Here is a 144179-nt window from a genome sequence, read left to right as displayed (position 1 = left end):
TTATTATTATTATTATTATTATTATTATTATTATTATTATTATTTATGTGTTTTATAGTACCACCATTTTTTGCTTGCAGGCAAATTGCATTACATACAAATATTCCAGTGTACCATTGTTTCTACTTTGTTATATGTTGTTTTTAATCAGCTTATGTGATGTTCATTATTATGGCTATTTACAAAGTCAGTCAGGTGTTTAGAGAGAGTTTGGCTTTTTATCCAGCTACTGTATTGTGTTTTTCCCAAGGACTAGATATAGGCAGATAGTATTAAATATCTTGCCACAGCATATAGGTTGTTCCAAGTAAAGCTGCCTTCTTCATTGACTTATGGTTATTATTATTAATATCATTATTATTGTTGTTATTGTTGTTGCTGTTGCTATTATTATTTAATTATTATTAAAAATTGCACATATGCTGTATACTAAGTTCTATGAGGGACAGACAGGCAGGCAGACAAACAGACAGACGGACAGACGGACAGACGGACAGATAGATAGATTACAAGAAGAGAAAAAGAAATATTGGATTAGTCCAATAAACTAGAATATAGTTTCATTGCTTCTATGTGACCTGTGATGCCTGGGAAAGAAAGCTATTTCATCACAGACAAGATATAAAGTTTTAAAACAGCATCTTGAAAAGAAATATAGACTTTTTGATAAACAATACCTATTGTTTTCAGAAGCAATAGATATTAGATAAACAATTACATTTTGAAAAAAAATTACCTGCCAATGTAACAGATCTGTGGGATCTAACCTATGAGTGGAAGATAAGAACATCTTATGCAAAGCATGTGCTATGGCATGGACTGCATTGTAGATGCTGTAGCTTTGACTGGTCATAGTTATTTCAAAGAGAGTTCCAGGAAGATTTTCCAAGTTCTCCTTTCCAGTGCAAGAATTATTGTTCTCTTTGCCTTCATTAGAATTAGGAAATAGGCAGTTGAATGCTTGTTCCCAGAAGATCCTGATAAACCCATCTCCTTTTGACCAAGTAGGTTGTAGAGAACGCAAAAATTCTGTAAATCCCAGCACTTCTTTTGAGTGACTTGCTAAAGATAAGGCACCATGAAAAAAATGTATATTAAAATCTCGGTGAAGTGTCTCTGATGAGAAATCCCACTGGGCTGTCATAAGCCACACCTTGCCTATGGTTACTTGTATTGACCTTTGTGTGCTCTCATAAATATATACTAGCCATTTCAAGCATGAGATAGCTTGGGGATCTGCATTTACAATATAGACCTTAACATTAGGTTTGGATAATGATGCAGCCATTTTAAAAACAGGTTCAAATGACTCAAAATTCTCTAAAACACCAGAAAGGGTTAGTGTTCTTTCAATGATTGCCGCACAGATTGCATTCTGGGAAAGCATGGGTAACATTGTCTGCACAAATTTTTCTCCTTTATCATCATCTGGTGAAACAATTCCAATCCATTTCCATTGGAAAAAAAGGAGCAGCTGAATAAGTCCCACATATTGATTTGTTTCACTAGGGATCATCCGGTAGAAAAAAGGGAGCTGTATTTTAACGTTCATCACTGGAGCAAACACACAGCAAGCAATCTAAGCAAAAGCCAAAGAAACAAAAAGATATTAAAAGAAAGAAAGATAGGTAGAATTATAATAAATGGCCATAAATTATCACAATTATTTCCTGTTGGGTAAACATATATCTGAAGAAAATTGTCCTTTTTTAAACTAAAGGATTGATTTTAACATTCTGAAACATAATTTTTCCCTATAAAGGGCATAAGTTTAGTTCTCAATAACTGTCCTGATAAAAGATTTTGAGGCAAGAACTAATACTTTTTGGGAAACCACCAACCCCTCCTTTTTCCAGAAAAGAGTACAAAAGAAAAGAATGGGAATCTTTTCCAAAATCCATATGAGGATGCAATTTTATTAAACAGCTCGAGATTACATAATGTAAGCATTTCAAGGTTTAAGAATTCTTCAAAGCTAAATTGTTGTTAAAAACTTTAGAACTTAAATGGGTGAGATATAAATTTGGCTGATCATATCCGCATCTAATACTTTTTGGTGAAATGTGAAGCTAGAGAGGAGATCTGAAAATGGTTTCCATAACTCTCCTTAAATTACATTATTTAAACTCTCAATGTGATTATTCCTTAAAGATTTACCAAAAAAGACTGGTAGTCCCCCTCTCCCTTTTTCCCAAAGGGATGGCTAGTTCCAAACATTATTTTTACCTCATATATTTATTGACCATAACCACCATTATTCAGTTCACACAGAAATTTTCAGTTTATATTAGCTGAACAAGCAGCATTGCACTGTAAACTTCATGGCTGACCTGCATATACCTGTGGGAACTTATAGATGCTTAAAACAGTAGCCATATGAAGAGAGACTTTTGCATCAAGTCCTCCAATGACAGCTATCAAATTAGTTTGCTTCTTGCAGTTGTAATTTGGAATAGTCTTCCTCTGGGCAGACAGAAGTTTCAGGGTGTTCTGATAAGACATCTTTGCATTATGGTAGCTATCATATATGTGGAACCCTATGCTGATATTTGGTAATATTTTGGGATTCTCATTGATCTGCTTCACAGCAAACATTAACGAAAGTACATGCTGGTAATTCTTTAATATTGCCCTAAGAGAAAAATTATACAACATATGAAATAACTACCACATTATGTTGAATGCATATTACTGCATCTAAAAACAAAGTTAAACATTTGAAAAGTCACAAATAAATAGGCTTATATAGATATGAATTTTCATAGACATACTTTAAGTACTGTTTGACAAATAACATAACTTTTATGTTTTTGTGACTCAGTTTTAAGTTATATATACTTCTCTCCTCTCTTCTCCTCTCCTCTCCTCTCCTCTCCTCTCCTCTCCTCTCCTCTCCTCTCCTTTCCTCTCCTCTCCTCTCTTCTCTTCTCTTCTCTTCTCTTTTTTTTATCCCTCATCGCTCTCTCCTCTCTTTTTCACTGTCTGCTCCCAGCTATGGCACACTGGAAACTAATTCAAAAGTAGGATGTATCCAATGTTCACTTTTTTTCTGAGATTGTAGGTTGGTCTCCAACCCAAAGGGAAAAGAAGATGTACCTTATGAATTTTGTTCCCCCCTTCCCAAAACAAGAAGGTGAAATAATTAATTGATTCATCCTTATTAAAATGAATGTTTAAAATGAATTAGTGAGGTGTATTGTATTATTGTGCACTGTAACTCATATCTGTAGAAAGCATGTAATCTATGTAATGCCAATAGAACATGTAAAAACGTAGATATTTATACAGATATTTATACAGTCACAGGTACCTTTAAACAGATCAACATATTTGCTTGACCCTAATAAATTATAAAAAATCAATATAAATTGAAATATGTATAAATTTGAACAATAATATATAACATTATGATCCTTTTTAAAAAGGAAAATGATTTAAAAGTGCTCAAAAATGAACATAGAAATGTTATTTTTCTTTGGGAGGAAGAAGATGAAATCTGAAAGAAATAGTAATAAACATAAATACTACATTGGAGGAAATGGTAGGATAAGAATTATCAAGGGATAGAAAAAGCAAAACTTTGACACGATATAGAAATAGAATGTAGAAACAATGAATTAAAATTTATTTCTCTAAGTCTAATAATAACAAGCATTTCAAAAACACTTTTTTCTAGCTTTTTTTTTTAACTAGATCACATTCAGAATACTTCCTATTTCCAATCACTGCTACCTCCAGATGAAATTTCCTTACATGAGTTCTTCTACCACCTTTGTTTTGGGATTTTCCTCAAAGTTGCTTATTTCCAACAGGCAATCAAATTGTGCAGCAATCCCTCCGATTATTATATCCCCTGGTTTGGAATACTCATATGGGAACTGGAAGGGATCACTCATAGAGCAGATGTTATCCTGTGCCTTGAAATTAGCTAGAACCAGATGGAGCAGTTGCCAAAGGAAAAGCTGCAGCAAAAATACTCTTTCCATGGCATGCATTGCTTTGAGACACTGTCCAGTGCAGAATATTCTTCAACTCTACATATTTTGCCAGTGTTCACTCTATATTATACTGTAAATTTTAAAAAGATAATAAAATCATATTTCAATCAGCCCACAATTTTAATAAAATTGGATTTTTCTTTGAATATATGCAATTACCCTAAAATACATGTTAGATACATTCCACCAAAATGCATATTTTCTCTTGGTTCTTTTAAAATTTGCAATACATTTTGAGTGCAGAACTTCAGCATATAAATCAGAATGTATGATAGAAATAAGCAGCTTATTCTCAATATATTAGTCTGAGAAAAACAATGTAATAATAGTAATGGTAATGGTAATAGTAATAATAGTAGTAGTAATAATAATGATAATAATAATAGTAATAACAATAATAATAAAGTTGGAAGGGACCTTGGAAGTCATCTAATCCAACCCCCTGCTCATGCAGGAAACCCTATACCATTTTGGACAAATGGCTGTCCAGTCTCTTCTTAAAGACTTCCAGTGTTGGAGCATTCACCACTTCTGGAGGCAGGCTTCTGGAGGCAGGTTGTTCCACTATTTAATTGTTCTAACTGTCAGGAAGTTTCTCCTTAGTTCTAGGTTGCTTCTCTCCTTGATTAGTTTCCATCATTGCTTCTTGTCCTGCCTTCAGGTGCTTTGGAAAATAGCTTGACTCCCTCTTCTTTGTGGCAGCCCCTGAGATATTGGAACACTGCTATCATATCCCCCTTCGTCCTTCTCTTCATTAAACTAGACATACCCAGTTCCAGCAGCTGTTCCTTATATGCTTTAGCCTCCAGTCCCCTAATTAGGTTAGTTCATTACAAAATTTTTGATCCAAACAAATTCTGAAGATCCTTATCATCAGATGTAACAGTCCTGGATTCTTCTGATAAAATGAAGCATCAGACTGATTGGACCCTGCTTATCTTTTGGAGCTTATTTTTTACTTTCAAATGCATCTCAATATTTTATAAAAACTTTCATATGAAGGAGCTCACTGGCTGGAGAAAATGCATCTAGGTTTGGTAGAGGAAGGATAAACTGTAATAATCTAACATAATTACAATGTTCAAAGACTTGTCCATAGGGAATGGTATAATGTTTACATTTTACTATGGGCACCATAGTAGGGAAACAAAACAAAACAAAACTATATACATTTTACTATGGGCACCATAGTTGGGAAACAAAACAAAACTATATATATATATATATATATATATATATATATATATATATATATATATATATATATATATATATATAGTCTCTAATTATGCTAAAAATACGAATCCTGGGTAAATCCATGCTATAAAATAATCCGAACACCAGGATAATACTAAAAACAAAACTTGTTTAATTAAAAGCTAAATCTTTCATCAGTCAACACTACCGACATCATCAGAGCATGATGCAAGATTGCTGGGAGTCCTTCTTATGCTGCCGGGTGGCTTTGCGCTCGGCTCCTTGACCTAGTTACCAGTCCATCCGTTCTCTCAATCTGGTTTCTTAAAGGGCCCACGTCCTTTATTGTGTTGATGCCCTCCGAAGTTGTTGTTTCCTTCCTCCTGGATCCAACCACTCTCCATTTCTGTTTGCCCACTCTCACATCTGTCATCCTCTCTAGCCCCATTCCGTGGTCTGTTAGATCCTCCCTGGACTGGCTATGTTTGCATGCGTTTGAGGGAGGGTGTGTGTCAAGCGGGTCTGAACATCTATCAGCGTAATCCCTGGTGGCTGCATTCCTGCACACATTCCTCCACCCAGGGATGCTGTTTTCCTCCTCAGGTGTCCGTGAGTATGCTGTACTGCTTCTAGTTGTCACCCTCCTCTTGAGGCTCCTCATTACTTGCTTGCACATTGGGTTCATCAGTTCTTTTGCTTTTTTGCACACGTGCAGGGCCTCACCACATCACTTTCCATCATAGGTCTCTGTTTTCCTTTCCTATTCACATCAGTAGGATAACCCATCTCTCCCCTCATGTTGGCGGGCATCGTGAAGCAGGTGTCCCATGGGCTATCATCCAACCCCCTTTGTTGTTCACCCCTATTGTTGTTTCCCCTTTTTATGGGGTGAGTTGAAATATGCTTATCTGTGATAGCTGGGGGGGAGATATTTCTTGTTCTTTCTCTGTTCTTATAGATTGTTTATCCTGTGGATGGGTTATCTCCTCTATTCTTTCTTCCCTCTGATTTTGTGAGGGATGTGCCAATTGTCTTTGTTGTGGATTCAGGTGTTGTTGTTCCCATATCTTAAATGTTTGGTATGCCAGGCAAAGCTTTATATGGCGATTGATGGAGTCGCCATCAGAAAACCAGGCTTCTTTAAGTAGACAGCCCCCCTTAGTAGTGTCCCTAGATATGGGCTGTGCACCATTAAGGTCAAATTCATGCCCATGATCGTTCATGTGGGCCCAAATCTGTGAATGCTGTTCCTTTCTTCTGACCGCTAGTGCATGCTCATGCACCCTAGTTTTTAATCTTTTTGTGGTCTCCCCAACAAAGTTACAGGAACAGTCCTTACACTCGATCTTATAAATTATTGCAGATTTTTCTTCATTGGGGAATGGATCTTTTGGGTGCATGATCTTAGATCGTAGAGTTTGATCTGGTCTATGGGCCACTTTTACATTAAAGAGGGCCAATATTCTAGCTGTTGCCTCTGATACACCATTAATGTATGGGAGGGAGATACACACACTTTGTGTTGTCCTGTCAGTTTCTTGCATGTTTTTGCGGGATCTGTATGGTTTACTGTACTTCCTGATGAATCCAGTGGAGTAACCATTATACTTGCAGATCTGAAACAGATTATTCCTTTCCTCAATTTAGGTCCTGGTTGTACTGCAGTGGGAATCGACACGTTTGAACAATGAACACCACAACAAGAGAATAATTATGGAAGCCATCAAAAACACCCCCACAACATGAATAAACATGATGATACCTCCCACCTACCAGACATCTGGAAACTAGCCCTAATCAACAAACGAGTCCTAGCCACGAAAACTGACACTGGACCCAGAACAACACAGTACGCCACCACCATTCACCCTCACCAGACTCAAACCCAAGCCCAAACCCATCCCTCAGATGAAATGCAACCACCATCCAGAAGCCAAACCATGATGACATCACCAGCTGCTACACCTCCCTCTGACCCCCACACAAAGCAAATGGACATATGCCATGAACACAGAGCTAGACCGCAAACTTGAAGCCAAGCCAAAGCTCAGTATGTTATTTCACAGCCTTCAGCCCTGGACATCACATCACAGAACTCAGGAGGCTACAACGCCAAAGCTCACGATGCTACAACACAGCCAACCACCCAGGATGGTGCAACACAGAACTTAGGATATCACTACACTAGATCTCAGGATGTCATCACACAACCCATTACCCGGGTCGTTACAACACAAAAGACTAATGGGCACACAGCCAGCATGTCAACTACTCAGGATGTTATGAAACAGCCAAACAATCCACAAACAATAGCTGCTACACAGCCAACCAATCCACCTACAGCAACTAAGCCAGCACTCCACACACACGCACCAATATATATAGAAAGACGGCAGCTCCGATCACACTTTGCTCACACAAGCATGAAGCCGAAGACCCCAGCCTGAAGATGATGGTAGGACCTTGTCAAAACGTCGCCAAGATACTCTCAATCTTAGGAGAGTACTTCCAGCGAGGGAATGAGACGGTCATAGGAGGCTGGGTCTCCAGCCTCTCAGTCCGGTTTCACTTCACCTAGCATCTCTTAAAGGGATGGAAAGTTGCCATGGAGGGGCAACGAAGAAAGAGGGATGTTTCAGGAGCTTGGATTTGGTGGCAATCAATCTAAGCGTACTGAATGCCCCCTCTAAAGGGGTGGAAGAAAGGTTGCCAGGAAGCCGAGGCAGCCCAAGTTGTCTGCAGCTGGAAGGGAAGCTATGAAAAACAGCTGATCTCCAACAAAAAGTTATGTCTGGGTGAGCTGAAATCTTTTCCTTCTCCTTGTGTTTGAAAATATTGAGACCCTGAAAGGGAGAACTTGAAACAGTAAAGACCCCCAAAGAGACTTTTGGAACGGCAATCTAACATTAAGGAGAAATGTTAAATGAATACCAAATTACCGGACTACCAGAGTGTGGAGAGTTGATAAATAAGCCAACAAGGACACCTACTGGTGAAAAATAAGAATTAAAGAATTAAAAACACAGTGACCTTGGAAAGTTTGAACAAAACAAAGTCTTGGTTTGAGTTAATAAATGAAAGACTGTTTATAGCTATACTTGATGACATTGGCTAAAGACTAAATAGACACTATCTGGGGAAAAGAAAAGAAAAAGAGAACATTTTAAATCCAAGAAGAGACTGGAGGAGGTAGGTTTGCCTCACAACAGCTGATTCCTGATTACTCTTTGGATATAAGTTTAAGACTGTGAGCAATAAAATGAGTGCATCTAATATTTCCAGACTTGCAAAGAAAACCTCTTCTGCACCCTCTGTCGGTCAAGCCAGCCCAACAACTCAGAGTTCTGTCAGCACATTGCTACAGCGTGAAAAAGCAAGCATGGCTCAAGATGAAATACAGACCTCTTTAAAATTAATTCAACAAATTTTGAGAGAAACCATGAGGAAATACAAAGTAAACTGGAAAAAGTAAGCAAAGAAATTACAGATATAAAGGCATAATTTGAAGCTCAAAATCAAAAGATTATAAAAAATGAACAGAAAATCCAGGAAGTGGAAAATAAGACTGAAGACATTGATAAAAAGGTGGAAATGTTATTGCAAAAGAATGAAAGACTGGAACAAACAAATCAAGAGCTAGAACGGGCTATGGCAATGGTAGAAATGAGAGAAGCGGAACATTATTTGAGGTTTCAAAATATTCCTGAAGACAATGAGGAAAATATAGAAATGGTGATTATTGAGCTGTTGGCAGAACTCTTAAATACAGACCGTGTAAACATTCAGAATGAGATGGATCAAATTTTCCGTATGAATTCAAACTATGCAAGAAAAAGTGCATGTGAGGTTCATGAAGAAATCAACAAGAGATGAAGTACTGAGAAAAGTGAGAGAGGAACCCTTATAATATAAAAACAAAGAAATTGTGGTCCTAAAACAGATACCCAGGAGAGTAAGGGATACCCGGAGACACTACCATTTTCTAACTACAAAATTGATTGCCAAAGGCATAAATTTCAGATGGCTAATGCCAGAAGGCATTTTAATAAACTGGAACAATACAAGATATCGACTGGACTCAATTTGGAAAGCAGAGGACTTTGAAGTAAGAAATAGAGTAATTTTGGATGAAGGATTGCAGCAACAACAAGAGGATAAGCAGATGGGAGAGATGGCCCAAGGAGCAACAGCACAAGCAGAACAACAGCAGCAGAAAAGTGAACAAACAGGTGAAGGAGAAGGAACTGCCAGAGAACAAAGGACTATAAAATTGACTAGACCAAAATACAAGTAATGAAAGAGGAAATGGAGAAAAAAAATGAAATTTTTTCAGTAAATGTAAATGGACTAAATTCCCCAATAAAAAGAAATAAAATTTTTAGGAAACTTCAGAAATTAAATATAGATATAATCTGTTTACAAGAGACACACATAAAAAAACAACATTACAAATTCTTGGAATACCTGAAAATGGGGAAGCTTTATTATACATTAGCACAACAAAAGAAACGAGGGGTGTGCAATATATGTTAAAGAGACAATAGATTCTAAATTAATATATTCAGATGAAGAAGGAAGAATTGTAATGGTTGAAATATATTTACATCAAAAACAAATATTGTCAGTGGCAATTTATGCCCCAAATGATAGTCAAAAACAATTTTATCAAAGATTACGCAGGAAATTAATAGAAATGGAATACCAAAATATTTGTTTAATAGGAGACTTTAATGCCATAGTAGATGCAACAATGGATTACAAAAGTAGCAAAACAAAAACCCGTAAGAAGAAGATTACCCAAGACATTCTTTGATATGGCAGAAGAAATTGGAATTCAAGATGTCTGGAGAGAAATCAATCCTCAAAATCGATAATATACCTTTTACTCAAATAGCCATAAATCTTGGTCAAGAATTGATATGATTTGGATGACTCCTGAATTAAAGATGGATATACAGGAAATTGAGATAGAAATAGGCACATGGGCAGATCATAACCCTTTAAAAGCAACATGGAAAGGAATACAAAAAAAAACCAAGATGGATTTTAAATCAATCTATACTAAAAGATAAAGAATTCATAGACTTGGCCAAAAGAGAAATGGAATTCTTCTTTAAAAGAAATAAAGAAGACACATCATTACAAAATGGATGGGATACAGCTAAAGCATATTTCAGAGGTATAGCTATAACGTATATGGCAAAGAAAAATAAACAGAGAGGATAGCAATATTTATTATTAAAAGAAAAATTTAGAAAGTTAGAGACAGAATTACAACAAAATCCACAGGAAAAAAAACTTTGAAAAGAGAAATGGAAATAATAAAACATAAGCTGAATTTGTTGGACTCAGAAAAATTGGCAGAACAAATAAAGAGAGCAAAACAAAATTTCTTTGAAAATGCCAACAAGCCAGAAAGATGGTTAGCTTATAAGCTCAAAAAACAGAAAGAGAAGAAAATAATACACAACTTAGTAGATGGGAAAGGTTGTTTACAATTTAAAAAGGAAGAAATAAAAAAGATTATATTATAAGGATTTGTATGGAAAAGAGGAAGCTGCAAAAGAGAATTGCTCAATATTTAGAAGAAAGTAAATTGCCAAAGATTCCAGAGACATTCAAAACTATGTTAGAAGAAAAGAATAACAATGATGGAGATATTAGAGGCTATAAAACAACAAAAGAATGGGAAAACACGACTTCCGGTGGCGACTGCCGCACCGATGGTGGCTGTTCTTTAGCCGCCAGCCCTGGGATTGCGTGTAAGCACGCGGAGACGGTGAATATCAGCTGTTCCACGGCTTGAAACCTCTTTCCTCGCGAGAAGAGGAGGAGGAGAGCTTTCCATGAGTAGAGGTCGAGCTCCTCAGGACCTCCTTAATTATTTGGAGGTCTTAGGGTGAGAGCTCCCTCGGAGCCTGTGTTTTTTTTTTCTCCGCATTCCAGGACGCCTTTGTCCTGATTTTCAGGAACAAAGCAAGACGCTGCTTCCACATCTGCATCTTAAAGAGTCTTGTGAGTTAATTAAAAGCAGACGGAGCTGACCAGGAGAGATTAGAATTGTTGATGCTTGGGACTTTTACTCAGGAAAAGATTTAAAAGATTCTTCTCCACCTTTCGATTTCACTAAAAGTAAGAGTGAAAAAATGGTTCTGGAATATTGTTTCTTTGATTGAAAAGACAGAGTTAATAAATACTTATATTTGGCAACAAAATTTAAATATGTAACAGATTTTGGCTATCTATTTAAAAAGCAAGAATCCTTTTTCTTTTTTTCTTTTTTCTTTTTTGGAATTGTTGATTTTATAAGAAGTAGTTTTAAATAGACAGAAAATGGATTCAAAGCGTCTCAGAATGCCTGTGGTTCCTAAAGGTTCAATCTCCTTCCCAATAATTCAGACAACTAAACCAACTCACCCCCACCCTCTCCTCCACCACCGGCATTTACACTTAAAGATATACAAGATGCTTTGAAAAAAACAGTGCAAGAGATTAAAACTGAGGTGGCAGAGCTTTTTGAGAATAAGAATAGGGAGATGAGGGAAGATATTGTGCTTGCACTCCAAGGGCTAGCCACCCATATTGAACGTATAGATGACAGGATGGATGAAGTTGTGGAAAATACTGCGAAATTAGAAAACAGACTTGGTAAAGTTGAAGATAAGATTGATACAACACAGGATGAAGTTATCATGTCACAATATAGAGACATGGAATTTGTTTTATGAATAAGAGGATTGAAGGAGAATTCACGAGAGGATCTGAGAGAGGAGGTGGCAAGAGATATTGCTCCTATCTTGGGATGTGAACCTGAGGAAATATTGAGAGAGATTGATAGAATATTTAGAGTCAATTCATGGATTGCGAGGCAGAGAAATTTACCTAGAGATGTGGTTATTTATTTCTCTAGGACAGGGGTAGGCAACCCAAAACACTCAAAGAGCCACTTGAACCCGTTTCCCACCAAAAACAAAACACTGGGAGCCGCAAAACCCTTTTGATATCTAAAATGAAGATAACACTGCATATATCCTTTTTTATCTTTATTATAGGGGTGTGTGTGTGTGTGTGTGTGTGAGAGAGAGAGAGAGAGAGAGAGAGTGTTTGTGTGTGTGTGTGTGTGTGTGTGTGTACACACACACAAACACACATACACACATTAAAAATAAAAGTGAAAATATGACTCTTGGGAATATCCATACTATTAAAACAATGATCACGAAGAGAATGCTTTAAGAGAATAAAATTACATACACACAAAGGTAAAAAAAGGATATATGCAGTTTATCTTCATTTTAGATGTCAAAAGGGTCTTTCTCTCTCTGTCTCTCTCCTTCCCCCCCTCCCTCTCTGCCCTTGGTCTGCCACTCCTCTTCTCCCACTCTCTTTCTTTCTCTCTCTTTCCTCCCTCTCTCCCCTCCCTCTCTCTCTCTCTTTCTCTCTCTCTCTTTCTCCCCCCCTCCTATCTGCTGCTCACCTGGCAAGCTTCAAGTTGTTCTCCAACAATCTCAGGGGTAGGCAACCTCGTCTCTTTTATGACTCATGGACTTCAACTCCCAGAATTCCTGAGTCAGCCTAGCTGGGATAGCTAACTCTCTCCTGCCCTTCCTGCTTCCTGCTTCCTGCAGAGACGCAGCAAAGGGAGGAGCTCCGCCCAGTAAGCTTTTCAGCTCCTCGGAGAACACTGTGAGTGCACTCTCTTTTACACACACACACACAAAACACACACACACACAAAACACACAGACACAAGAGACCCAGAGAGAGAGAGAGAGAGAAGCAGGGAAGCGCAATTGCCTCTCTCTGTCTCTGTCTCTCTCTGCAACGGCAGAGGAGGCTGGGAGCCACAGGGGAAGGCTCAAAGAGCTGCATGCGGCTCCGGAGCCGCAGGTTGCTGACCTGTGCTCTAGGAGATCACTTTGTAATGAAATTATACAGGCTTTTTATAAGCAGAGATTTCAAATTGCAGCCCAAGATGTTATAATTTTAAAAGAAATACCTCCAAAAATCCTTAGAAAAGGAAAGGATTTTGCTTTTCTGGCTGAGGAGCTTAAAAATCAACAGGTTCAGTTCAGATGGGAGATACCTGTTTGAATAGTGGTGAACTATGCTGGGACATGTTATAGACTTAATACAATTTTAAAAGCAAAAGATTTTTATATTTCTGTCCTGAAAGCAGGTTTGCCACCATCTCCATGATCTAAGAGAACAGAAGAAAGGCTGGAAGAACAAGTGAAGGTGTAATGTTATTGGCTGCAGCTGATTTACAGGTTGGACCCATGGAACAGCGTTTGGAGGTAAAAGGTGATTCAAAGGAACAGAGGATGACTCGTGCTGCACATAGACATAAAGAAAAGGAACAGCAGAAGGCTCATGTTGGATCTACAATACAAGGCTCGATTACTACAGAGCCCGTGGGAGGGACGAGACCAAAGAGATCATTTACATGTGATCTTCAAGCAGTGTTCCAGAGGCTTCAAGCCATTAAGAATGGCAAAGTTTCTGACATGGAATGTTAACGGCTTGAATTCACCACAGAAAAGAAAGAAAGTATTTTATTATTTGAACAACATAAGAATGATATTGTTTACTTGCAGGAGACTCATATTGCTTTAAAGGATCAAAAGTATTTGATTAATTCCCAGTTGGGATCACATTTTATAGCTTCTGCTCTGGAAAAAAAGGGGGTGTAGTTATTTATGTAAGAAAAGACTTATAGGACTAAATTAATTGATTCTGATACACAAGGAAGATATGTAATTATTGAACTAATATTACAAGGCAAGAAATTTATTATTATTGGATTATATGCCCCCAATCAACAACAAAAACAGTTTTATAAGTTGTTACATCAGAAGCTAACTCAATTGGATTATAAATCTGTTATTATGATGGGTGATTGGAATGGTGTTTTAGATTCAAGTAAGGATAAGAAGGGTTTTTTAAAATCTTCTAATCACGCTAAATTACCTAAAGCTTTCTTTGATTTGAAGGATGATTTGGAACTTAAAGATATTTGGCGAGAATGGAACATCGAAGACAGAGACTTTACTTTTTTTTCAGATAGGCATCAATCGTATTCCAGAATTGACTTTTTTAAATTACTACTGATCTTTTTTCTAGGGTCAAGAATGCCAAGATTTTCCCTAGAATATTGTCAGACCATAGTCCTGTATGGTAGGAGTTATTTGTTGAAGATAGGAACAGAAAGACTTGGAGATTGAATGAAAACTTATTTAGATATGGGGGGATTTCACAGAAATGCAGAAAATATTTGAAGGAATTTTTTCTTTGAATATGTATAAGGGTACCTCGATGGCAATGGTTTGGGATGCTAGCAAAGCTTACATGAGAGGGGTTTTGATTCATATGAATAATGCGCATAGGCGTAAACAGATGCAAAACATAAAGAGTTGGAAGAAGAGATTAAACTGAAAGAGATAGCTTTTATTTTAAATCCATTGGACAACAGTTTTTTTATTGAAAATTTTTAAAAGTTTTTACAAATAAGGAGAAAAAAAAATAAAAAACAAAAAACAATCCTACCCAACCACCCCAACCCTCCCAGTCCATCCCCCCCACCTTCCCAGAGCTGAATATAGGCTTGATTAAAATTTCTAAAAATCTTTAAAAAATTTTAAAAAATATAAACCATTAATATATCTAAATACATTACCTAAGCTTATAAGATAATTAACAATAATATATATGTGAAAAAAACATAGCATTGGACAACAGTTTAAAGGCTTCTATAACTATGCTTAGGGAGCAATTTAATATCTTAATGGCTGATCAGATTGCAATTAACTTGCGTTATATGAAACATAACACATTTTGTAATGCAAATAAGCCTGGTAGGTGGTTGGCTTATCAATTACGGAAGAAACAGAAGTCAAGGATTATAGAGAAAATAGATTATAAAGGTAAAGAGGTATATTAACAAAATTTGATTAAAAGGAGTTTTTAGATTTTTATTCAAAGTTATATGCTAGTGAAAGCATACAAGTTTCAGATATAGAAAAGTATCTACAGACAGCACATTTTCCTAGACTTTCAAATGATCAACGAGATGAGATGAATTGTTTAATTACTTCTGAGGAAATTATTTGAGCAATTAAACAGTTAAAGGTTGGTAAGGCTCCTGGTACAGATGGATTAACAGCGATCTATTATAAAATGTTATCTGAAGAAATAATAGAACCATTAAATGGTATCAATAGTATTTTGTTGGGAGCAGAGGTACCTCTGTCTTGGAGAAGGGCTTTTATATCGTTGATCCCAAAGGAGGATCAAGATCTTACCCAGCCTAAGAATTATAGACCTATATATCTTTTGAATACAGATTATAAGATTTTTTCAAAAATATTGGCAAATAGATTAATGCATGTTTTGAAGAAATTGATCCATAGTGATCAATCTGGATTTATAATTGGGAGATATATGAAATATAATGTAAGACAAATTGTTAATCTAATTGAGTATTTGGATAAGAACAATCAAATCCCTGCGGCTTTGATATTTTTGGATGCTGAAAAAGCTTTTGATCAGTTAAATTGGCAATTTTTATTGAGAGTTGTAGGAAAAATGAATTTTGAGGATAATTTTTTATATGCTCTTAAGGCTATATATCAACAACAATCGGCACAAATTATAGTTAATGGGGGATTAACAGAAGCATTTAAAATTGAAAAGGGTACAAGACAGGGATGTCCATTATCCCCATTGTTATTTGTTTTAACAATGGAGATTTTATTAATTAAAATTCATGAATCAACTACAATAAAGGGAATAAAAATAAATAAGAATGATTATAGGGTGAGAGCTTTTGCTGATGATCTGGTTGTGACATTATCTCAACCGACAGATTCGGTAAGGGATTTAGTGGAAATCATAACCCAGTATCAGAAAGTCTCTGGTTTTAAGGTAAATAACAATGAGACTAAAATATTACCGAAAAATATATCTATGAAGGAAAAGGATATGTTAGTTAAATTAACAGGTTTTGAAATAGTGAAAAAGGTTAAATATTTGGGAGTATATATTACAGCTTCTAATGTTAAATTGTACAAAAATAATTATGAGACATTATGGGTAAAAGTGCAAAAGGATTTAAATGATTGGAAAAAATTACAGTTATCTTTGTTGGGGAGAATTTCAGCAGTTAAAATGAATGTTCTTCCAAAGTTTCTTTTTTTGAAAAAAGATGCTAATTTGGATGAATGGCAGAAGGGTATTAATAAATTTATTTGGGCGGGCAAAAAAACCAAGCGTTAAGTTGAAGATTATACAAGATGTACAGGAAAGAGGTGGACTTAAGGTGCCCAATCTGAAATTATATTATGATGCGGTGGCTTTAACATTGATTAGTGACTGGCTTAATTTAACAAATAAAAATATACTTGTTCTTGAGGGGTGGGATTTATTATATAGATGGCATGCATATTTAATTTATGACAAAAAAGTGGGTCAGGTTTTTAAATCCCATATTTTAAGAGTGCTTTATTGCATGTCTGGAAGAAGTATTATTATAGGTTAAATTATAAAATACCAGTTTGGGGGATTCCTGGACACGCAATAAAGGGGGTATCTAGGGGTGTGAATTTGGATAGGATTTCTTATAAGGAATTACTTAGATTGGTAGGGAATGATTGGCATTTAAAATCATTAGTTGAGTTAAAGCAAGAAAATATTGTACAGTCTTGGTTTCAGTATAATCAGTTATTGCTTAGGTGGAAGTTAGATCAAAAGGTTGGTATTACTTTAATGGACGAGAATTTGGTAAAACAGATTAAAGATCAAAACCGAGTGCATATAAAGAGAATTCATAATGTTTTAATAGAAATGGATTCGGAAATGGAATTAGTTAAGGATTGTATGGTAAAGTGGGCTCAAAATATTCAAGAACCGATTCCATTGGATACATGGGAGGTAATTTGGGTCAGAAATATAAAATTTAACCAGGCACAAAATTTAAGAGAAAATTTTTATAAAATGTTTTATAGATGGCATCTGGATCCTAAAAAGTTGTCTTGTATGTATCCTAATTTACAGCCCAAATGTTGGAGATGTGGTAGTTTGGATGCCACTTATTTTCATATATAGTGGGGGGGTTATATTGTAATTTTTATAAAACTTTTTAATTAAAAAAAGAATGGGAAAACAACAGGCCCAGATGGGCTACCGGCGGAACTTTATAAAAATCTACAAGATATATTAAGTGAACCACTGAAAGATGTTTGTAATGGATTATTGTTAGAGGCCAAGCTTCCAAATACATGGATAGAAGCAAATATTACTTTGATACCAAAAGAAGATTCAGACTTGACATATATTAAGAACTATAGACCGATTTCATTACTCAATGTGGATTACAAAATTTTTACTTCAATAATGGCAGAGAGACTGGAAAAATATTTAGTTGAGTTTATACATCCAGATCAAAATGGCTTTTTACCAAAGAGATAAATTAAAAACAATTTAAGGGTGATAATGGACGTATTAGAATATTATGAATTACATCCAGGGAAACAATTAGCATTAGTGTTTTTAGATGCCCCAAAAGCGTTTGATAATGTTTTTTGGCAATTTATGGTTCAACAATTACAAATAATGGATTTTGGAAAGAATTTTATAAATATGATAAAAACAATATATAGCAACCAGACAGCAAAAGTGATAGTGAATGGAGATTATACTGAGAGCTTTGAGATAAGAAAAGGTACGAGACAAGGGCGTTCACTATCTCCATTATTATTTATCTTTCTTTGGAAGTACTAAATAGAAGGATAAGACAGGACACAGAAATTAAAGGATTGAAAATAAAAGATGAAACTTATAAGTTACAAGCATTTGCTGATGATTTAGTGTTTATCTCAGAAGAACCTTTAGAGATGATTTCTAAACTATGGGATAAGATAGAAGAATATGGAGAAATGGCAGGACTAAAAATAAATAAAGAAAAAAACAAAATAATAGTAAAGAACCTCACAGATAAACAAAAAAGGCAAATACTAGAGAAAACAGAGGTACAAATAGTGAAAAAAGTTAAATATTTATGTATTCATCTTTCAGCTAAGTGTACAATTGTACAAAATTATTGAAGCAAATAAAGCTAGACTTGGAAAGATGGAAAAATCTGCAGCTGTCAATATTAGGAAGAATTGCTACAATAAAAATGAATGTGTTGCCGAAGATTTTATTTCTATTTCAAATGATTCTGATAAAACTTGAGAGAAAATTCTTTCAAGATTTAAATTCATTGGTTTTGAACTTTATTTGGCAGGGGAAAAAAGCTAGAATTAAGATGAAAACATTACAAGATGCTAAGGAAAATGGAAGTTTTGGGTTGCTGGAATGGACGTTGTATTACCAAGCATCTGTGTTAACATGGGTGAAAGAGTGGACAATACTCAGAAATAAAATGTTATTGTATTTAGAGGGACATGATTTACATTTGGGGTGGCATGCTTTCTTATGGTACAGAAAAAACAGAGTCCATAAGTACTTTTAAAATCATTTTATAAGAAATGCCTTGTCAACAGTATGGGAAAAAATTAAAGCTAAAATATATTTAAAAATTCCAAGATGGTTATCAACGATGGAGGCATTTATACATCTGAACTTGGTAGACTTTGAAAAAATATGGACATATAAAGGTATTTTAGATATTGATGGGAAATTAAAATCTAAACAAGAATTTGAAAATCAGGGAATTAACCTGTCCTGGTGGGCACATTTACAGATACAAAGTAGATATGAAAAAGATGTAAAAATGTATGGATTCTACAAGGATCAAACTGTGTTTGATAAGATTTTGTTAATCTCAGATGAGAAATTAATCAAGAAAATGTACACTTTTTGTTAAATTTAGATATGGAAAGTGAACAAGTGAAAGAAACAATGACAAAATGGGCAAAAAAAAATCGGCTACAATATAAAATTAGAAAAATAGCAAATATTATGGGAGAGAAACTATAAATTAACAATGTCAACTTCATATAAAGAAAATCTGTATAAAATGTTTTATAGATGGCACCTACCGCCAGCAAGATTAGCAAAAATGTTTAAAAATATGTCAGAAATGTAAACATAACATTGTTGTTGTTGTTGTTAATTGCGAAGTCGTGTCCGACCCGTCGCGACCCCATGGACAATGTTCCTCCAGGTCTTCCTGTCCTCTACCATCTTCTGGAGTCCATTTAAATTCACACCTACTGCTTCAGTGACTCCATCCAGCCATCTCATTCTCTGTCGTCCCCTTCTTCTATTGCCCTCAATCTGTCCCAACATTAGGCTCTTCTCCAGTGAATCCTTCCTTCTCATTAGGTGGCCAAAGTACTTGAGTTTCAACTTCAGGATCTGGCCTTCTAAAGAGCAGTCGGGGTTGATCTCTTCTAGGACTGACCGGTTTGAATGCCTTGCAGTCCAAGGGACTCGCAAGAGTCTTCTCCAGCACCATAGTTCAAAGGCCTCAATTCTTTGGTGCTCAGCCTTTCTTATGGTCTAACTTTCACATCCATACATTGCAACTGGGAAAACCATGGCGTGGACTCTATGCACTTTTGTTGGCAGGGTGATGTCTCTGCTTTTTAGTATGCTGTCTAGATTTGCCATAGCTTTCCTCCCCAGGAGCAAGCGTCTTTTAATTTCTTGGCTGCCGTCCCCATCTGAGGTGATCTTGGAGCCCAGAAAAATAAAATCTGTCACTACCTCCATTTCTTCCCCATCTATTTGCCAGGAATTGAGAGGGCCGGATGCCATGATTTTGGTTTTCTTAATGTTGAGTTTCAAGCCAACTTTTGCACTCTCCTTCTTCACCCGCATCAAGAGGCTCTTTATTTCCTCTTCACTTTCTGCCATTAGAGTGGTATCATCTGCATATCTTAGGTTGTTGATATTTCTCCTGGCAATCTTAATTCCAACTTTTGATTCATCTAGCCCTGCCTTTCTCATGATGTGCTCTGCATATAAGTTAAATAGGCAGGGCGACAGTATACAGCCTTGCCGGACTCCTTTTCCAATTTTGAACCAATCAGTGGTTCCGTGTTCGGTTCTCACTGTTGCTTCTGGACCCGCATATAGGTTTCTCAAGAGACAAATGAGATGGTCTGGTACTCCCATCTCTTTAAGAACTTGCCACAATTTGTTGTGATCCACACAATCAAAGGCTTTTGCATAGTCAAGGAAGCAGAAGTAGATGTTTTTCTGGAACTCCCTAGCTTTCTCCATGATCCAGCGTATGTTGGCCATTTGATCTCTAGTTCCTCTGCCTCTTCGAAATCCTGCCTGTACTTCTGGTAGTTCTCGATCCACATACTGCTGGAGTTTAGCTTGTAGGATTTTAAGCATAACTTTACTAGCATGTGAAATGAGTGCAATGGTGCGATAGTTTGAACATTCTTTGGCATTGCCTTTCTTTGGAATTGGGATGTAAACTGACCTTTTCCAATCCTGTGGCCACTGTTGAGTTTTCCAAATTTGCTGGCAAATTGAGTGTAGCACTTTTATTGCATCGTCTTTTAAGATTTTGAATAGCTCAGCTGGAATACTGTCACCTCCACTAGCTTTGTTGTTGCTCAGATTTTCTAAGGCCCATTTCACTTCACATTCTAGGATGTCTGGTTCGAGGTCAGTGACCATCTCAGTGTGGTTATCTGGGACGTTAAGATCATTCTTGTATAGTTCTTCTGTGTAGTTTTGCCATCTCTTCTTAATCTCTTCTGTCTCTGTTAGGTCCCTGCCATTTTGGTCCTTTATCATGCCCATCTTTGCATGAAACATTCCCTTCATACCTCCAATTTTCTTGAAGAGATCTCTGGTCCTCCCTATTCTGTTGTTTTCTTCTATTTCTTTGCACTATTCATTTAAGAAGGTATTCTTATCTCTTCTAGCTATTCTCTGGAATTCTGTATTCAATTGGGTGTATCTTTCTCTTTCTCCTTTGCCTTTCGCTTCCCTTCTTTCCTCAGCTATTTGCAAAGCTTCCTCAGACAGCCATTTTGCTTTCTTGCATTTCTTTTTCTTTGGGATGGTTTTAGTTGCTACAGCTTCTCCATCTTTGGCTGCAGAGCACATAGTCAATCTGATTTCTATGTTGACCGTCTGGTGATGTCCATGTGTAGAGCCGTCTTTTGGATTGATGGAAAAGAGTGTTTGTTATGACCATCGTATTCTCTTAACAAAATTCTATTAGCCTGTGCCCTGCTTCATTTTGTACTCCAAGGCCAAACTTGCCTGTTATTCCGGTTATCTTTTGGCTTCCTACCTTAGCATTCCAATCCCCCATGATGATAAGGACATCATTTTTTGGTGTTAATTCTATAAGGTGCTGTAGGGATTCATAGAACCGGTCAATTTCATCCTCTTCAGCACCAGTGGTTGGGGCATAGATTTGGACTACTGTGATATTGAATGGTTTGCCTTGGATTCGAATTGAGATCATTCTGTCATTTGGGGATTGTATCCCAGTATTGCTTTTCCTATTCTTTTATTGACTATGAAGGCTACTCCATTTATTCTGAGGGATTCTTGCCCACAGTAGTATACCTGATGGTCATCTGAGTTAAATTCACCCATTCCTGTCCATTTTAGTTCGCTGATTCCTAAGATGTCAATGTTCAGTCTTGTCATCTCTTTTTTGACTATGTCTAGCTTGCCTTGATTCATGGATCTTACATTCCAGGTTCCTATGGAGAAAAAATATTTACAGCATCGGACTTTCCTTTCACCACCAGATATATCCACAGCTGAGCGTCCTTTCGGCTTTGGCCCAGTCGCTTCATTCTTTCTGGCGCTACTAGTACTAGGCCTCTGCTCTTTCCCAGTAGCATATTGGACACCTTCCAACCTGAGGGGCTCATCTTCCAGCGTCATATCTTTTTTCCTTTTAGTACTGTCCATGGGGTTTTCATGGCAAAGATACTGGAATTGTTTGCCATTTCCTTCTCCAGTGGATCACATTTTGTCAGAACTCTCTGCTATAACCTGTCCGTCTTGGGTGGCCCTGCATGGCATAGCTTATAGCTTCATTGAGTTACGCAAGCCCCTTCGCCACGACAAGGCAGTAATCCATAAAACATAACATAGGCACGTATTATCACATTTGGTGGACATGTGGTAAGGCAAAGGCTTATTGGAGAAAGATATATATGTGATTAGAAAAAATATTGGATGAACAAGTGGATTTTAAACCTGAACTTTTTTTTACTAGGTATTATACCTGAAAAGACTAATAAGCAGAAATTATATTTAATCTTACACATCACTACAGCAGCGAGAATAATTTTTGCACAATACTGGAAGAATGAAGGACTGCCATCAGAGGAAGAAATAATCAGGAAAATATTGGAATGTGCAGAGAAGGACAGATTAACTATGAGGTTGAAAGATAAAGAAGATACAGACTACTATCAAATTTGGAACTTATTTTATTCTTGGTTAGAGAAAAGAATGAAGGATTACAAATTGAACATGTATTAGCATAGCAAATTCCAGACAACTTGTTGATTGGAAAAATTAACATATGTTGATGAAAAAAAAACCAATAAAATTTTTATTAAAAAAAGATACTCTCAATCTTACAAGTGAAAAGAACCAAATAATACAGCCAAGACCTGCATACCTATACCCATGAAAATCTATGAAAACATATATATATATATATATATATATATCTTCTTGTCGACAAGATCTAGGAGCCATGTGCAAATGATGGCTCACCTATAAAGGCACTCTCCCACAGACCAGCATTAACCCTGACGATGTCAGAAGTATCTGACGAAAGCTTGGTGATCGGTGATGGTATTAAACTTTTATAGTTTATTATATTCCTGGTGTTCACGCTTTATTGGTAATTGATTATATATATATATATATGTGTGTGTATGTGTGTGTGTATGTGTATATATATGTAGGTCTTTGGTTGTTCGGGTTTTCTCCCGCGTAAAATTGGAAGTGTCTTGGCGACGTTTCGACGAAGTCCCATTCGTCATCTTCAGGCTGGTGTTTTCAGCTTCGTGCTTCGAGGAGCAATGTGTGGTCTTAGCTGTTTCTTCCTTTTAACTGCCAGTGGGGGTATGAACTGATTGGGTGGGAGCTTGGCTGTGTTCTGATTGGGTGGAAGTGTGTTCTGAATGGTTAGGGGCTTGGCTGTGCTCTGATTGGCTGGGGGAGTGTTCTGTTTGGTTGTGCTCAGGTTAGTCTGAGTTGCAGAGGGGTTTAAGATTTTGGGCTGCCTTGCTATTTTTTGGCTTCACGTTCGTGGTCGTGCCTCCTCTTCATGGAGGGTGTCAGTTTGCTTCATGTATGGATTGGAGGGGTTTAAAGTGGCTAATGATGCAGCTGTGGTCTGGCTTCTGGTTTGTGGTCGTGCCTCGTCATCGGTGTGGCTTTGGGTTTGTTTTTTGCGTGGATGTGTGGTGGTGACCTCCTGTGTGGTTTTTGTGAGTGTGGGTCTGGTATCATTTTTTGTGTTAGGGAGTCGTTTGTCAATAAGGGCGGGTTTCCAAATGGCTGGTAGGCGGGAGGTATCATCTCGCTTGTTCATGCTGTGTGGGTGTTTTTCTATCTCGATGGCTTCTCTGATTATTCTGTTATTAAAATGTTCACTTTTGGCAATGGTTCTGGTATTTTTAAAGTCAATTTTATGTCCTGTGGCTTTAAGGTGTTGGACCAGGGAAGATGTTGGTTCCTCTTTTTTGACTGAGTTCTTATGTTCTTCAATGCATGTCAGATTGTAAGTGTCTTGTAAGTCAAATTGTCTTTTTCTCATTTTACCATTGGATATTTAAAAAGCAATATGATGACTGGATTAATCAATAGTTCAATATTTTACATAAATCTTTAGTATAAATCTCATGTTACAACATCAAATATTTCCTCTTTTTCCATTAATATCTGTTATCTCATATTGAGCTAGTACAATTCTTATTGTTATCAACTAAATAACTTTGTTACATTTATCAATAATTTTAGCTTATACATATCTTAACTGCATTTGCACTTAATCCTTGTATACAATCAATGTCCTGTTATTGCTTTTTTTCCAGGCTTTAATTTCCCATCAATATTCAAAACACTATTATTTATGATTTCCAAGTATTTTATGTTTAGGTGACCAAAAGTTTCCCTTATCTAAACTTCTCCCTTTTCCCCTTTTCATACCAAAGTCTAATATTCTGGTTACACATCTTATCTATTAGATTATAATATTGCTCTGTTTTCTAAAAGTTATCTATTTTCCACCATGTTCAAGCATCTAATTGATAATACAGTATCCCCTCTAATAAATCAAAACCATTATAGGTGTTATCTGGGTTAATCAATAATTCAGTAATATATATACATTTTTAGTTTAAGTCTAATATTAGAACATCAAATACTTCCTCTCTTTTTCCAATAATACTTGTTATCTCATATTGGGCAAACACAATTCTTATTTTCAACTAAGTAGAAACATCTTTGTTACATTTATCAATATTTTTAGCCTATACATATCTTAATTGCATTTGCGCTTAATATCCTTGTATGAACAGTGTCCTGTTATTGCTTTCCCCCCAAACTTTAATTTCCCATCAATATTCAAGAAAACACTATTATTTATGATTTCCAGGTACTTTATGTTTAGGTGACCAAAAGCTTCCCTTATCTCAACTTCTTCCGTTTTCCCTTTTCATACCAAAGTCTAATATTCTAGTTACAGATCTTATCTATTTAATTATAATGTTACTGTATTTTCTAAAAGTTATCTATTTTCCACCATATTCAACCATCTAATTGGTAATGTAATATCCCCTCTAATAAGTCAAAGCCATTATTTTCTTCAGCCTTACTCTGGCTTTCTTCCTTTACGAGCTAACTTTCCATGGCAGTGCCTTTGAATCATCAAATAGTTTTCCTTCTATTTTTATATATATCATTTGGAATAAGAAAGACCATTTGGTTAATTTTTTTTTTTTTGGAAGAACAAACCCATTGGTATTCATTAAATCACCTCCCTGTTATGGGCAGGGGAAGTGTTTAGGGAATGTGGATGGGCAGAGTTCCCCCCCAAAAATACTCTACCTAAATTGTCTTCCTCATGCCAAGCAACTTTCACAAAAATAGAAATAAAATTTTGGGGTGATTTAATTGCCTTGGCTTGGCTTGGCAAAGAAAGAAAGCAAGAGTTAGATTTTTAAAAAAACAGAGGATTTGATCTATCACAGGGGGCACTTTTTGTTTAATATGAACATGAATATGATTGAAAGAATGGATGACCCTTAGATATAACTAGATTTTTAGAATGGAAGATATGATTTAGAAATAAAATAGAATTTTTTTTCTTCTTTTGTTATAGAAAATTTGAAAATAAGAGGAGGATTAGTATGAAAAAACATTTTAGCTATATAAATGTAAATAATATTAAGAAAATCATAAATGACGAAAATACCTTAAATATTGATGGGAAATTAAACTTTAATAAGAGTACAAAAAACAGGATATTGACATGAATTGATATTACTGTTATTTGTATAATATTAGTAAAATATGATGAAGATGTCTATAATTAATTTTGTATACATCAATAGTACCAAGAATTGTAATTGTCTAATGAGGGGAAAATGGAAAAAATATGGGAAAGAAAGGAGGATCAAGGAAAAAATACTGGATTGTGCAGTACTGAATAGATTTATATTGAAGAAGTTAATGTTAAATATGTGAACCCAGACAACATGTTGTTTACTAAGTTCTAAAGACCATAATTTTTTAAAAAATCAAACTTATAAAAAGAAAAAAAAGAAATTTGAGACTCTCCCTGGTATTCTTTCTAAGATGAGCATGACTGGCCAAAGCTATAGCAGCTATAATGCAGTCCATGTCATAGTGCATGCTTTACATAAAACTCTTTCATTGAAATCAACATCAAAATTTATAAGAGTAGAGGTAGACCGGATCACCAAGTTGTGCATCCGTGGAAGGTAGCATTTGAGTAATGAAATATCTTGCAAGAAAGCAATCAAAGATTCCTCATTTCAACCCTGAGTGACAACTATTCTTCTTTAATATACTACATCCCAAGCAGGAGAGCACAATAGCTTTATGGCTCTAAAATAGAGATAGGAACCCAAACTTGACTGGAAAACATTACTACAACTCCTATGTTTATCACACCTGATTCAATTATTAGATCATTTAAGGTATGTTCAGGTCTACTAAGAAAGAGAACATTTTAGTGACTGGTCCTACCTATTATACAGACCATTTTCTGTAGGAGTCCACTTCATCCTGACATAAGCACAAAAATGTGCTTATTTCTACCTAACTCCTATTGTTTACACTTGCCATTGATGTCTCAAGTTAAAGAGAGATTGAACAACTATATTTATTTTTCTCTTGTGCAACACAGAGTTGTACAGTGTAATGTAGCAATTATCCCCATCTTGGCAAACCTCTGACACTTTCCTGAAATTACTCATACAACACTAGCACTTTCTGGAAGCCTATATTAATTACTGTATTTCTGTTTAGTTCCAATTTGGACTGAGATATCATTGAAGCTGTCAGACCATCTCTGAAAATTTACCTTTATGAAAAGTATCTGTAGCCACTCAAGACAATGTAGTATATCCAAGCTAATGATGCATGGCATTACTGATGTATGCAATCTGAACTATTTTTTGATGGAATGGCAAAAATATTTCTGTTGCTTCTGCTCATACTGTGGTTGCAGCAGCATTCAGCTGAATACAAAACTCTGAATGCTATATGTGTGATTATTGAGACCATCCGATACTAAATAAATATTGTCAGACAGGGAACTTAATCATAGGAGCAATTACAACTCAGTATAACTGCGTATTTGAGAAACCATCTTTCAATGAAAGTTTCAAAATGAAACCTTTATGCGACCTTGTGTATGGATACTTTTTTCTTTTTTAAAATTCAAAACACAAATAGAAAAAAATTGAATATTTTTGCAGCCTGCAATAAAATATTTGACAAACTACATCAATCCTGTTCTATATTATGAGCTGGATCAATGAATTTTAAGTTTGGTATGATCAAACCTGAGGCCTACTCCTAAGGTTAGATCCAACTCAGTGGTCAGCTTAATGTTGACACAATATACTTTTGCTTTCTTTCCCGTTTACTTCTTTCTGTCTTGTCCTCTTAATCAATCTCATTTTTCACCATGAGTTTCAAGTTTCTCCTGCTATTGCCCTGGCTCTTGCCTTCTAGAAAGTATTCTGCCTTTTGTTATTTTTGTTGTTCAGTTTCTCATAGGTTTATATTCTATTTTTTTTCCTTCATCGTATCCAGCATGCCCTTTTAATCTAATTTAATTCTTTACCTTGCTTACACCGTGGATTTATTTGCAAAGCTTAGTTAAACTTATCAAGTGATGTTACTGAAATGAAAAGAGAGGGATTTTTTTGACATCTGAAAATTTAGCACATTTCCTATTTCAAAATGTATATGAATCTCCAAGAAACAATATATGAGAATAAATGTGCTACTTTGCATTGACAGGAAAGGAAAACATAGAGTCACTCAGAGCATATTGAGTCATTTATGTTATGTATCTTATTTCTCAGGACATTCAATAACAACCTATGAAGCAAATGTGTAATAGGGTGAGAAGACAATACAAATATAATTGCAGTCTTTATTTATTTAGAGGAACTGAGTTGTAGAGCTTGGATAATGTGAATTACTAATTATTCCCCTTTTTATACAAAATAGACAAACATTAGAAAAAAAAGATTTGCAGTTCTTTCTCTATGTTCAGGACTTAAAAAAACTTTTTAAGGATTTTTTGAGAAGAGAGGAGAGGAGAGACATATACTTTGACAATTTTATAAATAAGGAAGAACTTATGAATAACTTAGACGTAAAAGTGATTCTCTAAACTAAAGTTCAGATGTCAACCTTTACTTAGCTATATGAACTAAAGCTACTAATGGTAATAACATAGGTTTTCTCTATATAAACTGAAATAACATCAAACAAATGGTTCCATAAGCAATGATTGTATTTTTTTATAATGTAATTCTGCTTTCAGTGTGAAGCTGAAGAACTACCAGCATGTCCTGACCATGGCATTTGCAGTGAAGGAGATCAATGAGAATTCCCAAACTTTACCAAATGTTACCCTGGGATTCTATATCTATGACACTTATTCCAGTGCAAGGATGACTTATTACAATACTTTGAAGCTTCTTTCCACTTGGAAAAGGACCATTCCTAATTATATCTGTGAGGAGGCAAAAAAAAAAAAAAAAAAATGATGGCCCTGGTTGGGGGATTAGACTCTTCCACCTCCTTCTACATGGCTACCCTCACAGGACTCCATAAAATTCCTCAGGTAGACACAATAACTGCTTCATGAAGCTTTTCCACATTCTATCTTTTTATTTGTAGAAGACAATTTTTAGATCAGCTGCTTCAATTTGATGATTTGACAGAGTATGCATTCTTAGAAAAGCCAAAATAAAACTAAAAATCAAACATATATAATTTACATTTAAATCAAACATGTTAAATATAATTATTGTGATGATGTACTTATATGTTTAAAAAATTTTCCATTCTGACACAATAAACATGACATTTTCCTAGCTGGTCTTGAGGACCACATGCAGCTTTGCATCCTCTAGTTGTCACTTTTCTTTTGTTCTCACAAAAGTTACTACCTCAATATTTTCAAGGGAGAAATGTATGCCTGGTATCAAAAACAGAGGTCTTCTGTGCAATGTCATTAAATATAAATCGATTTAAAATATTTTATTATTTTACTATATGATATATTTTTGCCACAAAGCAAAGATTGGGTAGCTCATGAGAACAGTAAAAAAGTCTTTGAGAAATGGGCATGCTTTGAAATATCTTGAATATCTCCACTCAAAGAAGATGAAGGATTTTCAAAGACTTAATTCTATATGATTTATTCAGTGGAGTGGCATATCTTACAAGAATCGCTCCACTTCAGTGGAGTGGCTAATCATGTTACAATAATCGCCCCCCAAAAAAATCATGACTAATATTTGAGAAAATTCATGTTTATCTTTTTTTGGGGGGGGAGATTGCGTATTCTGTATTTACTCCAGTGATGAATACTAGCAATTTTCTTCCTTTCTTGTATCGAATTATGCTGAGTGGTACAGTTCAATATTCAGGAATTGTACAGCTTCTTTTGCATTTCCAGTGGACATGGGTTGGGATCATTGCAACTGATGATGATGATGGAGAAAAGATTGTGCAGATCTTAACTCCACTGTTCTCTTAGCTTGGCATCTGCCCAGCCATTATTGCAAATATACCAACATTATCATTATTTAAACTACTATGACTTATTGATGCACACCTCACCTGAATCTATGTTATTAACCTCATCTGAAGTTAATGTATTTGTTCTACAGTCTGGCTTTTCTGAATCTGAAACCTTGGAAGGTAATTTTTTTTTTTGCATCTCCAGTATTTATTACAAACTTGCATGACATATTTTAGTATATTCATTATCAAAGGCAAATGCTAATATATTTCCATACTAAGACATATCAATCTCTATTTGCAATCTCTGTTTGATCTATTAATCTTGATTAGTTTGTTGAATGGATCTCTACTGAATTTAACTTTGTAAAAAAAGAAACATTGTAATATAGACTATCTATTTTCCTTTTAAAAAAATGGATTCTAGATCTGATCCCTTTGAACAGGACTATCCCTACTTTTCCAAGTAATTTATATTCAGAAGGCACTATGAAAGAATTTTGGTAAGAAATATATTTGATGTTAGGCTTAGCTTATTTGTGTTTAGGAGCCTACCATCATCAGACTACAATAGCAGATGCCAGTATAAAATTATAATATTGTGTTTTTTGACTAATAATCTACTGTATATGGGATGGTAGAGATGATAGTATTGACCATGTGTTCAGCTACCTCTGCCTTCCCAGGCAAGGATTTCAGTACATTATAAATCTGCAAAACTGTAGATGTTAAATTTGTATGAATGAATTCCTGAGCAGAGATAAAAACAAGAATAATGTAGGGGAAACAGTGATTTGAGCAATATGCCTTCATCTCTATAGATTCACTCCTTCTTGAGGAGCATCACTTTTAATAATAGCGTTAATGACATTGTGCTTATCTAAAACGAGTTGTCACCTAAATTCTTTCTTTTGTGAGCAGGTGCAACCACTTTCTCTCTGCAATGAGAACTGCCATCAGGATTACAGCAGAAGAAAAAAGGAGGGGAAGTCATTTTGCTGCTATGATTGTGTTCCATGTGAAGATGGAAAGATTTTAGATCAAATGGGTAGGATTAGATATAATTCCAACAGTATTTTGATATGTGAAAGTGGGTATGGATAGTTAACTCATCATGGTCTGGGTTGTGCACTAGCTCAAAAAAGAAAGAAAGAAAGAAAGAAAGAAAATCACATGTGAGATATGACACAATTGATCTTAAGGATATTTGGGGTGTGAGTATTTCTGTGTGTAATTTCATATATAGATTGGACAAAAAGTAGAACTAATTATGCCTTGTAGTGTGCAAAAGTAATTGTTCAAAAAATCCTTCAAATCATTTAGAAAATTGTTTATTAAAATATTTTAAAATAAGTTTGTTTGGGGGAATTTGAAAAAGGAAAAAATTCTGCTTGCATGTGAGAAAGAATTTGCACTAAAAGGACCCCTTTACCTTCCTTCCTTCTTTTCTTCCTTCCTTCCTTCCTTCCTTCCTTCCTTCCTTCCTTCCTTCCTTCCTTCCTTCCTTCCTTCCTCCCTCCCTCCCTCCCTCCCTCCTTTTCTTTCTGTCAAAGATGAATTATAGATTAAATCACACAGAAACTCACTCAATTAAATTAATACAACATATATTATATGTACTTAAGAATAACTTACTATTCTTTTTGTTAGTAACAGTATAATTTTTTAATCATTTAAAGAAGTCTCAATGACTCCAAGTAACTCAAAACATAAATCAAATCAATAAAACATAAAGGATAAAAATGTCAAATGTGATAAAATGAGGGGCTGTACTTACCTTCACTTAAGGTCTGGGTAAGTGCCAGAACTTCATGACTCTCTAAACAACAACAGAGTGGCCCATTGAATCTCTGGAGGAATTACAATTCAGGGGATAGATGCTGCTTCCAGAGTCCTAATAGAATCTGGATTTTTAATTGTAGAAACCCAGAGTATTCCAATGCTGCAAGACTAAATTGATAGGGCACATGTATTGTGAAAAATTGCCCTTCAAATAATCAACCTCATATGCTACATAGGGCTTTATAAAAAAAACAGAACTTTGAATTGCACCACAGGTACTGTAGCCCATGAAGCAAAAGCTTTTGTGCAATTTGAAGTGCTGAAGCAGAAGTATTATATGGGCATGTCTATTACTGCTTGCATCATCTCATTTTGAACCAATTGAAGCTTCCAGGTGGTCTTCAAGAGCAGTCCTATGTACATCACCTAGCAGACTCCATCCACAAGGTCACTAGGGCGTAAGTGAGCCTCTTAAGGGCACTCAATGTACGAAAGAGGCCAATTGGCATACCAGATGGAGTTGTTCAAAGGCCTTCCTGGCCACAGCTCACATCTGCTCATCCACAAAGACTCCCAGATTATTTATCAACTTTGAACAGGAAAGTACTGTGCCACCTAAGGTCAAAGATAGAATAACCCCAGATGTGGATGGCCCACACACTTGCATCCATTCAGTCTTGTTAAGACTGAGACAAAAATTATTTTCACACTTTTTTCTAATATCTTGTGAGATATCTGGGCTCACATCCAATTCAGAGATGCCCGCACGCTATATTTTACATAAATGTTTAGGGTAATTTTTAAAAATCAAAATTGATTAAAGTTGCCTACTTAAGCACATATTTCATTGCAATAGAAGAGCAAAATGTTTCTTCCTCTAGATATGGACACATTACATATCCTATCTTTCAGATACAGATGATTGTTTCCAATGCCCAGAAGATCAGTACCCAAATAAAAACAAAGATCAAAGCCTTCCTAAAAAAATTAATCTCCTCTCTTTCACTGAAGCCTTGGGGGTCACATTAAACTTTTTGGCTCTGATGTTATCTGTAATCACAGTTTGGGTGCTTTGGATATTCACAATACATCGGAACACTCCCATTGTCAAAGCCAACAATCGGGATCTAACCTACTATCTCCTTATATCCCTCCTGCTGTGTTTTCACTTCTCATTCTTGTTCATTGGCAAACCATAGACCCTGACCTGCTATTTGCAACAAACCACTTTTTCCATTGTTTTTTTAGTAGCTATTTCTTGCATATTGGCCAAAACTGTCACTGTGGTTCTTGCTTTCATGGCCACCAAGCCAGGATCCAAATTGAAAAAAAATGGGTAGGAAAAAGATTGGCCAACTTTATTCTTCTTGGCTGCTCCCTGATTCAAGCTGGGATTTGTTTTGTATGGTTATGGATATTTCCTCCTTTCCTAAACTTTGACTTTCATGCTTTGGCTGAAGAAATTGTGTGGAGTGCAAGGAAGGATCAGATATCAAGTTTTATTGTGTTCTGGGTTACTTGGGTTTTCTAGCCATTGCTAGCTTCACTGTGGCATATTTTGCTAAGAAATTGCCTGACATTTTCAATGAAGCCAAATTTATCACCTTCAGCATGTTGGTATTTTGCAGTATGTGGTTTTCTTTCATTCCCTCTTACTTGAGCACCAAAGGAAAATACATGGTGGCTGTAGAGGTCTTTTCCATCTTGGCTTCTAGTGCTGGATTATTGGGCTATATTTTTTCCCCTAAGTGCTGTATAATTCTGTTTCAGCCTGGATTTGCTCATTAGAAGGAAATAGTATTCATGTATTAGTTCACATTTACTTTTTTATTATTTAACAACACATTTTCATTCAAAATTCTATAGAAAGCTATCATTCATGTTTCCTTTTCATTATGCTGATTATATTTATCATGTGTTCCTTTCTATTCATTGAATTAATTAATTGAAAAGACTTCTGATGTAGCTTTAAATATTTGGATTGAATCAAATCTTTGCCAGGAGCTTTATTAACTTTTTGTTGGACAATTAACTTTTAATTGTTATTAATTATTCCAAAAAAACCTTCTAAAATAATAGTAATTGATTGTCAATTACAAAATAAAATAAAAAATAGCTATCAATTACATAAAGTCATACTTCTTGGATACTCATATATACTAAAGCAATGCAGGCATCCTAGATCCTAGGAAAAACTCAGTATGAATAAAGATCAACACCAAGTAAAGTACTGGCAACTGTGATTTCATGTTCCTGTTTATATTATAATAATAATAAATATATGACCCCATTCACTCAATGGATCGAAGACCTGTACATATGCCACTTATGAGTGAATTGTCTATATACTGTATGAAGACTTTGTATGGACAAATATAATAAAATATGGAACTCATTTATTATGCAAAATGCATTAGATGAGAAAAAAGCATGGTAGTTATGCACACAAACACACACACACATGTTTGCATAATATTTGCAGAAGGTGTATATAGAATTGAAACTGTTTACTGTTACTTATACTTTCCTTTTAATTTTTCTATCGTATTTTTGACACTTTTTAAAGCACTTATGCTTTTTTTTCTTTGAGTGTGTAATTTTATCATCATTATTTTTGTGTTTTGTTCCTTTTTTAAAAGCAATAAAAGGAAATTTAAATAATCTTAACTTTTGGAAGGATGTAATTATTGTGTATAAAGATAAGTTGAATCTCTTTCAATAAACTGAAAGAGTAGAGATGTCATCTTGTTTTTCCAAATAGATTTATTCAGGCTACTTGAAGGGGCAAGAATAAATCCTGTATTCTTGCCCGCAGACCCAAAAATTGTTGTGAAAAAAACTCCATTTTTTTGCTTCATAAGATAGAACAATAGAGTGAGTATTTCCATTTGAGTACAAAATATGCAAGAGTCTCATAATTTAAAGATGAGGTTTCTCATTATGCATGTGAGGGGTAAAGGTTAACTGAAAATAAGAACTGAAGAAAAGTGCATTCTGTTCTATTTTTTTCTTTTGTAAAATGAGAAGGTTATTAATAGACTCTTTATATACATTACTACTATTCCAGTTTCAACTTACAACATTTGCAAGTTCAGAGGCATAAATTTTATAATAATAAATAAATTTGAAGAAATAAATTTTATAATAATTGGTATTAATAGTTTAACAACCATGTTAACATGTCTAATAGATAAGAGATTTTTGTTGTATAGAATTCTATTTTTACTGAAAAAGACAGACTACATTATTGTTATGTCCTGGGCCTGCTGAGTGACTCAGCAGGTGCAGGAAACTGCAGAGAGGCCCGGGCAGACCACGTGGTTGCCCGGAGCCAGACAGGCTGTCTCCAGCCTATTGTGCATGCGCAAGGCGGGAGAATCCATTGCATTGATTGGCTGACACTGTTCCTGCAAAGGAGTGTAAGAGGAACCCACAGCATTTTGTATTGGTTCTGTTGTGATCTGAATAAAAAGAAGATTGTTGTTACTCCTGCCTCATCTCAATGCCTTTACACTGGAAACAGAACATTGGCAATGAAGGTGGGATGTGCTGCAAGGGAAACAACAAAAAGAAGATAGGCTGACTCACAACAGAAGGCCTGAAGTGCTGGGAAGTTCGGCGTCCAGAGAGTGCGACTCTGCCTGCCAGTATGAGAATGCTGGAGGAGAGCTCGGCAAAAGGGACCCCTTCTCAAACCTTGCAGCACAATGTGTTGATGAGGCCACCAGGAAGTAACGATGTCCAAGCTAGGCCGTCTGTCGGAATTCGACATAGCTCATCCAGAACGTTGGAGTTCTTACGTAGCCCAGGTAAAGAACTATTTTAGGGTAAACCAAGTTCAGGAGGATAGTCTTAAAGCTGCTACGCTACCATGTGTCTGTGGGCAGGAGATTTTTGATATTGCAGAGAATCTGGTCGCCCCAGTGCCACTTGAATCCATTGCTTATGCTGAACTGAAAAGGATTTTGCGAGAACACTTCGAACCAAAGCTTTCGGTGATTGCATGGTGACATGCATTTGAGCAGAAGGACCAGAGGCTTGGTGAGTCTGCTGCAGACTTTATTGCTGTGTTACGACAAGCAGATAGGCCATGCAAATTCAAGGACCTGGAAGAGAGACTCCGGGATCATTTAGTTTGTGGACTGAGAAGTCATGAGCTGCAACAGAAAATATTTGCAAAGGAAGATGTCTCTTTCCAAGATGGTTTAAGAGAAATTTCAGCCGAAGAAGCTGCAGGCAGAGCTGTGAAGGCTTTGCGGCTTGCCAAGAACTTCGATCTCCGTCCATGAAGAGGTCGCTCAAGAAGTATCTGAACAGGATCCTGAGATGGAGGTTGACCGATTGCAGCAGCCAGAAGGCCTCAAGAATACAAAGACAAGGCAACTACATTCCCTCAGTGTTTCGGATGTGGAGCACACCACAAGCACTCAGATTGCCACTTTGGTTCTGCTGTTTGCCAGGCATGTGGCAGGCAAGGCCACATTGCCACCATCTGTTTGGGTTGCCAGAAAGACCGGTCTTTGGAAGTATTGCCTCAGAAAGGTACCAGGGTCCCCAGCCAGAACAGGTGGGCTTTTGCACATCCTATAGAAGCATTCTTAAAACAGGGGCCCATAGGCTGCTAAGGAAGAAGCTTCACATTGACGTCAAGTTGCAGGGGGTTCCCTTTTCGATGGAGTTGGACACAGGGTCCGCTCTATTGAGTATATCTCAGGATACTTTCAAGAAGATTTGTTGTAAAAATGGCCTATGAGTTAAACTCAGGCCATCAAATTTAATTCTTACTGACTTCCAGAATTCCCGAGTCAGCGTGAAGGGGGAGGCAATGCTCAAGATGCAGTGTAGGAACTTCGAAGGGTTGTTGGATGTGCTTGTGATTGAGGGTGACCACACGAGTCTTGTTGGACTCAATTGGTTCAAGGCCCTTGGGATTCAAGTGACTGGACTGCACAGTTTGCAAATGACAGGTCTTGCAGAGGTTTGCAAGGAGTTTGCTGATGTGTTCAGTCCAGAGCTTGGCTCGTAGAAGGGGCCTCCCATTGCTTTACATTTAGACCCATCCATCATACATTTAGACCCATTCTTGAATTCATGGACAGTAATCCATGGGAAACTCCCATAGTTACACCATTAAAGGCCAATGGAGAAGTCCACAATTATGCAGACTATAAGCGTACACTTAACAAAGCATTGCAACAGCACTCATACCCAGTGCCAGTGGTGAGTCACATTCTGGCATCCCTCAAAGAGTGCCGAGTCTTCACCAAGCTTGACTTGGCTCAGGTCTATCAACAACTACCAGTTAATGAGGCAATGGCAGAGGCCCAAACAATTGTAACGCACCGGGGAGCATTTAAGGTTAAGAGGCTGCAGTTCGGGATCCTGTAGATCAAGCAGCTACGATGGCTGCTTTTCACAAAGCATCCCATTCCTGGGTTGTGTAAAAGCCGCAGGACTTTTACAATAAGCTGTCCTGCGGCTTGAATCTCTTCCCTGGGAGAAAGGGAAGGGAAGAGCTGCTCAGATAGAAGTAAGAGCTCCCCTGGATCCCCATAATTTCAGGGATTGGAGGGTAGAGCTCCCTCGGAGCCTGAGCCAACGCCGCACTCCAGGACATCTTTGTCCCGAAGTTCTGGGATGAAGCAAGGCGCCGCTCCCACATCTGCTTTTTTTGGAGGCTTGTGAGTATTCAAATGCAGACGGAGCAGACCAGGAGAAAGTGGATTTAAGATTTATTGTGACTTTAACTCCTGCAAGCATCTTCCCCCTCTTTTTTGTTTACTTTCCCTTTTGAAGAAAGGGAAAGTGAAAGGCAAAATGGCGATTGTCTTTCTTGTTTGATCTGCATTACAAAGTTAAAATCCGGATACATACTAATGCTTTAAATATAGAAGCAAGAATTTGTCTTTTTATTTCTTGTTCTTTTTTTTTCTCTGTAATCTTTTTTCTTTTTTAAGGAATATTTAAAAGAACTGTGATTTTTTCTTTTCCTTTTTTTTTAAACAAGAATCTTTCTTCTTAGAACTTAATGAAAATGGCTTCAAAACATCTGCCTCCTCCTCCTAAAGCTACTATCTCTTCCCCAATGACCCAGCCTGTTTCCCAGAAACCAAAATCACCTTCACCCTCTCCTCCTCCTGCAATTTCTCTTAAAGATTTACAAGAAGCTTTAAAAAAGCATGCTTTTGACATTAAGGAGGAAGTAAAAGATCTTATAATTGCAGAGAGGGCTGTTACAGAAGAACTATTGGAGACAAAAAATAAGCAAATTAGAGAAGACATACTTTTTGCCTTCCAGGGCCTTGCTCTGCACATAGAGAGGATTGACGACAGGATCGAGGAGATTACTGAAAATGCAACAAGAATGGAATCCAGGATGGAGGAGGTAGAGAATAAGATAGAAATCACACAGGATGAACAAATCATGTCACAATATAGAGAGATGGAGTATGCATTGCGTATCAGGGGGCTGAGAGAGAATCTTCAGGAGGACTTAACGATGCTTATTGTGAAAGATATCGCTCTTAATCTGGGCTGGAGGCCTGAAATAATCAGGAATGAGATAGAAAAAATTTTTAGAGTCAACTCACGGGTTGCTAGACAGAGAAACTTACCAAGAGACGTGGTCATCTACTTTTCTAGAAGATTTACTCATAATGAAATTATACAGGCTTTTTACAAACAAAAGTTTCAAATTGCAGATCAAGATGTGATAATTTTAAAAGAAATACCTCCCAAAATTTTAAGAGGCAGAAAAGACTTTGCTTTTCTGTCTGATGAATTAAAGCATCGTCAAATCCAGTTTAAATGGGAGATTCCAAGAGGAATAATAGTGAATTATGAGGGGATACATCATAGATTAACTACAGTTCTGAAGGCAAGAGATTTTTATCATTCTATTTTAAAGGCAAGATCGTCTTCACCCCCACAAACAAGGATAATGGAAGAGCCTGTTATGGCAGGAGCCTCATCAATGATGGTTATGGAACAAGCTGTACAGAATTTTGAGATGAAAGAACAAAGGATGACACGAGCTGCCCATAAACGTAAAGAAAAAGAGCAGCAGCAGAAGAGTGGAGATAAAGTTGAAGGCATGGTTATTACAGAGCCTGTTGGAGGGGCAAGACCCAAAAGATCTTCGACAGTGGATCTGCAGGCCATGCTCCAGAGGCTCCAGGCTGGTGGAGATGGCCAGGCTCCTGACCTGGAATGTTAATGGCTTAAATGTGCCACAGAAACGAAGAAAGGTTTTCCATTATTTGAAACAACACAACAATGATTTGATATGTCTGCAAGAAACTCATATAACTTTAAAGGACTCCAAACTTTTGATGAATCCTCGTTTGGGTTCACATTTCATTGCTCCAGCTCCAGGGAAAAAAGGGGGAGTGGTAATTTACGTGAAGAAAAATTTTCCATCTAAATTAATTGAGACTGACTCTGAAGGAAGATATCGTTTTGTGGAATTATCATTACAAGGTAAAAAAGTTCTTATTGTTGAATTATATGCTCCTAATCAGCAACAGAAACAATTTTATAAGTTTTTGCATGGGAAGATATCCCAGTTGGATTATAAATCTGTAATCTTGATGGGTGACTGGAATGGGGTTTTAGATTCAACTATAGATAAAAGGAGCTCTTCTAAAACTTTTACCCAAACTAGGTTACCTAAAACTTTTTTTGATTTGAAAGAAGAATTGGAGCTTATTGATATTTGGCGAGAAAGGAATACAAGTGATAGAGATTTCACTTTTTATTCGGATAGACATCAATCATTTTCAAGAATTGACTTTTTCTTGATTACTAGTGACCTTCTTTCTAGAGTGAGGAAGGTGAAAATTTTTCCCAGAACTTTGTCAGATCACAGTCCGGTATGGATGGAATTACATTTGGAAGATGGGAACAGAAGAGAATTTGTTTACTCGGGAAGAGTTTGTACAAAAATGTAAAGAGCATTTAAAGGACTTTTTTGCTATAAACATGAATAAGGGAACATCGATGTCCATGGTTTGGGATGCCAGTAAGGCATATATGAGGGGAATTTTGATTCAATTGAATAAGGTTTTTAGGGAAAAAGGGTTAAAAAGACGTAGAGAAATAGAAGAAGAGATTAAATTAAAAGAACAAGAGTTTGTTCTTAATCCAACTGACAATAATTTAAAGGTATCTATAAAGATGCTTAAGGAACAATTTAATATGTTGATGGCAGATCAGGTGGCTACTAATCTGTCGTACATGAGACATAATACTTTCTGTAACGCGAATAAGCCTGGGAGGTGGTTGGCTTATCAGTTATGAAAGAAACAGAAAGCTAGAATTATAGAGAAAGTAAAATATAAAGGTACTGAGGTTTTTCAGCAAAATTTGATCCAAAAGAGTTTTTTAGATTTTTATACAAAATTATATTCAAGTGATAACATAGAGGGTGTGGATATAGACAAATACTTACAATCTGTGCATTTTCCTAAACTTTCAGGGGAACAACAAAATGGGATGAATAGATTAATTACTGTGGAGGAAATTGGTTTAGCTATTAAGCAGTTAAAGGTTGGAAAATCTCAGGGGAACAGATGGATTGACTTCGAGGTATTATAAGACTTTATCTGAAGAAATGATGGAGCCTCTAAAGGAACTTTTTAATAGTATTATGTTGGGTACACAAGTGCCTCCTTCTTGGAAAAGAGCCTTTATATCACTGATTCCAAAGGAAGATCAGGATCTTACAGAGCCTAAGAATTATAGGCCAATTTCATTATTAAATGTTGATTATAAGATTTTTACAAAAATTTTGGCAAACAGATTAATGCGGGTTATGAAGGACTTAATTCATAATGACCAAGCAGGATTTATAACAGGGCGATATAAGAAATATAATGTTAGACAAATTATAAATTTAATTGAATACTTGGATAAGAATAATCAGATTCCTGTGGCTTTTATCTTTTTGGATGCTGAAAAAGCCTTTGATCAATTAGATTGGAAATTTCTATTTTCATTGGTAGAGAAAATGAATTTTGGGGATAATTTTTTACATGCACTTAAAGCTATATATCAGCAACAATCCGCACAAATCGTTGTAAATGGGGGATTGACTGAGAATTTTAATATTGAAAAAGGGACAAGACAAGGATGCCCATTATCCCCATTGTTATTTGTTTTAACGTTGGAAATTTTATTGATTCAGATCCGAGAATCAAAGGTAGTTAAGGGCATAAAGATAAGGAAGAATGAGTATAAATTGCGGGCTTCTGCGGATGATTTGGTCTTAATTTTGGAACAACCGAATCAAGCGATTGTTTATTAGAACACAGTATGGGAATGTCTCTGGTTTTAAAGTCAATAATTATAAGACTAAGATATTATCTAAGAATATGTTAGTTAAGGATAGGGAAAGTTTGGTCAAAGCCACAGGTTTTCAGATGGTAAAAAAAGTTAAATATTTGGGAGTATATTTAACCACTTCAAATGGAAAATTGTATAAGAATAATTATGAACCATTATGGGGAAAAGTACAAAAGGACTTAAAAGACTGGAAAAAACTGCAATTGTCATTGCTGGGGAGAATTTCAGCTGTAAAAATGAATGTTCTACCAAAGTTCCTTTTTTTGTTTCAGATGATATCTATTTTAAAAAAAGAAGCAAATTTGGATGAATGGCAAAGGGGTATCAACAATTTTATATTAGCCGGAAAGAAACCAAGGGTTAAGTTTAAGATTTTACAGGATGCTCGAGAAAGAGGAGGACGTAAGGCACCCAACTTGAAATTATATTATGATGCAGCCGCTTTAACTTGGTTAAGCGATTGGCTCAACTTAACAAATAAGGATATTCTGTTTTTGGAAGGTTGGGACTTAATATATGGTTGGCATGCATACCTGATTTTCAATAAGAAAGTTGATCGGATTTTTAAATTACATATTTTGAGGAATGCCTTACTTCGTGTTTGGAAAAAGTATTATTTAGATTGAATTATAAAATACCTATCTGGGGGATTCCCAGACATGCAATTGAGGGAATTTCTAAGGGGACAAATTTCGATAAAATCTCGTATAAAGAATTGTTAATTTGGTCTGGTTCGAATTGGCATTTGAAATCCCTAGATGTATTAAGGCAAGAAAATACTCTACAGTCATGGTTTCAATACTTACAAATAGTGGATAGATGGACTGTAGATAAGAAAGAGGGAATAACATTAGAAGATAAACAATTGGTTATTCAGATTAAAAATCAGAGTCAGGCCCATATAAAAAGAATTTACAATGTTTTATTAGAGTTAGACTCGGAAACAGAATTGGTTAAAGACTGTATGATTAAATGGGCTCAAAAATACAGGAACCGATTTCATTGGATTTATGGGAGACAATTTGGACTAGAAATGTTAAATTTACACAAGCTCAAAATTTGAGAGAAAATTTTTATAAAATGTTTTGCAGATGGCATTTAGATCCTAAAAAATTATCTTGTATGTATCCTAACATACAGCCCAAATGTTGGAGTTGCGACATATTTTCATATTTGGTGGAATTGTAAAAAGGTAAAGGCATTTTGGATTATGATTTGGTGGAACATTCAAAAGATTTTTAGAAGGAAGATAAAGTTTACTCCTCAACTATTTTTATTGGGTATCTTTGTGGATTTAAATGATAAAGAAACTATTTTGATGTTGAATTTATTAACTGCCGCAAGGTTATTAATAGGTTTATATTGGAAGAAAGATTCTTTGCCTACTTTAGAAGAATGGGTATTTAAAGTATCTAGTTTTGCAGAGATGGCAAAAATTTCTGCCTATTTAAAGGATCATACACAAGAAAGATATATCACTGTATGGAGAAGATGGATAGATTATATTCAGAAAAAGTATGGAACTAAAAAGTTTCACTTATTTTATGAATGAATATTATAGTAAATATTACAGAGAATTGTCTTATAGGCTATTGGAGCTTAAGGTTAAGTATGATATTTTTTTTTCCTTTTTTATTATTATTATTTTTTTATTTTTTTTATTTTTTTATTTTTCTTTCTTTTCTTTTTTCTTATTATTATAAATCCTTTTAATTATTAACCCTGTATTCTGCTCTGGGAAGTGAAGGGAGGGGGGTTGGGGGTGGGAGGAAGGAAATGTGGGGGGGTAAGTGTAATATAGATAATGGTTGCTTATAGGGGTGCGGCCTGGGCACTCCCCTTATGCTGCGTTCATGGGTTTGATAGGGATGAGAGGTGGGCAAGTGTAGAGAGGAAGTAGGGTAGTGAAAGGAGAAGGGGAGGGGAAGAGAGTAGGATGGGAGGTGAGAAAGAGGAGGGAAGTAGGGAATGTTTTAAGAGAGGGTGGACGCGGCCTGGGGGGAGTGCACAGGTCGTAATAATGTTTATTTTATCTTAAAATTGTATTGTATACTTTTTTTATAATGTTTATATGGAAAAAATAAAAAACTTTTATTAAAAAAAACGTAGCCCCTGGCATTTTCCAAAGCGTGATGGACAAACGTTCCACAATATTCCAGGAGTTTACTCTTACTTTGATGATGTCCTCATCACTGGGGAATCATCTGAAAATCTGGCTGACAAGCTTAGGACTGTATTGCTGCGTTTCCGACAAGCGGAGCTGAAGCTTAAGCAAGACAAATGTAAAATTGGAGTCACTTCCACAGAGTTTCTGGGGTTCCGTATTGATGATGAAGGCATCCATCATGCTGAATCCAAGCTCAAAGCAATTCAGTAGGCCCCAAGTCCAAAAGTGAACTTCAGGCTTTTTTGGGACTGTTAAACTTTTACCATTCATTCCTCCCTTACAAGGCTACAGTGGCTGAGCTGTTACACCAGCTTTTAGATAAACAGGCTCCATGGCAGTGGACAAAAATCCATGAAAGGAATTTTGCAGAGGTCAAGGCCTTGCTATCTTCAAATGCAGTTCTAGCACATTTCAATGAGAAATTGCCTATGTGCATAGCCTGTGATGCATCCCCTTGTGGGATTGGGGCTGTGTTAAGTCACTTAAAGGCTGATGGGACACAAGTCCCTGAAGCCTACTATTCTAGGACTCTGTCATCTGCTGAACGTAATTACATGCAGATTGACAGAGAAGCCTTGGCCATAGTGGCCGGCATAAAAAAGTTCCATGACTTTTTATATGGCCACCAAGTCACAGTCTTTACAGACCATAAGCCACTGCTAGGGTTGTTTACAACCAACAAGAAAACCCCACACATCATCTCTCCTAGAATGCGGAGATGGTCAATTTTCCTTTCTGCATATGACTACACACTGGTTCACAAAGAAACGGGTCATGAAGATGGCCTCAGCAGATTACCTCTATAGCTAGTGGAGTCAGATCCTACTCCAGCTCACCACATACTTTTCATTCAGGAGTTGCCTGAGTCTCCCCTCAGTGCTAGGTATGTGTCTGCAGAAACAGCCACTGATCACACGCTAACACGTGTGCTGACATGGGTGCTGTCAGGGTGGCCTGACACGTGTTCTGGCACAGAGTTCCAGAGTTTCTGGAAGAGGAAGCACGAGCTACCCACTTTCAAGGGTTGTGTCCTCTGGGGTAATAGGGTAGTGATCCCAACCTTATTGAGGACTAGAGTCTTGCTCTCTCTGCATGAGGGACATCCAGGTATAGTCCAGATGAAGGTGCTTGCGTGCAGCATCTTTGGTGGCCTGGGCTCGATAAACAGATCAAGTCCCAGGTCCACGGGTATACTGAAATGCCTCAGGCTCCTGTACATAGGTGGGAGGTGACACATGCCCCTTGGTTGAGGGTTCATATCAACTACACTGACCCCTTTCAGAGGGAATTCTTCCTTCTCCTCATGGACAGCCATTTCAAATGGCTAGAGGTCATTCTAGTCTCCTCCACTACTACTGCCACGACCATCCAGGGGTTGAGAGGGATCTTCACCTCTCATGGGCTTCCAGATGTCCTTGTCTCCGACAAGAACCCCAATTCACTTCTTCTGAGTTTCAGGTTTTTCTACACGCCAACATGATCTATTATGCCACATCAGCACCATTTCATCCATCATCCAATGTCCAAGCTGAGCGTATGGTGCGCACAACCAAAGATGCTTTAAAGAGGATCACTCATGGCAGTTGGCATCACAGGTTAGCGGATTTTCTTCTTTGCCACCACACCACACCTTGCACAGCTACTGGCAAGAGCCCAGCTGAACTCCGCTGGGGTCGCAGACTCATTACAAAACTGGATAGGTTGCACCCAGACCGGGTGACTTCACAGATGTCACAGCCACGGGCACCTAGGAGACTTCAGGTGGGCGATCCAGTCTGGGCAAGAAACTATGGACCTGGACATCTCTGGGTGACAGCTGTGGTCTGCAAAATCACTGGGCCACTGCCTTACAAAGTGCCTTGGAAGATGGTCGTGTGTTACGTTGCCACATTGACCAACTGCTCTGGAAGCTTCCCAGCCACCCTTCCGCTCCTGACTCTGCTCTCGGAGGGGAGGAAGAGCATGATTACGATCGTGGACCACAGTCTCTCTGTGAAAGTGGAACTTCACAGGTACCAGTATGGGGTTTTGCCAATGGGGCGGCTCCTGACTCTGGCACAGACACTGGGTCCATGAGACATTGCTTGCAACCGTTTTTTCAGGCCACTCCATCTGCTGGTCTTGTGCTCACAGGAAAGTTCTCCCAAGAGGGGTCCATTGTGGACTTGGGGAATTCCACCCCATCAAGGAACTCTGGTCTGTGTTTACAGGATCCAGCCAATCAGCATGATGGAGGGTCGCTTGAATCTAGGAGGCATCAATGTTCTGGTCTGCTGAGCCTGGCAGGTGAGCTTGCAGGCCAGGCAGTCACAACTGCTCCAAGAAGGTCAGAGCGAGTCAGAGGTCCACCCAAGCACTTACAGGATTATGTAAGACTCCTGTCAGTAGGTGGGCAGGCTTAAGGGTGCTTAGTAATAAGAATGTACTGAAAAGAACAAATGTTGATTTATAGTAATGGAAAATAGTAACTGTTACTGTGTTATGGGTGAAGGATTGACAAGGTATTAGATTTGCAGTATTGTAAAATATTAAGTACTATGTTTGAAATAAAAGGAGAGGGGTGTTATGTCCCAGGCCTGCTGAGTGACTCAGCAGGTGCAGGAAACTGCAAAGAGGCCCGGGCAGACCACGTGGATGCCCAGGACCAGACAGACTGTCTCCAGCCTATTGCACATGCACAAGACAGAAGAATCCGTTGCATTAATTGTATGACACTGTCCCTGCAAAGGGGTATAAGAGGAACCCGCAGCATTTTGTATTGGTTTTGTTGTGATCTGAATAAAAAGAAGACTGTTGTTACTCCTGCCTCGTCTCAATGCCTTTACATTGAAAACAGAACAATTATCATGTTTCTGGAGATGTAACAATAGCAATGCTTCACTGAAAGTTATTTTTTTGTCATAAACTATATATTAGCGTGAGCTTGACATAGAATTTTATATTTTCAGTTGCAGATATCTTTTGGAACTACATATTCATTACATGGAAAGTAATAGCTGAACAGTTGAAATAACTTCCCCATTCTATATGTTTTGCTTAGAGACTAGTCTTTCAACATTAGAAAAATACACATATGACCCAGTTTACTGAATTCATTTAAAACTTAATGTTGCCTTTGAATACCCTTGTTATTTTTTGTTTTGTTTGTTGTTGTTTGTATTGTTGTACTTAAAGAAATAAGAGTCTTAAACTGGATTTTTGCTGATCAGTTAGCCAAAGTCCTAACCTCTTTTTGTCTTTACCTATTTCTCAGAAACCTGCCCTTCTGGACATGGTGCACAATCATAGCAGCAAAATTTCTCTCCTTCCTTCTTCTTTTTGCTGGAGCCTAGATCACAGTGATCATTTCAAAGAGGGACAGGCAGACCTTAACAGAAATATATATGAGGAATAAATTATAAAATACCTGCATTAATAGAGCTTTCCCAAACAAGAAACCCACACCTGTGATGTAGAAGAAGAAGAAAATGAAAAATGGAAAACTTCAATTAATGGGGAGGAATTGGCAAAAAAAGTTTTGTTTTCACAGGATCTGATTTTTTTTAATTGCTTCTAATGCTATTTCTAAATATGAGAAGATGCAAACATAAATGTCAAGATTCTGTTTGGGCCAGAATATTCCAGTAAGTAGCAAGATTAGGGCACTACAGGTTGTTGTTGATTTATGACCAGTCACTGGGATCATAGGTCATAGCACCATGTGACCAGATTTCATTTTACTACTAGTTTTATGATGGCTGTAACATGAGTCACCATCAGTTGAAAACAAATGACATGGTTCATAATTAACTCACGTGGTCAATAAGTAAATGAATTGTGCCAAATGTGTAATTAATAAACAAAATGCTGCAAATCATGGTCATGTGACTTTTGATCATTGCAACTGATTGTAAAAATGAACTGCCTGATCATGTGACTGCAGCGGAGGCAGCAGTTGTAATTTTGAGGATGGGTCACAAGTAACTTTTTTTCAATCTGTTTTATCTTTCAATAAAATAAAATAAAATGACTAATCAAAAGTCAATGACTATCTGTACCTAATTTGACAATCTTTGTTTCCCATGCAAAATTGGAGGCATTTCTCTTAAAATATGTCATGGACATATCAGTGCTCAAATGTACATATAGAAAACATAATAACTCATCATCTTAAAAAGCTCCAAAATACAAAAATATCCTTTCTTCTATTACTGTCATGCATTTGACAATTGCTGCAAAAAATGCTTTACTTTTGTTGTTATTTGAGAATCTGCAGTTTCTTCTCACCTGGTTAAAGCTCCTGTGCCATATAATTTGATTGTCATTAAGAGTTAATTCTCTGCCCAGTGGATTCCAAGTTTCCAGTGTTCCAATCTTGACTCAAGAAAAGGAATTATTGAGCAAAATAATCCAGTTTACAACATAGAAGTCTGTAATCAAGTCACTTTTTTCATCAAAACTGACAGTATCTCCCATACTGTTGTTGAATATGAGGCTTTTCAAGATAGAGTGAAACTGTATTATATGAAAAAAAAAATAACAGCAAGAATTTGAAATCACAATTACAGAAGATCTTTTCAAACTGGACTATTCTGCTTTGAAAAACACAAATAAGGATTTAGGTGTCATATATTTTATTTCTATTTTGTGTGTGCATGTGTTTGCATATTGCATGTGCGCACATTTGAATCAGTATTGATTCTGATGACTGCATGAAAAGGTCCTGTAGGTCCTGTAATTAGGGCTGAGAAAGGATAATTGGCCCAAGATCACTAGCTAGCTTTGAATCTTGACAACTACACCAAACTGGCCCTACACCAAACTTAAAATACAATCTTAACAAATTCCTCTATATCTTTCCAAATAACCAGAGATCTTTGGAAAAACATCTTTGGACACAATGAATTCTGTGGAATAGATTATTACTTTCTCCTATTATAAAGGGATGCTTTTAAATCAGTGCTTGCTTTTTCCCTATTAATGTTTTTAATTAAATTACTAATTCAACAGGAAGTCATCTTCCATTCTACTGGATTCATTGGGACAACATGTCTATAGAGATTCTCAGTCATCCTGGTTATGGTTGTCTCAAAGGTGTTTTTTCAGGAGACAACTGGACTTTCTTGTTTTTTCTTTGAAGATATTTTGCTTGTTATCCATGAAGCTTCTTCAGCTCTGTGTAAGGATTTGCCTCAACTAGGTCTTCCAAGAAAGCAGAACTCTTGAAACAGGTATTGTCTCAAAAGCAACTTTTTATTGAGAGTTAGTGATGGCAAGGAAGCAAAGTGAAGTCTGAGGAAATAGCCTGTGCAAGCAATATATCAAAAACAATATTCATTACTCCTCCTCCCAGGTTCTCACTGTCTGTTTGACTCTTGGCCAATCCACATGTGGTATATTGTCTTGGTAACTTGTTCCTTCAAGTTCTCTCTCGGTTTCGTTTCTCTCCGGCTCCAAGTGCAAATTGTCTTCCAGATAAGTGGGGGAAGGGCAGTGTTGCCTGTGCAAAGCAAAGCATATTGAATATCTACGCAATAGAATCCCCCCTCCCAACAGAATCGCAAGCCCCCCCAAAATGGTTACAGAAGTATGTATAGGTTAGAAACAATAGTAATATATTTCTTTGGGGATCTGACACGCTGACTGGATGGTGGGGAAGGGAAGGATTTATATTCCTTGCAGACAGGTGGTCATTTCTAGAATTCTAGAATATATTGGAAATATTGGAAGACTGCTTTTATGTTATTCCCTGCTCCTTATACATGCCCAGTTTCTGCAATCGTTCATCATATGTTTTAGCCTCCATTCCACTAATCATTTTTGCTCACCCATTCTATACTCAATTCAGAATAATTCAGAATTATATATTGATTTTGTGCAATATGTGAAGTCAAATGGACTTTGCTACTTAGCAGACAACTTCTCACATTTCAAAGAGAGAGAAAACTAATTAACAGAAAATTCCTAATGACATTATAGTTATGAAAATGGTTAAAGGATTATCACTTTATAGTCCTGTTGCTAAACTTCCCCCCCCCCAATCATTTCCTCCAATTCCTCTCAACACCACTAAATTCTGCAGTATCATTTTTAATTATTCTTATATATATATATATGATCTCTAAAATGGTTGCCACATCACAGGAATAGTCAAACAGATTCTCTTTATTATGAACATGAGTTTTTAGTCTGTTCTTTGTCTTTGCTTCCAGCCACTTTCAATTAGTTAATGCATCATGAACTAATGTCATTTAAAAAAAATAGCTTTATATTTGAGAAGCTACTTTCAGATCTTCATTTCTTTCTTTGGAAGAAAATAAATTGGGATGATTTTCTTCATCGTCATTAAATTAAATTCTGAATGGGCAACCATGTCTGACAGACATTAGAGCTTCCATTAGTTCATTTCTGGTCCATGATCTCTCCATTTTTAAAAGTAAATTATTTTATCTAAAAGAGATCTCTGGAATCAGTACAAGGGAATTTCTCAGTCTGTGAGGTTAACTCTTACAATGTACATACTTCTCATTTATGAGAAAGCAACCAAGCTCAGAGAGCAACAAAGACCCTTCATTTCATTCCTGAGTTACAAATGTTCTTTTTAAATATACTATATTCCAAGAAGGAGAGCACAATAGTTTAAGGCTCTGAAATAGGGATAGGAACTCAAACTTGACTGAAAAATATTACTACAACTCCTATGTTTATCACTCCTGATTCAATTATTAGGTCATTTAAGATATGTTCAGGTCTGCTAAGAAAGGGACCATTTTAGTGACTGGTCCTACCTATTATAGAAGCCCACTTCATCCTGACATAAGCACAAAAATGGTGCTTATTTCTACCTAGCTCCTATTGTTTACACTTGCCACTGATGTCTCAAGTTAGAGAGAGATTGAACAACTATGTTTCTTTTTCCCTTGTGTAACACAGAGTGTCTTAAGTTATAACCTAGCAATTATCTCCATCTTGGCAAACTCATACGATACTAACACTTTCTGGAAGCTTACATTAACTACTGTATCTCTTTGTAGTTCCAATCTGAAGCTGTCAGATCCTTATGAAAAGTACCTGAAGCCATTTAAGACAATGTGGTATATCCAAGCTAATGATGGTTGGCACTATTGATGTATGAAATCTGAACTACTTTTTGATGGAATGGCAAAAATATTTCTGTTGCTTCTGCTCATACTGTGGTTGCAGCAGCATTCAGCTGAATGCAAAACTCTGAATGCTATATGTGTGATTATTGAGCCCATCCAGATACTGAATGAATATTGTCAGATGGGGGACTTAATCATAGGAGCATTTACAACTCAGTATAACTGTGTATTTGAGACATCATCTTTCAATGAAAGTTTCAAAATGAAACCTTTATGCGACCTTGTGTATGGATACTTTTTTCTTTTTTAAAGTTGAAAACACAAATAGAAAAAAATTGAATATTTTTACAGCTTTCAATGGAACATTCAGCAAACTACATCAGTCTTGTTCTATATTATGAGCTGGATCAATGAAGTTTAACTATATCAAACTTATTGTTAATCTTAATTTTGATACCATATACTTTTCCTTTATTTCCCATATATTTCTTTCTATCTTGTCCTGTTAAGCAATCTCATTTTTCATCATAAGTTTCAAGTTTCACCTGCTATTACCCTGGCTCTTGACTATTCTACCCTTTGTTATTGTTGTTCATTTTCTCATAGATTTATACTCTATTTTTTTCCCTTCATCTCACCCAGCATTCCTTTTAATCTATTTTATTCTTTATCTTGCTTATACTGTAGATTTCTCTGCAAAGCTAATCTGAAATTCTCAGGTGATATTACTGAAATGAATACAGAGGGATTTTTTTGGCATCTGAAAATTTAACACATTTCCTATTTCAAAATGTATATGAATCTCCAAAAAACAATATATGAGAATAAATGTGCACTTTACATTGACAGGAAAAGAAAACCTAGTATCATTCAGAGCATACTGAGCCATTTATGTTATGTATCTTATTTCTCAGGACATTCAGTAACAACCTGTGAAGCAAATGTGTAATATATAGGGTGGGAAGACAATACAAATATAATTACAATCTTTATGTATTTATATATTAGAAAAAATGAGTTGTAGAGCTTCAATAATGTGGATTACTAATTATACACAATTTTATACAACAGTAGACATACATTAGGAAAAAAAGAGATTTCCAGTTATTTCTCTATATTCAAGGTTAAAAACATTTTTTAAGGATTTTTGGAGAGGAGAGGCATATACATTGACATTTTTTATAAATAAGGAAGAACTTATGAATAACTTATCCATATAGGTTGCCCTCTAATCTTGCTAAAATTCAGATGTCAGTCTTTACTTAGCTATATGAACTAAGACTGCTTTTGGCAATAACATAAATTGTTTCTATATAAATTGACATAACACCAAACAAATGGTTCCATAAGCAATGACTGTATTTTTTTCATAACGTAATTCTGCTTTCAGTTTGAAGCTGAAGAATTACCAGCATGTCCTGACCATGGCATTTGCAGTGAAGGAGATCAATGAGAATTCCCAAATCTTATCAAATGTTACCCTGGGATTCTACATATATGACACTTATTCCAGTGCAAGGATGACTTATTACAATACTTTGAAGCTTCTTTCCACTTGGAAAAGGACCATTCCTAATTATATCTGTGAGGAGGCAAAAAAAATGATGGCCTTGGTTGGGGGATTAGACTCTTCCACCTCCTTCTACATGGCTACCCTCACAGGACTCCATAAATTCCTCAGGTAGACACAATGACTGCTTCATGAAGCTTTTCCACATTCTATCTTTTTATTTGTAGAAGACAATTTTTAGATCAGCTGCTTCAATTTAATGATTTGACAGAGTATGCATTCTTAGAAAAGCCGAAATAAAACTAAAAATCAAACATATATAATTTACATTTAAATCAAATATGATAAATACAATCATTGTGATGATGTCCTTATAGGTTTCAATAATTTTCCATTCTGAAACAGTAAACATGACATTTTCCTAGCTGGTCTTGAGGACCACATGCAGCATTGCATCCTCTAGTTGTCACTTTTCTATTGTTCTCCCAAATGTTAGTGCCTCAATACTTTCATGGGAGAAAGGTATGCTTGTATCAAAAACAGATGTCTTCTGTGCAATGTCCTTAAATATAAAGGGATTGAAGATATTTGATTATTTTACCATATGATATATTTTTGCCATAGAGCAAAGATTGGGTAGCTCATGAGAATACTAAAAAAGTCTTTCAAAAATGGACAGCCTTTGAAATATCTTGAATATCTCCACTCAAAGAAGATGGATTTTCAGAGTTTATTCTAAATGGTTTATTCAGTGGAGTGGCTAATCATGTTACAATAATTGCCAAAAAAAGAAATAAAGTCATGACTAATATTTGAGAAAATTCATGTTTATCTTTTTTTTTTTTTTGGAAGATTGCCTATTCTGTATTTGCTCCAGTGATGAATGCTAGCAAATTTCTCCCTTTCTTGTATCGAATTATGCCAAGTGATGCAGTTCAATATTCAGGAATTGTACAACTTCTTTTGCACTTCCACTGGACGTGGGTTGGGATCATTGCAACTGATAATGATGATGGAGAAAGGTTTGTGCAGACCTTAACTCCATTGCTCGCTCACCATGGCATCTGCCCAGCCATTATTGCAAAAATACCAACATTATCTCATTATTTAAATTACTATGAGTTATTGATGCACACCTCACCTGAATCCATGTTATTAACTTCATCTGAAGTTAATGTATTTGTTCTACATGCAAACCATAGAACTATAACATGTATTAAATGGTTGATTTATATGTATGACTTATTGGAAGGCAATAAAACTAAATCAGTAAATAAAATCTGGATTATGACAGCCCATTGGGATTTCTCATCAGACATTTTGCAGAAAAGTTTTGATATGATGTTCTTCCATGGTGCTTTATCTTTTGCAATTCACTCCAAGGAACTGCTGGGATTCACTCATTTTCTGCAGGGATTACATCCTCATTCAGATAATAATGATAAATTTATCCCGATATTCTGGCAACAGGCATTTGGCTGTTCACTTTCTGGTGATAATGGAAAAGAATGCACCGGGGAAGAGAAACTGGGCCATTTGCCAGGGGTTCTTTTTGAAATGAGCATGACATCTCAGAGCTACAGAATTTACAACGCTGTTTATCTCTTAGCATATGCTTTGCATGAGATTTACAAACCCAAGCCAGAAACAAGAGCTGTATTTAATAGATGTCGTCTGACTTTTCTGAATCTGAAACCTTGGCAGGTAATGTATTTTTTTTTTCATCTCCAGTATTTATTACAAACTTGCATGACATATTTTAGTATATTCATTACCAAAGGCAAATGCTAATATATTTCCATACTAAGACATATCAATCTCTTTTTGCGAGCTTCTGGTGGCGCTGCGTTGTCGATGGCGGCTATTTTTTAGCCATCCGTCTGAGACAGCATTAAAACCGCTGAGGACAGCAGACAACAGCTGTTCCGCGGTTTAAAACCTCTTTCCTAGGCTAAAGGAAAGAGGGGAGTTTTTCACCCTGAATAGTGGTAGAGCCTCTGAAACCCCCAAAGTGTTTTTTGGGGGTGTAAAGAGTGCTCCCACGGAGTTTGGGGTGTCTCCGCTTCTCAGATGCCTTTGTCCCTTGTTGTTCGGGACAAAGCAAGACGCCGTTCCCCCATCCGCGCTTAAAGTAAACTGGTGAGTTGTTTAAAAAGCAGACAGAGCTGATCAGTGGATTTTATTTTTGGGGTTTTACTTGGACTTTAACTCTAAAGAACTATTTCTTTTTTTCTTTTTCTTTTCTTTTCGCTGAAAGGGAAAGTAAAATGGCGATGAGAGATTTTTTTCTGAGCGTATGGGAGGAAATTGAACGGGCTTTTGAAACTTTATTACTTTTTTATCCTTTTTTCTTGTTACAATGGTTTTGGATTTCTTTTTTTTTCTTTTAAAGGGGACTTTGGGTGAGGTATTCCCCCCCTTTTTTGCTCATTTTTTTATTTCTTTTGGGTTCTTTTGGATTTTTTTTTTCAAGAGGAAGGAGGAAAACTTTTTAAAATGGCTTCAAAGCGTCAAGTGATTTCTACAGTGCCTAAGGTGGCTTCCTCTCCGGCAATATTACCAGTGCACCAAGCTAAATCTAGATCACCACCACCTTCTCCGCCTGTACCACCACTCACAGTAAAAGATCTCCAAGATGTTATGGGAAATGTTGTATGCCAAATTAGAGGAGAAGTGAAGGAGCTTTTAGTAGAGAGAAATAACATCTTGAGGCAAGATATAGTATTGGCTTTAAAAGGACTTGCTTCTCTTGTTGAAAAGTTGGATTCTCGTGTTGAAGAAGTAACAGACAAAGTGGATTTATTGGAGGAAAGATTTGAAGAGGTGGAAAAAATGGTGGAAATTTCACAAGATGAAAAAAATATCTCTTTTTGCAATTTCTGTTTGCTCTATTAATCTTGAATAGTTTGTTGATTGGATCTCCATTGAATCTATCCCTTAATTTAACTTTGTAAAAAAAGAAACAACATAATATAGACTATCCATTTTCCTTTTTAAAAAATGGATTCTAGATCTGATCCTTTTGAATAGGACTATCCCTACTGTTAGATGAAGAGTTTCAGCTTCTCCAAGTAATTTATATTCAAAAGGCACCATGAAAGAACTTTGGTAAAAAATATATTTTATGTTAGACTTAGCCTATATATGTTTAGGAGCCTAAACATCAGACTACAATAGCAGATGCCAGTGTAAAAATAATATTCCGCTTCTTGACTAATGGTGGATATTACAGTTTTGACCATATGTTCAGCTACCTCTGCCTTCCCAGGCAAGGATTTCAGTACATTATAAATCTGCAAAACTATAAGTGTTAAACTTGTATGAATGAATCCCTAAGCAGAGATAAAAGGAAGAATAATGTAGTGGAAACAGTGATTTGAGCAAAATGCCTTCAACTCTGTAGATTCACCCCTTCCTGAGGAGCATCACTTTTAATAACAGTGCTGGGGATATTGTATCTTTCAATGAAAATGGTGAATTAACAGCTGGATATGATATTCTAAACTGGGTTATTTTCCCAAACCAATCCTTTGCAAGAGTGAGAGTAGGAAAGATGGATCCCCAGGATAAAGAACTCATCATTAAAACAGATACCATCACATGGCATAGTTCATTTAATCAGGTATGATGCAGTTTGACTTCAGAAATATAAAGTTAGCTAAGAAATTCTCTTACAGTGGCCTTTGACAATCTTGCTTTATCTTCTTTCAATAATTTCAATCAATAGCACCTCAAAATGATTTATTATCACTGACACTAAGCTTCTCAATCTGTTTACTTCACCAACTCTAAAACACATCACATGAAAAGAATTTTATTCTCAGATGATAGTTTGAAAAGTTGTCTGTTTTGAAAAGACTCCAGATCTTAAATTCCCTTTTTATTTGCCCATATATTTTCATTTGTTCATGTCCATTTTGTTCCTTTTAAAATGCTTCTTTTTTTTTTGCCACCCAACTCACCTCAAAGTGACTCTGGACAGCTTACAACATTAAAATGAAAACCATAAATATATGAATAAGTATATAAAAATTACTATAAAATGCCAAATATATCTAAAAATGGGGACAAGAAAGAAGAATATATGGGGTGGGTGGAAACTGCTATTAGTCAACTAGCTACCTCCATATGAAATTCCCCCATTAGGCTCCAAGCTTACTGGTAAAGCCAGGTCTTCTGGCTTTAGAAACTACAAGCCAATATCACTTGTTTTTATTTTATTTTACTTATATATTATTTATTATATTTATTTTAATTATGCTGGATTTCAGGGAAGTACACCTATCTGATATTCAGGCATGACCTCAGATGACATTAGGAAAAATTGCAGAGTTAATGATGTAGTGCTTATCCAATAGGAGTTGTTATCTAAATTCTTTCTTTTGTGGGCAGGTGCAACCACTTTCCCTCTGCAATGATAACTGCCATCAGGGTTATAGGAGAAGAAAAAAAGAGGGGAAGCCATTTTGCTGCTATGATTGTGTTCCATGTGAAGATGGAAAGATTTCAGATCAAATGGGTAGGATTAGATATAATTCCAATAGCTTTCATTCAGTATATAGCATGTGTTTTATTATGTGAAAGTGGATGTGGATAGTTAACTCATTATGGTCTGGGTTGTGCACTAGTTAAAAAAAAGAAAGCAAATCAGATGCGAGACATGATACTTACAACTTGATCTTGAAGGTATTTGGGGTATGAGTATTTTGGTGTGTAATTTCATATATAAAATGGAGAAAAAGAACTAATTATGCCTTGTAGTGTGCAAAAGTAATTGTTTGAAAAATCCTTCAAATCATTTTTTCAAATAAACAAGTTTGTTTTGGGGAATTTGAAAAAGGAAAAAAACTGCTTGCATGTGAGGAAGAGTTTGCACTAAAAGGACCCTTCTTTTCCTTCCTTCCTTCTTTCCTTTCCTTCCTTCCTTCCTTCCTTCCTTCCTTCCTTTCTTCCTTTGTCTCTCCCTCTCTCCCTCCCTCCACTCCTTTTCTTTCTGTCAAAGATGAATTATAGATTAAATCACAGAAGTTCACTCAGTTAAATTAATACAACATAAATTATATATACTTAAGAATAGCTTACTATTTTTTTGGTTAGTAACAGTATAATTATTTAATCATTTAGAGAAGTTTCAATGACTCCAAGTGGCTGAAAACAAACAAATTAAAATCAAATTAATAAAACATAAAGAATAAAAATGCCAAATGTAATAAAGTGGTGGACTGTACTTGCCTTCATTTAAGGCCTGAGTGAAGTTTCAGGACTTCATGACTCTTCTAAACATAGCAGAGTGGGGCCCATCGAATCTCAGGAGAAATTATATTTCCAGAGGGTAGATGCTGCTTCCAGAGTCCTAATAGAACCTGGAATTTTTTAATTAAAGAAACCCAGAGTATGCCAACGCTGCAAGACTGAATTGGCCAGACAGATGTTTTGTAAGAAGGTGGCCATAAAATAATCAACCCCATATGCTATGTAGGGCTTTATATAAGATAAAAAACTGCACTTCAAATTGTACCATGGCTACTGCAGCCCATGAAGCAGAAGTGTTATATTGGCATCTCCAATACTGCTTACACCACCTCATTTTGGACCAATTGAAGTTTCCAGGTAGTCTTCAAGAACAGTCCTATGTACATCATCTTGCAGACTCCATCCACCAGGTCACTAGGGCATAAGTAAGCATCTTAAGGGGAACCGGTCTAGGAAAGAGGCCAATTGTCATACCAGATGAATTTGTCCAAATCCTTTCCTGGCCACAGCTCACATCTGCTCATCCACAAAGACTCCCATGCCACCTATCTGAATCTATCCAGATGTGGGTGGCCCACACACTTGCACCCATTCAGTCTTGTTAAGACTGAGACAAAAATTAATTTCACATTTCCTTTTTCTAATACCTTATGAGAAATTTGGGCTCACATCCAATTCAGAGATGCCCACATGCTGTATTTTACGTAAACTTTTAGGATAATTTTTAAAAAACGAAATTGGTTAAAGTTGCCTACTTAAGCACATATTTCATGGCAATAATAGGGCAAAATGTTTCTTCTCTAGATATGGACACATTACATATCCTATCTTTCAGATACAGATGATTGTTTCCAATGCCCAGAAGATCAGTATCCAAACAAAAACAAAGATCAATGCCTTCCTAAAAGAATTAACTTCCTCTCTTTCACTGAACCCTTGGGGGTCACATTAATCTTTTTGACTTTGATGTTATCTGTAATCACAGTTTGGGTGCTTTGGATATTCACAATACATCGGAACACTCCCATTGTCAAAGCCAACAATCGGGATCTAACCTACTATCTCCTTATATCCCTCCTGCTGTGTTTTCACTCCTCATTCTTGTTCATTGGCAAACCACAGACCCTGACTTGCTATTTGCGACAAACCACTTTTTCCATCATTTTTTCAGTAGCTATTTCTTGCATATTGGCCAAAACTGTCACTGTGGTTCTTGCTTTCATGGCCACCAAGCCAGGATCCAAATTGAAAAAATGGGTAGGAAAAAGACTGGCCAACTTTATTCTTCTTGGCTGCTCCCTGATTCAAGCTGGGATTTGTTTTCTATGGTTATGGATATTTCCTCCTTTCCTAAATTTTGACTTTCATGCTTTGGCTGAAGAAATTGTGGTGGAGTGCAAGGAAGGATCAGATATCAAGTTTTATTGTGTTCTGGGTTACTTGAGTTTTCTAGCCATTGTTAGCTTCACTGTGGCATATTTTGCTAAGAAACTGCCTGATATTTTCAATGAAGCCAAATTTATCACCTTCAGCATGTTGGTGTTTTGCAGTGTGTGGTTTTCTTTCATTCCCTCTTACTTGAGCACCAAAGGAAAATACATGGTGGCTGTAGAGGTCTTTTCCATCTTGGCTTCTAGTGCTGGATTATTGGGCTGTATTTTTTTCCCTAAGTGCTATATAATTCTGTTTCAGCCTATATTAAACAGCAAGGATTTGCTCATTAGAAGGAAATAGTATTCATGTATTACTTCACATTTATTTTTTTATTATTTAACATTTTCATTCAAAATTCTATAGAAAGCTATCATTCACGTTTCCTTTTCATTATGCTGATTATATTTATCATGTGTTCCTTTCTATTCATTGAATTAATTAATTGAAAAGACTTCTGATGTAGCTTTAAATATTTGGGTTGAATCAAATCTTTGTCAGGAGCTTTATTAACATTTTTAAATTGTTTAAATTTTATTAAAAGTTTATTATTCCAAAAAAACCTTCTAAAATAATAGTAATTGATTGTCAATTACAAAATAAAATAAAAATAGCTGTCAATTACATAGTCTCATACTCATATATACTACACCAATACAGGCATCCTAGATCCTGGGAAAAGCTCAGTGTGAATAAAGACCAACACCAAGTAAAGTACTGGCAGCTGTGATTTCATGTTGCTATTTATATTATATATAATATAATATACATTATATTATAATAATAAATATATGACCTCATTCACTCAATGGATCGAAGACCTGTACATATGACATTTATAAGTTGATTGTCTATGTACTATATGAAGACTTTGTATGGACAGGTGTAATAAAATATGGAACTCATTTATTATGCAAAATGCATTAGATGAGAAAAAAGCATGCTAGTTATGCACATAAACACATGTTTGCATAATATTTGCATAAGGTGTATATAGAATTGAAACTGTTTACTGTTGTATTATACTTTCCTTTTAATTTTTCTATTGTATTTTTGACATTTTTTAAGGCACCTGTGCTTTTTTTCTTTGAATATGTAATTTTATCAACATTATTTTTTGCTTTGGTTTTTTTCTGTTATTTTAAAAGCAATAAAATATATTTTAAAAAACTTAAATTTTGGAAGGAGATAATTATGGTGGATAAAGATAACCTGAAACTCTTTTAATAAATAGGATTCTGAAAGGGAAGAAATGTCATCTTGTCTTCCCAAATAGATTTATTCAGGCTACTTGAAGTAGCAAGAATAAATTTTATAACCTTGCCCACAGATCTATAAATTACTGTAAAAAAATCCATTTTTTTTTCTTCATAAGAGAAAACAATGGAGTGAGTATGCATGGAAATTTGTGAGTTTGTAGCTGGCCTGATCCTAGTGGTATATCTTGCCAACCTAATAGCTCCCTAGAAGAAAAGGCTTGCCTTTTGGCTTGACCATATCAGTGAAATTGGGTAAAGGGAATTCTAATATGTATGGTATGTAAAGATTAATAATAATAATAATAATAGTAGTAAAGTTGGAAGGGACCTTGGAGGTCATCTAGTCCAACTCCCTGCTTGGGCAGGAAACCCTACACCATTTCGGACAAATGGCTGTCCAGTCTCTTTTTAAAAACTTCCAGTGTTGGAGCATTTACTGCTTCTGGAGGCAAGCTGTTCCACTGATTAATTGTTCTCACTGTCAGGAAGTTTCTCCTTAGTTCTAGGTTGCTTCTCTCCTTGATGAGTTTCCACCCGTTGCTTCTTGTCCTGCCTTCAGGTGCTTTGGAAAATAGCTTAATTCCCTCTTCTTTATGGCAGCCCCTGAGATATTGGAATACTGCTATCATGTCCCCCCTTGTCCTTCTCTTCGTTAAACTAGACATACCCAATTCTAGCAACCGTTCCTTATATGTTTTAGCCTCCAGTCCCCTAATCATCTTTGTTGCTCTTCTCTGTACTCTTTCTAGAGTCTCAACATCTTTTTTACATCGTGGTGACCAAAACTGGATGCAGTATTCCAAGTGTGGCCTTACCAAGGCATTGAAGAGTGGTATTAATACTTCACGTGATCTTGATTCTATCCCTCTGTTAATGCAGCCTAGCACTGTGTTGGCCTTTTTGGCAGCTGCAGCACACTGCTGGCTCATATTTAAGTGATTGTCTACTAGGACTCCGAGGTCCCTCTCACAGTTACTACTATTGAGCATGGTGCCACCTATGCTGTACTTGTGCATTTGGTTTTTCTTGCCTAAATGTAGAACCTTGCTTTTTTCACCATTGAATTTCATTTTGTTAGTTAGTGCCCAGTGTTCAAGTCTGTCCAGATCCTTCTGTATCTTAAGCCTGTCTTCTGGAGTGTTGGCTATTCCTGCCAGCTTGGTGTCGTCTGCAAATTTGATGAGTTCCCCATCTATCCCTTCATCCAAATCGTTGATGAAGATGTTGAAGAGTACTGGGCCCAGAACAGAGCCCTGGGGCACCCCACTACACACTTCCCTCCATATAGATGCAGTTCCATTGAGGACCACTCGCTGAGTACGGCCAGTCAGCCAGCTCTGGATCCATCTGGTGGTGATTCTGTCTACCCCACATTTTTCTATCTTGTCAAGTAGTAGGTTGTGATCTACTTTATCAAATGCCTTACTGAAGTCCAAGTAAATTATGTCCACAGCATTCCTCTGATCCACTAATTTTGTCACTTGGTCAAAGAATGCAATAAGATTTGTCTGGCATGATCTATTTTTGACAAACCCATGTTGGCTTTTAGTAATGACTTTGTTTGCCTCTAGGTGTTCGTTCATTCGTTGTTTGATTATCTTTTCCAGGATCTTCCCAGGTATTGAGGTCAGGCTGATAGGTCTGTAATTTCCTGGATCCATTTTTTTTCCTTTTTTAAGGATGGGAACTACATCAGCTCTTTTCCAGTCCTCTGGTAGTTCCCCTGTGTTCCAGGATCTTTGAAAAATATAGTTCAGTGGCTCTGATATCACATCTGCCAGTTCCTTGAGAACTCTGGGGTGTAATCCATCTGGTCCTGGCGATTTGAACTCATCTAGGCTGGACAGGTGCTCCCTAACGATTTTCTTGCCTATCTTAACTTGTGTTTCTGTTTTGTTTTTTATGGCACTATTTTTGATAGGTTGGTCTGTTTTTTCCCTTTGTGTAAAGACAGATGCAAAAAATGAGTTAAATAGTTCTGCTTTCTCCCTGTTGCTTGTCACCTTCTTGCCACTTCCACCCACTAATGGACCAATCATTTCCTTCACTTTTTTCTTGTTTTTTACATGTTGAAAGAAGCTTTTTTTGTTATTTTTGACTTTGGTCGCAAGCCTTAGTTCATTTTGAGCCTTGGCTTTCTTCACTTCATCTTTGCAGGCTCAGGCTATTTGCTGATATTCTGACTTAGTTATGTTCCCCTCTTTCCACTTTCTATACTTGTCCTTTTTATCTTTCAATTTGTCAGAGAGTTCTTTATGCAGCCATGCTGGTTTCTTTTGAGAGCTGTTATTTTTCCTCTTTGTTGGTATTGTGCTAGACTGTGCTTTTATTATCTCATTTTTCAAAATTTCCCAAGCTTCTTGAGTTGTTTTCCCCTTGAGGATTCTCATCCATGGAATCCTTCCCAAGCCCTCTCTAAGTTTAAGATTTCTTAATCTTTTTTAAGGAAGAAGGGTATGCCCTATATAGTCCAAGAAAGAAGAGCTTTCAGGATGCAAATTACGGGCAATTATGTCCAGAATCTTAACTGTCAGCAAAATTATCTGCATGGCTTCTCTTGCTCTATCTCTCTAGTGCAGGGCTTTTCAACTGGTGGTATGCCTACCACTGGTGGTACGTGGCATCTCCTCCCTCCCCTCCTGCAGCATCGCTTTCCTCCCCCCCGCTCCGCTCCTTCCCAGCTCACTTGTTTGTGGAAAACATGCTGCTTGGCAGCAGCCAGCACAAACCCTACTGAACGTGCCCTGCAAGAGGGTGCACGAAGAGCGCAGGTGCAGAACAAGGCCCCGCCCTCCCCAGGGACTCATTGTGCAGCAACTGGATTGACTTCTTCTCGTGCACGCAGGTCAGCGGGATCCATAGCACCCTTCCCCTCCCTCTTCTTACTTCACAACAAGCACTAGCCTGATAGAGGACAGAGCCATCCACTCCCTCAGCAGGAAGGGAGACCGCAGGGTTTGAGACCACTTGCGTCACGGCCCTGAGCACCAACATCACAACTGCCCCTCCTTTTTCCCCTTCTCTCTCTCTCTCTCTCTCTCTCTCTCTCTCTCTCTCTCTCTCTCTCTCTCTCTTTTGCGGCCTCACTCTCTTCCATCTTCTTTTCCTCCTCCCCCCCGCAAGCTTGCGATACCTCACACGGCCCTCATGTTGCCTCCTGGAGGACTCATCCTGCAGCAGCAGGTGAGAATCGAGGCCCACGTTTGTTTTACTGACACGTGCCAGGCGAAGCCAACAGAACCTGGGTGTGGAGGGAGAAATGTGCCTGCCTGACTTCCTCCCCCCCACTGTTTTGCAGCATTTAACCCTTCCCCATTTCCACGACTGCCGGCCTTCCTGCCCACCAGTCAGTTTCCCCTTGTGGGCTGGGAGAAGCGCACGCTATTGCCTTTATCACAGGCTTAAAGTCTGAAACAGTCCAAGCTCTTGGCTAACTGATCGCCTTTCTTCCGCCCATCTTTTCTACAAACTGTGAATCGTGGCTTAGTGGGGGCCTGGAGCAGGTCTTGGGGTCCCCATGTGCCCCTTGCATCAGACAAGCGAGTGATCGACTTTAGCCTTTGGGGAACAAAAGCTGGTCAGGGCTGATCTCTTCCTCCTAGGGAAGGCTGAAGAAGCCAGGAGAAAGTCAATTATTAGAGGGGGCGGAAATCACTTCTTCATTTAAGGCAGTTTTGGAAAAGTAACTTTTGCTGGAAAGGAAAGCAGGTTTTCTTTCCTTTTCTTGAAGCGCCTTCTTTGCTTGGCCCTCTGTTGCCTTATCGCAGGCTAAAAGTCTGAAACAGCCGGGCTCTTGACTGACTGATCGCCTTTCTCCCATCCCCACCCTCTCATCTTTTTGGGAGATGTGCTTTTGCAGCAGGCTTCCCCTTCCGTTAGTTATCAGAGGTTTGAAAGGCAAGCTGCTCCTGGAGCGTATAAGTAGAGGGTCCAAACTGCAAGAGTGTTGCAGCTCTCCGACTCTGCTTCAGGCTGAAACAGTCTCAAAGGCGGGGACTGGAGATTACTTTGCCCAAAGGGAGGGTGACTTGGTGGCAATGTGGGTTTGTCTCCCTTCTTTGGAGAAGGGAGAAAAGTGTCGCTCTCTTCCTTCAGGTGGGTGCAAATATAACTTAAGAACGGTCCTCAACCCTCCCCTTGCCCATTCATGTCAAGCCCGCGGGGCCTTGACAGGGAGAGAGGGAGAGAAGGAGGAAGGGACAAAGAGGGAGGTGAAGGAAAGGAAAGAAAGGAGGAAGGGACAATGAGAAAGAGAGAGGGAAGGAGGAAGGGACAATGGGAAAGAGGGAGGGAAGGAGGAAGGGACAAAGGGAGGTGGAAAGGAAGGAAAGAAGTAAGGGACAATGGGAGAGAGAAGGAGGAAGGGACAAAGGTGAAGAAAAGGAAGGAAAGAAGGAAGGAAGGGACAATGGGAGAGAAGGGAGGGAAGGAAGACAGGCACCCACCCCAGTGGCATCATTAAATACCCACGGATTCCTCCCCACAGGCACCCTGCAACCTGAGTGATCAGCTGGCCATTGATCACATGACCCTGGGACACTGTGAATTTCATAAGTATGAATCAGTTGCCAAGCATCTGAATGTAAATCACAAGACCCTGGGGATGCTGCAACAGTCATAAGTGTGAAAAATGGTCATAATTCGCTTGTAACTTCAAACAGTCACTCAGCGAATTGTTGTAAGTTGAGGACTATCTGTACTTTCTCATTTTTTCCCTTTTTTGGGGGGGGGTCATGTTTTTGATACCTTGCTGGACGAGTGGTGGTATTCGGATATTGCCTTATCCGAAAAGTGGTACAATGGGTGAAAATGTTGAAAAGCCCTGCTCTAGTGCACAAATGGCTGGAATTAGTCAACATTAAACTACAAACCCTCTTCACCTTCATAAGTGAAGCTTGTACTACAGTCTGTATTCAAATCTACTTGTAGCTCTTATGGCCTGAAATAAAAGAAAATGCATTTTGGCAGTTCTATACCAAAAACTGGCATATTTGTCTGAAATTATTATTGATACATATTGATGCACCTGCGTGAGCTGCACAAGCTTCTACTTGGCTTCCAGGTACAATTCAAGGTAGCTGTTAACTTTAATGTCCTTCATGGCATATGACCTGGTTACTGTCTTTCTCTCCACCCACCAAGTATGTTCAACTTATGGTGTGCTTCAAATGAATATTGTTAGCTTACAGGAAATGCCCAGGAAATGTATCTATTCTGTATGGACCCCAATCTCTGCAATAGTATCCACCCAGAGATACAGATTATGTTCTCTTCCTGGGTTCCAAAGAGCTCTTAAAACCTGGTTTTGATTTCAGCCATGTGGTTAATGTGTTAGGGAAGGAATGGACATACTTGGTTTTAATTGTTTTTAATTTGAACTGTGTTGTTTATAGTTTTAAATTGTTTTAAATTACATATATTCACAAATAAGCTGAAAATGGGTTTGACTTATTCACACGTATATATTGTAATTTTTTTCTTTCAATGTTTTAAAAACATCCATGTATTCCATATGTATTTACAAATAAACCCAGGATAAGCTGACCCTTGGATTTTCAACTAAAATACCATTAAACATCAATATTCAATGGATTACCTTCAGATAAGCCAATTGTTAAAATTAAACATAGAAACAATATCAAGGGTCACTGGTGTCACATTTTCCAAGGGTAAGCTTATAAATGGGTAAGCAATCCAGGCTTCAGTAATGTGGGTAGTTGTGTAAATCTTAAAAATAATAATAGTTTACCAATTTCAAATTGCAAAAACTGTTAAGTGAAACCAAAGAAACTAAATTAGGGTTTAGCATGCTCTGTAAATTCAATCTTATTTAAAGAGCGCTTCTCGACAATCGTATTTTTGAGAATTGGTATGTATTGCCCAGAACTCTCTCCTTGGTACTTCTATATCTACTTTTTGTCAGCCATGTGATATTTTCTGGTAATTTCACTAAACAGAAGTGTGTAGGGCTTGTAGGTTTGACCCAGGGATCAAAGATGTTCATTCCCTTGATGAAAATTATTTCAGTTATTTCAAGTAACTTTCCCTAGTACTGAGGCTTTTGTAGAAATGGGCAAGTTGAGACTGCTGAGCCCATCTTTCTCCAAGACTCACTATATAAAAATGGATGGAATATTTTTATCTTCCTGATACACATGCAGCATTATCTCTTTTGGGGCTGGATCTTATTAAAATCAAAATATTTTTTTCTAAAAATAAAATAATTAGATTTTGCATTGTGAGACAATGTTACACAAGCTTTTATCCTAAGTTAAATAAACATTGTCTACTTATTTAAATATATATTTATACAGTCCGTAAATTATAGCTATACATCTATACTTTTAGACATACTTTATTAATTGCATTATGTTGGCTATATTTTGCAAATATTTTTTTCATTTGGCTTAAGAGTAGTATAATGCTATTCACAGAACTTAAGAACTATAAAGATTCATATTATGTAGGAAGGAATAACCTTAAGGAACAGGAAGAAGAACCATTACTAAGGCAATGGTCAGATTTAAAAAAAAACCTGACTCTGGGACTGTAATCTGGGAAAGCATTCCTTTGCAGACCATCCCTAACTCTCATGAAGATAAATGTAGAGTAGAAGGAAGCACATTCAAAAAAACACTTGCAGGATTGTTCTACCATAACCTTATAATAAATGTATTATTAGCCTACATGACTTTGGCTTTCTAATCTGATCAAAGGGCTGACACATTGTTGTTTTAGTAATAATAAAGTTTATTGCTGCTGAAATATTTGTAATTTTTACATTTCTGTGGGTTTTTACCATTTTATGTTGGTTAGGGACTGAAATAAGATTCTTATATCACAGAACAGTAATGGGTAACTCTAGCTGTAATATCTAGGTATATGGCAATTATAATTAATTGCAATATCTTGACTTTCTGGCACGGCAGTTTGGCAGTTTGATTCTCACTGGCTCAGGGTTGACTCAGTCTTCCATTCTTCCAAGTCAGTAAAATGAGGACCCCAGATTGTTGGAGGCAATATGTTGACTCTGTAAACTGCTTAGAGGGGGCTGAAAAGCATGGGGAAGTGGCATATAAGCCTAAATGCTATTGCCATTTGTAAGAAGTATTCCTCTGGGGATTAACAGTAGGCCAAAAAAAGTTAAAGATTACAAATGCCTCTATAAAAGTCAAATAACTCTTTTTGGATTGCATAAAGAAGATCATAAATTTCACTACATCGAGATTAATGTATTGCCTTTTTTAGGCTCAAGAAATCACAGCTATTCTTATGTTCCCACATAGATAATGCTCTGAATATCCAACTTTTCTGCTAAGAACATCTGAATTCTACAACTAATAAAAGTCAGTCAAAAGCATGCAAATGTACACCCAAGTGCACTTTTCATAATGTAGCTCCTAGTTTTAGACTAAAAAGCCCAAAAGAGTGACAACGTAGCAGTCAAAAGCTTCATTGACATGTATGAAGCTACTTGCTCTAATCTTCAACTTAAAAAAAAATGAGTAAGAAACAAATATGCTATACCCCAAAACTCCAATTATAAATATGTCAGTGATTAAACTAGAGCAGAGGTAGGCAATCTTGGCTCTTATATGACTCATGAACCAACTCCCAGAATTCCTGAGCCAATATGGAATTCTGGGAGTTGAAGTCCACAAGTCATAAAAGAGCCAACGTTGCCTACACCTGAACTAGAGTTTCTAATGATATCTGCTCTTACACTTCTACTTCTGCACAACATAATTTCTCTTCAAATTTATTTTTTGCATCAGATAATGAACCTCTGGGAATCCTGTTATACATCTTACATGACATGTTACATGATTTACAATTGTATAAATATTATATTATAACTTATACATTTTACATGAATATACATATTTATTATAATCGTTACTTATTATTGCTAAACCAGTTACCCTGGAAAAAGGGATCAGTTACCTAATCAATCCAAAACTGAATTATTAACCTTGCCAGAGCAATGTATTTCATCAACAGTAGAAATAATAAATCCCCCAACACAAACCACAGAAAAGTAAAAACCGTAATATACTCTAAAATAGTTTATTTATTTATTTACTTACTTACTTACTTAACAAATTTACAGATACTGGGTAATTCTAATATACAGTACAGTAAATCCATGTGAAATCTAAAAGGATTATATGGATACAAGTAATCGATATTCATAAGGATTTATATAATGATTTGAGTTATTTTGAATGACTGATTTCATCCTTTGATGTTTAGAATGTCCATTTCAAATGACTATATGTTATTCTACAAAGTATGTTTTATGAAGAAAACATGAATCATACTGCATATATTTCCCAAAAATCTATCTTACTTGAAGAAAGACTAAAATACAATAAAATATTTTAATATAAGAGCAGCTGTAAAACACTTTATGAAATGGGATGAGCTAAAAATCCTAAATAATTATGCATTACAATGAAAAACAGAAATAGTTACTTTTCTTTCCTTATTAAATGTTCCTTCTTGTTCATCTCAGGCCTCAATAGAATGATATAGCATTTGGGAAAAAATATACACCCCAGTAAACCAGAACTGGAGGATAAGATAGAGAAGATCTCCACAGCTACCATGTATTTCCCTTTGGTGCTCAGATAGGTTGGAACAAATGAAAGCCAAACACTACAAAAGACCAACATGCTGATGAGGTGGGCAGGAAAAAGTTCAATATATCTATATCTTAATAGGAATGCTTGTTGCTGACAATAGTTAATAGATAATATTAAGCTTGGCTGTGAAATGTAACCTAAATCATATAACCTGTGTGTCATAATTGTAGAGATGTGTTCATGCTGTGTAGAAACCATTTTACAAGAAGTGTCAGTGTCAACTGAAAGTCACAGATGTTGTAAGATAGCACGAATGTAGAGAGGTGTGGTAAGACAACCGTTTGTGTGAACTTCTCCTTTTTCCTATGTGTGTTGTCTCAAGATATGAACTTCTCTCTTTTAGTGTGTTAAAGGTAGATAAGAAGTCATCTATTAGGTTAAGCGTGGGCGGCAAGCTGTATAAAAGTGACACCCTCAGAGTAACTCAGGGTTCAGAATTTCTCATGTGAATGCTCTGAACCATTGTGCACAAATAAAGCCTGTTTTCTCCAACCCTTCATGGTCTTGTCTTCTGATGTAAGTATCGTGGTTTTTTCCACAACACTGAAAGTGATGAACTTGGCCTCATTGAAACTGCTGGGCAGTTTCCTGGCTTGGAAAGCAATGGTAAAGCTCAAACTAGCCAGAAAGCCCATATAACCCAAGACACAGTAAAACATGATCACCGAAGCTTCATTGCATTCCATTATGATTTCTCCCTTCAGTGAGTGCAGGTCTGTATCTGGGAAAGGGGGAGAGGTGCTAAGCCAAAGAGTGCAAAGCCCCACCTGGATGAAAGAACCCCAAAGGACAATAGAATTGGCCAGTCCTTTCCCTACCCATTTCCTCATTCCAGAGCCTGGTTTGGTTGCCATAAATGCCAGAACCACAATCATGGTTTTTGCCAATACAGACGAAAGGGCCACTGAGAAGATAATGCCAAAAGTTGTTTGCCGTAAAAGACAAGTCATCTTTTCAGGTCTTCCCATGAAGAGGAAGGAGCAGAGGAAGCAGAGAAGAAGGGAAAGGAGGAGGATACAAGTGAGGCTTTGGTTATTGGCTCTAACAATTGGAGTTTTTCGATGCATCCAAAAGACTCCAAGAACAAGGACTGTAAGCAAAGAGAAAACAATAGCCAATGTAATAAAGAGGATTCCCAAAGGTTCGATATAAGAGAGATAGGTCAACACTTTGGGAATACATTGATTTTGCATATTGTTGGGATATTGATTTTTTGAACATTTCATGCAAGCATCCATACCTGGAAAAAGAAAAAAGATATATTTAAAATATATCAAAACTGTTATTAATATAGAATATATAGAGTATGTAAGGCATTATTGATGTTGATATTCATACCCAGGGCTTTTTTTCTCATAGAATGCCCAGAACGGAGTTCCACCACCTTTTTTGCATGGAATCTTGTAGAGTAGGCAAGGCAGGTTGTATGGCATGTGTGAGTTCCAGCACCTTTTTTTTTTTTTAGAAAAAAAGTTCTGTTCATACCTATCACCTATTTTGTCAAGATAGGATGGGAATTTGAGTACAAAAATATACAAGAATCTCATAATTTAAAGATGAGATTTCTCATTATACATAGGGAGGGGTAAGGGTTAACTGAAAATAAGAATTGAAGATAAGTGTATTCTGTCCTATTTGTTATTTTGTAAAATGAGGAGGTTATTAATAGACTCTTTATAGACGTTAGTACTATTCCAGTTTGGACTAACAACATTTGCAAGTTCAGAGGCATCAAAGTTTGCAGAAATAAATTTTATAATAATTGGCACTAATGCTTTAATAACAATATTAACATATATAATATATCAGCAGAAGGAACCAGCATTCTTTTAGTTTATATGACTCTCCTGGATTAGGGAAAGTCCTAGAATTATCCCTCAAAATCCTGAAATACAGCTACAAGTCTGCAAGTAGTTTCAGGAGCTGAGCTTCAAAGCAATTTGTGTGCCAAAAGCTGGGGAGGGATGGGGCTGAAATCAATTCATGGTTGAAGAAGCAGCTGTTTTGGAATTTATTTTTCAAACAGACAGTAAGTTGTGCCTTTGATTTCTTAATTAGTTTTAAGGACTATTAATCTTTATTAAACTAAAAGAGGCTCCCTTTAGCTACAGCCTATTATTCCTTTTTGAAGATCTGCATCATTTTGGGGGTTTCTTCTTGTTAAGCAACAAGGAAGAAGCAGTGGTAGGATTCAGCCAGTTTGCACTGGTTCAGCAGAACCGGTAACTAAATTTTGATAAGTTTGGAGAAATGGCTGAATGCACACTGCTTCTGGAAGCCTATTCTAGGCCTCGGAGGCCTGGAGGAGGCCTCCCAGGCTAGAAAGGGGCGTTGTCTTACCTGAACGCCTTTTCTCAGCATGATGATGGAGAATCCACAGATGGGGTTGTCTTAATCTATCTGCTCCAATTAGACTAAGTCTGAAATTTAGTACCGCCCCCTCTGTGCCAACTGCACCCCAGTTTTAGGCTAAGGCGATACTCAGACTTTAGTCCGACGCGTCTGAACAATATGGGAACCAGGCCAACTGACCTAATGGGAGGGAGTGGATTCTCCATCATCATGCTGAGAAAAGGCGTTCAGGTAAGACAACGCCCCTTTCTCCAGCATGATTGGATGGAGAACCCACGGATGGGACATACCAAAGCCCTGTGTCCCTAGGGCTTTGGTATGTTAATGCGTGTTCTAGGACCTTGCGGCCAAATGAAGCCGTAGAAGATGCATATATATCCCTCTTGTAGTGACAGACAAAGGAAGAGGGCGATGCCCATGTTGCTGCTCTACAAATTCCCTCTACGGAGGCCTGAGTAGACCAGGCAGCTATAGTAGCTGCGCCCCGGTGGAATGGGCCGTGATATGCCTGGGATCTCGCAGTGACTGAGACTGGTATGCCAGAGAAATACAAACTCTAATCCACCTGCGTATTGTGGTTGAAGAAACCTTCTGACCTAGTGATGAAGGGTGATAGGACACAAACAGAGCCTCTGTTCTGTGGAAAGATGAGGTTCTCTGTATATAACAATATAAGCCCTGCGCACATCCGATTTGTTCCACTGAACCTCTATGTCATTAGATGGGTTAGGACAGAAGTCCGGCAAAACTATTTCCTGAGATCTAGAATACAAGGACTTGACCTTAGGCACGAAGGAAGGGCCTAGCCTAAGGGTTACCCTGTCCTTATGGAACGTACACATGTCCTTCCTCACTGAAGAGTAGCCAGTTCAGATATCCTTCTCGCTGAAGTTACAGCAACAAGAAATTCCACCTTCATCGATAACTGTTTAAACAAACCAGTGTCAATAGTTCAAAGGGTGCAAAACAAGAGCCTATAAACCTGAAGAAGATCCCACAAGGGGTATCTATGTACAGTTGATGGTCTGACGTTGTTAGCTCCTTTTAGGAAGGAGCGTATCATAGGGTAATGTGTTAAGGATTCATTGCCACAGGAAATAACTGTGGCAAGTGCTGCTACCTGCCTGCGGATGGTGCTTGTGGAAAGCCCTTTGTCTAGACCATCCCTCAGGAACTCCAAGATAACTGGCATTGAAACCGCCAAAAGGTCAATTTTTCGAACTGAACACCAATTACAGGAGTCTCTCCATGTGGCATCGTATATTCTATTCGTCGAGGGTCACCTGGATTGCTGAATCATAGCTATGACCCTTGACAAATATGAGTCTCAGCCTAAGGCCTGCCTCTCAAGTGCCAGACAGTTAACTGGAGTCATTGAGGGTCTGGATGGCGTAGTTCCCCCTGAATGTGGGAGATGCGATTTGCTGGGATCCTCCATGGAGATGATGTGGAGAGCTCCATCAGGTCGGCGACCAAGAGCGTCTCGGCCAATGTGGTGCAACCAGGAGGACCTCTGTTCGTTCGCGAGGGATCTTCCTGATCGTGGTAGGAAGAAACGGCAGAGGAGGGAAGGCATAGAGCAGTTCCCTGGGCCAGGGACTGCGGAGCGCATTTGTTCCCTTCGCTGATGGAGGTGGGAATCCGGAAAGGAATCTGGGAAGTTGTGAGTTGGTGGGGGAGGCAAAAAGTCTAAGGTTGGGGAACCAAACCTGTCCACGATCTCTCTGAACACCTTCGGATCCAGCTGCCATTCGGAATGGTCCATGGTTGCTCAGCTCAGTGAGTCCGCCTGCTGGTTGGTCACTCCGGATATGTGCTCCGCCCTGATGGAGGCAAGATTCAGTTCCACCCAGGACCCAGCAATTTGGCCTCCTGCATGAGAGGCCTGGACCTTGTCCCCCCTTGTCTGTTGACGTGGGCCTTGGCTGTAATGTTGTCGCTTAAAATCAGGACATGTTGGCCCTGTACTATATCGGTGAATCCCTTTAGGGCCATATGTATGGCTCTGAGTTCCAGCCAGTTTATATTGTTCTTTAGGTCCTGTTTGGACCACCAACCTTGAGCCCAGTGCGTGTGGAGGTGTGCCCCCCATCCAAACAGGCTTGCATCTGTGGTAATGGTAATCCTGTCTGGTTCTAATACTGCTCCCCATGACAGCGCCGGGGAGTCCCACCATTGAAGGGAGTTCAAGTCTCTGAAATGGAAGAAGAAGCCATGTAATTCTCTGGCATGGAGGCATGCCCATGGCACAATTTGCACGCAGTAGCTTCCCCAGTAGCTGTGATAGGGAGGCCAATGTGACTACTCTGGCCCTTTGGATCCGACGTACAAGAGTCTGAATAGAGTTCCTTCGGTCCTGAAATAGGTAGACCATACAATTGTCCGTGTCTATAACAGCGCCCAAATGGAGGAGCCGGGTTGTTGTATGACTTTTCTGGAAATTAACAGAAAACCCGTGCTCCTGAAAGACCTTGATGGCTAGGGCGAGGTCTGACTGAGCATTTCGGAATGATGATGACTGAATTAGTATGTCATCTAAATAGCATTGAATTCTGATTGGAATTTGTCTAAGGTGGGCTGCGAGCACTGCCAGTACCTTGTAAATACCCTCGGTGTCTATGAGAGGCCAAATGATAGGGCTCTGTACTGGTAGTGGGCATAGCTGAATCTGAGGAATTTGCAGTGGTTAGGAAACATGTCTCAGTTAGGTCTATTGAGGTAAGAAAGTCACCTTGCCTGATGCTGGCCAGGATTGATTAAAGTGGTTGCATCTTAAACTTCTTATACCTCAAGTAAGGTTTAGACCTTTCAAGTCTAAGATTGCCCTCCAGCCCCCCAAGTCTTAGGGATGACGAAGAGGTTTGAGTAAAACCTTCGTCCTTCTTGGTCTTGTGTACTGGTTCAATTGCTCATATTTGTAATAAATGAGCTATGGCCTCTGACATAAAGTCAGCCCTGGACCTGCTCATTGGGATAGGGCAAGAGCGGAATTTGTCAGGTGGTTGAGAACAAAATTCTAGTCTCAAACCTTGCGTGACAGTGTCTAACACCCATGCATCTGTAGTGATGGCTGTCCAAGTGCTGGAATAAGGGGCCAGCCGGCATCTGTAGTGGTGACTGCCCAAGTGCTGGAATAAGGGGCCAGCTGGCTTCCTATGGGAAGTGAGACTGTGAGATCACTTGCCTCGTTTAGAGGAACAGCCCCTCGGCCTTGAAGGGGCTGCTTGGCCTGGATCTGTGGTCTGCTTCTGCATGCTGAACGATCCTGCTGTCGTTCTTGTCTCTGAAAGGAATAGAGGGATGCCTGGGCCCAGTCCCAGGATGGAGCTGGTCGAAAGGCAGCCTCCTGTAACTGCTCTGTGACATGAGTTAACCAGAGTTTTACATTTGTCCTTACCTTCAGTTAAGTATGGTTCTAGTGCCTTACCAAAGAGATGTCCACTTGTGTAAGGTTTAGAGGCCAGATGCCACTTGGTCTTGGTGTCTGCTAGCCAATTCCTGGGCCAAAGGAGCCTTCATACTGAGATGTCTGCAGCGATGGTCTGGCAGTGTATCTAGCCATGTGCAGAGAAGCGTCGGCTAGGTACTGGGATGTAGCCACTAATTTACCCAGATTTTGGTGAACTCTGAGCTGGTCCAGAGGGATCCTGTCCTGGAGCTCACGTAACCCAAGGGCTGAAGCCCTGGCGAAGAAGGCCATGGACGTTGCCGCCTTTGTTGCCCAGGCTGATGCCAGATGGGAACTACGCAATGCGGAGTCAATCTTTTTATCCTCCGCCCTAAGTGCCTTATTTATGTCCCCAGGGATGTTAGCATTGGGAAACAATGAGTTCAAGACTCCTCAATCTCAGGAATCTCCAATAGGGAGGCCAGAGAACGGGCAAAATTGAATAATGTTCCCTCTACTGCACCGGGGCTTAAGAAGGATCCTAAGTTCTCCCATTGTTCTTGAACTATACTCAGAAAAAGGGGAGGGCAGGGAATATTGTTCTGCGAGACTCAGGGCTCGGTGTATATGGCGTGGGGACCCTTGGACATTGTAGGTGGGGTCTCCTGTTCTTGGGGGAGGTTTGCAGTAGTGCAGGCCCTGAGTAGCAGGGAATTAAAGAATGAATGGTCAAAGAGACCGACAGGAGGGGTGGGGTCAGAGGGAGTGATGCCCTCGTCCTCAAACAAAATCAGGCCAGATTGTTCAGCCCCTGTAGATTCCAAATCCGATGAGGGATCCTCCATCAAATCTGGAGATTGTGGATGATACGTGGCCTGGGGGGGGTGGCTGTGGGGTGTTGGAGGCCATAAACTGAGCCACAGCCTGGGCTATCCTGGACTGAAGGAGGTCCGGGTTCAAGGCCTGGTTCTCAGGAGGGTGAAGCCCTGCTGCAGTGGGGGTGAACGTAGCCTGGGGTCCTGGGGTGTCCTGGTTGGTTATGCCCCTCCCTGGGTCCCTCTTGTGGTTAAATCTAATTGGGGAATTCCCCTGGGGGGAGACCAGGCCCCTGGGGCTGAGGCACAATGTGAGGAAAGGGGTTCAAAAATGGACCTTCCCTTCATGCCTGTCAGATCTGGGGAGGCCGCTCTCAGTCTTTGGGACTCCTCCTCCCTCTGTGGCTCCCTGCTTGGCCGGGCTCGCTTGGTGGTGTTCTTTCCACTTGCCTCTGTTTGGTGTTTCTTCTTGGCCGGTTCGCTGATTTTCTCTGCCAAGATGAGTTGCTCTGGGCTCAACCTTGGCAAAACGCCCCCCCTTGGCGCTGTAACTCACCAAGGGAGCCTGCAGAGATGATTCAGCCCGTGAGGGGGGTGGGAGGGGAATTAATGGCACCGCGTCCCTTGGGAGCGAACAGGCCCTCCCTGGTTCAACGCTGTAGTCTCGAAGCCTCTGCCACCGGTGATGAACGCTGCCTTCAGGAGAAACTCCAGGCAGTCTGGGCCTCAGTCACACACAAAATGGCCACCGTGAGTCAATTCAAAATGGCGGCCGCAGAGTTCGCACCAAAAAAACGGCAGTTAGAAGAAGGCCTTGAGGCCTAAGCTGTGATGAGCCCTCGTTCCGAGGAATCGTTTGGGCTCCTAACGCAGCAAATGGATTCCCCAAAAAAAGGCCATTAGAAGAAGAAGGCCTTGAGGCCTGTGGCCTAAGCTGCAATGAGCCCTCGTTCCAAGGAATCGCTTGGGCTCCTAACGCAGCAAATGGATTACAATTAGGTGAGCTGAGAGAGGCTGAGGCAGGCCGAGGCCTAGTAAGGCCTCCAGGCTCTGAAAATTGGATCGGTGCCAAAAACTTTCTCCTGCTGCTGGGGCGGTCTGCTGAGGCCGAGGGACCTAGAAAAGGCTCCCTCCAGGCCTGATGAGCCTCGTCGTCCCTTGCGGAGCCCCCCAGTCAATTGGCAAGCTTACCCCTGCCTCTAAGGCCTCCAGGCTCTGGTTAGAAGAATGGAGCCTCTGATGCAGAGGAACGGCCCCTGGTAGGAGATTTCTCTTGCTTCTGGGAATCCAATTTTCAAGCTGATTGTGAAGCTGAAAGGCTCTCAAAGGGAGAAAGGGAAAGTTTCCCCCCCCCCAAAGGGAGGTTTTGTCAGCCTGTCAGCCTGCTAGGCTACAGGTTGGGATGAAATAAAATAGGAATACACAGTCTTCTGCTCCAGGAGCGAAGAAAAAACGCGTCTTAGAGCAAAGAGACTAAATCTAAAACTGGGGTGCAGTTGGCACAGAGGGGGCAGTACTAAATTTCAGACTTAGTCTAATTGGAGCAGATAGATCAAGACAACCCCATCCGTGGGTTCTCCATCCAATCATGCTGGAGAACAGCTGATCAGAAGCGCATCGATGCTACTTCTGGAAGTCCATTCTAGGCCTCGGAAGCCCAGGCCTGCATCCAATAAGAGAACTGGTTATTCAGGTAAAGTGGGAAAGAAATAGAATAACATAGAATAAAGAAGAATAAAGTAAAATAATAATAATAATAATGAAAAATCACTAAAAGCAAAAATCATGTGTCTGCATAATCTCTGAAAGAAAGCTGTGTTGGCCAAAAGCTGTATTAACAGTACGTGAATGACCTAATGCATATTTAGAAACATTGTATAAAAGTAAAAACTGCCTTCATTGTATTCCCATGAGAAATGGAGCTAACGTGTGAGAAACTATCTGAATGTTACACAAAAGTAGATTCCATATACAATGTAAGATTCCATCTATGCTTCCTTTGTTCCTGAGAGAAAGAAACCTATAAAGCTTTGGTTTGGACCCTCCCCCTTGTTCAGAAATTTGCTGATTGTTAAATCACTTCTGAACCTTTTTGCGCAAAAATAAAGATCTCTCTTTCACCCATGGAATTTCGTAAAAGCCCTTTATTTTTTTAAGGCTTTATTTTTCCACAAGATTTATGGCGACTTCTCTGCCGGGACATTTTTAAGGGCTTTTAAGAAAAAGGATTTAACCTTCCAAGACGGATTGCCCTGGTGCCCCCCCCCCTCTCCTAAACGACGACAGCTCCAAAGCCGGCTTCGTAGCTTTTGACTATGAGGAGAACTCGACGGGAGGAAAGGGAATTAACCCATCAGGAAGCATTCCAGTCTGAGGATCCATGAGGGTGACAGACAGATCTTAAATCAACAAAGGAGTCTGGAAAACGCCTGCAGGCAAGTATTGTAAAACAGGGAAAACCTGATCCCTTTTGGATCGGAAGAGGGGACTGATCACCCCCTAGAAGGCAAAGGTGGCGTCCTTAAACCTTCAATAGGCAGGATTGTGTGGGAGGTTAAACCATTGTAGCTCATGCTGAGTGATCAATGGTAGTGTATTAGAGAAATGGGTGGGAAAAAGTCAAAGGAGAGCGTTGACCAGACGCCACTCCAGTGCATGTTAAAGAATTTCAAAAAGGGTTTTTCTAGGGATTATGGAGATCCAAAACCAAATCCAGCCATGTTAAAAAGATTCTGTGAATCTGAGTGGACTGCCCTGGGCGTAGGGTGGCCAAAAATGGGATCGGCGAATCCCGAACTCGTTGCATGGGTTCATCAAATTGTGACTGGAAATGGTTATTGGGACCAGTACCCCTATGGAAAATCAACATTGCATAGAGCCCAGATGGTTAGCAAAATGTCAGATAGAGTGTGCAAAGATATATTTGGCAAGCCAAAAAGCCAAGCCTCAAACAAAAGCTAAGATTTTCAGCCAGGAAGATAGGGAGGAAATTGCCAGACCACCCCCCTACGTTCCTAGAAGAGAAGAAGGGAGAATAAATCAGCAAATTCCACCCCCTCTGCCTGAAAGAGAAGCCCAATTTCAGCCAGAAGCCGGTGAGGAAGGAAAATTAGCAACAGCTGAATCCCTTCAAGAAACAGATAAAAGCTTGAATAACTTTGAAAGTGAAACCTCAGTTTCTAGCCGCACCAGGAGCAAGTTAGAAATAACAACAGAAGAAAATATTGCCCCTCTAAGAGAGGTGTTGGTTCCTGGACCAGATAACACTAATATTTCAATGCTTCAATATGTTCCGTAACCGTGACAGGGAGGAGGAACGCAAATCAGATCAAAAAGAAAAAAAAGAAAGTTGAAATGTTAGCCGTGGCATTGGGAGGAACATGCCTAGGACCCAATCAGTGTGCCATCTGTAAACAAGAAGAACACTGGCAAAGGGAGTGCCCCCAGAGGAATGGCCAACCCAGGGGACAATCTCGCCAGTATGGAAGAGGAAGAGGAAGAGGAAGAGGATTTAGAGGGACTTTCCAGAGAGGCTTCAGAAAGAGCTTCAAAGGAAGAGGGCATCCAGTTTATCCCAATCAGACAGAGGAAAGAGAAGAAAACATGATCGGCTTAGCTGACATGGAATGGGAAGACTGAAGAGGACAGGGTTCTATCGCCCCACCCCCAGAGCCCATTGTTAAAATAAGGGTGGGAGGACAGGTTGTCCCGATGCTAGTTGACACGGGAGCCACCAGATCTGCCCTAAATAAATCCATTGGCAAGCAATCAAATCCTTGTGGTAGCCGTATATTTAAAAATTCGCCAACGTGCTTTAGTCAAGCCCTAGCCCAAGATCTTGCTTATCTGAAGTTATTCAGACAAGAGGATTGTTGCCTTCAATATGTCGATGATGTCTTAGTAATTGGCCAAAGCAGGGAGGATTGCTTTGAAAACACATCCAGACTGCTCCAATTGTTACAAGACTGTGGTTATAGAGCATCCAAAAAGAAAGCACAATTAGTTCAAGAGACTGTAATGTATTTAGGCTATGAACTTTCACAAGGACAAAGAACTTTGGGCCCCCAGAGAAAGCAAGCTGTGTTACAGATTCCCATCCCAGAAACAAAACAGGAAGTTAGAGCCTTTTTGGGAATTACAGGCTTCTGTAGAATTTGGATTCCTAACTTCGCTCTCACAGCTAAACCATTGTACCAAGCTTTAAGGGGACCAGAAAAAGAACCTCTTTTGTGGCAAGAGGAACAAACCCAAGCAATGAGACAATTGCAACAGGCTCTCACCACAGCCCCTGCCCTAGGACTACCTGATATATCTAAGCCTTTTTCACTTTATGTGGATGTAAGACAAAATGTAGCTTTAGGGGTCCTTACCCAAAAACAGGGAAGTTGGAATCACCCTGTCACTTATCTGTCAAAACACCTGGACATTTCTTCCCAGGGCTGGCCCCAATGTTTAAAAATTCTAGCAGCAGTTATGCTATTACTGCAAGAGGCAAACAAGTTAACCTTTTCAGCTCCAGTGACTGTTTACACTAGTCATGCCTTGCAGACAATCATTGACAATAAAGGACATTTATGGATAAGTAATCAACGAATGCATAAAATACAGGCTCTTTTATTAGAAAATCCACAAGTTACACTGCAACAATGCTCAACTTTAAACCCAGCAACTCTAATGCCAATTCCTGATTCTACCAAACCTGTTCATGACTGCATGCAAACAATAGAACTACAATATTCTTGCAGACCTGACCTTACAGACCAACCCTTGCATAATCCAGACTATCAATGGTTTACTGATGGTTCTAGTTTTATGGATAAAGGATATAGATACTCTGGTTACGCAATAGTTTCTCAAAATTCTACTGTTGAATCAGCACAGTTGCCTAGTCAAGCCAGTTCACAGTTTGCAGAATTATATGCCTTGACCTGTGCATTAGAAGTAGCAGTGGGAAGGACTTTAAATGTATATACAGATAGTAAATATGCATTTTTAACAATACACGCACATGCGGCTATCTACAAAGAGAGAGGATATTTGGATTCCACAGGCAAAGTTATCCAATATGCAACTTTGATTAAAAGACTTATCAAGGCAGCATAATTGCCATCCAAAGTTGCAATCATCCATTGTCCTGGACATCAAAAAGACTCAAGCCTTATTACCCAGGGCAATAGAAAGGCAGACAAAGAAGCAAAAAGAGCTGCATTAGAAGGTCCCCCTCTCCAATCAGATGTTACAAGGTTCATGTATCTAGACGCTTACTTAGAACAACTTGATCCTACATATACGAGGGAGGAAACTCAAAAATTACAACAAGATGTACAAGCCAAACTAGTTAAAGGCTGGTACATTTTACCTGATGGACGCATTGCTGTCCCTTTGGCACTTGCTCGCCCACTTATTTTTCAGGCACATAAGCAACATCATTTGGGAAAAACTGCATTATTACAGCAACTTGAACGATTTTTTTATATTCCATTTGCTTCTTCGCTAATAGCAGATGTTTGTTCTCAATGTACCATTTGTGCCCAAACCAATGAACGCCAAGGACCAGTAATACCACCTGGCAGACAACCAATCGCTTATTTTCCTATGGACTATGTTGTTGTTGATTTTACTGACATGCCTAGAAGTAAGAAATATGTAGCATTGTTAGTAATAATTGATACCTATTCAGGATGGATTGAAGCATTTCCAACTGTAAATAAGAAAGCTATACAGGTTGCCAGAATATTTCTTAAAGAAATTATTCCTAGATTTGGTTGCCCTTCTAGGATTTCATCAGATAATGGCCCTGAATTTGTACACCAAATCAATCAGGCTTTAGCCCAAGCATTAGGAATTAAGTGAAGATTTCATTGTGCTTTCCGCCCTCAATCGGCTGCTAGAGTGGAAAGATCCCATAGAACAATTAAAACACTTACTACCAAATTTTGTTTGGAAACTCATCTACATTGGCCAGATGTTTTGCCTATGGTTTTGTATGCAATCAGACTGGCCCCCCGCACTAAATTACAACTTAGTCCTTATGAGCTCATGTTTGGCCGTCCTCCTTGCCTGTTTAAACCTGACAGTCAAGGATGGCCCGATTTGGCACATAAAGGGGGAGTAGATCAACAGAAATTGTTATATCAGTTACAGCTTCATAATTTGGCCGTTTCAAAATTGCGCCATTATATGATGGAACAATAACCCCCTCCAGTAGTTACAGCAACACATGGGTTCAAGCCTGGAGATAGAGTGTGGGTAAAGCACTGGAAACCAGATCCCTTGAGCCCAAGATGGAAAGGACCGTATACTGTTGTCATGTGTTCTCCTTTGGCAGTGAAAACCCTGGAAGGAAAATCTTGGATCCACTGGAGTAGAGTGAAAGCAGCTGCACCTGCAGATCCGGTGACCTACAAGGTGGACAAGACTGACAAGCCTTTGGTGTTGAAATTTACAAGAAATACAGCAACGGGTTCCCAAGACACGGTGTGATCAACAACCTTGCTGAGACACCCCAGGAAGCTGTCTCTCTACGCACGGTGGAAGATATGAGGATTCTACAGCTCATAATATTTGTTAATTATTTAATATGCACACACATTCCTACACAAATCAGTACAATGGCTACATGAGAGGTCATAATGCAGAAACCCTCTAATAAAGAATTATTGAGTAGCACCAAGAAAGAGCAGAAACACAGGGAAACCAAGGTTGTCAAAACTGTATCAAAACTACAAAACAAGGAAACCAGATAACCAAGACTTTGATTTACCATACAGTTAAACCAGAAGGGTGCCAAGATAGTTCTCCTGACTCTTGTACATACAATAGAACTACATATAAAGTTTGTAGAAAAGGTGTCCAATATCAGTGTTATAACCCGAAGTCTGATCCTGATCATTGGGCCTTACAAATCAAAACACATAGAACAAGAACTAGCTATAAGGACCAGGCACTCTTAGGGATCTCCCAATGGAAATCCAATCCACACTCCAGTTTCAGCGTCACCTTTGATGTTTGCAAAGCAGCTAATTATTGGACTCCAACATATGGTTGCGGAGGGATCGGTAATATTCACAACTTTATCCCAAAACATAAGTACTTGTGCCCACCAGATGGATGTGCGGTCAAATGTAAGTGGTGGTCATGTATTAAGTGGCATACCCAAGACCCAAAAGAGATAGACCACATCTTGTTTGAAAAGAATGAAACAAAAGCAAATTCCTGTGGAATGGATAACTGTAATTTGGTGACTCTCACAGTCAAGAATGGCAGTTGGTTCCTAGAACAGAATAGGTGGGAAGGTAAGAAATGGATGTTTGGGATAGGAATAGATACAAATGGCTATGACCCAATGTCAGAAATAGAAGTCAAAATTATAACTGCAACCAAAAGACCAGAACAAAAATCACTATTTTGGTCATATTATGAGGAAATGGAGAACCTACATATTCCTGAAGTATCTAGACATGTAACGAATACCTTTGTTAAGTTAGCAGAAGACATTGCCCATACTTTAGGCGTGTCTAACTGTTTTGTGTGTGGTGGAACAAACATGGGAGAAAGGTGGCCGTGGGAGGCACAAGAGTTAAATTATACCAAGGTACTGGAAATGTCTAAAAATAATAATTTAACCTATACAAGTGGGAAAGATGGTAATTGGGGTCTCACTTCCAACTTGGTAGGACATGTATGTTACTCAAGAAACAAAAAAAAATCTTGTGTAGCAGTAGGTGACCTCCTATGCACAGGGACATGGGAAGATGGTAAATGGTGGTCTGGAACCAACAAGACCACTGCTATGGATCTTGGAATTAACAAGGCTGCTATAACTATGAAGGTTTGTAGGCCTGAAAGTTTTGTTAATTCTAGGATGTATTTTAATTCCTTGCTTGATCCCCTGCCTTATAGCCATGATTCGGAGGATCTCAGAAAGGACAGCCCAATTAACAATGTTAGCCTTATGGGAATATAAAATGGTACCTTCAGGAGATACGGAATCAGAGGTAGAATAATGGAAGTTTAAGCTGGAAAACTTCCAAAAGGGGGGAGTAAAGTGGGAAAGAAATAGAATAACATAGAATAAAGAAGAATAAAGTAAAATAATAATAATAATGAAAAATCACTAAAAGCAAAAATCATGTGTCTGCATAATTTCTGAAAGAAAGCTGTGTTGGCCAAAAGCTGTATTAACAGTACGTGAATGACCTAATGCATATTTAGAAACATTGTATAAAAGTAAAAACTGCCTTCATTGTATTCCCATGAGAAACGGAGCTAACGTGTGAGAAACTATCTGAATGTTACACAAAAGTAGATTCCATATACAATGTAAGATTCCATCTATGCTTCCTTTGTTCCTGAGAGAAAGAAACCTATAAAGCTTTGGTTTGGACCCTCCCCCTTGTTCAGAAATTTGCTGATTGTTAAATCACTTCTGAACCTTTTTGCGCAAAAATAAAGATCTCTCTTTCACCCATGGAATTTCGTAAAAGCCCTTTATTTTTTTAAGGCTTTATTTTTCCACAAGACAGGTATTTGAGTCCCAGCACTGGGGAAAAGCCTGCTAAAGCAAGCTAAAAAAATGATGGAGTAATATAAAGGCAGAAAGTTGTGGTTTTAGTATTATTATTTTTAGTAATTTATAGCTTGGTCTGCCTTGCTGTAGATGGCTAAAACTAAAACTTTCCTATTTTATGATTCCTGATTGGTCAGCAATTCTTAAGTGACTTATAGAAAAGCTACTCTTTGACTAAAGAGGGAGTTAAAAAGATGAAGGAGCAAATTATTAGGCATGTATTTGAAAAATCTTTAAGTAAAATCTATCAGTTCGTAGAATGGCTCTGCTTTAAGAATGTTAAAATGACTATTCAAACTACTTCAGAGATACAAATATGGGTAAAAAGTTACCAAACAACGGAGGCAATTTTACAAGTAGTTGACAATGCAGAGGAGTCAACTGTAATTTTTGAATACAAACCTGACACCAATTTTTATTATGATGGTTTAAATAGAAGCCTCCCAACACAATTGAAAGAAAAACTCCAAGAAAATTTGTAACTTTTAAAAGGACAAGTTTGGGATTTTTTTCCTCATGGATATTAACAAAGTTGGAAATTCCTTGAGAAAAAGAAAAGCATATAACTACTTGGCAAAGATTCCAGAGAAGAAAAAGATTTTATTCCATGAAGACAAGCTGGAAGGATTGACTTAAACTTAATGAGTCAATTGGAATTAGGATGATTTTCATTGGTTTCATATTTGTAATTAAGAAAGTCTCAATCTAAAGTTTGAAAATGTATTTTTTCCTTTATATATAAGGCTTAAGTAATTCCTAAATTTGTAAAATATTATTGAAAGTATATTTGAAAATATGTTAAGAGAAAGTTTAAAAAAAGATATATTAGCTTGAAGAAAAATTTAGACCTTTATAAAGGATGTATACAAGAAGAAAAAATATTCTGTGATGGTAACTTGGAGAGAGTGATCTAAATTTAATGAGCAAATTGGAGTTAGTTGGAATTTTATTGGTCTGAAAGTGAACTTTAAAGTATGCCTGCTAAGAAGACATTTAAAAAATGTGTTAGAATGTTTTAATTTTAGAAATATTTTTAAAGAAAAGCTTAGTGTTTTAAAATGGATAAAAAAACCTTTTAAGGTTAAAGAATCTGAAAGAATACAGTGAATTTTGTTAATATAAATGGTGATATTTATAAAGATTATTAAGTGCAATTAGAAATACATATTATTTCAACAGCAAGGAAGATAAAGCAGTAATGGTTAATTTGATTGTTCTATTCAAAGAGGAGAATATATTGATGTTTTTTATTTGGATATCACTTTTGGATTTTGTGCTTGTGACGAAAAAATGAAATTTTGACTTTGGTTTTGCCGATTGGATAGATTTGTTGTTATAGAAATGGCTAATTATATACTAATGTGTAAAAGTAAAAAGTTGTAATCTTGTATTGTGCTAAAAAAGAGTCAGATGTTTTCTTTCTTCCCTTATACCTCCTATTTTCTTTCCCCTTTTCTTTTTCTTCCCTTAATTTCCTTTTTTATTTTTATTTTTTGTATTTTGTATTTTATTTTATATATATAAAAATTTTTAATTATATATACAGATGCATGAGGACCAGATAGATACATAAGAAAGCTGAAGACAAAGAGAAGTGATTATCATGTGGGGTTGTTTTGTTTTGTTTTGTTTTTTGCTGTACTTAAATACGGGCCACGAGCTGGATATTGGAATATTGGAAAGATAAATATATGACACAGATATATGGCCCAGTTCATGTTTCTGTATTTAAAGAAACAAGGGCCCTACGCTGGATTTTGGCAGGTCAAAAAGTCAAAGTCCTAACCTCTTTTTGTCCCACCTATTTTGTCAGACATCTGTCCTTCTGGACAAGGTGCACAATCATAGCAGCAAAATTTCTCTTCTTCCTTCTTCTTTCTGCTGGAGCCTGGATCACAGTGGTCATTACAAAGAGAGACAGGCAGCATCTTAAGATATATGAGGAATAAAATGATAAAATACCTGCATCAATATAGCTTTCCCAAACAAGAAACCCACACCTATGATGATGAAGAAAAAGAAAATGTAAAATGGAATACTTGAATTAATGGGGAGGAGTTGGCAAAAAGTTTTGTTTTCACAGGATTTGAACATTTTATATTGCTCCTAATGCTATTTCTAAATATGAGAAAATGTCATAAATGTCAAGATTCTGTTTGGGATAGAATATTCCAATAAGTTGCATGAATTGGGTACTACAGGTTGTCATTGACTTATGGCCAGTCACTGAGGTCATTGGTCATAGCACTATGTGACCAAATTTCATTTTACAACTGGTTTTACAGTGGTTGTAACATGAGTCACCGTAGTTTTAAAACAAATGGCATGGTTCATAATTGACTCACATAGTCAATAAGCAAATAAATTGTGCCAAATATGTAATAAGTAAAAAAAAAAAAGGCTGCAAATCATGGTCATGAGACTTTTACTCACTGCAACTGATTGTAAAAATAATGGTTTGCCAAGTGCATGATCATATGACTGCAGCAGAGCTAGCAGTTGTAACTTTGAGGATGGATCACAAGTAACTTTTTTCAATCTGTTTTAATTTCAATAAAATAAAATAAAATGACTAATCAGAAATCAATAACTACCTGTACCTAAGTTGAAAATCTTTGTTTCCCAGGCACAAATGGAAGCATTTGCCATAAATCTGCCATAGACACAGCAGTGTTCAATTGCATATATAGAAAATGTTATACCTCATCAGCTTGAAAAGCCCCAAAACACAAAGACACCATTTTCTTCAATTAGTGCCATGTATTTGGCAATTGCTCCAAAGAGAGATTTACTTTTGCTATTAGTTGAGAATCTGCGCTTCTTCTCACCTGGTTAAAGCTTCTGTGCCATACAATTTGATTGTCATTGAGAGTTAATTCTCTGCCTGGTAGAGCCCGAGGTGCCAATGTTCCAACCTTGACTTGAGAAAAGGAATTATTGGGCAAAATAACCCAGTTTACAACATAAAAGCCTGTAATCAATTCTCTGTTTCCATCAAAACTGATAGTGTCTCCCATCGTATTGTTGAATACAATGCTTTTCAAGACAGAATGAAACTGTATTATATGAAAAAGAAAGGAAGAGCAAGAATTTGAAATCGCAACTACTTTTCAAACTGGACTACCCTGTTTTGAAAAATGCAAATGAGGATTTAAGGTGTCATAGATGAATTTGTATTTTTGTGTGTGCATGTGTTTGCATATTGCAGGTGTGCATATTTGAGTCAGTGTTGATTCTTGATGACTGCATGGAAATGTCCTGCGGGTATTGCAATTTTCTTAGCAAGATTTCAGAGATTTCTAACTGCCTCCTTTTTAGGGCTGAGAGGGAATAATTGTCTGGCTTTGAGCCTTGACAGCTATACCAAATAGGCCCTACACCAAAATTAAATCACAATTTTAACAAATTCCTCCATATCTTTCAAAATAAATAGAGATCTTTGGAAAAACACAAAGGGCTGTGATAACAATGAATTCTGTAGAATAGGTGACCACTTTCTCTTACTGTAAAGGGAAGCTTTTAAATCAATGCTTGCATTTTTTTTCTTACTATTGTTCTTCATTGAATTACTAACTGAAAACTTTTCCTTTCATGGAACAAGAAGTGTTCCATTCTACAGCATTCATTTGGACAACAGTGTTCTGAAATAATGACACTCATTCCCAGTAACATTACTAGGGAGCAAGGAAATATGTTGGCCCAATTACATACACAACATTTGTGTATTTGAAAGAAAATAAAGTACCTGCCATGGTTTTAAATTATGAAATATTAATTGCTCTCTTCCCATTAAATGTCTATATCTGGACCTGGACTTTAATAAAATATGCAAAGAATGAGCCACAATATAGACTGCATTGTAAATGTTGTAACTGTGACCACTCATGTTCATATCAAATAATGTAGTTGGCAAGCTCTCTAACTTTTCATCCCCAGTACACAATAACTTGCTATCTTCATTTATACTGGAAATGGGCAGCCAAATGCCTGTTCCCAAAAATTATGAATGAAATTGTCTTCTTTTGCCCAGGATGGCCTTATAGTCTGAAGAAATTCTTGGAATCCAGGTGGCTCTTTTGAGGGAACTGTGAATGAAAGGGCACCATGGAAACTCTGCATATCCCAAAGTCTCTGAATGGACATTGATCCAAAATTCCAATGGGATGTAACAATCCACACTTTACCCAAAGGCGGCCATGAAAAAAAAGATGCTAGAAGGATGATTATTCTCAGATTTTGCATGGATGGTGGTGCTCCATAGATTAAACACACTTTGACTTTATCATCCATAAAGAGTTGATCATATCTTAACTCCATTGAAATCAGCTGTGTATATTCATCCATATATGCTTTCTTTGGTGTTCTAAGCATGAAAGCATAACAAATGTTATTTTGGAAAAGCAATGGTCCAATTCTCTGCAAAAACATATCTCCATAGTCATCGTCCACAGCTATGATCCCAATCCAAATCCATCCAAAATGCTGAAGTAATTGAATAATACCAGTGTACTGATGGATTTCATTTGGGACCATTTGGTACAAGAATGAAAATATATCTTTGTCACCATGTACTGGAGAAAATGTTCCATAGACAAGCTGAAAAGCAATATACAACAAATAATCAGAACCATTACATAAAAATATGAAATGGGTTAATCTTCATTATAGTTAAGGCAGAAAGTTGGCACTAAGGAAATTGCTGGAAATTATTCAGACAGTTCCTATATCTGCAACATTTCTTCAGGTAAAAGGGTTGCTTATGTGTTTCTGAACCCATTTAAACTGAATGTGAAAACACCTAAAACATAACACAAGATCAAAAAACAGGCTTTTGGTCTTACGGTATATCAAGTTTGATCACTTGAAGGCAAGCAACATGCAGCAGAGACAGAATATTTTCTGTAGTGGCCCAATTAATTTTGAAACTCAATACTACTCAAGCAGCAAGTAGAAGAGATTCTTTTCTGTAGTGGCATCACCAGATGGAATTTGGTGTCAATAGGTGTTTACCAATCTATTCCTCCAATATTTGGAGAAAATTACATTTATAAATGTTTAGTTATCCTTCCAGCTTATTCATATTAATCATAATTGAATGTAAAATACAGTGTTCTTCCAGATTCTCCCCAGTGAATGTCAACTCTGAAAATTATTCTAAAAACACTTTAAGAATTCAAGGATTTAAAGAAATATGGAATTTCTAGGAAGCCATGTTAAGGGCCTACCTGTGGAATCTTGTAGTTGACAAGAACAGTGGCCATAATGGAGGAGGTCACAGTCAAACGTCCACCAAAGGCAACAATAAATGTTTTTGTTAAATCACAAGAAAAGTTTGGAAGAAACTTCTGCTTTGGAGAAACTAAGCTCAGAATTGCCTTAGAGGTTATCCTCTCAATAAAGTTGTTCACAATGTGGAAACCCAAAGTGATGTTTGGTAAGAGCTCAGGGTTCCTATTGATCTCCTTGACAGCAAACACCAAAGCAAGGATATGCTGATATGATTTAAGTTCATAACTGAAAAATATAAAAAAGGAAAAAAGAGAAAGAAGAAAACAGAAAATCTATCTACTTAATGAAATATCACAAAAAGTGTCCACCAACCTACTTCTGTTTTCATGTTCTAAAAGCTATAAAGTTGTAGGCCATGAAATTCAAGGAAGATCATAGACCAGTTTTACTATTTACTAAGAGAAAGCCATCTCTGGCTGCAGTTCCTAAAAACCAGCAGGAAGAGGTAGAGGAAACCTTGAAACATGCAATGTTCTCCATCCTTTTTCAAAAGGATTGCTATGTTTGACCCATTGCTAGTTTCCAAGAAAAGCTCAATGTCTGCTCGGATATATGTTAGAAGGGACTGGGAGAAAGAAAAACTTGTCATTCCCTTTAGACAACTAAATAATTTGGCCCAATGCAAAGGGAAGGAAATGTTTTTTTATCACCTTTTTTTGGAGGAAAAAAAACCCACAGGTTATATCTCAATGATAGAGAGTGTGGTTTGAATCTATTTCCAAAAATTACTTTTTTATATATGTGAACTAATTATTGAATCTCTATTCCCTGGCTCAGACAATATTAAGTATTTGACAGCAATTTAGTTTACTCATTGTTGTGAACACAAACCATAACGATGATTTACTCAGCCAGAAATAATTGACCAACAAATTATCCCAAACTACTAAACATGGTTTATGGATCACAAAGGCTGCATTCAGAAACTATCAAAGTGAAAATCAGAATATGGAATAAAGAATAATGGAGTTGGAAGGAAACTTGAAGGCCTTCTAGTACAACCCCTTGGTGATATATCATTCTGGACAAATGGCTATCCAATCTCCTCTTAAAAACTTCCACTTATGAGGCATCCACAATATCTGGAATGAAGCCATTCCACTGATTAATAGTTCTCACTGTCAGCTAATTTAGCCTTAGTTCTCCTGGTGAAAAATTTCTACCCTTGTATTTCTCTAAGGTGCTTTGAAGAATAGTTTGAACCCCTATTTTCTGTGACAGCTCTTCAAATACTGAAAGACTGTTTTCATGTTATCCCTAGTCTTTAGACATAGCCAGTTTCTGCAATTGTTCATCATATGTTTTAGCCTCCAATCCCCTAATCATTTTTGATCCTCTGTTCTGTACTCAATTCAGAAGAATTGTAATTGATTTGGTACAATATTTGAAGCCACATGGACTTTTCTACTTAGCAGACTTCTTATATATCAAAGAGAGAGAAAACTAATTAACAGAAAATTCCTAATGACATTATAATTATAAACATTTTTAAAAGCCTATCACTTTATAATCCTATTGCTTAACTCTTTTTCCTCAATCACTTCCCCCAATTCCCACTAGTTGGAAGAAAAAAGAATATAATTCCTTACATCACTTCATTGATTACCATCTGGGAGGGTTCTTCTCTGAAGGAAGGGCTGTTGTGGAAGAAGAAAGCTTGAGAGAGAATTGCACCAATGATAACATCTCCTGGCTGAGCAAAGTGATGGGGTATAGGAAATGGGTCATCAGGCATGGTACAATTCAAAGCATACAATTTGCATGTAATAAAGAACAGAAACACAAGAAGCATCATTATTGTCATGCCTATCCTATTATTGACATTTTCCATCCTACGAAAGCGATATGTTCCTACACAGAAAAATACTCCATCTTGGCACCATTATACTCCATGATATCATTTTTCATTATCCTTATATAGAATACCTCTAAAATGGTTGCCACAAAACAGGAATAGTCAAACAGATTCCCTTTATTTTAAACATTATCTTTGCTTCCTTCTCTTTTCAATTATTTAATGCATCATGAACTAAAGTCATTTTTTTAAAAAAAAAAAGAGTTTTATATTTGAGAAGCTACTTTCAGAGCTTAATTTCTTTTCTTTTTTTGAGAAGAAAAGAAATTCGGATGATTTTCTTCATTTTAGTAAAATTCTGTATGTACAACCACATCTTACAGGCAATAGAGCTTCCATTAGTTCATTTCTGTTCCATGATCTCTCCATGTATAAAGGGTTTTTTTTTTCTAAAGAGATCTAAGGAAGGAACAGAATTTCTCAGAGTGGGATAATAATCCTTACAAAGTACATCCTCTCATTTATGAAGATTAGAATAAGAAATATGAAAGAGTGGAGAAAAAAACAAAGAAAAGTATAGAACTACTGGAGCTTCAGAAACAAGATAGCTTGGAATACCATATGGGGATCAAAATAGAGAGGCTTGAATAGATAGCTCTCTATACATAGTACAACAAATGACATTCTGAAGCTAGGAAAAAGCACTCCTATTATTAGTCTTTCTGAAAATTGAGTATAATATCATTAGTAATGTTAAAGAAGAAGCATTTAATTTTCACAACAATTCAGAAAATAAGTTGTTTTCAACTTTCAGTATTATGCACATTTCTCCTGAGAAATGCATTAGACCTGGATATTTAAGGACTATAATTTACTTTAATTTTGGATGCCATAAAAGTGCATCACTATTTGTTAGATCACATTTCCTGAGAAATATACGAGTCTGCTTTCAGGCACAATAAAGAGATAATATACAATTAATATTTCTTATAGTGGTACTAGATATTTTACCTTCTTCCTACTCTTAATATCTCTTTTCTTTATCAATTTTATTTGGTTTTCTATTGCCATATTTTTTATTAACAACCTTGTGTTTTTTTTTAATTAATGTTGAAATCTTTCTATTTGGCCATTAATGTTCTAACTGCCTTTAAAGGATATTTCAGAACCAGAACCAAGTCTGCAAAAGTGTTTAACTCTATTTTAAGCTTTACTCCCACAACCCTCTCATCTTAATTTATATTTCTGTTCAGTATTTCAAGAAACAAAATAAACAAGAGAGGAGATGGTGGGCATCCCTATCTTGCTTCTTTTTGTAACATACAGGGTTTTCTTAGATCACCAACATTAGCAATGTCTTGTGCCTTTTGTGAAAAAAAATCTTGAAAAATAAGTTGTCAAAGGCCTCTGAGAATATCAATGAAGCCTATTTTTTCATTATTTTGCTGCAGTATTATAGCATTGTTCTTTAAATATCTCTTAGGTAAAAATTCATACTGAGCCTCAGAAATAAATTCTAGCAAAATCATGTTCAGTCTATCAACTACAATCATTGTGAACATCTTGTAATCCTAAAGGCCTTGTCAAAGGCCTTCGGTGCATCTAATAAAACCAAAACAGCTAGTTTTTCATTATGTCGCTCCTGTATTGCAAAATATCCAGTACAATTTTAGCACTGTCCTTAAAGTGATTTGAATTCTTGAATTAATTTAATTTTAATTAATTTTGCATCTCAGTTTGAGCAGTGCTTATTTTCTCATGCTGCAACATTGTTTCAATAGATCCGTGGCTTGTTGGGCTAGATCAGGGATAGGCAACCTTGGCTCTTTTATGACTCATGGACTTCAACTCCCAGAATTCCTGAGCCAGCCATGCTGGCTCAGAAATTCTGGGAATTGAAGTTCACGAGTCATAAAAGAGCCAAGGTTGCCTATCCCTGGGCTAGATGTTCCAACAGAAGGTGCAGAGGAAGTTTTTTTCATAAGTCTGGTGAGATTTGATTCACTCATTTTTTGAGCCAACTATCTTAGGCTAAAATCCAAATCGTGAAAAGAGTCAACTACTTTAGGTTAGATCCAAATTCTCAAGGAGAAAAAACAAGATGAAAAAAAGCAAGGAGAAAAAAAAGCCAACTATCTTAGGTTAAAATCCAACCATAAAATCGAGCCAACTACTTTAGGCTAAATCCAAATCCTCCAGTGAAATCACAAATGTAAAACGTCCACTGTCTCCAAATAATTCCTGTTTTGGTTATATCCAGAGTTAACAGATATAATTGTAGAGAGTCTTTTCTCATGCAGAATCACATAAAGACACTTGTTTACACCAGGTGTTGTTTCAAGGTCAAACACTTTTCAAATTATTTTATTATTTAATATTACTGTAGTATCTCCCTTCACCACTAGATTTCCTCATACACTGTATTGTCTATATCCGGTTTTAAAAGATTGTTACCAAGTTTTCTTTTAAAGTTCTTAGTAAGTTATTTACTCTAGTGATTAAATCTCAAAAGATTTTCCATGTCCTGTAGGTTAGGCCAGGGCTTTTCAACCAATGGTACGGGTACCACCTGTGGTAGATTGGCACCTGGCAGGTGGTACGCAACCATCCTAGAAAAGTGGTAGCGGGAGAGGGGAATGAGCTGAACCGGTGGTAGCACCACACAAGCCTGAGTGAGAGATGGCTGGAGCTGCAGGGCTGTTAGGACTCAGCGAAAGCACCAGGATCAGTGTCGCTTTCCAGCTGATTGGCACTTCTTCGGGGCTGTCAGGGCTCAGTGGAAGCACCAGGATCAGCACCAGGCTCCAGCTGGAGCTCTGCGCTGATCATGGTGCTTCTGCTGAATCCTGAAAAAGTACAAATCAGCTGGAAAGCAGCACTGAGCCTGGTGCTTCTGCTGAGCCCAGAAGAAGTGCCAATCAGCTGGAATGTTGCAGCATCTCCAGGGTCTTGTGATTTACATTCAAATGCTTGGCAACTGATTCATATTTATGATGGTCACAGTGTCCCAGGGTCATGTGAAGTCACCAAAACCTGCTGCAACCACCCAGCAGATGGGGGGAATAAATACCAAACACCCCCCACCCAACCCCCACTGCCAATCCTCAACAGAAATGCTCACAACAATGGAAACCTAGGATAGGAGGAAGAGCGCCACCGGGCGGGCAGGCAGGTGTCTTGCTCGGCTGTGGCTTGGGGGGCACTTTTTTCAGTGCCATTGTAACTTTGAACAATCACTAAGCGAACTGTTGTAAGTCGAGGACTACCTGTACTTTATCACTTTTTTCCTTTCTTTTTTTTGGGTCAAGTTTTTGACACCTTGCTAGGCGACTGGTGGTATTTGGATATTGCCATGTCCTAAAAGTGGTACAATGAGTGAAAAGGTTGAAAAGCCCTGGGTTAGGCAGTCTTTCTTTAAGTCAATCTAAGTTCCGTTTTTAAGTATTCTTTTATATTCTTTAAATTCCTTCCCCCTCTTGTAATTGCTCACTGCTTTTAACTCTCTTCTGAGGTCTTTACTTCGTAGATTTTTCCCAATCAGGGGATCAGCATTTCTGAGTCCATAAGGAAAAGGAGCAGAAACAGGCTCATCCAGTTTCAGCACACTGTTGACAATCAGTTATTTGGTGGAGCACTGCAGCTCACTTTTTTTTCCGGTTGATGATGACTTGGGCTGTCTGTGCTTCCTATTCAGCCTTTCTTCCGTCCTTTAGAAAGGTTTCTTCAGTCCATCTGGACCAACCACCAGACTCCTGAAGCTTCCCTCCTTCTTCATTGCCCCTTCAGGCAACTTTCCGACCCCATGGGATCACTGGATCAAACGAAATCAGGCTAAGAAGCCGGAGCCCCTGTTTCTTCCACCCGTCTCATCAAAGTGTCAGACCGGAAGTCCAGATTTGATTCACTTATTGACCATGTAATTCCAATATTAACCATGTGATTTGATTTTAGAACTAGCTTCATGATGGTTGCAATATGATGTCCACAGTCACTCACATTGCAACCATCATAAAGCCATTGTAAAATCAAATCTGGTTATCTGTGCCTTGATTTATGACTGCAATGACTGGTCATAAGTGCCGTATTAGTGCTATTTATTGAAAAGTTCTGGCCCAAATAGAAATTTAACATTAATGTTTGCATTTTCTCATCTTTAGAAACAGTATTAGGAGTAATAAAAAACAACCTTTCAGATGCTGTGGAAAACATAACTTTTTACCTATAGCCTCCCATTAATTGAAGTTTTCAATTTTCATTTTCTTCTTCTTCATCATAGGGGTGGGTTCCTTGTTTGGGAAAGCTGTATTGATGCAGATGTTTTATCTCTTGATTCTCTCATATGTATTTCTCTTAAAGTACTGCCTGTCTCTCTTTGTAATAATCACTGCGATCTAGGCTCAAGCAGAAAGAAGAAGGAAGGAGAGAAATTTTGCTGCTATGATTGTGTACCATGTCCAGAAGGGCAGATTTCTTACAAAATTGGTAAGATTAAGAGATATTGGGACTTTGGCTAACTGACTAGGAAAAATCCAGGCCAGTGCCCTTATTTCTTTAAGTATAATGACATGAACAATACCGAAAAGAAAAGAAAAATCAAAAAGAAAGGAAATCCACAATATTAATCACTCCTCTCTCTCTTGTTTTTGCTCTCTCATCTATTTATCTACTTCTTATATATTTATATTTATATAATGTATAAAATCAAAGTTTTGAACCAAGTTTGACATATTCTCTATAAGCAGCAGCAAATAAATGAATGTTAAGTGAATTTAAATATTATATGAGGTTTTAAATAAATTGAATAATCTGGGTCGTATGTTTATCCTTCTAATATTTAAGGACTGGTCTCTAAGCAAAAAGGAAAGAAGGGGGGAATCAATTTCCATTGTTCAGCTATCAGTTTCCATGTAATGGGTAGGTAATTTCAAAAGATATATACAACTGAAATTATGAAATTCTATGTAAAGGTCAAATGAATATATAGGGTGTGAGAAAAAGTTACATTTCAGTGAAGTATTACTCTGGTTACATCTCCAATAACATGATTATGTAGTTTTTCTTTTTCAGTAAAAATACAATTCTGTCCCATAATAATAATCTATGATCTATTACGTATTTTAACATGATTAAGATGATTTCCACAGTTTATACAAAATAAGGTTCTCTGATTTCTTCTTCAATCCATTCCTTTAAATTTCCATATCAAACAATTGATAACAAGTATTTCTATTTATTACTGGAAATGTAGATGCCTTTGAAGCTGTAAATGTTGCTAATACAAACTGGATGGCAGTAAAGTACACAAAGAGTCCATTAATAACCTCCTTATATTACAAAAGAACAAACAGGACAGAATACTCTTACAATTGATTGATTCATTGATTGCATTTATTTGCTTCCCACCTCATAACAAAATGTCTCTGGCAGCTTCCAGCATTAAAACATGAAAACCCTAATAAATAAATATCTCTAAAACCCAAACCAATGTAAATTTGTAGTTAAAAGATGGAGAGGAAGAGAACAGGATACATAGGGAAGAAGTGAGATTCACTCTTAATTCAACAACATCTCCCTCATTAGGGCTCCAAATCATCTGGCAGAGCTCGATTTTCTGGCTCCTATGGAAGGTCAGAAGGGTGGGAACCAATATTAACTTAGGGGGTAAGATGTTTTTAAGGGCAGGAGCCACAGCAGAAATACTGGATATCACCAGCTGGAATTCCTTGACTGATGGGGCCCTTCCCTTTGCATCTTATTTAAAATCAACCCCACCCTTACCCTGTGTATAATGAAGAAGATCAGCTTTAAGTTATGAAACTTTTCTATGTTTTTTGTATTAAAATGAGAATTCATATCCTATCTTTATAAAATAGGTAACTGGTGTCAATATCAATTGCACTCTATATATTCAGTATTGATAAAAGTTTTGGTGCACTTGAAGAATATCTTCTTTTTTTCTTTTTCCAGATATAGATGCTTGCATGAAATGTCCAGAAAGTCCGTATCCCAACAATATCCAAAATCAATGTATTCGCAAAGTGTTCACCTATCTCTGTTATAACAAACCTTTGGGAATCCTTTTTATTACATTGGCTATTGCTTTCTCTTTAATTACAATCCTTGTGATTGGAATCTTTTGGATGCATCGAGAAAGTCCAATTGTCAGAGTCAATAACTGGGACCTCACTTGTATCCTCCTCATCTCCCTTCTTCTCTGCTTCCTCTGCTCCTTCCTCTTCATGGGAAGGCCTGAAAAGATAACCTGTCTTCTCCGACAAACAACTTTTGGCATTATCTTCTCAGTGGCCCTTTCATCTGTATCGGCAAAAACCATTACTGTGCTTCTGGCATTTATGGCAACCAAACCAGGATCCAGATTGAGGAAATGGGTAGGAAAAGGATTGACCAATTCTATTGTCCTTTCAGATTCCTTCATCCAGCTGGGAATTTGCACAATTTGGCTGAGTACCTCTCCCCCTTATCCAGATATAGATCTGTACTCACTGAACAAAGAAATCATAATGGGATGCAATGAGGGCTCAGTGATCATGTTTTACTGTGTCCTGGGTTACATGGGCTTCCTGGCTAATGTGAGCTTTAATATTGCTTTCCAAGCCAGGAAGCTGCCCAGCAGTTTCAATGAGGCCAAGTTCATCACTTTCAGCATGTTGGTCTTTTGCAGCGTCTGGCTGTCATTTGTTCCAACCTACCTGAGCACCAAAGGGAAATACATGGTAGCTGTGGAGATCTTTTCTATCTTATCCTCCAGTGTTGGTTTACTGGGGTGTATATTTTCCCCCAAATGTTATATCATTTTAGTGAGACCTGAGATGAACATGAGGGAACATTTAAGAAGAAAACAAACGTAATATTTAATGAAACTTTTTTAGATTATTCTTGAAGTTTATTTCTTTATATATTAATTTACTTTGAAGGAATTTGGAAAAATCTCCATGACCTTGATTTCACTTCATTTATACACAAAATCCAATACAAAGAAAAGAAATCCTTAAAAAGAGGTATGTTTCTAGATCAAAGAATGGATGTGTCCTATCCAGTTTAATATGAATGATGATTACATGATTGTAAATTTTGATGAATCTTATAAATATGTCCATATATTATCCAAACCTCAAAGAGTTGCCTATGTACAAATATTGAATTTTACTAGATTGTATATGCTCCTATTGGATATTAAAGGAAAAGTTATTTTAAAGGCATGTTCAAGTTGTCTTTACCTCAAAGACACACAAAGCTTGACACTGACACACACACAAAGACAAAAGAAAGAAAACAGCAAAGGAAAACAGAACTATTATATGGTCATTTCCACCATAAATCTTAGTTAACTCAACTTAGGGAAGGCACAAATCTTAATATATCACATGGTTGTGTAGAAAGAAAGAGAGTGAGAGAAAAAAAAATCACCCTTCCTATATTTTATATTCTTTTCTTTTAAGTACCTTTATTTAGCCAAATTGTACCTTTATTTAGCCAAATTGGTTTCCCAGCAAAGCCCTGAGCAAAGCCCATTCTTCACAAATTTCCTTTGCTCATTTCTTTTTTATACCAGCTAGGATGTGTCTCCTCCTGCTCCTCAAGCAAATCCAATGGGGGGATCTAGACCTGACCCTCAAATTACAGCTTCCCATATTCCCCTTAGGATGTGGGGTTCAATCAGCTTAATTGGGTCCTTTCCAGCAGCACAACCCTGATGCTCTTAGCAGCACTAACCCTGCTGCCACTCTGTCAGTTTTCGGACAAAAAAAAAAAAATCTGGGGGATCTCTGGTTCCCTCATATAGTACGGACTCCTCCTAACCAGAGAACTTCACAACCATCAATTTCTCGGACCAAAAAGGGTCTGAGATGACCTGCTGTCCCCAACCCAGCAGGTACAGGCACTTCCTACAACCACTGTCAGTTTTCAGACCCAGGAGGGGTCTGGGAGGACCTCTGCTTTTTGAGTAGTATGGGCACCTCCTGCGATTGGGCTTTGCTTACAGGGCCTTACCAGCTGGGTGCCCAAATCCAATTCTCTCATTAACTTTTATATTCCATTTTCACACAGCCTCTCCCTTTTCCCTAACAAAAGATCTATGCTCTGGCCAAACCCCCATACTTTTCAGGGTCTGTCACTTGAAGAGATCCTTTCTGCAGTTAGGAAAGGCCAGAGGAAGTAAGATCCAATTGTGATTGGGAAAAGAGTCTTCTCATTCACACACAGAGACATACACACATTTCTTTGCATGGTAATTTTTAGAGAAATTGAAAGAGGCATTGGAGAAGATTCAATCAGAAATGTTAGAAGAAAATACAAAACAAAAAACAAAAAACCAACCCAACTCCAGTAGAGGAGAATGAAAGGAGTATGCTGAACTGGGTGCTACAGGCATTGATTTTTTGATTGATTATGGATGACAAATGTTTAATGTAGAATATAAACAGAACAAATTTTCCTCAAAAGAGAAAAAAATCATTTATTTCTTAAGTGACACATGATTTTTTTTAAAAAAATAAACTTATTGTCAAGCCCAATAAAGAAGGAATACATTTGGCATTAAGAAGAATATATAGGTCGATCTCACTATTGAATTATAATTACAAGTTGTTCACAACTGAGTCCAGTACTGAAAACAATTTTGCCAGAATTTATTCATGAGGGTCAATGAGAATTTCTGGCTAAAAGACACTTTAAGGACAATGATAGAATTGTGTAAGATATTTTGCAATACTGGAGCAACACAATGAAAAGCAGACTGTTTTGGTTTTGTTAGATGTACAGAAGGCCTCTGACTATTTGAAATGGGCTTTCATCACAGAAAACACAACCCACTGTTAATGACAGAGACTTTGCAGACTTGGTGTTAGTTTTGGAAGATCCTTTAAGGGAATTAACATATTAATGAGCAAATTAAAGACATTGGTGCAGTAACAGATTAAGAAAAAAGACATGATTATTAATCAAAATATATGAAAATAGAAAAATAAAACAGTTTTTTATGATTAGGAAGAAGGTAAAATATCTGGTATCACAATGACAAATACTAATTGTATGTTATCTCTTTATTGTGTCTGAAAGCAGACTTGTATATTTCTCAGGAAATGTGATGTAACAATGGGTGATGGCACTTTTTCATGTCATCAATGATCAAAGTAAATTATAGCCAAAGTAAATTAAATATGCAGCTCTAGCCCATTTCTCAAGAGAGATGTGCATAATACTGAAAGCTGGAGACAACTTGATTATTTTCCAAATTGTTGTTAAAATTATAGGTTTCTTCTTTAGCATTATTGATAATGCTAAATTCAGTTTTTAGAAAGGCAGCCTATTAATAAGAGTGCTTTTACCTATATTCAAAATATCATTTGTTGTACTGTGTAAAAGAGCTACTTTTTCAAGCCGTTTTATTTTGATCCTCATATGATAATCTAAACTATCTTATCTCTGGTCCATTGTCAAACAATTTCTATACTTCTGTTTTTTCTCCCCCTCCCCTTCATATTTTTTTCATTCTAACTCTCATAAATGAGAGGGTGTACTTTGAAAGGGTGAGCCTCACATAATGAGAAATTATGTTCCCTTGTACTGTCCCAAAGATGCTTTTTCATACACAACTGGACTTTCTTGTTTTTTCTTTGAAGACATTTTTTGCTTCTCATCCAAGAAGCTTCTTCAGCTCTGACTGGATGGTGGGGAATGAAAGGATCTATACTCCTTGCAGGCAGCTGATCATTTGCATTCTTTTAGAGCATCATTGATAGAATCTGGAGATTTATCTGTATCATCAGGGTCACCTGAGTAGTGCAAATGGATGTGGAGTCTTCTTGGAACTGTTGAAAGCACTGTGTTTGTAGACTAGAGATAGATGATGTCATATCTCTCCCCCTTCTGTTGAGAGAGGGCTGTTCAATTTTGACATAGATGGCCTCTTGTTCGATCTATTTTAGATAAAATAATTTATCTTAAAAGGTGGAGAGATTATCGAAGAGAAATGAAAAAATGGGAGCTCTATTGCCTGAAGGACACAGTTGTCCATTTAGAATTTTATTAATTTAATTTAATGATAAAGAAGAAAATCATACCAATTACTTTTCTTCCCAAAAAAGAAATAAAGATCACAAAGTAGTTTGAAAGCAACTGAAGGCAAAGACAAAGAACAAACTGAAAACTCAAGTTTAAAATAAAGAGAATATGTTTGATACAAATATTCCTACAACCATTTTAGAGGCCATCTATATAAGGATAAGGAAAAATAATAATGAGTTTTAATAGTGTAGAGATAGGGTATTTTTCTGCATAAGAACAGAATTTCTTATTTCTCACAATAGAAATTCTCAATAATGGGATGGGGGTGACCACAATGATGCTTCTGTTCTTGTTCTGTATTACATGTAAATCATATGATATGGATTGCAACATAGTTCATGACCCACTTCTTATAGAGCAGCAGTTCTCAACTTGTGGGTCGCAACCCCGTTTGGGGTTGAACGACCATTTCACGGGGGTTGCCAAACAACGCAGTCTGCCATTTTTTTCCCTTTTCCTTAGCTGTGCTACTTCCTTTTATTCTATTGGCTTTTGAAAGCCAATAGGAATTGTACAGGCTGTCTCTGCCCTGCTGAGCCCGCCAAAAGTCCCATTCTGCAAACGGTGCTGCAAGTTGTCTGCAGCGAAGCGAGCTGTCTGGAAGTTTCCACTCCTCCCTGCTGAGCAACTACTAAAAATGTAAGCAAAAGAGGGCCAGGGGTGGGAGGTGGGAGGCCGGCGGGCGCAGGGAGGGTTGCTGGTGCGCATGAGGCCCGGTGGGTGGCTTACCTCTCTTGGGTTGGGTCAGCTGGTGGCCCAGCCAGTGGTCAGCCTGCGCCGTCTCTGCCGCTTGCCAGCTACGCCTCGGCCAGCGCAGGGGGTGGCACCACGCATCGCAGCACTCCCAGGCAGGGAAAGTCCTCGACTTACGACCGGTTGGGTAGTCCTGAACTTATGATTGGTTGGGTAGTCCTTGACTTACGACCGGTTGGGTAGCCCTCGACTTACGACCGGCTGGGTGGTCGTGGCATTGAAAAGGTTGAGAACCACTGTTATAGACCATCACTTTGCTCAGCCAGGAAATGTTATTATTGGGGTAATTCTCTTCCAAGCTATCTTCTTTCACAATAGCCTATTCTTCACAGAAGAGCCCTCTCAGATGTTGATCAATGAAGTATTGTAAAAATTCAATTTCTTTTTCTCTTCAGCACATGGCAGTTGGAGGAAATGATTGGGGGGGGGGGAGAGCTAAGCAACAGGATTATAAAGTGATATGCCTTTAAAAATTTTTCATAACTATAATGTCATTAGGAATTTTCTGTTAATTAGTTTTCTCTCTCTTTGAAAAGTCCCTGTGTCCTCATACATTGCACCAAATCAATATATAATTCTTCTGAATTCTTCTGAATTGAGTGCAGAACAGAGCAGCAAAAATGATTAGGGCTGAGCGCTAAAACATATGATGAACAATTGCAGGAACTGGGTATGTCTAAGAATTAGGGATGACATGAAAACAGTTTTCCAATATTTGAGGGGTTGTAACACAGAAGATGGAGGTCAAACTATTCTTCAAAGCACCTGAGGGAAGTAGATGAAATAATACATAGAAAATTATCAAGGGGAAACCATCTAGAAATAAGGATAAAATACCTGATGGTAAGAACAAAAAAAATCTGTGGAATGGCTTGACCCCAGATGTTGTGGATGCTCCATTACTGGAGGTTTTCAAAAAGGGTTTGGACAACTATTTGTACAGAATGTTATAGGATTTCTTACTTGAGCAGGGCGTTAGACTAGAAGACCTTCAAGGTCCCTTTCAATACTTTTATTCTGTACCCTGTATTCTGATTTTGACTTTGGTATTTTCTGAATGCAGGCTTTGTGGCCCATAAACCATTTGCAATAGTTTAGGATAAGTTGTCAATCTGTCAATTATAGGGAACTGAACAAATCAAAATTATGAGTTTTATTCACAAAAATGTATGAAGTTGTTTGTATTCACAACAATGAGTGAAGTAAGTTAATGTCAAATACTTAATATTGTCTGTGTTGTGTCCTGGGCCTGATGAGGAAACTCAGCAGGCCCAGAATTGTTGCAAATGGGCCCAGGCATTCTAAAAGCTGCCCGGGACCAGACAGAGCGGTGCCAGCCTTGTGCGCATGTGCAAGGCGCAAAGAACGAAGAACTCTTATTGGTTCACTCTGTCCGGGGTTCAAGCCCTATAAAAGGCCTGTGTGCCTTTTGCTTGGAGTTGGAGTAGGAGAAATAAGCATTGTTGTTTGTCATCATGAATCTTCATCATTCGCCCGCAAATGGAGAACACAACACTGGTGACAAAGGTGGGATCCTTTGCAAGCTAAAGAAAAAGATTTAAGGACTTACTTAACAAGTCCTGAAGAGAGGAAGTCGGCGTCTAAATCAGCGTCCCAATCTGCCAGTATAGCGTCGCTGGAGGGTGAGCTCGGCGAAAAGACCCTTTCCCTGAACAGCAGCTTGCAGAGGAAGTGAGTGGTGAAGATCGTAAATTTACAATGTCGAAGATTGGCCGCTTGACTAATTTCAATGTCTCCCACCCAGAGAGATGGAATTCCTAAGTAGCACAGGTGGAGAATTACTTCAGAGTAAATCAGATTAGAGAAGATGGCTTGAAGGTAGCCACCCTTTTGTGTGCCTGTGGACAAGAAGTTTTTGACATCGCAGAAAATCTGGTAGCCCCTGCACCTCTGGAGTCAGTGGCATACACTGACCTGAAGAAAATGTTGAAGGAACATTTCCAGCTGAAGTTATCCATCATTGCTTGGAGGCACACGTTCGAGCAGAGAGACCAGAGGCCGGGTGAATCTGCTGTGGGCTTTATTGCAGCCTTAAGGCAAGCAGCAAGACCTTGTGAGTTCAAGGATCTGAAAGAAAGGCTGCGAGATCACTTTATTTGCGGTTTAAGGAGCAGAGACTTGCAACAAAAGATTTTTGCAAAGGAAGATGTCTTCTTCCAAGATGTGTTGCAAGAGGTGGCAGCTGAGGAAGCAGCAGGCGGGGCTGTGAAGGCTTTGCGCCTTGCCAGAAATCCTCCAGAAACAGTTACCATCCATCAAAAGGACACTTGAGAAGGATCAGAAGTGGATCCTGAAGAGGAGGTCAACAAACTGCACCAGCCAGCTGAAATGAGGCAGAAGGGACATCCGGTAAAAGCCACAGCATCTCTTCAATGCTTTGGGTGCAGAGAATGTCACAAGTGAGCGGACTGTAGGTTTCACTCTGCCATCTGCAGGGCATGTGGCAGGCATGGCCACATTGCATCCGTCTGTTTGGGTTGCCAGAAGGTTCAACCTCGGGAAGAATTGCTTCAGAAAGGTACCAGGGTCCCCAGCCAAAATAGGGTGGGTTTCTGCGCATCACGCAGGAGCATTTTAAGAACAAGAACACACAAGCCCCTTAAGAAGAAACTTTCCCTTAATGTAAGGTTGCAAGGGTTACTAATGGAGTTGGACACAGGGTCTGCTCTTTCCATTATTTCAATTAATACCTTTAAAAGGATTTGCTGCAATAGTGGCCTTCGAGTTAAACTCAGGCCATTGAATCTAATACTCACTGACTTTCAAAATTCTATAGTGTGTGTTAAGGGGGAGGCTACCCTTAAGGTACAGTATAAGGATTTTGAAGGTTCCCTAGATGTGGTGGTTGTTGGGGGTGATCATACGAATCTTATTGGACTCAATTGATTTGAGGCTCTGGGAATCCAGGTGACTAGGCTGCACAGTTTGCAAACGCTGGGCCTTGCAGAGGTTTGCAAGGAGTTTGCAGATGTGTTTAGTTCAGAGCTAGGATCCTACAAGGGGCCTCCCATTTTGCTACGGTTAGACCCAATCATCACACCCATCAGGGTTAAGCCTAGGACGGTACCTTTTGCCTTCAAAGATAAGGTAGATGCTGAACTGGACAAATTGCTCCAGCAGGGCATTTTAGAACCTGTGGATTCTAGTCCATGGGAAACTCCCATAGTAACGCCGCTAATGGCTAATGGGGAAATACGTATATGTGCAGACTACAAATGTACACTGAATAAGGCGCTGCAACAGCACACTTATCCAGTCCCTGTTGCAAGCCACATCCTGGCCTCCTGAAGCTAAATTACAAGGTATTCAACAGGCCCCAAGCCCCAATTCCAAGAATGAGCTGCAAGCCTTCTTGGGGCTCTTAAATTTTTATCATGCATTTCTCCCACATAAAGCTGCAGTGGCAGAGCCGTTACATAGGCTTTTAGACAAGCAGGCTCCTTGGCAGTGGACTAAAGTCCATGACAAGAGTTTCAATGAGGTTAAGGCCTTGCTCACTTCTAATGCTGTTTTAGCGCATTTCAATGAGCAACTGCCTGTTTGCATCGCATGTGATGCATCTCCTTATGGGGTGGGAGCTGTACTTAGCCATCTGAAGGCTGATGGGACCCAAGTCCCTGTGGCCTATTATTCAAGGACTCTGTCATCTGCAGAGTGGAATTACGCTCAGATTGACAGAGAAGCCTTGGCCATAGTGGCTGGCATAAAGAAATTTCATGATTTCTTATACAGCCGCCATTTCACGGTCTATACAGACGATAAGCCTCTGTTAGGCTTATTTACTGCTAACAAACAGACACCACATATCATTTCTCCTCATATGCTGAGATGGTCCATTTTCCTGTCAGCATATGACTACACTCTAGTTCACAAACCTGGAAAAGAAATGGGCCATGCAGATGGCCTAAGCAGATTGCCTTTAACTCAGGTAGAAGCAGACCCTGCTTCTGCCATAAATATTCTTTCCATTCAGGAGTTGCCTGAATCTCCCCTCAATGCTAGAGACATGGCTGCTGAAACTGCCACTGATCACATGCTTACACGCATACTGACATGGGTTTTGTCAGGATGGCTTGACTCGTGTCCAGATGCGACATTTCAAAGTTTTTGGCAAAGGAGACATGCACTGTCTACCTTTAATGGGTGCCTTTTATGGGGTAGCAGGGTAGTCATCCCAGCCTCATTGAGGTCTAGAATCTTGATCTCTCTGCATGAGGGACATCCTGGGATAGTCAGGATGAAAGTACTTGCGCGCAGCCATCTTTGGTGGCCTGGACTCGATAAAGCCATCGAGGCTCAAGTGTGCCAACAGTCTCAGCCTGAAAAGCCTTAGGCACCAGTACATAGGTGGGAGGAAACTCACACCCCATGGTCTAGGGTGCATACAGATTACGCTGGTCCTTTTCAGGGGCAATTCTTCCTAGTTGTGGTTGATAGCCATTCCAAGTGGCTGGAGGTTGTTCCTGTTTCCTCCACTACTACTGCCAGGACCATCCAGGTGCTGAGAGGACTTTTTTTGCATCACACAGTCTCCCAGATGTTCTGGTTTCAGATAATGGCCCTCAATTTACCTCTTCTGAGTTCCAGGCTTTTCTTCAGGCCAATCTGATCCAGGATGCAACATCGGCTCCCTTCCACCCATCCTCCAATGGAATGGCAGAGAGAATGGTGTGCACCACCAAAGATGCCTTCAAGAAATTGACTTATGGTAACTGGCATCACAGGTTAGTTGATTTTCTTCTTGCACACCACACCATACCTTGCACGACCACAGGGAAGAGCCCAGCTGAATTCCGCTGGGGTCGCAGACTCATCACTAAATTGGACAGGTTGCACCCAGACCGGGTGACTTCACAGGTGTCACATCTCCGGGCACCAAGGAGACTTTAGTTGGGTGATCTTCTCTGGGCTAGAAACTATGCTCCTGGTCATCTTTGGGTTCCTGCTGTCATCTGTAAGATCTCTGGACCTCTATCATACGAAGTGACCTTGGGAGATGGCCATGTCCTGCGGCGTCACATCGATCAACTGCATTGGCAGTTGTCCCCTATAGAATCCACCCCTGCCTCCACTCTCGGGGAGGAGGGGGCTCAGGAATTAAGTTGCCCTTCAGGTCAACCTCCTGAGACACAATCTCACACTTCAGGTCCACCTCCTGAGACATAATCTCACATTTCAGGTCTACCTTATGAGATACAACCTCACTGTTCCTGGGAAGTACCGCAGGGCACTAGGGACTTCCCAGGGGAGGTGCAAGGACATTCTCAGAGTTCAGCTATTGCACTGAAAGAGAGTCATGCATATCCGCAAGAGCTCCAAACAGGAATTTACCTGCTAATGAGGCAACTCCTGATGCTCACACCTCAGCACTGGGGGTTGGGAGTATTGGGGCCCACCTGCAATGCAGGTCACATCCGAGACTGGTCGTGGGCTCGAGGGACTAAGTTCCCTGGAGCCATTCAGAGTAGTTGGGGAATCCTAAGCCAACTCAGAAGGCTGAGTTCAGCTGCTCTCACGGAGCCTGGGGAGAGCTCTGGCAATCCTGCTGGCATGCCTCACCAGGGGTCACCTGCAAAACTTGTGCATAAAAATCCTGGTCTAGAGAGCTCAACAGACGGGCCGGTAGGCCAGGTGCCTTAAGAATAAGTCCTGGTCTGCCTAGCCAGGCAGGTGAGCTAACAGCCAGGCAACCTCCCTAACCTTGCGTAGGTCACAACGGGCTAAGGCCCCTCCTAAGCATCTAGGCAAATATGTGAGATTCTTGTCAATTCAAGGGACCTTACATGTCTAGGTTGAGGAGATGGGAACTTTGCGGGCTAAAAGATAGAGATGCAAAGTCCACATTAGAGAGTGGTTTGGTTGGCTAACTATGTTAGTAGAAGAAAGGTGTCTGCATGTGTGAGCAGACTATTATTTTCTTTTGATTTATTTTATTATGATTGTAAAGAAGTGGAATTGTGTGTGTTCTATCCAGGGGGAGGGGAGTTGTGTCCTGGGCCTGATGAGGAAACTCAGCAGGCCCAGAATTGTTGCAAATGGGCCCATGCATTCTAAAAGCTGCCCAGGAACAGGCAGAGCGGCGCCAGCTTTGTGCGCATGTGCAAGGCGCAAAGAAAGAAGAACTCTTATTGGTTCACTCTGTCCAGGGTTCAAGCCCTATAAAAGGCCTGCATGCCTTTTGCTTCTTGCTTGGAGTTGGAGTAGGAGAAATAAGCATTGTTGTTTGTCATCATGGATCTTCATCATTCACCCGCGAATGGAGAACACAACAGTCTGACTCAGCAAAAGGAGATGCAATAAGTCCGCATATTTGAAAAAAAAGAGTAACTTTTGAAAATGTAGATTCAAACCACACTCTCTGCCAATAAGCCATGACCTGTTTATTTCAAAAGAAAATTTCAGGTAGTGAAAAAAACAAAACTTTCTTTTCTTTTCCAATGGTCCAAAATATTTCCTTGTCTCAAGACAAGGACAAGTTTTTCTTTTTCCCAATTCCTTTTGACATCCATCTGAAAAGTCATTGAGCTTTATTTTGTACATTAGCATTGAAACAAAACATAGCAACCCTTTTGAAGAAGTTAGGGTGTTTAATAGTGGTGAACTGGTTCAGGGTCTCCTCCAACTCTTCTTGCTGGTTTTCAGTATCTACAGCCTGAGGTGGCTTCTTCTTAGTGAATTGTAAGGCTTATTCAATATTTTTTAACTTCATGGCCTAATACTTTATAGCTTTTAGTATATAAAAACAGAAGAAGGTTGGTAGACATTTTTTATGTTATTTAATTAAGTAGATAGGGTTTTTGTTTTTTTTGTTTTGTTTTGTTTTGTTTGTTTGCAGTTCTGCGCCTAAGTCATATCAGTACATCCTTGTTTTGGTGTTTGCTATCAAAGAGATCAACAGGAATCCTGAGCTCTTACTGAACATCACTTTGGTTTTCCACATTCTGAAAACTACTTTATTGAGAGGATAACCTATAAAGCAATCCTGAACTTACTTTCTGCACAACAGAAGTTTGTTCCTAACTTTACCTGATTTAACAAAAACATTTATTGCTACCACTGGAGGACGTTTGGCAGAGACCTCATCCATTATGGCCAATGTTCTTGCCAACTATAAGATTGCTCAGGTAGGCCCTTCTGTGTCACTACAGAAAAGAATCTCTTTTACCTGCTACTTGATTGGTATTGAGTTTCAAAGTGGTTGGGCCACCACAGAAAATACTCTGTCTACTCTGCCATATGCTGCTTGCTTCCTTTTAGATGATCAAACTAGAAGACCTTTGCAGATCATAAATGCCTGTCTTTTGATCTTTTGCTATTTTTTAATTGTTTTCACATTCAGTTAAAATGGGCTCAGAAACACATAAGCAACCCTTTTAGGTGATGTAATATTGCAGGTATATGAACTGGCTGCATCATTTTCAGTTGAGTGCCAACTTTCTGCCTTCATTATAATGATGATGAAGCCATTTTAAAATTTTTATATAATGATTATTTCCTATGTATTGCCTTTCAGCTTGCCTATGGAACATTTACCCCAGTACATGTAGATAAAAAATTATTTCCATTTTTGTACCAGATGGTCCCAAATGAAACCTATCAATACATTAGAATTATTCAATTACTTCAACATTTGGGATGGAATTGGATTGGGATCTTGGCTGTGGATGATGACCATGGTGACATGTTTTTGCAGAAAAAGTGGATCGTTGCTTTCCCAAAATAACATTTGTTATGCTTTCATACTTAGAACACCAAAGAAAGCATATCTGGATGAATATATACACTTTATTTCAGTGAAGTTAAGATATGCTCACCTCTTTACAGATGATAAAGTCAAAGTATGTTTGGTCTATGGAGTCCCTCCATCCATGCCAAATCTTTTCTTTTCATCAGCCATCTGATGTAATTGCATCATTCCACATCCACCTTTTTGTCTTGGTAGGTAGAGTCTGTCAATGTCTCTGAGAGCATGAAAGCCATGATTCATTGTCATTATTTTTTCTGGTCTATCCATTGCTTTTAGTTTTGCTTGAGTTCAGTCCACTATTCTTTTTGAAGATTGTTTGCCTTCTTTTGTTGTAGCATTGCTTCAATAGATCCCTGACTTGCTGGACTGGATGTTCCAGAAGAGGGTGCAGAAGCAGGTTTTTTTGTAATTTTAGTGAGATTTGGTGCACTCGTTGTTCAATCAGGCAAATTTGGTAAATCCACAGGGAGAAGTGGAAAAAAAAAGAAACAAACCAACTGCTTTAGGCTATAATCCAATTTTAGAGAAAAAAAATCCCACTACTTTAGACTACAATCCAACTTTTAAAAGAGCCAACTGTTTTAGGCTATAATCCAACTTTAAAAACTAGCCAACTGTTTTAGACTTTAATTTAAATTTAAAAAGGAGCCAACTGCTTTAGGCTATAATCCAATTTTTAAAAAGGCCAACTGCTTTAAACTGTAATCCAACATTAAAAAAAACCAACTGCATAAGTGTAATCAAGATATTTCTGTCAGTTCAAAGCTATTAAAAAACCCTATGTTTCTAAGTTTCTATAATAGTTATGTCTAGAGTTAAAAGATGTAGTTAAAAAAATCATTGTTTTTTCTTTTGTAGAATCACAGAATGTTCTTTGTTTAGCACAGGTGTTGTTTCAAGGTCATCACTCTTCTCATTCTTTCAGTATTATTGTAGTATCTTTTTTCACCACTAGATCTCCTCATTAATTGTAATGTCTCTATCCAGTAATAAAACTTTTATTTATAGTGCTCTTTCATAACAAAGTAAAAAAAATCTTCCCAAGTCAAAAAAGTTAGCTTAAAAAATATATCATTTTTTTCAATCAGTCTCAAATCTTTTTTTGTATAAATTTTATTAGTAATTATTGGGTTAGCAAACAGCATAATATCTGGGTTCATGTGTTTAACAAGAAATAATAGATAATAGTTAATTATCATAAGCTATATGTTAATTAATCAATAAGTAGTCTTCTTACTAATATATATTCATAGTTACATATCACATTCCTTTCTCTCTACTCATATTTCTAACCATTGATTGAAATTATCCAATGTTCTAAAATACATTGAGCCTTCTTTTTCTTTTATCTTTAAGTCAATCTGTCCATTTCTGCACACTCTAAAATGTTCTTAATTAATACTTCTTCAGTTGGAAAATTTTCATTTTTCCAATGTTGGGCAAATACAATTGTTGCTGCAGTTAGTACATGTAAAATTAAAATAAATACAATCTTTCTCATAATTTGTTCCTATTATTCCTAACAAAAATAATTCTGGCTTAAAATCTATTTGTTTTTAGTCATTTTCTCCAACCATAAATCTATTTTTACCCAATTTTGTTTTGCTTTTGGGCATGTCCACCAGATACGATAGTAAGTACCTGGTCTTTGTTTGCATTTTCAACACTTGTTTGAAGTATTTTTAAACATTTTTGCTAATCTTACTGGTGTCATATACCATCTGTAAAACATTTTATATAAATTTTCTTTATGTGCCACTGCTTTAGTTAATTTAACATTTCTTTCCCATAACTTTTGCCAGTCTTCTAATTCTATATTATATCCAAAGTTCTTTGCCTATATTATCATTGTTTCTTTAACATCGTTCTCAAATCTTTTCTGCGTGTTTTTTATATTCTTTAATTTTGTTCCTCCATTTCAGATTTCTCGCCATTTTTAACTCGCTTCTTCCCACATCTTCCTGGGGTTTTTATTTTTTAAAATTATCCAGTTCAGGGATTTATATTTTAAAAGTCCATAGGGAAGAGAAATCTCTCCCAGATCTCACACGTTGTTGACAGTCAGCTGTTTGGTGATGCTGTCGCAGCTCTTCACTTCTTCCCTGGCTTTCTATGGTTTTGACTATCTGCATATTTGCTGGCAGCCTTTCTCTCACCTGTTTAAAGAGTTTCCTTGGTCTGTTTGGGGCAACCGCCATTGGCTCCAAATTCCCAAGATTTCCCTTCCTCCTCATTGCCTCTCCAGGGCAACTTTCTGACCTTTCTGGGTTTCCAGACGAAGTGAAATTGGACTAGGAAACAGGAATTCCAATTTCTTTCATCCATGTTGCCATGACATCCAGGGTGAACTCTGAGTCCAGTCCACTATTCTAACTGGGTATCGAATGACTGGAATTGCCGATGTTGATTGCCTTGGTGGTATTTTCTCCATTGAGTTTGGTCTTTAAGATCATCTTCACTTTCTTGATGTATTCACGTCTACTCTTTTTCTTGACTTCAGTAAGTTTAATGTCGTCAGCTTGAAGGATACCCAGGTATTTGTAATAATCATATTCATCCAGACTCATAATATTATTTTTATGGGGCATGTTGATTCCTTCAGTTTTCACTATTTTTCCTTGTTTGATAGTGAGTGTGGCACATTTGTCCAATCCAAACTCCACTGCAATATCTTGGCTATATATACGGACAGTGTTGAGCAGCAATTCTATTTCAGATGATGTTTTTCCATACAGCTTCAGATCATCCATGTAAAGGAGGTGTGATAGTCTGGCAGATGTTTTTGATGTTTGATAGCCATATTCTGAGTTATTCAGTACTGTTGACAGAGGAAACAGTGCAATAACAAATAGTAGTGGTGATAGTGAATCTCATTGAAATATTCCTCTCTTAATATTAACCTCTCCCAGTCTCTCACCATTGACTTGCAACTATGTCTCCCATTGTGCCATCAATCTTTGCACAAAGCTTCTGATATTTCTACTGACTCCTGTTATTTCTAGGCATTTGATTACCCAGTCATGTGGCAGAATCGAATGCCTTTTTGTAATCAATCCATACTATATTCAGATTAGTCTTCCTTCTCTTGCAGTTTTCCAAAATCATTTTGTCAATTAGGAGTTGATCTTTTGTTCCTCTACTATGGGGACAATTTCCTTTCTGCTCAGGTGGAAAGAGATTATTTTCAACAAGTTGCTATTGGATTGCTTCATCTACCATACAAGTCAGCAATTTGAAAGTTCTTGGTAAGCTAGTAATTGGCCTGCAGGTGCTGCCCCTTTTGCTGTATCTTTCATTATCAGGTAGGTTTTCCCAGATGTTAGCCACTCTTCAATTTCACCTCTTTGTAATATGTTGTTAAATTCTTAGCAATGAGTGGATATAGACCAGTTAGATCAGAAGTGTCAAATTGGAGGCCTGCAGGCCATATGTGTCATGTGCAGGCCACACCTACTCCAATTTTGCAAAGACAAAAATGTCATGATACAGCAAAATACATCACATGACACGATCATGTTTGACACTCCTGAGTTGGATGTTTCAACCAAAAACCATGCATCATCAACTGGTTATAATCTTCCTTGCTCTTTTCTCTACCATTTCTGCAGTTATTACTATTTCTTTCATTTGAACTTCTGTTTTATTTGCATTCACCCAGTAGTGGAATTCAAATATCTGAACAACTGGTTCTCTTATTCAATGAAGGCCTGGGCCTCTGAGCCTACAATGGACTTCCGGAAGTGGCATCCATGCATTTCAGGTCTCTGAGGCCTAGACTGGACTTCTGGAAGCCATCTGGTTCTCCAAATGCAGCAAAATTTAGTTATCAGTTCTATCAAACCGGTGCGTACCAGCTGAATCCTACCATTGCATCCACCTCTTTTAACCAAGCTGTGTCCTTGTTGTATTTCTTTAGGTTATCCCATATCTGCAACAAGAACTGCACTGTTTCTTCCTTTTCAGGTACTGACTGATTCATTGCAATTTCTCCATTGATGGATTGGTAGAAACATTTCTGATTGGATTGAAATTGGAGGTTCTGCCTGTAATTTGCAATTCGAGTTTCGTATCTGCTGATTTTCCTGGCTATAGCTGTTATTTGCTACTTTATTATTTCCAGTGCTTCCTTGATCTTTCTTGTTTTTAAATGGTATTTTTTTATTAGGTATTCTTTGGTCTTCTTGTTCTTCAGCTTCTTTTCTTTCATCTAGCTTGCTTGCATCTGATCTTACCTTGCTGATCTTATTTTCCAGTCTAAACTTCCATTTCTGTGATGCATTGTTTGTTTGTTTGTTTTTTATTGATTTTGCATCCCAGGTATTCAGTTATAACTGCAGATGTGCTGTATATTAGTTGGTTTGTTTCTTGCAGTGAATTGGTGCTTATACTTGATATTGCAGTTTTTGTATCTTTTGATGCTTGTGCTAGCTGTTTCTTTGGAATACGTTTCAATGCAAGAAATTTTATTCTGTTGTTTTTGTGCTGTTCTAGATGCTCAGTTACTCTTTGTCTGAGTATATTGGCAGTTCTGAGTAAGGTATTTTTTGGGAAAGTCAGAATATTTAGGTCTAATAAGTTCTCAGTTTCCGTATATCTATTATTATTGTTGTTGTTTGTTTTTTGTTCTTGTTTTTTGTTGTTTGTTGTTGTTAGCATATGGTATTTTTACAGTAGCCAGAAGACCACAAGACAAGTGTAAAGTACTACTTTGGCTTGCCAAGGTAACCAGCCCTGCTATAGCACAAGGTGCACCACAGGAGATGACCTGGTTTCACACAGAGAGAAAGACAAGGAGCTCTTCCTGCAGCATTATCCAAGGCCCCCACCCTTCCTGGAACTGCCTTGCAAATAGAATCTGAGTGCTTGCAAAGAACGCAAGTTTTTCGCCCCACCAAAGTGGTTCCTATCTATCTACTTTCACAGAATATGCTTTCAAACTGCTAGGTGAGTAACAGGAACTTACCCTGCTACGCAGGGTTAGGGCTTTAACTATCAGAGCTGAGATCATCTTCGGTGTTATTATGCCACTGAGCCACTGCATCTCATCTTTTCCAATAACAAACATGTAAGACAACATTTTCTAAAACTATTGACATTAAATATGAAAAAGTCTGCTCTGTTCATTACATCTTCATCATGATTGAGAAAATGTGTTATTGTTTCAGCAATAAAAACTGCAATAATACACAAATCACACAACAGCTTATGATTTTGCTGAACCTAATAGTTGGACTAAAATAATCTTCTGCTACTGAAATTCCAGTTGTTGCTTCCTGATTACAATACTTAAATTCCAGATTATTTTTAACATGGGTACTGTATAAAAGATCACAGCATTTCAGCCAGAAGATCTGATAATTTTAATATTTTATGCCTCAGGCTGTTCACAATAGAACCAACATATTTCTCCATACTGTTAAAGCAACATGTGAATACTTTAACTCAAAACAAAATTTCTAATATCTGCTATTAAAATTTAAAAACAATGTTGTGTTCTAAAGATCAAATCCATTCTTCTCTCTTATTCATCTTTACATTTTGTAGGAAAGACTTTATTTTAATATTTCCATATTACATACTCCCATTAAACCAAAGTTTAATTAGGTACCTGGTTACATAAACTATTCCATTACTGAACCATAATGAAAAACATATAAAACTTGAACAAACCCAAAATGAACTTTTCCTTTAATATCCAATGGGACCACATATAACCTAGTAAAATTCCATACTTATACATTGTAAGTATTAAAGGATTGAGTAATATATGGACACATTTGATAATGTTCATCAAAATTTACATTCATATAATCATTCCTGTTAAACTGGATGAGACACTTCCACCATTTGATCTTGAAAATTCTCCTATTAAGAACTTCTTTTCTCCCTGTTGAGTTTTCAGTATGAATAAAATAAAATTAAGGTCACAGAGATTTTCCAAATTCCATTAAGATAAATTAATATAGAAAAAATATTTTAACACAAAAACAAAATAAATAACTTCTTGAATGATATAAAGATATTTCATTAAATATGAATTCAAAAGGACAGTTACTTTTGTTTTCTTATTAAATATCCCTTATTGTTCATTTCAGGTCTCAGTACAATGATATAGCATTTGGGGGAAAATATACATCCCAGTAAACCACCACTGGAGGATAAGATAGAAAAGATCTCTACAGCTACCATGTATTTTCCTTTGGTGCTCAGATAGGCAGGAACAAATGAAAGCCAGACGCTGCAAAAGACCAACATGCTGAAAGTGATGAACTTGGCCTCGTTAAAACTGCTGGGCAGCTTCCTGGCTTGGAAAGCAATATTAAAGCTGACACTAGCCAGGAAGCCCATGTAACCCAAAACACAGTAAAACATGATCACTGAGCCCTCATTGCATTGCATTATGATTTCTCCCTTCAATGAGTGAAGGTCTGTATCTGGGAAAGGGGGAGAGGTATTCAGCCAAACAGTGCAAATTCCCACCTGGATGAAGGAACCCAAAAGGACAATAGAATTGGCCAGTCCTTTCCCTACCCATTTCCTCATTCCAGAGCCTGGTTTGGTTGCCATAAATGCCAGAATGACAGTCATGGTTTTTGCCAATACAGATGAAAGGGCCACTGAGAAGATAATGCCAAAAGTTGTTTGTCGAAGAAGGCAGGTCATCTTTTCAGGTCTTCCCATGAAGAGGAAGGAGCAGAGGAAGCAGAGAAGAAGGGAAAGGAGGAGGATACAAGTAAGACTCCAGTTATTGGCTTTGACAATTGGAGTCTCTCGATGCCTCCAAAATATTCCAAGCACGAAGAGTATAATGAAAGAAAAAAAAATAACCAATGTAACAAAGAGGATTCCCAAAGGTTCATTGTAAGAGAGATAGGTAAACACTTTGGGAATACATTTATTTTGGATATTATTGGGACATTCATTTTCTGGACATTTCATGCAGACATCCATATCTGGAAAAAAGAAAAATAAAGTTATCTTTTCAATATACCAAACTTTTTATCTATCTAGATTCAATTGGTGTTGAATCAAGTTACCTATTTGTGAAGAAAGGATAGAAATCATTTTTAATGCAAAAAACATACATCAGTCTTATAACATAAATTTAAGCCTGAGAAACTTCATTATGCATACAGGGTGTTGATTGAAAATCAAAACCAAAGTGTTTTCTATCCCTCCCTTCATTTGTAAAATGATGGGTTTACTAACAGATTTGGTGAGACCTGGTTCAAAAACAACAACTGTGAGAGAGACCTTGGAGTCCTAGTGGATGATCACTTGACAACAGTGTGTAGCAGGAGTCAAAAAAGCTAATACAATTGTGGGTTGTATAAACAGAGGCATAGAATCAAGATCACACAAAGTATTAGTACCACTTTATAAAACCCTAGTAAGACCACACCTGGAATAATGCCACTAATTTTTGTCACCATATTATAAAAAATATGTTGAGACCTTGGAAAAAGTTCAGAGAAGAGCAACTAAAATGATCAAAGGCCTGGAGACTAAAACATATGAAGAACGGCTGCAGGACTTGGGTTTGGCTAGTCTAAAGAAAAGAAGAAATAGGGGCGACATGATAGCAGTATTCCAGTATTTGAGGGGCTGCCATAAAGAAGAGGCCATCAAACTATTCTTCAAAGCACCAAAGGGCAAGACAAGAAACAATGGTTGGAAACTGATCAAAGAGAGAAGCAACCTGGAATTAAGGAGAAACTTCCTAACAGTAAGGACAATTAACCAGTGAAACAACTTGCCTCCAGAAATCATGGGCGTTCCATCACTGGAGATTTTTAAGAAGAGACTGGACAGTCACTTGTCTGAAATGGTATAGGTTCTCCTGCTTGAGCAGAGGGCTGGACCAGAAGATCTCCAAGGTCCCTTCCAGTTCTATTCTCCAGCATGATTGGATGGAGAACCCACGGATGGGTTGTCTTAATCTATCTGCTCCAATTAGACTAAGTCTGAAATTTAGTACCGCCCCCTCTGTACCAACTGCACCCAGTTTTAGACTTAGTCTCTTTGCTCTAAGACGCATTTTTTCTTCGCTCCTGGAGCAGAAGACTGTGTATTCCTATTTTATTTCATCCCAACCTGTAGCCTAGCAGGCTGACAGGCTGACAAAACCTCCCTTTGGGGGGGGGGAACTTTCCCTTTCTCCCTTTGAGAGCCTTTCAGCTTCACAATCAGCTTGAAAATTGGATTCCCAGAAGCAAGAGAAATCTCCTACCAGGGGCCGTTCCTCTGCATCAGAGGCTCCATTCTTCTAACCAGAGCCTGGAGGCCTTAGAGGCAGAGGTAAGCTTGCCAATTGACTGGGGGGCTCCGCAAGGGACGACGAGGCTCATCAGGCCTGGAGAGAGCCTTTTCTAGGTCCCTCGGCCTCAGCAGACTGCCCCAGCAGCAGGAGAAAGTTTTTGGCACCGATCCAATTTTCAGAGCCTGGAGGCCTTACTAGGCCTCAGCCTGCCTCAGCCTCTCTCAGCTCACCTAATTGTAATCCATTCGCTGCGTTAGGAGCCCAAGCGATTCCTCGGAACGAGGGCTCATTGCAGCTTAGGCCACAGGCCTCAAGGCCTTCTTCTTCTAATGGCCTTTTTTTTTGGGAATCCATTTGCTGCGTTAGGAGCCCAAGCGATTCCTCGGAACGAGGGCTCATTGCAGCTTAGGCCACAGGCCTCAAGGCCTTCTTCTTCTAATGGCCTTTTTTTTTGGGAATCCATTTGCTGCGTTAGGAGCCCAAGCGATTCCTCGGAACGAGGGCTCATTGCAGCTTAGGCCACAGGCCTCAAGGCCTTCTTCTAACTGCCGTTTTTTGGGCACGAACTCTGCGGCCGCCATTTTGAATTGACTCACGGTGGCCATTTTGTGTGTGACTGAGGCCCAGACTGCCTGGAGTTTCTCCTGAAGGCAGTGTTCATCACCGGTGGCAGAGGCTTCGAGACTACAGCATTGAACCGGGGAGGGCCTGTTCGCTCCCAAGGGACGCAGTGCCCATTAATTCCCTGCCCCCCCCTCATGGGCTGAATCATCTCTGCAGGCTCCCTTGGTGAGTTACAGCGCCGAGGGGGGGCATTTTGCCAAGGTTGAGCCCAGAGCAACTCATCATGGCAGAGAAAATCAGCGAGCCGGCCAAGAGGAAACGCCAAACAGAGGCAAGTGGAAAGAACACCACCAAGCGAGCCCGGCCAAGCAGGGAGCCACAGAGGGAGGAGGAGTCCCAAAGACTGAGAGCGGCCTCCCCAGATCTGACAGGCACGATGGGAAGGTCCATTTTTGAACCCCTTTCCTCACATTGTGCCTCAGCCCCAGGGGCCTGGTCTCCCCCCAGGGGAATTCCCTAATTAGATTTAACCACAAGAGGGACCCAGGGAGGGGCATAACCAACCAGGACACCCCAGGACCCAGGCCACGTTCACCCCCACTGCAGCAGGGCTTTGCCCTCCTGAGAACCAGGCCTTGAACCCGGACCTCCTTCAGTCCATGATAGCCCAGGCTGTGGCTCAGTTTATGGCCTCCAACACCCCACAGCCACCCCCCCAGGCCACGTATCATCCACAATCTCCAGATTTGATGGAGGATCCCTCATCGGATTTGGAATCTACAGGGGCTGAACAATCTGGCCTGATTTTGTTTGAGGACGAGGGCATCACTCCCTCTGACCCAACCCCTCCTGTCGGTCTCTTTGACCATTCATTCTTTAATTCCCTGCTACTCAGGGCCTGCACTACTGCAAACCTCCCCCAAGAACAGGAGACCCCACCTACAACGTCCAAGGGTCCCCACGCCATATACACCGAGCCCTCAGTCTCGCAGAACAATATTCCCTGCCCTCCCCTTTTTCTGAATATAGTTCAAGAACAATGGGAGAACTTAGGATCCTTCTTAAGCCCCGGTGCAGTAGAGGGAACATTATTCAATGTTGCCCGTTCTCTGGCCTCCCTATTGGAGATTCCTGAGATTGATGAGCCTTGAACTCATTGTTTCCCAATGCTAACATCCCTGGGGACATAAATGAGGCACTTAGGGCGGAGGATAAAAAGATTGACTCCGCATTGCGTAGTTCCCATCTGGCATCAGCCTGGGCAACAAAGGCGGCAACGTCCATGGCCTTCTTCGCCAGGGCTTCAGCCCTTGGGTTACGTGAGCTCCAGGACACAATCCCTCCGGACCAGCTCAGAGCTCACCAAAATCTGGGTAAGTTAGTGGCTACATCCCAGTACCTAGCCGACGCTTCTCTGCACATGGCTAGATACACTGCCAGACCATTGCTGCAGACATCTCAGCACGAAGGCTCCTTTGGCCTAGGAATTGGCGAGCAGACACCAAGACCAAGTGGTGTCTGGCCTCTAAACCTTACACAGGTGGACATCTCTTTGGTAAGGCACTAGAACCATACTTAAGTGAAGGTAAGGACAAACGTAAAACTCTGGTTAACTCATGTCACAGAGCAGTTACAGGAGGCTGCCTTTCAACCAGCTCCATCCTGGGACTGGGCCCAGGCATCCCTCTATTCCTTTCAGAGACAAGAACGACAGCAGGATCATTCAGCATGCAGAAGCAGACCACAGATCCAGGCCAAGCGGCCCCTTCAAGGCCGAGGGGCCATTCCTCTAAACGAGGCAAGTGATCTCACAGTCTCACTTCCCATAGGAAGCCAGTTGGCCCCTTATTCCAGCACTTGGACAGCCATCACTACAGATGCATGGGTGTTAGACACTGTCATGCAAGGTTTGAGACTAGAATTTTGTTCTCAACCACCTGACAAATTCTGCTCTTGCCCTATCCCAATGAGCAGGTCCAGGGCTGACTTTATGTCAGAGGCCATAGCTCATTTATTACAAATATGAGCAATTGAACCAGTACACAAGACCAAGAAGGACGAAGGTTTTACTCAAACCTCTTCATCATCCCTAAGACTTGGGGGGCTGGAGGGCAATCTTAGACTTGAAAGGTCTAAACCTTACTTGAGGTATAAGAAGTTTAAGATGCAACCACTTTAATCAGTCCTGGCCAGCATCAGGCAAGGTGACTTTCTTACCTCAATAGACCTAACTGAGACATGTTTCCTAACCACTGCAAATTCCTCAGATTCAGCTATGCCCACTACCAGTACAGAGCCCTACCATTTGGCCTCTCATCGACACCGAAGGTATTTACAAGGTACTGGCAGTGCTCGCAGCCCACCTTAGATAAATTCCAATCAGAATTCAATGCTATTTAGATGACATATTAATTCAGTCATCATCATTCCGAAATGCTCAGTCAGACCTCGCCCTAGCCATCAAGGTCTTTCAGGAGCACGGGTTTTCTGTTAATTTCCAGAAAAGTCATACAACAACCCGGCTCCTCCATTTGGGCGCTGTTATAGACACGGACAATTGTACGGTCTACCTATTTCAGGACCGAAGGAACTCTTATTCAGACTCTTGTATGTCGGATCCAAAGGGCCACAGTAGTCACATTGGCCTCCCTATCACAGCTACTGGGGAAGACGGTGTCCTGCGTGCAAATTGTGCCATGGGCACGCCTCCATGCCAGAGAATTACATGGCTTCTCCTTCCATTTCAGAGACTTGAACTCCCTTAAATGGTGGGACTCCCCGGCGCTGTCACGGGGAGCAGTATTAGAACCAGACAGGATTACCATTACCACAGATGCAAGCCTGTTTGGGTGGGGGGTACACCTCCACACGCACTGGGCTCAAGGTCGGTGGTCCAAACAGGCCCTAAAGAACAATATAAACTGGCTGGAACTCAGAGCCATACATATGGCCCTAAAGGGATTCACCAATATAGTACAGGGCCAACATGTCCTGATTTTAACCGACAACATTACAGCCAAGGCCCACGTCAACAGACAAGGGGGGACAAGGTCCAGGCCTCTCATGCAGGAGGCCAAATTGCTGGGGTCCTGGGCGGAACTGAATCTTGCCTCCATCAGGGCGGAGCACATATCCGGAGTGACCAACCAGCAGGCGGACTCACTGAGCTGAGCAACCATGGACCATTCTGAATGGCAGCTGGATCCAAAGGTGTTCAGAGAGATCGTGGACAGGTTTGGTTCCCCAACCTTAGACTTTTTGCCTCCCCCACCAACTCACAACTTCCCAGATTCCTTTCCGGGTTCCCACCTCCATCAGCAGAGGGAACAGATGCGCCACGATCAGGAAGATCCTTCGCGAACGAGCAGAGGTCCTCCTGGTTGCGCCGCATTGGCCGAGATGCTCTTGGTTGCCGACCTGATGGAGCTCTCCGCATCATTTCCATGGAGGATCCCAGCAAATCGCATCTCCCACATTCAGGGGGAACTACGCCATCCAGACCCTCAATGACTCCAGTTAACCGTCTGGCACTTGAGAGGCAGGCCTTAGGCTGAGACTCATATTCGTCAAGGGTCATAGCTATGATTCAGCAATCCAGGCGACCCTCGACGAATAGAATATACGATGCCACATGGAGAGACTCCTGTAATTGGTGTTCAGTTCGAAAAATTGACCTTTTGGCGGTTTCAATGCCAGTTATCTTGGAGTTCCTGAGGGATGGTCTAGACAAAGGGCTTTCCACAAGCACCATCCGCAGGCAGATAGCAACACTTGCCACAGTTATTTCCTGTGGCAATGAATCCTTAACACATTACCCTATGATATGCCCCTTCCTAAAAGGAGCTAACAATGTCAGATCATCAACTGTACATAGATACCCCTCGTGGGATCTTCATCAGGTTTATAGGCTCTTGTTTCGCACCCTTTGAACTATTGACACTGGTTTGTTTAAACAGTTATCGATGAAGGTGGAATTTCTTGTTGCTGTAACTTCAGCGAGAAGGATATCTGAACTGGCTACTCTTCAGTGAGGAAGGACCTGTGTACGTTCCATAAGGACAGGGTAACCCTTAGGCTAGGCCCCTCCTTCGTGCCTAAGGTCAAGTCCTTGTATCCTAGATCTCAGGAAATAGTTTTGCCGGACTTCTGTCCTAACCCATCTAATGACATAGAGGTTCAGTGGAACAAATTGGATGTGCGCAGGGCTTATATTGTTATATACAGAGAACCTCATCTTTCCACAGAACAGAGGCTCTGTTTGTGTCCCATCACTCTTCATCACTAGGTCAGAAGGTTTCTTCAACCACAATACCCAGGTGGATTAGAGTTTGTATTTCTCTGGCATACCAGTCTCAGTCACTGCAAGATCCCAGGCATATCACGGCCCATTCCACCGGGGCGCAGCTACTACAGCTGCCTGGTCTACTCAGGCCTCCGTAGAGGGAATTTGTAGAGCAGCAACATGGGCATCGCCCTCTTCCTTTGTCTGTCACTACAAGAGGGATATATATGCATCTTCTACGGCTTCATTTGGCCACAAGGTTCTAGAACACGCATTAACGTTGGATGGGACCCAGGCCCAATCTAATTCCCCACCCTAGGGACACAGGGCTTTGGTATGTCCCATCCGTGGGTTCTCCATCCAATCATGCTGGAGAAAGGGGCGTTGTCTTACCTGAACGCCTTTTCTCAGCATGATGATGGAGAATCCACTCCCTCCCATTAGGTCAGTTGGCCTGGTTCCCATATTGTTCAGACGCGTCGGACTAAAGTCTGAGTATCGCCTTAGCCTAAAACTTGGGTGCAGTTGGTACAGAGGGGGCGGTACTAAATTTCAGACTTAGTCTAATTGGAGCAGATAGATTAAGACAACCCATCCGTGGATTCTCCATCATCATGCTGAGAAAAGGCGTTCAGGTAAGACAACGCCCCTTTCTATTCTGTTCTGTTCTGTTCTGTTCTGTTCTGTTCTAGATTCTTAACTTCAGACTAGCAATATTTGTACTTAAAGAGACAAGTAGGTTTGTAAAATAATTATAAACATTTGGTTCAATCTGATATGATATTTTCGGGAAAGGGTGGAACAAGATATTGGAGAACCATATTTTGTCTAAAATATATAAATTAATTTGAAAAACCAAATTTAAAATTTTTAATGGATCAGAAACTATTTTTATTTGATAGAAATGTATTTTTTCTGAAAAAGACTAAATTCTCATGTTATTGTAGATGTAAAGAGAATGATACTTCATTAAATTATATTTTGTCACACCTTACATATAGATTTTTCCTTTATATTAATTTGACCATGAGATAGAATTTAATATTTTCAGTTGTACATATTTGTTGAATTACAGCTCCATTAAATGGAAAGAGGTAGCTGAACAATGGAAGTCATAGGCCTTGGCCTATGAATGAATTCCTTCAGAGTTCATGTATGCATTGCTGATTACATTACAATATTATAAAAAAACTTTTGTTTAAAATTTTAATTATATATACAGGTAGTCCTCAATTTATGACCACAATTGACCCCCAATTTTCTGTTTCTAAGTGATACAGTTGTTAATTTAGTTTTGCACCATTTTAAAACCTTTCTTGTTAAGTGAATCACTACAGTAGTTAAGTTAGTAACATATTTATTAAGTAAATCTGGTTTCTCTATTTTTTTATTGAAAGTTTTTGAATTTTACAAAATAAATCCCTTCCCCAAACCCCCCACCCTCCCATACCCTCCCTCAACCTTCCCAGAGCTGAGTACAGGCTTAATTAAAATTTTTCAAAAAAGATAAGAAATAAAAAAACTTAAAACACATATAAATTACCCATCATTATATAAAGAATCACCAAAACACCAATTTGAACATTACTTTCTTTAAATATCTATACCTACACTATAAAATCTAATCTAATCTCCCTCTTTCTTTACTCTAAAACACAAAAATAAGCATATGAACATTCATTATACCATTAGGACTGGATACTCATTTAATTAGTTAAACTAAATACTTATATATAAACTTCTTATCTAAAATTTAATTAAACAACTTAACTTCTCTTAAGAATAATTAATAAAAAAAAGAAAAGAAACCAATCTTTAAACAAACTATAGTATACTCTAAACCCTTTTCATATCATTTATATTATTATCCATCATTTTATAATATACTCTAAACCTTTTCATGTCATACATATTATTATCCCAAAACACATATTTAAACATTATTTAAGACATTTTCCAAAAACATTATAAATTTTACTTCTCCCGCAATCTCAATAATCTTCTAAATACCTAAACAAAATACTTAAACTTAAACTTCTTATCTAAAATTTTCATTCAGTCTCCATAATCTTCTGTCCAATAGCCGGTTGCGTCCACTATAAACACAATCCTTATCAGTCTCTCTTGCCCATAAGCATCCTCAACCTCCTTTTCTATACGTTTATATGTTGGACAAGTTGTCTTCTGGTCTTTCATCTCTTGTGGAACTTCCTTAAGCTTCTTCTGTTGATCCTTTTCTTTACAGTTATATGTTGCACAGGTTATCTTCTGCTCCTCCATCTCTACTTGTTGAGGCCTCCCATCTGCTCCTCCATCTCTACTTGTTGAGGCCCCTCAGACTGAAGTTTCCCAATTTTCATAATTCTTAACACTTCTGACTGCAGTTCTACCTTTTTTTCTTCCAAAGCTTTAAACATGATAGGTGACGATGAGCATACCCCCAGGACCGAAGTATAAAAATCTTTTGCTTTAGAAACATTATTAAGACTGTAACGTATCCCCAGGTAGCTCACCACCATTCCAGTCGGAACATCCCATCTAAACAAAATTTGTCTCCTTTTAAGTTCATCTGCTAAAAAAGCAAACTCCTTTCTTCTTCTTAAAATTTTTGGTGGGATCTCCTTTAAAATTATAACATCTTGTGAAGCAATTTGAAACCTTTTCTTATAAAAAGCTTGTATAATTTCATTGCGCAGGGATCTTTTCCCAAAGTAAATTACCACATCTCTTGGCAAATTCTTTTGCTCTGCCACCACAGAGTTAACTCTAAATGTCTGATCAATTCCACTAAGTATTTCCTCTTCTTCTCTGTTCAGAATCACAGCAAAGTCCTTTGCCACCATCTCTCTCAAATCTCCTTGCACAGACTCATGTAAACCTCTTATTCTTAAGGCATATTCCATTTGTTTATATTGAAGCATAAGAATCTGATCTTGAAAGTTTTTCATCTCTTTTTCCATACTTTCAAATTTTTCCTCCATCAATTCCACTTTTTCTACTACTTCTTCTACGCGAGAGTTCAACTTTTCAAGAACAGAGACAACTCCTTTTAAAGTCAAAACTATCTCTTGCCTCAAAGTCTTATTATTTTCCTCTAAAATCTCTTTCATTTCTCCCCTAATTTGAAGTATCATATCTTGCAAGTCCTTCACCATTGTTGACTGTGGCAAGGAAGAAGGTGAACCTATTAATTTAGGTTGTTGCCCTGACAATAACACCGAAGAAGAAGCCACCTTGGAAGCTGTAGAGATTACTGGACGCTTTGGGGCCATCTTAAAAAAACTTTACTCCTTCTTAAAAATTGCAAAAATTAAGCAAAAAAAAAATAAGAAGTTAACTCCCTATATTCAAAAAAAAATCCTTCAAGAGGGATCATTATTAAAAAGAAGGGAGTTCAAAAAAAAAAGAAAAAGGAGGAGAAGAAAAAAAAATAATTAAATAGAAAAAATCCATTCCATTTTTAAAAGTACCGAAAAGTACAAAATACAAAACACGAAAATTAAACAAAAATAATAATACTAACACTCCATTCCAATCATAAAAAAAACAAAAGAGAAAAAAGGAAAGGGAAAAAAAGAACACCAAAAAGCCTGCCGGTCACCATTCTAACTTCCGGAAAAAAAAACACCGAGAGGCTTGCCGATCGCCATTTTACTTTCCCTTTCAACAAAGAGGAAAAAAAATAAAAAGAGGGAGTATAAAAGTAAAAACAAGTCTTGAAACTTAAAATCCAAATAAATCAAAGAAAGCAAAAACTAAATCCTCTACTCAGCTCTGTCCGTTTATAAAAAAAAAACTCACCAGTTCTCTTTAATCACAGAGGTGGTTGCAGCGGCTCGTTTTGTCCCTAAGGACAAAAACAGCTGGGAAGCGGAGACAAGTCTGAACTCCGTGGGAGCACTCTTTTCACCCCCTAAAAGAAAAACTTGGGGGGTGCATAAGAGGCTCTACCACTATTCAGACAACTCTCTACCCCCCCTTTGCCCGGGAGGGGTTTTTGAACCGCTGAACAGCTGATGTCTGCTGTTCATAGCGGTTCTTACACTTACTCAGGACGGCTACAAAGTAGCCGCCATTGCACGCGCAGATCCACCGGAAGCCCGTTTCTCTATTGACATTGCTTGTCAGAATGACACAAAATTGAGGATCACATGACCCCAGGACATTCCAGCTATCTTAAATATGAATCAGTTGTAAGTTTTAAAAACTCCTTTTTTCAATGCTTTTTTTAACTTGAACAATCATTAAATGAACTATTGTAAGTCAAAGAGTACCTTTATAAATGCAAGAGAAGGAAATAAATGAGAGCAAGGTAGAAAGAGACAGAGCAAGAGAAGAGAGAATATTATAAGCAAGGGGGGACTTTTTCTTATTTTGCTTTGTGTTTTCTTTTGTTCATATCATTCTCCTTAAATAAATCAGGACACTGGACTGGATTTTTGCTGGTCAGTTAGCCAAAGTCCTCACATCTTTTGTCCTACCTGTTTCAGCAGAGATCTGCCCTTCTGAACATGGCACACAATCATAGCAACAAAATTTCTCTCCTTCCTTCTTCTTTCTGCTGGAGCCTGGATTGCAGTGGTCATTGCACACAGAAATAGGAAGCTCCTGAGCAGTAATATGTATGAGACTATCAGAGGATAAAATATTTGCATTAAAAGAGCTTTCCCAAAGAGGAACCCACAACCAGGATAAAGAAGAAGAAGAAAATAAGGAAACTTTAGTTAATGGGAAGGAATTGGTGTTGACTTCTTTGGATTGGCAATTTTTGTGTCCTCACCACAATTCAAAGCCTTTGCCATATATGTGCCATAAACACATTGCATATACAGAAATGTTATACCTCATCAGCTTGAAAAGCCTCAAAACACCAAGACATCATTTTCTTCAATTACCGCCATGTATTTGACAATTGTTCCAAAGAATGTTTTACTTTTCTTATTAATTGAGAATCTGTTGCTTCTTCTCACCTGGTTAAAACTTCTGTGCCATACAATTTGATTGTCATTAACAGTTAATTCTCTGCCTGATGGTGCCCAAGGTTCCAAGGTTCCAACTTTGACTCGAGAAAAGGAATTATTGGGAAAAGTAATCCAGTTTGCAACATCAAAACCCGTAATCAGTTCTCTGTTTTCATTAAATGTAATAGTGTCTCCCATACTGTTGTTGAATACGATGCTTTTCAAGAAATAATTAAACTATATTTTCAAAAAATAAAAGAAATTAACAGCAAGACTTTGAAATTAAACAACTACAGAAAATTATTACAAGCTGAATTATCATGCTTTGAAAGTCACAAATGAGGATTGAGAGGGTCTTCAAGTCAGTATAGACTGCTATCTGGACAGGACTCTGTAGTTCTTTTCGCAAGATGTCCAGAATTGGTTTCCCATTACATCTTTCTAGGACTGAGAGAGAGTGATGGCTTAAGGGCACCAACTGGATTTCTGCCTAATAAGGAGTAGAAGAAACTTCATCCTATTTCTAGTTCACTGCCTTAATCACCACACCAAACTAGTTGTCATGATATATGTTTCATATATGTACTCTAGAAAGAGTACAGAATAAGAGCAACAAAGATGATTAGGGGACTGGAGGCTAAAGCATATAAGGAAAGACTGCTGGAATTGGGTATGTCTAGTTTAATGAAGAGAAGGATGAGGGGAGCGGGATATGATAGCAGTGTTCCAATATCTCAGGGGCTGCCAAAAGAAGAGGGAGTCAAGCTATTTTCCAAGACACCTGAAGGCAGGACAAGAAGCAATGGATGGAAACTAATCAAGAAGAGAAGCAACCTAGAACTAAGGAGAAACTTCCTGACAGTTAAAACAATTAACTAGTGGAACAACCTGCCTCCAGAAGCGGTGAATGCTCCAACACTGGAAGTTTTTAAGAAGAAACTGGACAGCCATTTGTCTGAAATGGTATAGGGTTTCCTGCCTGAGAAGGGGGTTGGACTAGATGACCTCCAAGGTCCCTTCCAAGTTCACTACTACTAGTAGTAGTAGTACTATTATTATTATTATTATTATTATTATTATTATTATTATTAATTGAATGTAATATGTAATTTTGAACACATACTAGCAAGGACGTTATGGAGTGATTAGTTAATATTGCCTAAGATAGTTAACCATAATTATTATCACCTATTATTATATCTACTATTGTTGTTTCATAGCGAATTTGTCAATGCCAATGGTGTTCAAGTGGTGCTCCAGTTGTTTTGGGATTGCACCCAAAGAGCCTATTACTATTGGTATTATTATTATTATTATTATTATTATTATTATTATTATTTTATAATCACAGCCTCCCTCTTTCAGCTTATTAACATGTTAGCCATCCCTTTTTTCAAAATACTGAACGATAACAACATAGTTGTTATCTTAAAGGCAGAGATTTATAATGTACAAATCATAGTGGGATTTTGACAAATAATTGTCTCCAAGAATTTTCAGGAATATGAGGGAAATTAATTCACAAATTAGAAAATCTGCAGCTTTTGGCTACATAGAATCTAAATACACATCAGAACTGATACTCAAATAGTGCTTTTCAAATTCCATAACAAACTGACACATGGATCATCTACAATTTATAACTCAGCCCGAACTTTAGAAGGCATGGTTTTACCTTTTCTGTGTTCTGAACTTCCAAAATAACACAAAAATGCTTAATATATTATTCTTTTCCACTTCTACAACATCACTTCATAGTCTGCCATGTTCTCTGTGCTCTTAGAATTCAAAACAAAGTAACATGTTAAACTACAGTTCTTAGGACAAACAACAATGGCCATCTTTGGATAAAGACTGTGGACCCAATGAATTCTGTAGAATAGAAGAACACTTCCTTCTGCATCAAAAGTAATCTTTTAAATTAGTAGTTATAATGTTTACAAATAGGGAAGAAATATTCCTGTAATACAACTACTAATGTAAAAGCTTTTATTTTTTTCAAGAGAAAAATTTTTATTCAACAGAATTCATTTGTTTATGTTAACTTTATGTTAACATCATTCCCACTACATAATGGTGCAATTAAACAAACAATTTTTATGTATTAGAAATAAAATAAAATACCTGCCATGGTTTTAAATCCTGAACTACTACTTCTTCTGTTACTATTGCATTTCTACACCTTGATCTGGACTTGAGTAAGGCATGCAAAGAATGTGCCATAACATGGACTGCATTATAAATGTTGTAACTGTGTCCAGTCATGTTCATTTCAAATAAAATGCTCGGCAGACTCTCTAACTTCTCATCCCCAGTGCATAATATCTTGTTATCTTCATTTATACTGGAATTGTGTAATGGACAGTCAAATGCCTGTTCCCAAAAATTCTGAATGAAATTGTCTTCTTTTACCCAAGATGGCCTTATAGTCTGAAGAAATTCTTGGAATCCAGGTGGCTCTTTTGAACGAACCGTGAATGATAGAGCACCATGGAAACTCTGTATGTCCCAAAGTCTCTGAATGGACAGTGATTCAAAATTCCAATGGGATGTAATAATCCACACTTTACCCAAAGGTTGCAGTGAAGTCCAAGATGCTACAAGGATGATCATTCTTAGATTTTGCATGGCTGGAGTTAGGGCATAGATTAAACACACTTTGACTTTATCCTCCATAAAGAGTTGATCATATCTTAATTCCACTGACATCAAGTGTATATATTCATCTATATATGCCTTTGGTGGTGTTCTAAGAATGAAAGCATAACAAATGCTGTTTTGGGAAAGCAACGGTTCAATTTTCTGCAAAAACATGTCCCCATAGTCATCATCCACAACCAAGATACCAATCCATATCCATCCAAAATGCTGAAGTAATCGAATAACCCCAGTGTATTGATAGATTTCATTTGGGACCATCTGGTACAATGATGGAAACACATTTTTCTCACCATGTACTGGAGAAAATGTTCCAAAGGTCAGCTGAAAAGCATTATATAGCAAATAATCAGAACCATTATGTGAGATTAAGAAATGTTTTTTTTTAATCTTTATCACAACTAAAGCAAAAAATGGCACTTAAGTGTTGCTGTAAATTACTGTATGTAGTCAGTTCATATATTTGCACTACTATATCAGTGCAAGGGTTGCCTATGTGTTTCTGAGCCCATTTAACTGATTGTGAAAATACTTAAAACATAGCACAAGATCAAAAACTAGGCATAAATGATCCACAAAAGTCTTCTGGTTTGAATACCTGAAGGGAGTCCAGCAGCATGTAGGAAAACAGAGTATTTTCCGTTTGAAACTCAATGCTTTGAAACTCAATGCCAACAGGAGTTTGCTAGCCTTCCATATTTGTTGGAAACTGAAAAGAGTTCTTGGTTTCTAAATATGTAAACATCCATACAGTTTATTCATATTTACACTCATAATTGAATGTACAATACAGAAGGATGACTCAGCTTCCATCCTTCTGAGGTCAGTTAAATGAGGTCCCAGATTGTTAGGGGCAATATGCTGACTCTGTAAACCACTTCGAGAGGGCTGTAAAGCACTGTGAAATGGTATATAAGTCTAAGTGCTATTGCTATTCTCCTAGATTTTGCCCTGTGAACGTCAGTTCTGAAAAGGGCCTACATGTACTTTAAGAATGGAAGGAACTAAAGAAACTTGGGGTTTCTAGGAAGCCATCTCAAGGATCTACCTGTGGAATTTTGTAGTTAGCAAGAACTGTCGCCATGTTGAATGAGGTCTCTGTTAAATGTCCTCCAATGGTAGCAATAAATGTTTTCTTTAAATCACAGGTAAAGTTGGGAACAAACTTCTGCTGTGTAGAAAGTAAGTTCAGGATTGCCTTATAAGTTATCCTTGCAGGGAAGTAGTTGTTCACAATGTGGAAACCCAAAGTGATGTTTGGTAAGAGATCAGGGTTCCTATTGATCTCCTTGACAGCAAACACCAAAGCCAGGATGTACTGATACACATTTGGCACATATCTGCAATAAACACTATCAATGTCATTATACAATATAAACAGGGAATCCTATGCATCTCTTGTACTGTGTACTCACACCTATAATACTGTATGCTATGGAGATCTCCAGAAAATGGCATGCTGAGCAGCGGGGCATTTTTTTCCTCCCTGCTGATAAACAAATGATTTTGCTGCCAAAGCCAATTCTTTGGCAACACACTCTCCAGATTTGAATGCCAGCAGCTAATAATTAACCATGATGGCCTTCAGATGACTACATACTTGCCTGAGAAGAGAAAACTAGAGGATTGTGATTCTCAGTAAGAGAAGCTACAGGATTAGGTATCTATCTTTTCTAGTTGCTGCTTATATTTTTGTATTAGATGTGGCTCTGTTTTTAACATCATCTCTTAATGTTTAATTGTTAATAGCATGGATGGATACTGCTTTGCTCTATACCCCTTTGCTTGCAATTAGTGCAAATATAAACATTCAATGTTTTACTCTGGAGTTTTAAAATACTTTCTCTTTTACTGCAAGGAATTTAGTGGCATGAGGGATTTTTTTCTTTGCATGAAAGTGACTTGAGCTGATTTATACTGGATTTTTACTCTAAGAATTTTCCATTTTATTAGTCCTTCTAAAATAACTCAGAAAAGCTGATTGAGTCTGCAAAATAGAGCCATTACATGCAGTCAGAAGACAGCTGTTACTAGATACTGTGTCCCAATTTTCAGGAAAATTTACTGAACAGCAAGTTCTATGGAAAGATCTTCAATAGAGACCAACAACCTTTGCAAGCATGAAGCAGTTGTTTGAAAAGATTCCAGCTGTAATGTTAAAGAAAAGTAAAGAGGATAAACTGGAAGGAGTTGTTTCTATTATTAAGAATCAATCAAAGGTATTTGATCCTGATCAGAGATGATAGTTGTAGTGGGTTGCTGAGAGATTAAAAGCCACTTGTGAATTTTCTGCAAGTAAAATACCATAATAGATTGTTAACAGAGGGCTTTGAAATTTACTGTTGTTGAGATTACCTGTTAACTGTTTTTTATACAGTAGATAGATGGTAGATCAAATTGGTTGATTGCTAATAGATTTCTATATTTGTAATATTTTTAATGTTATATATTACCTTTTCAAATTTAGAAGTTCATAAATTGTGGAGCAGTTTTGCAAGGTGGGAACAATTATTATTGCTGAAAAATATCTATCAGTATTCAATTTGGGGAAACATTTTGTGTGTTGTTTACTATTTTGTCCTATACACATTTTTCCTTTGAAATGCAGGGAGTGTAAAGGGACATGGAGTTTTCTACACAATAGCCAATTTTTTACACTTCAAAAAAAGAGAAAACTAATTAATAGAAACTTCCTAATGACATTATGGGTATGAATATTTAAAAACACTTATCACTATAATCCTGTTCTTAACTCTCTCCCCCCCCCAATTATTTTGCACTTACTAGTCTGAAGACAAAAAATAAAAAAATAGAATTCCTTACATCACTTCATTGATCAATGTCTGAGCAGGATCTTCTGTGAAGGAGGGGTTGTTGTGAAAGAAAAAGGCTTGAGAAGTAATTGTCCCCAAAATAACATTTCCTGGCTGAGCAAATTGATGGGGTATAGGAAGTGGGTCATCAGGTATGCTACAATTGATAGCATATGATTTGCATGTAATACAGAACAGGAATACAAAGAGCATTGTTCTTGTCACCCCCATCCTATTATTGATAATTGTTTCTATACGCTACTTGCAGTTTTTTAATGTGCTTTGAACTAATGCCACTTTTTATAAACATGTTTCATATTTCAGAAACTATTCTGCAATCTTCATTTCTTGCTTGGAACAAAAAAGTGGAATGACTTCCTCATTGCTTTTAAGTTAATAAAATTCTGCATGGATAACCATATTTACAGGCAATAAAGTTTCTGTTTGTTCATTTTTTCTTCATGATCTCTCCACGTGGTAAAGATAAATTCCTTTATCTAAAAGTGATTTGAGCAATTAGTACACAGGGAGAAAATTTCTCAGTGTATGTTCTAGAAACTACATCCTCTCATTTATGAACATTAGAAGAAGAAATAGGAAAGAGGAGAAGGAAAAAAATAGAAAAAATACAAGAACTATTAAGAATGAAATGGAAATAAAACAGCTTGGAAGTTTAAATGAAGATTAGAATAGAAATGCTTCAAATGATACCTCTCTCTACACTATTCAGCAAACTATATTTTGAAGATAGGAAAAAGCACTCCTATTATTAGGTTTTCTGAAAATTGCATTTAATAATCTAAAAAGGGGCCTATAATTTCGACAATTGGGAAAATAATCAAGTCCTTTTCAATTCTCAATATTTTGCACATTTCTCTTGAGAAAAGAGCTAGAAGTCTGAATTTAATTACTGTAATTTGTTTTGATTTTTTTACATCATCAAAGTGTCATGAGCCTTTTTTATATAATTTTTTAACAAATATACAAATCAAACTTCATATACAATAAATCAATTGAAGTGATTAAAACTGAAAAGTATATTAGGTAAAAAATTCATTTTCATCAATACATCAATCGGTCCATCAAAATCAAAGACTTTTTTTAATTTGCCCTGAGTTATTTTAATATTTACCTGAGAAGTTTTGCGCAGTTGTGGGTTGATCACTGTATTCCGATTCTCCCATCAAATACCAACTTTCATAAGAAATCCTATTAATTCCTTAAAAATTGTTTATAAAACATTACTTTGTCCTTAGTTGGAACATTAATTCTCAGTATCAAAACCTTAATTCCATGTAAAATAATTTCCATGCCAGCCTATATCTAATGCTCATCAGTCAATGCAATTCCTGTGTTCATTTGGAAATTTATATACAAAAAAACTTTCTTTCTTTCTTTCTTTCTTTCTTTCTTTCTTTCTTTCTTTCTTTCTTTCTTTCTTTTGTCTTTCTTTCCTTATTTATTTATTTATTTCCTGTAGAAATACATTCTTCACCCAAAATTTTAGAAATCAAATACTTTGTGACTTTCTTTTTAATTTATTTATTTATTTATTTACAAATATTTATATGCCGCCCAATCCCAAAGGACTCAGGGCGGCGTACAAAGTTAAAACAGTCATAAAACAATAAAATAATACAGTCATACCGCGAGTCCGTTCATATCCCGCCCCCCCGGGGACATCAGCCCCAGGCCTGCCGGAACAGGAGAGTTTTAATGGTTTTCTTAAAGGCCGGCAGGGTGATAGAAGGTGCAACTGCAGGAGCAAAGTTGGAGAGTTTTGGCAATGCAATGATTTTTCAACATTGGGAGCTAAAGTTTAGTAAATTGGATTATAGTTAGTTATGGAGAGGGGTCATGGCATGTGTAATCAGATCCACTTTCAAAAGCTGGTCATCTATTGCCTGACACAAAACTGTCAGGCATGAAAGATCAAAGCCACATGTTAATTTCCAGTTTGGTGATGAGGCGGTGCTCCCTGCGGAGTTCTGCTGGGCTCTTCCCTGTGGCTGTGCAAGGTGTGGTGCGGTATGCAAGAAGGAAATCTGCTAACCTGTGATGCCAGTTACCGTAAGTCAGTTTCTTGAGAGCATCTTTGGTAGTGCGCACCATCCTCTCTGCTTGGCCGTTGGAAGAGGGGTGGAAGGGAGCAGAAGTCACATGCCAGATCAAGTTGACCTGAAGAAAAGCCTGGAACTCAAAAGAGGTAAATTGGGGGCCATTATCTTAAACCAGGACATCTGGAAGTCCATGTGAGCCAAAAATTCCTCTCAACACCTGGATGGTCCTGGCAGTAGTAGTGGAGGAAACAGGAACAACATCTAGCCACTCGGAAGGCTGTCAACAATGAGAAGGAAGAATTGCCCCTGAAAGGGCCCAGTATTATATGTATCTGTGACCACGGGGTTTGAGTTTCCTCCCACCTATGTACTAGGGCCTGAGGCATTTCAAGCCTTGATCGCTGACACATTTGGCACCGTGCACCTGAGCCTCGATGGCTTTATCGAGCCCAGGCCACCAGAGATGGCTGCATGCAAGCGCTTTCATCCTTACTATACCTGGATGTCCCTCATGCAAGAGAGCAAGATTCTAGACATCAATGAGGCTGGGATGACTACCCTACTACCCCATAACAGGCACCCCTTGAAAGTGGAAAGTTCATGCTTCCTTTGCCAGAAGCTTTGAAACTCTGTATCTGGACACATGTGAGGCCATCCTGACAACACCCAGGTCACCACGCATGTGAGTGTGTGATCAGTGGCAGTTTCTGTAGCCACATCCCTAGCATTGAGAGGAGATTCAGGCAACTATTGAATGGAGAGAATGTTAATAGCAGGAGCAGGATCTGCCTCTATTGTTTGATAGGTAATCTGTTGAGGCCGTCTGTATGGCCCATCTCTTTTCCAGGTTTGTGAATGAGTATAATATCATATGCTGACAGGAAAATTGACCATCTCAGCATACATGGAGAAATAAGTGGGGAAATAATATGTGGTGTCTGTTTATTAGTTGTAAACAAACCCAGCATATGCTTATGGTCTGTATAGACTGTGAAATGGCGGCCATATAAGAAATCATGGAATTTCTTTATGCTAGCCACTATGGCCAAGGCTTCTCTGTCAATCTGAGCATAATTCCGCTCTGCAGATGACAGAGTCCTTGAATAATATGCTACAGGGACTTGTGTCCCATCAGCCTTCAGGTGGCTAAGTACTGCTCCCACCCCATAAGGAGATGCATCGCATCCAATGCATATAGGCAGTTGCTCATTGAAATGTGCTAATACAGCATTTGAAGAGATCGAGGCCTTAACCTCATTGAAACTCCTTTCATGGACTTTAGTCCACTGCCATGGAGCCTGCTTGTCTAAGAGCTGATGTAACGGCTCTGCCACTGCATCCTTATGTGGGAGGAATGCATGATAGAAATTTCAGAGCCCCAAGAAGGCTTGCAGCTCACTCTTCGACTTGGGACTTGGGACCTGCTGATGTTGTGATTCCGTGCCAGCCTGTGCTCCCAACAGCTGAGTCGGAGGAATCTGAGGAGGAGGTGGAGGAGGCATTTGAAAGGCCATCAGAGCCAGAGGGAGGCTCTGATGAAGTACAGGACTCACAGTTGGATGCAGAGCCTGATTAAGCTCAGCTGTGTGAGGAGCATGAGTCAGACTTCGAAGAATCACAACTGACAGACTTGCTAATTGACGCACACAGACGGTGTCAATTAGCAAGAGTAAGTCAACAGAGGTCAATGAGGCACCTCCAAAGTAAGAAGAAACAGCAAGGAGAGGCACTGCCTTGGGACTGCTAAATAAAGGGAGGAGGTGTGGGTAGTGCTGGTTGCTGAAGGCAATCGTTTGAAAAAGGCGTCTTGGAATCTTGGTCTGTGACTTCTCTTGTGACTTCTTGTTTGTTTTTCATTGTGTTCTTTTGGACTTGAGTTTTGCTGTATTTAACAGGTTTGTCAACAATATTAAAAGGGGGTTTTGTTTTTGTTTGCAAGTCTCCAGCCTATTGTCGTAGCAGGGGTTTTGTCCTTGTGCAGTTAACAAGGACGGCAATAGACTGGGATAGAACAGTTGAATCGCTTGAAGCTTGGATTCAGCAGGGTGGATGCCTTGGGCATCAATCCTGAAGCCTAAGAAGTCAGTGGGAGTGACTTCTATTTTGCATTTGTCTTGCTTCAATTTAAGGCCTGCTTTGCTGAAATGAAGCAAGAAAGCCCTTAACCTTTCTGCTAAATTCTGAGATAACTCCCCAGCATTGGGGATGTCGTCAAAGTAGGGACAGACCCTGGGAATACCACGAAGTGTGCATTCCATGACACTTTGGAATATGCCAGGGGCTACATTAACTCCAAATTGCAGTCTTTTAACCTTAAAGGCCCCCCTGTGTGTTACAATCGTCTGGGCCACTGCTGTTGCCTCATCAACAGGTAGCTGTTGATAGGCCTGTGCCAAATAAAGTTTCGCAAAAAGGTGCAATCCTTGAGGGAGGTCAGAATGTGGCTTACAACAGGCACTGGATATGCATGCTGTTGCAATGCTTTATTCAATGTGCACTTATAGTCTGCGCATATGCGGACTTCTCCATTAGTCTTTAAAGGCGTTACTATGGGGATTTCCCATGGACTAGAATCCATAGGTTCTAAGATGCCTTGCTGGAGCAATTTGTCCAGCTTGCATCTACCTTGCTTTTGAGGGCAAAAGGCACCCTTCTAGGCTTGACCCTGATAGGCATGATAGTTGGATCTAAACGTAATGCAATGGGGGAGGCTTGTAGGATCCTAGCTGTGAGCTAAATACATTAGCAAACTCCTTGCAGAATTCTTCAAGGCCCAATGTTTGCAAGCTGGAGTCACCTGGATTTCAAGAGCCTCGAACCAATCAAGTCCAATAAGACTTGTGTGTTCACCCCCAATTGCCACCACATCCAGGAAACCCTAAAAATCCTTACGCTGCACTTTGAGTGTGGCCTCCCCCTTCACACTGACTTTGGAATCCTGAAAGTCAGTGAGTATTAAATTCAATGGCCTGAGTTTAACTCGAAGGCCACTACCGCTGCAAATCTTTTTGAAGGTGTCAAGTGAAATGATTGATAGAGCAGACCCTGTGTCCAACTCCATCAATAAGGGAACCCCTTGCAACTTCATGTCACTGCAAAGTTTTTTCTTAAGGGGCTTGTGTGTCCCTGTCCTCAGAATACTCCTGTGTGATGTGCAGAAACCCACCCTGTGTTGGCTGGGGACCCTGGTACCTTTCTGAAGCAATTCTTCCCAAGGTTGGACCTTCTGGCGACCCAAACAGATGGAGGCAATGTGGCCTTGCCTGCCACATGCCCAGCAAATGGTGGAGCGGAATCTGCAGTCAGCTCACTTTTGGCGTCCTCCACACTCAAAGCACTGAAGAGATGCTGGGGCCTTGTCTGGACGCCCCTTCAGCCTTCTTTCTGCTGGCTGGTGAAGACTATCCATCTCCTCTTCTGAACCTGCTTCTGAATCTTCTCGAGCATCCTCTTGATGACAGTCATGGAGGGTTCCTGGTGAGCCGCAAAGCCTTCACAGTGCTGCCTGCTGCTTCCTCAGGTGCAACCTCTCTTAAAGCATCTTGAAATGATACTTCTTCTTTTGCAAAGATCTTCTGTTGCAGTTCTCTACTTCGTAGGCCACACGCGAAATGATCTTGCAGCATTTCTTCCAGGTCCTTGAACTCACAAGGCCTGGCCACTTGTCTTAAGGCAGCTATGAAGTCTGCAGCAGATTCACCCAGCCTCTGGTCTCTGCTTGAATGCATGCCTCCAAGCGATGACAGACAATTTAGGCTGCAAATGTTCCTTCAACATCTTCTTCACATCTGGTGGCCCCAGCATACCTTACTGACTCCAGAAGTGCTGGGGCCACCAGATTTTCTGTGATGTCAAAAGCTTCCTGGCCACAAGCACACAGAACAGTTGCTGCTTTCAGGCTGTCTTCTCTGATTTGATTTACTCTAAAATAGCTCTCCAGCCTTGCTAGGTATGAATTCCATCTCTCTGGGTGGGAGACATCAAAGTCTGTCAAGCGGCCAATTTTCGACATCGTAAACTTTTATGGCCTTCACTAATTGCCTCCTCTGCAAGCTAGTATTTTTGGGAAAGAGTCCTTTTGCCAAGCTCACCTCCAGTGATGCTGTACTGGCAGCGAATGCAGGATGCCGTCTTCCATCTTCAGGACTCTCTTGGTGAGTCCTATTCCATCTTCAGGGCTCTCTCAGTGGGTCCTATTTATTTCTTTTGCTTGCAGGCATCCCACCTTCATCACCACTTTTGTGTATTCCGTTCATTGGCAATTGACGAAGACACATGGTGAACAAACAAGCTCTTTATTAATCTTCTCCTACAACAGTGGTTCTCAACCTGTGGGTCAGGACCCCATTTGGGGTCGAACGACCATTTCACGGGGGTCGCCAAACAATGCAGTCCGCCATTTTTTCCCCTTTTCCTTAGCTGTGCTACTCCCTTTTATTCTATTGGCTTTTGAAAGCCAATAGAATAGACTCTCTTGAATAGAGTCTAATTCTATTGGCTTTCAAAAGCCAATAGGAATTGTCCAGGCTGTCTCTGCCCTGCTGAGCCCACCAAAAGTCCCATTCTGTAAACAGTGCTGCACCAGTTGAGTAGTCCTCGACTTACGACCGGTTGAGTGGTCCTCGACTTACGACCGGTTGGGGGTCGCGGCATTAAAAAGGTTGAGAACCACTGTCCTACAACCAAGCAAGCAGTAAAAGGCATGCAGGCCTTTTATAGGGCCCTAAACCCAGACAGTGTTAACCAATAGGAACTGGCTGTTTTCGCGCCTTGTGCATGTGCACAAGGCTGGTGCCAACCAGTCTGGTCCCAGGCAGCTTTTGGTTTGCCCAGGATCATTTGCAACATTTCTGAGCCTGCTCACTCCTCCAGCAGGCTCAGGATACAACACCATCCATTTGAGCAACCTGCATCAAAATGTCCCTGGACAAGTGGCTTTTTAAGCTGGATTTTATAAAACCTTTTTGCTTTAGGCAGCCTGTATTCCAAACTTTGCTGTGTTTTTTCCCCATAGACCTTTAAACCATTTTTTAAAACTCAACAAGAGTTGCATTATGGAAAAGCCAATCCATGGCTGAATGGAATACAACAACCTCCTTGAACTTATCATGGTACCGGACATCATAGCAAAGCCTTTCCTGCTGACAATAACTAAGATGTTTTAAAGCAGTGGTTCTCAACTTTTTAATGCCGCGACCCCCAACTGGTCATAAGTCGAGGACTACTCAACCGGTCGTAAGTTGTGGACTACTCAACTGGTGCAGCACCGTTTGCAGAATGGGACTTTTGGTGGGCTTAGCAGGGCAGAGACAGCCTGGACAATTCCTATTGGCTTTTGAAAGTGAATAGAATTAGACTCTATTCAAGAGATCTATTTTATTGGCTTTCAAAAGCCAATAGAATAAAAGGGAGTAGCACAGCTAAGGAAAAGGGGGAAAAATGGTGGACTGCATTGTTTGGTGACCCCCGTGAAATGATCGTTCGACTCCAAATGGGGTCCCAACCCACAGGTTGAGAACCACTGTTTTAAAGTAACAACCCCACAAAACCCCCATCCTTCCCCCCAAAACACGACCTATATGCCTCCAAAGCTGATGCTTAATCAGAAATTTGCCCAAACTCTGTCCCAAGGTGAGCGACCAAGGCTTTCCCACACCCAGAGCTTTGGGAGTGGATGAAAGCTGCCTTTTAAACAAAGGCAGAGGGGAGGGGGAAATTCTTTGGATCATAGTTTTTCTCATACTTGCATTCCTTCTATTTTTAATCCCATGAAGGTTATTTTATTAAGCCATTGGTGATAGCCTTCATAGCGCTGTTAACATCATGGTCTATTTAATAATTTTATGAAGTTGGCTCCCATCTCCTCACTCCCCCCGTCACTTCTGCTGAGGAATATCTTGGTTCATGTTAATTCATGTTGATCTTGCCTTTATAAATAACTCAAGCCTAATACTCTTTCCTCATCCTATTTTCCCCACAGCAACAACAACTCTGTGAAATGAGTTTGGTTGTGAGGGAATGACTGAAGTTCATGCCTAAAATGGGACTAGAACTTGCAATCTCCCTGTTTCTAGCCTAGTGCTTAACCAACAATCCAAATTATCTTTCATGTTGTTGCCTTGTGGCTCTCTTGTTGAAATTTGAACAATGAAAGTGTTTCTTTATTATTCCTCTGAACAGATCAGCTTAAAAAGAAGAATTCTTGATTGTGAGACCATTTTAATTTTTCCATTTAGGATTATTGTAATCTGCGTGAGTTGGAAATACTGTAGCACTTACCATCTTCTGTCTTTAGCAACACTGAAATGACCAATATTTTTGGTATTTTTATTATTCTCAGTAGTCAGATCCAGGAAGGTTAAAATGATCCTAATTGTGTATTTAGTGGTATCCTTCCAAAATAATGATGGATATATCACACTTGTCTTTTTGACTGCACTGTAAAAGTTCAAATCTATATTTTTATGATATAAAGTCATGAAACGCTAATTTACTTTTGGAAATACTCCCCACAAATTTACTACTCAAACATACATATTTCACAAAAATGTATAATCCAGTATATATTCACAAAACAAAGCTATATAATTTTTTTTTCACAAGAACTTTAAAGTCCATAGAACTCAGCTCTTTAGTCAAACATATATTTATAATGAATCATCATAGTACAAAAATTATAGAGTGCTTTACTTTATACTACACCCAGCAGACAGCCACCAGAAAAGACACTGTCAGGTGCAGAAGACCAGTTACTTTCCCTCTGCTCAATAAAAAAGGAACATCCACTTACCCAGCATGTAATTAACCTGTAAAACTCTTTGCCACAGGATGTGGAGATGGCATCTCATCTATATGCCTTTAAGAGGGGATTGGACAAAGTCCATCATGGGTTACTAGCCCTGATGGGTATGTGCTATCTCCTTATTATGGATGTGGGCTATTGTGAAATACAGGAGCTGGACTAGATGAGCCATTGGCCTGATTCAGCAGGCTCTTCTTATGTTCTTATGTTCCTATGTTCCAGCCGCTCATACAGCCAGCCAACAACCCAGCCAGCACTCTACACTGCACAGCACAGGCTGAAGAAGCAGCACAGGAGGTAACATCAGTGAGGAAGAAGCTGTTGTGTATGCTATATGAGAGGACAGGACAAACATGGCACTCATTATATAGGGATTTTCAGGAGGAACTTTGTATTGGCTGCTGTCCATGGGAACCAGCCTGGACTCCAGCTAATGGGAAAATGAGTGCTTGTATGGATGATCGAGGTGTGCATGCCTCCTATGTATGGGAAATGTGTGCTACGCATTCTATGACCTGCGTGAAACACTTGAGAAGATAAAAGGGATGGTTTATTTATTTATTTATTTATTTATTTATTTATTTATTTATTTATGAGACTTATATACCGCTTTAAGTGCAAGCACTCTCTAAGCGGTGTACACCAGTAAGCAATGTATGTATATATATTTACATTCCCCCCAACAATCTGGGTCCTCATTTTACCTACCCCAGAAGGATGGAAGGCTGAGTCAACCTTGAGCCGGTGAGATTTGAACTGCTGACCTGCTGAACACAGCCAGCTAAAGTGGCCTGCAGTACTGCACCCTAACTGCTGCGCCACCTCGGCTCAGTTGATAAAGAACAGCACAGTTAGTTCTGAAAATGAAATCCTTAAAGTGTGGAATTCTCTGCCAAATAATTTTAAATCAATGAAAGCACTTGGGATTACTTTCCTTACTTTGTTTGGATCGTCTTATGCTTGTGAACAGCTGTTTTCAGATGACCTGAGTGCTGCATGTGTTGCTCTCAAATTTACAAAGTATGAGCCAAGATTAGACAAATTATCAGCATGCATACAATAGCAAAAATCACATTAATTGTTCAAAAGCATGCCAAATGGAAACTTTTACCTTTCAATAAAAAGTTGTTTGTATCATTGAAAGCTTTGTTATTGTATTTTTCTTTTAAGACAAAAGATGTTAATATATGAGTTGTTGTTTTTTTCTAAACTAAAACCTCAGTATTTAGGTTAAATTGCTGTGTTGACACTTTGCAATAAATAAGTGGGTTTGGGTTGCAGTTTGGATACCTGGACTTTAAAAGTTTTGCCATCACTGTCCTATAGTACTCCCTTAACCATTTCAAAATCTATAAAGTTAGCCACTGTGTCTGAATCCCCTAACATTGCAACATTTACTAAGGACAAGGCAACATAAATCTTCAACAACAACCTACTAGATGGAGATGCTGTTGAGCCCTCTCTACTGCTTCAATTGTACCACCTTATACCATTGTTATCCATGACTTTGGACTTTGTGTTTAGGGCAGCTCTGTTCAGCAATGTGGCTTATGGGTCTTTCTCCTTTCCTCAGTGCTTTTGAATGGTAGTTCTTCACCATGTGCCCGAATTCTTTGCAGAATGCCATATCAAGGATGTGCTGATATAATTTAGGCACAGAACTGGAAAAAAAATCCCACAACCTATGAACTTAAATAAATTATGTAACAGTTTATCTACCAGCTTTGTTCAGTTCTTGTGTACATTAAGAGGCAGACACGTCAGACTGCAGATGATGAAGGGGAGCAGGACTGAAATAGAGGAAACCCTGAAATGTCCTCCATCCTTAACTAATCTAACTTCTTCAAAAGGGTTGCTAAGTCTTGTCCAATTGCTAGTTACCAAGAAAAAGCTCAATGGCAATTCAAATGATTATTTGAAGGGACCAGAGAGAGAGAGCAACATTTGTCCCTGCCTTGACAAGCATTGGGCAAAAACAGATTATGACTCATTGACAGAGAGGGCTCATTGAATCTATTTCCAAAATTATTCTTTTATGTAATATGCGGCCTTATTATCAAATCTCCTCTCCTTGGCTTATACAATGTTAAGTGCTTTGACTTTTGAAAATGGCATGACCCATTTTTTTATCAAATTTCCAAAGAAATATACAAGTCATATGAAGAACAGCTACGGGACATGGGTTTGGTTAGTCTTAGGGGAGACATGATAGCAGTGTTCCAGTATATGAGGAGCTCCCACAAGGCAGAGGGGGCCAGGTTGTACACCAAAGCACCAGAGGGAAGGACAAGAAACAATGGTTGGAAACTGATTAAAGAGAGAAGCAACATGGAATTAAGGAGAAACTTCCTGACAGTGAGGACAATCAACCAGTGGAACGCTTACCCCCAGAAATCATCGACACTCCATCACTGGATGTTTTTAACAAGAAACTAGACATTTATCTGTCTGAAATGGTATAGATTCTCCTGCTTGAGAAGGAGACTGGACTAGAACAGGGCTTTTCAACTGATGGTATGCTTACCACTGGTGGTACGTCAGCACCTGGCAAGTGGTACACTTATGATAGGTTGAAAAGCATTGTAAAAAAAAATGTTAAAAAAGTGTAAAAGTGTAGCGTGGGGATGAGCTGAAGCGGCAGCAATCCAGCACAGGCCTGTGGGAGAGAAAGTGGGAACTGCATGTTGCTGGGGCTCTGTTGAGCACCCAGGATCTGTACCAGACTCCAGCTGATTGGTGTACAGCTCCAGGTGATTGGTGCTTTTGGAAGCTGCATGCATCCTGGGGAAAGGAATCAGTTGCAACTACACTGAAGACAAAAGGAGGAAGGGGAGGGGATAGCCATGCCCATGGGGTGTTTTTATTTGGAACAGAGCTGCCCTGGAAATAGCAAGGGGCCAGCCCACTCCAGCCCCCAATCAAAGGAAAACCCCAAATCCAGAAGGCAGCCCAGCCACTGCGCCTCTCTGCTTCTTTTTTATAAAGTTTTATTAATTATTTTTAACAGAATTCAATAGTAATCATTCAACGAAATGATTTATATTCA

The 144179-nt window shown here is 38.5% G+C and overlaps 5 protein-coding genes across 5 annotated transcripts in view; 1 reads left to right on the top strand and 4 right to left on the bottom strand.

The window, feature by feature from the left end:
* The window catches only part of LOC120309741 (vomeronasal type-2 receptor 26-like), a 13921-nt gene extending 7916 nt beyond the window's left edge, over nucleotides 1–6005 (bottom strand). The window contains exons 1-4 of the mRNA XM_039347264.1: nucleotides 5919–6005; nucleotides 3754–3878; nucleotides 2341–2632; nucleotides 737–1579 (exon numbers count right to left, since the gene is read on the bottom strand). Of these exons, the coding sequence (XP_039203198.1) occupies nucleotides 737–1579; nucleotides 2341–2632; nucleotides 3754–3878; nucleotides 5919–6005 (1347 nt within the window). The remainder of the gene's footprint in view (nucleotides 1–736; nucleotides 1580–2340; nucleotides 2633–3753; nucleotides 3879–5918) is intronic.
* Nucleotides 6006–34963: 28958 nt separating this feature from the next.
* Nucleotides 34964–58314, top strand: LOC120309740 (vomeronasal type-2 receptor 26-like). The gene is made up of 6 exons (XM_039347262.1): nucleotides 34964–35221; nucleotides 49648–49808; nucleotides 51208–51430; nucleotides 52180–53031; nucleotides 54731–54949; nucleotides 57385–58314. The coding sequence occupies exons 1-6, from the start codon at nucleotides 34964–34966 to the stop codon at nucleotides 58312–58314; spliced, it is 2643 nt and encodes an 880-aa protein (XP_039203196.1).
* An 8970-nt stretch (nucleotides 58315–67284) lies between these two features.
* Nucleotides 67285–90063, bottom strand: LOC120309739 (vomeronasal type-2 receptor 26-like). The gene is made up of 7 exons (XM_039347261.1): nucleotides 89918–90063; nucleotides 88265–88553; nucleotides 87312–87635; nucleotides 85868–86095; nucleotides 84841–84967; nucleotides 68463–69155; nucleotides 67285–67950 (listed from the first exon to the last, which is right to left on the bottom strand). The coding sequence occupies exons 1-7, from the start codon at nucleotides 90061–90063 to the stop codon at nucleotides 67742–67744; spliced, it is 2016 nt and encodes a 671-aa protein (XP_039203195.1). The 3' UTR covers nucleotides 67285–67741.
* Nucleotides 90064–114784: 24721 nt separating this feature from the next.
* Nucleotides 114785–127449, bottom strand: LOC120309738 (vomeronasal type-2 receptor 26-like). Its single transcript, XM_039347260.1, has 3 exons — nucleotides 126810–127449; nucleotides 126321–126447; nucleotides 114785–115686 (listed from the first exon to the last, which is right to left on the bottom strand). The coding sequence occupies exons 1-3, from the start codon at nucleotides 126996–126998 to the stop codon at nucleotides 114785–114787; spliced, it is 1218 nt and encodes a 405-aa protein (XP_039203194.1). The 5' UTR covers nucleotides 126999–127449.
* Nucleotides 127450–127811: 362 nt separating this feature from the next.
* On the bottom strand, nucleotides 127812–130542 carry LOC120309737 (vomeronasal type-2 receptor 26-like). The gene is made up of 2 exons (XM_039347259.1): nucleotides 130507–130542; nucleotides 127812–129782 (listed from the first exon to the last, which is right to left on the bottom strand). Exons 1-2 carry the CDS (start codon nucleotides 130540–130542, stop codon nucleotides 128898–128900), a joined length of 921 nt encoding a protein of 306 aa, XP_039203193.1. The 3' UTR covers nucleotides 127812–128897.
* Nucleotides 130543–144179: the final 13637 nt, after the last annotated feature.

The sequence above is a fragment of the Crotalus tigris genome, unplaced genomic scaffold (genome assembly GCF_016545835.1).
Source record: "Crotalus tigris isolate CLP2741 ecotype Arizona unplaced genomic scaffold, ASM1654583v1 scf7180000018058.1502924, whole genome shotgun sequence".
NCBI classification, from domain to species: domain Eukaryota; kingdom Metazoa; phylum Chordata; class Lepidosauria; order Squamata; family Viperidae; genus Crotalus; species Crotalus tigris.
Note: the sequence above shows the minus strand (reverse complement) of the source record. Positions and strands in the feature narration are given on the sequence as shown.

Coding starts and splice junctions, on each gene's coding strand:
- LOC120309739 (XM_039347261.1), bottom strand. CDS start 90,063: ATGCCTGATGACCCATTTCCTATACCCCATCACTTTGCTCAGCCAGGA. Junction 86,096..87,311: donor TTATGGATGATAAAGTCAAA/GTGTGTTTAATC, acceptor CATATAATACAG/TTTCATTCTGTCTTGAAAAG. Junction 84,968..85,867: donor GGCACAGAAGCTTTAACCAG/GTGAGAAGAAGC, acceptor ATATATCTTAAG/ATGCTGCCTGTCTCTCTTTG.
- LOC120309738 (XM_039347260.1), bottom strand. CDS start 126,998: ATGGGAGACACTATTACATTTAATGAAAACAGAGAACTGATTACGGGT. Junction 126,448..126,809: donor GGCACAGAAGTTTTAACCAG/GTGAGAAGAAGC, acceptor ATTACTGCTCAG/GAGCTTCCTATTTCTGTGTG. Junction 115,687..126,320: donor GCAGATCTCTGCTGAAACAG/GTAGGACAAAAG, acceptor TCTTTTTTCCAG/ATATGGATGTCTGCATGAAA.
- LOC120309737 (XM_039347259.1), bottom strand. CDS start 130,542: ATGGCGACAGTTCTTGCTAACTACAAAATTCCACAG. Junction 129,783..130,506: donor CTAACTACAAAATTCCACAG/GTAGATCCTTGA, acceptor AATGCTTTTCAG/CTGACCTTTGGAACATTTTC.
- LOC120309740 (XM_039347262.1), top strand. CDS start 34,964: ATGTCCAAGCTAGGCCGTCTGTCGGAATTCGACATAGCTCATCCAGAA. Junction 53,032..54,730: donor TGAATCTGAAACCTTGGCAG/GTAATGTATTTT, acceptor TCAACTCTGTAG/ATTCACCCCTTCCTGAGGAG. Junction 54,950..57,384: donor GGCATAGTTCATTTAATCAG/GTATGATGCAGT, acceptor TTTCTTCTCTAG/ATATGGACACATTACATATC.